This window comes from Eumetopias jubatus, unplaced genomic scaffold (assembly GCF_037043125.1).
Source record: "Eumetopias jubatus isolate StellerSeaLion01/CBP00866 unplaced genomic scaffold, mEumJub1_p1.0 scaffold_8, whole genome shotgun sequence".
Lineage (NCBI taxonomy): Eukaryota > Metazoa > Chordata > Mammalia > Carnivora > Otariidae > Eumetopias > Eumetopias jubatus.
In genome coordinates this window covers 72,352,094-72,496,272 of record NW_028274814.1, presented here as the reverse complement: position 1 = coordinate 72,496,272, position 144,179 = coordinate 72,352,094, and the positions used below count along the sequence as shown (strand labels likewise).

At 42.0% G+C, this 144,179-nt stretch overlaps 1 protein-coding gene across 4 annotated transcripts; it reads left to right on the top strand.

Moving 5' to 3' along the window:
• The first annotated feature begins 34,391 nt into the window (after positions 1-34,391).
• Positions 34,392-143,502, top strand: PRICKLE1 (prickle planar cell polarity protein 1). Of its 4 annotated transcripts, XM_028123149.2 has the most exons (9): positions 34,392-34,644; positions 37,901-38,176; positions 131,303-131,487; positions 133,389-133,502; positions 134,144-134,281; positions 134,901-135,104; positions 136,731-136,917; positions 137,854-138,717; positions 141,192-143,502. In XM_028123149.2, the coding sequence occupies exons 3-9, from the start codon at positions 131,356-131,358 to the stop codon at positions 142,049-142,051; spliced, it is 2,499 nt and encodes an 832-aa protein (XP_027978950.1). In that variant the 5' UTR covers positions 34,392-34,644; positions 37,901-38,176; positions 131,303-131,355; the 3' UTR covers positions 142,052-143,502. The 4 variants fall into 4 exon arrangements, with proteins under 4 accessions (XP_027978950.1, XP_027978949.1, XP_027978952.1 ...); XM_028123148.2 differs by lacking the exon at positions 37,901-38,176; XM_028123151.2 differs by lacking the exons at positions 34,392-34,644; positions 37,901-38,176 and adding an exon at positions 69,805-69,943.
• Positions 143,503-144,179: the final 677 nt, after the last annotated feature.

Here is a 144,179-nt window from a genome sequence, read left to right as displayed (position 1 = left end):
AAGGTACATATTTTCCAAAGCAATCAATCAATTCACTTGGCAACCAAGCAATCCCAAAGGCCCCAGTTCCCTTATGTGATTTATGAGACCTTCTCTTTCCAATAAAGTTGACAGTACCTGGAGAATAGCTTCTCACCCAGCAGTTTTTAACTGTAGCTTCCAAGCTAAGGCACGAATCAGAAAGAAGCACAAGGGGACGCAGAAATTCAAGGAGTACGAGAAGAGATGGAACAAGTTTTATTTGGAAGTAAAACAGTCTCCTTAAATCACTTTCTAGCTCAATGACTCTGCATTTCTTACTGATGCAGATAGTAATTTAAATGCTGGTTTATACCATCATTCAGAAAGGGGCATGATAGCACTGGGTAATGGCAGGATTTTTTTTTTCTTTAATTACACAAACGACCTTAGGGTGGTCAAAAGTGCATTGGACTGGGAGCTAGGGGGCTGGAGTCCTAGGCCATCACTTGCTTCCTATATAAACTATCACTTTAGTATTTCTAAAATGAGGAGTATCTACCAGATGGGCTCTGGTTCTCAAATTCTGCACCCCTGGAATGCTAGCTGAGTACTCTGACAATTATTTAGGGGCACCCTATTGAGGTGTGTGACCTCCCTGGCAACCAAGAAGAAACCTTTATTGGAAAGCTGTTTTATGCTTGGAGCTGAGCCCGGGGCAAGATATTAAAGATAATGAGGAAAATATGCCTGCCCTCAAAGAGTTCCCAATCCAACTGCATACCATTAATAGACTATGACAGGATTAAACTAGCCGAATCAACAAAGCCCTATGGGCATGTAGTTGGAAAAAAAACAGGCAAGCGCATTTGAAGCAAAGGTAGCATGTGCAAAGGCACGGGAGTACGAAATGCCCCGTGCAATCAGCGGACAGAATGAGCCCAGGACCTTGCCTCCTTCCTTCCCTAGGGAACCAGCCCAGGCAATCTGAAAGGAAACCCCAAGGTCTCTTTATATCTCTCCCTACAGCTAATCTATTCCTACTTCCTTTACTCTGGACCCATTTTTGTGCCCTCTATTTGTAGAGCCAAGCAAAAGGCAGCCCCACTTCAGAGAAGGACCCGCTGAAGTCTCCCAAGTCCATTGTTACTTATCATTTCTTTACTCACTCCACCTCCCGGGTTCTGTGTTGTTTGTGCCTAATAGGAGGAAGGGTGGGACGGAAGACTGAGGTTGCCTTTCACCCCTTCTGCTACAGGGTGAAGAATTATTTCACTTCCACCCAATTTCCTGTTCAAATGTATTTACTGCTTTTCCCATTGTTCAACTTGATTGGCATTTCTGAAATAGCTCCTTGGTCCTCTCTCCTATTCTCCGTTGTAAAATAGTAACCAGATCTCCTCACTGGGGGTATAGAGTGAGGAGGTAGAAAGTCTGGGCAGAGAACATTGCCAAAAGTATCAATGTGTTGCTCTTCATAAAAGACGACAACATCAAGGGGGCTTTCTGTTTAAATTCTTTTTCTGGCAATGGTTCTGGGTTGGTATTAACTCTGCCTTCATTCCATCACCGTGGGACTAAGCAAACATTACTGCTAGGCAAACTGAGCCAACAGTACAAAACCCAGGATTCCCACTCAGATCTTCCCGTCTATTGCTCATACCAAGATACTACATTAACTCATTAGTATCAAATTAGCAAGCATCTGCAACAATCTGAAGTTCTTATGCTATTGGTTAAGGTAAATTTTCCCAATAATATTTGGTCAAATAACAAGTTCCCCCCAAAAACGAGTTTTGTAAAATAAATTGGGGAAATCCTGGGTTTAAAAGGTTAAAAAGTTTCCCCCACTACAGGACTTCTCAGAGCCTGTAATGTGCTAATTTGGCTTATAAATCTTCAAGAAAGTGGTTCGCAAATTTACTAGACCCTTTATTCCCAAAGGTTGTATGAATCACCAAGGAACTGTTAAAAATCTATGTTGCCAAGCCCCACTCCCAGAAAACGGGAGTCCACAACAGCCCTGGAGTCTGTATTTTAACAGACACTCCAGGTGGCTCAGACGCAGATGACCTGCACATTGAAAAACACCGACCTGGACTGTTTCCCTCATAAGGCTCCTCAGAACAGATTTTGAGAAATGCAAATGTTGGTATAGGGAATTAATGCATATTCAGTCCAAAAAGGTTGGGGGGGGGGGTTGCTGATTTGTTCCACTGAACCATAGTTCCCACCCATTCATGTTATTTTGAATACATTTTTCTGTTACAGCTGCAAGATAAGGCCTCATTAACTAAAGGGACAAACTAGCAGTAGACTTCAGAGGAGGCAGCCAACTATTTTTTTTTTAAAGATTTTATTTATTTATTTGACAGAGGGAGAGACAGCGAGAGAGGGAACACAAGCAGGGGGAGTGGGAGAGGGAAAAGCAGGCTTCCCGAGAACGGGGAACCCGATGCGGGGCTCGATTCCAGGACCCTGGGATCATAACCTGAGCCGAAGGCAGACGCTTAACGACTGAGCCACCCAGGCGCCCGAGACAGCCAACTATTGACAACAGACCCCAATGATCTGACACCTAAAAATAACTCTGGCAAAGCTAATAGCGGTGTCAAGGTTTTTGCTGTTTCATTTAGTTTTAAATATGATCACACAAGTCAAAAAAGACTTTCTCCAATGTCTTTTTAAAGCCAGATAAAGAAGAGAACACTGTGTTTTGGGAGGTGGTAAATGCAAACTGACTTAGCACTTGGCAAATTATCAGGTTTGGTCTCAGTGTTTTGTGAACGTTCACAATTAACCAACACCCCTGAGTTATCAACAGTCAAGTACCAGAAAGTAAACACACCAATGGGATTTTGATTCTCTTGAATCAACAATATGTGAAATGGGTCATAGCTGTAATGAGCCAGGAATAAAGTGTTAAATATACACTGGAGCAGTGTCAAATTGGAGAGGGTTCCTAAAACCTCAGTAGGACCTACTTCAGACTCATTCGCTCATTAAGAAACAGTACCTTAGGGTACACAGTGGCGGGCAGCACTTTGGTAAAATGAAGTCAATATTTCAAAGAGCGAAAGTGCAGTGCTCTTAAAATGCAGAGTAACTGTGTTCAAACCAGGTTTCTGGAGACAGTACTATGATCAAATATAGCTAATAGTCATTATCTAGGGATAATTAAAAATGGGGTTTTTTTTTTTAATTCTCTTAAAGCGAATCAACTTAAACATAGTATTACATTTTAAAAGGAAGGGGGAATTTTGTAAAATTAATTGAAATGATTAGCATCAGTTTATTTCATCTATTTCATGGCTGAAAATTCAGTTATAAGACAATGCTAACATTATACAAGATTGGATGAGTGAGGACAAACCGTGTGAGTTCACTAGGCAATATTTTTTATTTGCCTTCTTTTCAAAAATAATAACTATGGGCACTAAATATTTAGCTAAGGAATTCCCCCCTTTTATATAATTTTAAATCATGTATTATTAACTGTAAGGGAGTCTTAGAGATCATTCAATCTGTATTATCAAAAGACTTTCATTCATAAGTTATAAAAACCTAATGTGGTTTGAGCTAGGTTCTTATCAAAGTAAAATACCAAATGCTCACCAGACATTAAGACTCTTGTCTCTCTGCATCACTCAGCTCTACTTTCCTTTTTGTTGGCATCATTCTTGGGCAAGCTCTCCCCCAAATAACTAAAATGGCCCTTTGGCTATTTTAAGATTATATTTCACTAGCATAGCAACAAAGTAAGAAGCAAAAGGCTCTTTCCCAATAGTTTCAGCCAGTGGCTTGATTAAAAAATGTTAAACTGGCTTTTCAGGAAAAGAAAAAAAAACAACTCTGGTTTTGGATATCCACTGGCGTTTGCCAATTTCCATGGTGTAAATACTCTCACCTTGGCCAATTTCAACCTGCCAACCTGACATCACTAAACATGGAGCTGGAAAGAGAGAGTAGTCCATTATATAGTAAGTATTTCTATTTTATAGATACAATGCACATAGATAACTTTAAGAGCATAGGGAATAATAAAATATAGTACAATAATTAAAAAGCTATGAGTTTTGAGTATTCACTACCTTTATTTTAATACAAGTTTATGTAATCCGATTTTTATGATGACTGTGTTTAACAACTAATTTGCAAAATTCTTAGAAATTAACGTTGTCTCTTGTGGGCCAACATGAGCCAGCACACCAGTAAGCCCCTCAGAAATCCAGGAAGAAAGTTCACGGGAGCCTGGCCTAGGTCACATACCCATTTGTAGATCGATCTTTGAACCCAAGAGGATGTGGTGTTCTGCCTGGCCAAACCAGAACTGGGGCCAAGGATGGGATTAAACGGCAAGCGTGTAGACTGGAGGAGAGTCTATGGTGATGAGAAAGAGCGGTTCCACAACAGAAAATGAGAGAAATAGGCTGGACAGGCAAAACAACAGGTATCCATTTTAATAGATGAAATAGCTCACATCTCGATACATAGGGTAAGCATGGAATTTTATGGTCTACTTTGAGAGTAAAAGAAGATACTAGTAATTATTATTTTGGAACCACAAATAAAGAATCTAAGGCCCAGGTAGGATAACTGGCTGGCTTAGAGTCATACATATCAAATGAGTAACAGAGTCAGGACTAAAGGCCAAATTTCCTGAGTCCTGATTCAGCACACAGCATAGACCTTCTCCGTTGTAATGGCATTCCATTTTTCTTTCTTTGGGATGGTTGGGCAATAGAAAAATCCCTAAAATGAAGGAACAGAATAGATTTAGTAGTTGAAATTATCTGAAATGTACTAATATTTATTTATTTATATTAGAGAGGGAGGGAGAGAGAGACAGTGTGTAAGCAGGGGGAGGAGTAGAGGGAGAGAGAATCTCAATCAGACTCCCCACTGAGCACAGAGCCCAATGCGGGGTTCAGTCTCATGATCTTGAGATCATGACCTGAGCCCAAATCAAGAGTCAGACACTCAACCAGCTGAACCAGCCAACTGCCCCTGAAATGTACTATTTAAAATTATGTATTGGGGTGCCTGGGTGGCTCAGTCGTTAAGTGTCTGCCTTCGGCTCAGGTCATGATCCCAGGGTCCTGGGATCGAGCCCTGCATCGGGCTCCCTGCTCCACGGGAAGCCTGCTTCTCCCTCTCCCACTCCCCCTGCTTGTGCTCCCTCTCTCGCTGTGTCTCTCTCTGTCAAATGAATAAAATCTTTAAAAAAATAAAAATAAAAAATAAAAAATAAAATTATGTATTGTACCTTCTACATTTCAAAGTTTCTTATCCAATGTTTCAGTTCACCATATACTGTTGGTGGGAATATAGAATTTTGAGAACAATTTGACAAAACTAACAAAAACCTTAAAATCCTATATACCCTTTGCCCCAACAATTTAACTTCTGTGAACTAGTTTAAGTACCTAATCACAGATGTGCTCAAATGTTTTACTTTAAGGATGTTAATTATAATATTATTAATAACAATGAAAAATTAGAACTTACATGGTCAATAGCAGACAAGTAGTTGGATAAATCATAATATATCAGTCCACTGAAGAGCCATGAAAATGATGCAAAGAAAAAGGAAATGACCCAGAAAGAGAAGCCCATAATATATGATCACATATTTTTGTGGGAGGAAAACCTGACTGAAAAGGAAAGACCATCCCAAAATATTCACAGTGATAATCTCTACATCGAACACAAGTAAGTTTTTTAAATTTTATATTCTTATTTTTGTATCTTTTTAAAGATTATTAATTATACAAGTTGCTCAACTGTTTTAAAAATTGTTGTGCTCTGTCCACTGTAATGTCCTGGCTTTCTTCATGTCCCCATTGCTGCATTCACCCTGGTTTAAAATCAGTTTAAAACTTTTTACTGGTGGGGCGCCTCGGTGGCTCAGTTGGTTAAGCGACTGCCTTCGGCTCAGGTCATGATCCTGGAGTCCCGGGATTGAGTCCCACATCGGGCTCCCTGCTCGGCAGGGAGTCTGCTTCTCCCTCTGACCCTTCCCCCTCTCATGTGCTCTCTCTCTCTCATTCTCTCTCTCTCAAGTAAATAAATAAAATCTTTAAAAAAAAAAACACAAAACTTTTTACTGGTGAAGAATCTACCCAGTGGCAAGAATAAAAGGAATGGGGAGACTGTTAAAAAAAAACAACTAAAAAATATATATATATATCTCTGTCAACATTCAGAAGAAGCAGTCTGATTTTTCTGGCCTCCAAATGCTACGACTTGCAGTTCTGTGCTGACTTTTTCACAACTGTCAAGTGTCATAACTTTCTTTTAAACTTCCTACCTTGAGAAACTGTTGTAAAAGATCAGAAGTAGATGTCAGTTCAGATTATTCTCAAGACTCTCTCCTGTTTCCCACATAAAGGATGAATTCAGAGAGCCATGGGCTTTTAAGAATCCAGCAAAGACTTCACTGAGGATTGAGAGACTCTCCAAATATAGTTTAAAAAGAGTCAAAGGATCTAATTTTGAAATTCATTTGACCAGAAGAAATTGGAAGAATAAAGGATATGAAACAGGGAGAAGAATATTATGGTAAATGAATTTCTTTTAACGTCATTTAAAGGAAAGTTAATGAATACGAATATATTTTTTTAAGATTTTATTTATTTGACAGAGCGAGAGCACAAGCAGGGGGAGTGGCAGGCAGAGGGGGAGGGGGAAGCAGGCTTCCAGCTGAGCAGGGAGCCCGATGCGGGGCTCCATGTCAGGACCCTGGGACCATGACCTGAGCCGAAGGCAGACGCTTAACCGACTGAGCCATCCCGGTGCTCCGAATGCAAATATTTGAAAAGATTTTTATTCATGTATTTCTTTTAGAGCGAGCTCGCAAGCAGAGGGGAGGGGCAATGGGAGAGAATCTTCAGCGGACTCCACACTGAGCGCAGAGCCGGACAGGGCACCATCTCACGACCCTGAGATCATGACCTGAGCGGAAACCAAGAGTCAGAGGCTTAACTGACTGAGCCACCCAGGTGCCCCTGAATGCAAATTTTTAAAGAAATAATCATACATTCCTTTTGCAAGTCATAATGAATTTTAAGGCCATCCAAACTCATTTACTTGAAGATAAAATATCACCCCAGCAACAGACATGGTAAGAAGTCCCTGAAGGTAGAAACCCATTTCCCTAGAAATGGATTTATTTTGCAGTTAAATAGTAAGTGAAGGAAGAAACAAGGGCAACTCTACAGAAATGTTTGCTTCAGGGCTCAGATTTTAAAGTTACAGCTATTGCCTCAGAAAGAACACTGTCCTTGGAAAATGAAAATATGAGTTTGGGTCCTGGTTCTGTAATTTGTCAACTCTATTGCCTTGGAAAAATAACTTCACCTCCCTAAATATCAAAATTTCAATCTTAAAATATGGATAAAATTATAACAAGTACACAGTTGTAAGCACAATGGCTGGTAAAAATGGGCTGCTCAATAAATATTTGTTAAATAATGGTGTTTATGAGAGTACTTTGCAAACTGTGTGGATCATAGCACTTTCTGTTACTAGAGTAACAGCACCTGACACACATTACTTAGTTACTTAGTTGGTTTTTGTGTGTTCTGCCTTCCCCACCACACACACACAAAATGCAAGCTCCGTGAAAGCAGGAATCTTCATTTCTTTTGGATCTGTTTCTTGATTGTTTTCACTTTTTGGAATTTAAAACAAGGCCATCAGGGCAGAGAAATGGATAATGCTTGTGGAAAGATTCTGTGTTTCAGTTTCTCTCTTTTCATATAATTTTGAAAGCCAGACAGATATCTACAGCGGAAAGAGCTCTTGGCTCTGATTTACATACCTTAACACAGTGAATACAATTTTCTCTTAATAAAAATTCAGTCTCGGGGGGCACCTGGGTGGCTCAGTCAGTTGAGCGTCTGCCTTCAGCTCAGGTCGGGTCTTGGGATCCAGACCACTCCCTGCTCAGCAGGGAGCCTGCTTCTCCTTCTCCCTTTGCCCCTCCCCCCGGCTTGTGCTCACTTGCGCTCTCTCTGTCAAATAAATAAATAAAATCTTAAAAAAAAAAAAAAAGGAATTCAGTCTGGGGTGCCTGGCTGGCTCAGTCAGAAGAGCATGCCACTCTTGATCTCGGAGCTGTGAGTTTGAGCCCCATGTTGGGGGTAGAGATACTTAAAAATAAAATAAAATAAAAAAGAATTTGGTCTCTATCCCGGTAGGATGTGTTCAAACTACAGCAGTACACATCCTGTGATGAGAAAGCTAGGGAAGATTTAAGGTAGACCAACTTCTGTTTCACAGTGAGAAGCTGATGCCCCCTCCCCTTGAACAGAAGCTCCACGAGAGCAGGGATTTTTCTCTAGCACCTAATACACAGCCTATAACATACCGTCATTCTTCAATAAACAGTTGTGCAAAAAGACATCTGGGGTATGAGCTTTCTCTCTGATTAGGTTTCAGAATGCACAGTTGCTCCCGAGCAGTGAAAGGAAAGTCTATGAGAGGAGCCTGGAGTCTAGCAGACAGATACCATAATCTCAAGGCGGGATATAGACACAGCGCGCTGAGTGCCACAAAAGGGAAATACTGCTGTGTAACTGAAGAGGAGAAAACATATTGCAGGGATCATTGTGAAATAGAAGCAACAGAAGCCTGAAGGTGATGGAACCACGTCTTTTTAGGCACGCTATCACTTCTAATGTGAGAACAACACACCCAGAAAATAAATCAGCCAGTTAAGAAGGATGTGGGTTTCTGTATTTTGAAAGACAGTCACTAAAAAGGGTCAACCTGTCTCAAGTAATTTGCTCTTGATCACCTGGAATAACTAAAGAGAGAGGGAAAAAAAAAGCTAAAATCACATCTCCTCACTTAATGCCCGAAAACAGCTTGAATTTTACCTATTTGAGAGGCATTCGCCAGGAAATGAATTCCTTTTTTATCTCAGACACGTTCGGTTGTCTCAAGGCTTTCTTCATGTGCATTCTAACTTTGACAGGTAATTAAACAGTAGTTGGAAAACTGCGACTTACCAAAGTGACAAGGTACCTTTTAAAACACCTTCCAGTTACCTGAAAAGCCTCTCTCATCTGAGAAGTTGCGACTTCCTCAGTTTCCCTAATTGTTGACACCTCAAGGAGGTAATTAAAGTTTGTTCGATCTCTGCGCAGCGCCCTTAAAAAACAATGTTCCTTTCAGACTTCTGAGTGTAAAAAGAACATAAAGTTGCATTTCCTTTTAAACTGCATGCAACAGACTCCTAGTAAAGGCTCCATGGAGATTTCCTGTAAAGCAAGAAGTGTGAAAAGGCCCAGAGTTTCCTGCCACACAACAGCGACACAGATTAAAATAAAGACCTAAATGATACACCTTGTTAACATGTGCTGCAATGCTTTATCAACACTATGGAAATTGGAATGTTTCTTTTTTCCTTCTGAACTTTCTTGAAATGACTACCCAAATTCCCTTAATACATAGGCAGGAATGCACTTGGCAAGCTTTCCAGAGAGGAAAGAAAAAAGAGTTCAGCTTTGAAATTACTTGACGTGATTTAATGGGAGCTTTCAAGAAAATGGAACCCAATGGCCAAATCTTGGGCTGTCAGATTGCAAGGAGGACCTAGGTCCCACAGAGGACATCAGCTGGAACTGTCACTGGTAGAAGCAAATAGGTTAGCGCAATGTGTGAACAGCAAGTCCATATGGTGATGGCTTCGAGAACAGCGAGGGGGATAAGCCAGGGTCTCGCCCCTCAGACATTCCCACTGAGGCTCTCTAAAGCCAGCTACGCGGTCCAAGTCAAAGCCCTATTCTCCAAAGGACAAGCAGCTTTCTCATATGAAACAAAACTCAAATACCGGTCTTGAGAAACTGAGCCAAAAAAATTCTCACACAGTAAAAGACAGGGCTTTACCTCCAAAATTGTGTTACAGATTTAAAATGTTCTCCTAGAAACTACTTTGAACACTTAGTTATTCTATTGGAAGATACTGCATATTAACTATACGTGATCTTTGAAGAAAAAGAGAAAGGACCGTAATTACTGAAATATCCTGGGCTTTCAACAGGCATTGTGGCTACAAGAAAGAACAAATGTGGCAGCCTTGGCCATCCTCGTCTGTGACCAGGACGTGGCAGACATACACTTTGTGCCATGGTCACTCGGAGCTGCAAGTGGTCCATCCACATTTTAATTTCACTGTGGTTTAATGGTAAAAAGTGTCATTCGGAACAGAATGGGTGGTGTGAAACAGAAACGGTAAAAAGTGTCATTCGGAATGGAATGGGTGGTGTGAAACAAAGTATCTTATTTTATTTTTTGTGTAGACACTTCTCTTACAGTTAGTTGAGTAGTTGATTTCCCGACATGCCACAGGTCTCTGATGAATCATCAATCAGCTGATCGAGTGATTTTATTTTGCAATTTTGCATTTAAATAAAAAGGGAATAGGGAATCACTCCAAGAAGTCTAAAAAAATGAGCCTTGCTTAAACGACGTTTGAAATAAAACACATAAGTACTAAAACAATTCAAAGTTACATCCCCGACTCCACTTTCACTCCGGACATTGCAATGACTGAGGACAAGGGTAAGTAATGACATGAAAAATGATGTGGAAAAACAAAGCAAGAATGTGATAAAAACAGGTTATTCTTATTTTTGGATTTAGCTTGTTCATCTGCCTGATATTCTGACCCATAGGTTTATACAAAGATTTTCTTAAAGACAGCTGAGGTATACTGACCAGTGCTCTGATGCTGGAAGCAGAAATCTTTTTTCTAAAAAAGTCTGAATTGCGGGGCGCCTGGGTGGCTCAGTCGGTTAAGCGTCTGTCTTCAGCTCAGGTCATGATCCTAGGGTCCTGGGATCGAGCCGCATGTCGGGCCCCCAGCTCGGTGGGGAGTCTGTTTCTCCCCTCTCCCTCTACCTCTCTCCCCAGCTTGTATTCTCTCTCTCTCAAATAAATAAATAAAATCTTTAAAAAAAATAAAAATAAAAAATAAAAAAGTCTGAATTGGGCCACTGATTACTTGTAGGATCAAGTCACAACATCTCTTAGCCTCGTATAGAATATGGGGTTAGTAATTCAAACTTCACAATGTTACCTTGAGGATTCAGTAAAACAATGCATGTGCAAATGTTTGGTTAAGTACAAACCATTTGTGATTGGATGTTAAACTCTAAATAAGGGTCCCATTCAGTTGAGGGAAGCCTAGATCATAGCAGCTAATTCCTCACTTCCTACATCCTCATCTGGAGAGCCTCTCAGAAAAGTGGGGGACTCTGTTGGCCGAAGGGCAATGCTGAGCAAGGAGCCAAGGGCAGTGTCCTCGGATTGTCTTATAAACCAAAAATGTACCTGGTATTTACTACGTAGCATACATTTTTAAAAGCATTTTGCATATATTCGCCTATTTATACTTGACAACAACCATGTAAAGCCGCAGTACTAATCTGATAGTCCCCATTTTTTGGTCGAGCAACCGAAACAAAGATGAAAACACAAAGACATTCAAGGTCATCAGGCTCTGTAGAACCAGAATGCAAACCCAAGCTCTGAGGCTCAAGAGTCTGGGTTCTTATCACTTCTCTTGCCCCACGCCAGCACAGAACAAGAGAGGCCCCCAAGGGCTCCCTGCCATGGCAGTGCTGAGAGGGCCCAAGAGGTCTGGGGTCTGAACAGAGAGTCCACGGCTGCTGGGTGTGGGCTCTTGGTGACGAGAGGCAGTGGTGAGGTTGGGGGTCATCAGCAGTGGTGAGCAGATTACAGTGCAGAAGAACAGAGCAGTATCAGGGCACATTGCATCAACCCCAGCACAAGGAGCAAGGACAGAGGCTGGTATACAGGTACAAGGCAGGACAAGACATTTCATGAGGACCAGATGGGAAGTCTGTGGCCAGCAAGCACCATGCTGTGCAGGTGAGGTGGGAGGAGCCCCTCCCTCCACCCCCAGGGAGGGCAAGGGGTAACCAGGAAAACAAGGCACTACTGAAAGCAGGAGAGACTCGGGTGCCTTTCACTTGCAAAACCAAGTGTTTCCTTCCTTGGAGGAGCATGGAGTCTGGAGACCTAGATCAGTTTATGTGGGGAAAGTACATTGGCAGGTTTGTGTCTGCCAAGGTCCTTCACTCGATGTCCTCTCTACCTGGAATATTCTTTCCCAGATCCTTTCCTTCATCTTTCTCCCGTTTTGTTCAGGTGACGGTTCAAAGGTCACTCCTAGGAAGACCCCTGTTGCTCTCTATGCCCTTGCTCTGTGTTAATACACCAAGTACCAGCTGTAATCACTTCGTTTATCATCTGTCCTCCAACTAGAGTGTAAGCTCTTTGAGCATAAGGGCTTGGTCTCCTTTACTGCTTTATTTTCAATGCCTAAAACTCTGCCTACTATATAGTAGATGCTCAGTAATATTTGTTGGCTGACTGAATGCATCAGATGGGTTCATGTCAACCCCAATGCATACATATTTAGGCTAACAGAGCTAGAAGGGAATTTAGAGTCCAATCTAATAAATCCCATTTTTTTCTTTTAATCAGAATACATTCTTCAAAGACTAAGATATAATCAGAAAAAAAACCCTAACAGCTCTGCTTGAATCCTGGAAGTGAGGGGGAGGCACGTTCTAGAAAGAATTATAGAGAACTATTTGAAAAACACTTATCTAGACCAACTGCTTCATTTTTTTAATTGAGGAAATTGAAGCCCAGAGATTATCTAATTCGCTGAAAGTCACTAAGTCCAAAAGTTAGTTTTCATGAGCTCCAACCTAGATGAATACCGGTTTGCAAGTTACCTGTTTTGTTACCAGGCAGAATGAAGGTTCTGGTTCCAGAAGTGAGCCCCCTGTTTAGATTTCATGTGACGGTTACTCTGCCTGCAGATGCCAAGAGGCGTGGAATTTTTTGAAAATTACAAATCCAAGCACTGGGTAAAATTTTCTTTTTTCTTTTTTTTTTTTTTTGGTCAGAATAACTAAAATTTGGCAAATGAGCTAATGGCATGACGTGAGTTTCTTCTACTTTGTTAATACTGTTTCCCTCACCAAGCCCTCACTTGCACACCCAGGATCTTTGCCTCATCTCTTTCTGCAGCTCAGCACTGTTCCTTTCTCCCCCAGTCTTCCCCTCCTCCAAACAATGTGGTGCCGCACATGTTCCTCATCTGTCAGAATGCCCTCTAGCTACACACTCCAAAATACTTACACACACAGTTCTTCCTGAGCATGTGCCCGTGGTTCCTTCTCTCCCTCTCTCTGTCTCTCTCTGTGTCTCTGTCTCCTTTGTCTCTGTCTCTCACACACACACTCCACTCAACTGTTGCTATAATAGGCTTTTCCTTCAAGTCTTTGCCATCCAAGTCTCCCCTCTTTTGGTGTATCTTCTCTCCTCCTCCCCTTCCTCCTCCTCCCGCTCCTCCTCCTTCCTACACCCCCCTTCTTCCCCCCTCCCCCTCCTCTTCCTCCAGGCTCTGCCAGGCCTGACTCATTTGCCACTTCCCTCCATTCTATGGTTCCTGCAGATGGTGGGGGGGGGGAGTGGGACCATTGGCCATGAGTACCAAGTGATATGTTATTATGGAAAATTCTTCTCTAAATGAAACTCAGCCATCTGGCAAAACGTGTAACAAGGGGAAACCAAAGCGAGAAGGAAAAATCCATGAAACATTTGCTCATTTCAGGTTGGGAAGGAAGATAAAAAACAGACGATGATCTACTCAAATCCATCTAGTTAACATTGGAACACAAAGTAGAACACCCTGGATTAGTGATAGAAACACCTGTATCCTGGTCTTGTGTACATAATATTTAAATTCAAGATGTGAAAATAGGTTTTACCAGGAGACATTTGTAGGAGATAACATTTTTAATGGAGTTAGTAGGGGAGGAAATTTGCACCTCTGCCTGGGGTAATCTGTGAATTACATTTCTGTGCCTTGATCTTCCTAAGTGAAAGTAAAAACTATCCTAAGATTTTTCTTTAATTTCCTTGTTATTTTCTAAAAAAAGACTTTAATGTTAAAATAAAAAATTATCTAACATTTATTCTTTATATCCATATTCTAAATAATCTCTCTGATTTTTAAATATTCTACTCATATAGCCTTCAATCAGAACAGAAGGTCAAAGGATAGAGTTAGAATCATAATATATTCCTTCTCATAAAAAGCTATACATCAACCACAATGAAGATTTTTCCACTTTCTCTTCAACTGAGACAGAATTTTGGTACAAAGCAGAGAAAGAATATGCTTTATGAAAAACAGACAATGCTGACTTTCCTATAACTTGGCTCTATCGAGTAGAAAGTTATTTTCTGGTAATGAAAATACAAGACCATTTATGTTTGACTAACAGTCGTATTTGAATTCACATCATAATTGGGATGTGAATTATCTCTGTCAAAAGTGGGGAAAAGAGAGTGCTGATTATCAAAAGACTTTCAAGCACCTCTTAGTTCCCCCACTATGCAAATAAAATGACAATATGCAAATTTTGAAACATCCTAACCAGTCCTTCAAAAACAAACCACCCCTGGCTCCTACCAACGGTATGTGTCCTATGCAGGGATCCAAGATTTAACATTTGATCTGCCCAGGAGAACCAGGATCTTTCTGTTGGGCACACATTCCACATATATGAAATTTCAAACTTGGACTCTTTCAAAAGCTTATTCCTCTCCTGATTATAGTTATATCATGCTCTTTGCTATTTGTTGTCATGGGCTCTGATCTCCAACCTCTCACACATGACACAGAATTCCCCTCAAGGAGAGAGTCTGTGACTATGAATGAGAAAGAGAATGGGCGCCTGGGTGGCTCAGTTGGTTAAGCGACTGCCTTTGGCTCAGGTCATGATCCCGGAGTCCCGGGATCGAGTCCCGCATCGGGCTCCCTGCTCGGCGAGGAGCCTGCTTCTCCCTCTGACCCTCCCCCCATACTCTCTCTCTCTTTCTCGCTCTCTCAAATAAATAAATAAATCTTTAAAAAAAGAAAAAGAGAAGACAATCCCCCATTGCCCACCTTCATGATGAACTATTTGTTGATGTGTTTCTCCCTTCCTCTATCTTTAGCTGCTCCTTGGAGTAGTGGCAATGTCAGCTGAATACTGGCTCAGGAAATGTGGAATAGTTGAGATTCTTTTGATTAGAAGCAATAGAAGAAAGGCTCACACTTGCTCTGGCCAGAAGAAGAAGAAAAAGAAGGAGGAGGAGGAAGAAGAAGAAGAAGAAGAGTGAGAGATTTATCATTAAGACACAGAGGTGAGTCACACAACCCAAGGATAAGAATGTGGCCAAGCATAAGGAAGACTGAATGGGAATGGAATCAGGGTCACGACTTTGCCCACCTCTCCTCTTCTGCTTCATCTGTCTTAACACGGTGTTACTTTGTCCACTTAATGAATATAAAATGGACACCCATAGCTCCCAAGTTCAAATATTAAATTTCCAGTTTCTCAGAGATTCTTCCTCGGAATCCCATAGAAAGGGTTCAAATTGGCCCCCTGCACACCCTTGACCTAATGGGTGGTGGCCAGGAAGGGCAGGGTCACATTGCTCTAGAGGTCCAGGGAGCCTGCCATCCCGAAGGGGTGACTGAGTGGTGATGTGCTGGGCAGACACGAGATAGTCACCAGCTGGTGACTAACCAGGAAATGGAGGTAGAGTGACAGGAAAGAGAAACTGGCATTTCAGCCATTAGAAAAATATATCTGTGACAGACAGGGCGTCCAGAGGTGTAAACCGCATGAAACCCCAATACAGTAGAAAAACTAAATGGGTAACTTGGGTGGCCCATAAGGAAGCACTTCTCATCTCTTCTCAAAAATCCCCAAGAAAATGAGCCCACTGAATTACAGTTGACACAGGGTCAGGCCTGTTAAACTCTGATAATTTTGTTTTAAACTTGGTCTGAGAGTAGGGGCCGGTGAGGAGGAGTGTGGGAGTACGGGGCAGCTTGTGAAGCAAACATCTGAGTACTACAGAGTTGCGCCCTGGAGACCGAAGGTGGGAGAACTTCTCCCTCAGCATGTCAGGGAGCCTGTGTCAGCAGCAGCACTGGCTTCACCTCAGTCTGCTGCTTTGGCTGCGGTCGCATCAGCCTAAAGCAGCGACGGTTGGACACCAGGCTCTCAGTCAAAATGTTTCACATCTCCCAGACCCAGAATCCAGCACCCTGGGTACTGTAAGTTCCTGTGTGTCTGTTACATATCACGACAGCAACAGAGTCTCCTAAATATAAACGTGATGTTGAGAAAATGAAGTGCCTATGCGAAGGTGAAGGACAGCACAACATGCAACAAGGCCGTCGCCTCGGATTAACATTACCTAAGAGAGCACTTCAGGCTGAAACACAACGGCCTCTCAGTTGCATAAAAGCATAGGGCCTTGCGGGCAGGACTTTTTTTTAAGTTATGAGTGGCCTTAGAATGTCTCTGAGAACCAACACACTATCTAAAAATGTATGCTTAATGTCTAGTAAACATAGTTCTGTCCCAGAACGCTAGCGTCTAAAATTAGAGCAATTGAACAAGAAGCCCGCAACCAGCACACAGTACGAAGAGCTTAGCTTTGGGCAGGTGGGCCGCATCCACGTGACCTGCAGTACTGCCCAAGACCCAGGGACGCTGCGGTGTCACCTTTTCTGTCTGTCCCAGCAGACACTCATCCCCCATGAGAAGGACTGCAGGAGCAACAGAACCTTCCCTCTGGACTTCTCTTCTTCCCCTCTTAGAAGCTTCAGTTGTAACAGGAAGTTGAAGTTTTATTTAAGGGAATGGGAGAGGAAGAAAGCAGACTCAGTGAAGACTGGGCAAGCATGAGCCCATTTAAAATAAAGGAATGATGTTGCTGACTTTCAGTTCCAAAGCAAAAGTCTACAGGTGACATTACTAGTCAAGTTGGTAATGAAAAACATGCTTTAGGGGTGCCTGGGTGGCTCAGTCGTTGGGCGTCTGCCTTCGGCTCGGGTCATGATCCCAGTGTCCTGGGATCGAGCCCCACATCGGGCTCCCTGCTCAGCGGGAAGCCTGCTTCTCCCTCTCCCACTCCCCCTGCTTGTGTTCCTGCTCTCGCTGTGTCTCTCTCTGTCAAATAAATAAATAAAATATTAAAAAAAGAAAAGAAAAGAAAAGAAAAACATGCTTTAGAGTTTGTGAAATCCGAGCAAAGGAAGATGAACCTAATGGGCTTACTTGACTTCTTGCTCAAGAGTTTTCCAAAGACCTAGAATCACTTTATCTCCAAAGGGAGTATCAGCTGTTCAATACCTACAAGATTTTAGCTTCTGTCATCTTCCCTCTCTGGGAATAGCTGTGTGACCAAAATCCAAATGGGCTCTTTATCTGAGAAATGTTAGTCCTTCCATCAGTCTCTCTTTCGCTGATTTATCTAATACTTTTTTTTTAAATGGTATCTACTATGTCCCAGGCACTGTACTAGATGCTGGGGATGTGACAATGAGTGATAAAGACATAATCAGTCTTTAGGGGCTTTCAGTGGGTGGAGGAAAAACAGTGATAGAAACAACGTGTAATATTCCTAACTGGAATGCCCTTGAAACTTGCAATTCTGCCTCATACTCCTAACCCTACTGAGCAGTGTGTGACGTATTTTCCACCCACCCTCCATAGACAAAAGTTGGAAAAAAATGACATTTTCTGATCATGAAAGTACCAAATATCAAGATAAAGCATCACCCAACATATAAGGAAAATGGGGGGATAAAGATAAAGAGTAAATAAATTACAATCTTCAGAGAGAAGGAGCCAGGTTGCATAAGGACCAAGAGATGAAACAAAATTTCATTTACAAATGAAATGTATGAGATAGAAAGAGTAAATTTTAGCAATTAAGCACATATCTAAGAGCCTGAATGTGGGACTAGAGTAAAGTGCAAACAAGTAATCCGAAACCATAAACTGTATCATGCAACTCCCTTAATTAAAAATCATCCTTAGATGGTAGTAATCATTTTGCAATGTACAAGTGTATCAAATCAACAGGTTGTACACCTTAACTTTACACCATGTTATGTGTCAATTATATCTCAATGAAGCTGGAGAAAAAAAATAAAAATAACTAAAAATCTCCCTTGGCTCCTTGTTGCTCACCTAACAGAATTTAAGTAAATATACTCACACAAATAGTTCATGCATTCATTCAGCAGAACCTACATATGCCATGTAATGATCTAGGCAATGGGAATTCAAGGCTCTGCTTGCTGCCCTGAAGACTCTCCGTCCAAATGAGAACATAGGTTAAAAAAATAACTGTGATATAACATCCTCAGAGCCATAATCCTACTTACATATAGGTATCATGGAAGCACAATGAATGGAGAGCCAAATCCTTCCCTGGCCAAAGGGAAATACGACTTTAGACAGAATAGATATTCACATGGAGACTTGAACGATAAATGGGAATTCTTAAAGAGATAGAGGAAAAAAAGGCAACAGCAAATTAAGCAGAACAAAGGGACTAAAGCGTGGTTTTTCTTATTCTTTTCTATGGAATTATCCAGTCGTTTAGACGGATAACTCTGTCAAGGAGGCTATGCCTATCTACACAGGCTGTACTGGGCAAGTAAAACTCTGGGCTTTAAGAAATTAGTTTTTTTAGGAATATATTCATATTTGAGCCTTGACCTGTTTGGAGATTTCTCAAAAGTATTATCTAAGAGAGCAGAAGACTCTATTTAACCACTAGCAATAATGAGTTGTATATACCTATGCAGCTTAAAGAGTACCAATGTATTTATTGTGTGGTTACTTTTTTAATCGAAAAATCAAGCGTGCTTTTAGTAAAAAATGAAAGGAAAAGTTGGCCATTATCTAGGTGAGCTGATACGTATAGATAATCTTTATTGCATAAACAATAGGAGATAATTCGACAATAATCTGGTAATTTAGGCTATGTATATAACTGAATGGTAAGATTTATTTATTCAATGAAAGTATTTTAGGTGCCAGACTTGGTAATAAATCCTTGAAAAGATTCAGAGAACATGAATTCTAGGGAGACAGACAATAAATAGGAATTAAGTTTAAAAGGTAACGAAAGTAGTCACAAGTGCCAGGAAGGAAACACAGAGCGATATAATAAGCAGATGCTCCTCTCCAGGGAAGCAATATTTCAGCAAAGATCTGAAATGAGACTAAAACATTGTACTCTTAGAGCTAGATGTTCATTTGGGTCTCCACATGGATTAAATTAATAACTACAGTATAAAAGGGGAAAGAATGCATTTTGGAGCTAGGAGCACAGAATCTGGGCTTTGGCCACTTTGGGCAAGTTACTTCTCGTTTCTGGGCATCTGCTTCCTCCCAGCAATATGGCCATAATAATATCCACTTACCTGAGCCACTGATGGAACCAAAGGAGGAAAATACAAGAATGGTCAGATCTGTTGCTATATTAACTCATTTATGTCACCCGGCAACCCCAGAAGGTAGGTACCATTATTATCTCCATTTTATAGATGAGGAAACAGAGAACATAAATTAGAACTGAGGTTTAAATGAAGGCAATCTGACTGCAGATCCCATGCTTTTTAAATACAACATAATGCTGCGCCCGGTATTCATGCCTAGCAAACAGTCAGGGCTCAGTTAGTCTTCTTCCCTTCACTTTGGACTAATACAGTTTTAGAAAACAGAAATCCTTTTATAAATTTTATACTAAGAAAATAATGTATGAGAATAAAGAATTAGCTAAAGAATGCTCTTCACTACTAAAGAACATTAAAAAATGTTTAATGTTAAAGTCCAATAAATGTATCATACAGCCATAAAAATGGTTGTAAAAGATTAAATAGTATGAAGAAATGTTCATTATATATTAACTGAAAAGCAAGTTTCACTTGTCCAGTGTGATAAGTTTTGTAATATATGTATGCCCAGGAAAAAAGGGCCAGAAAATACATTTTTCTTTTTTCTTTTCTTTTTTTTTTTTTTAGATTTTATTTATTTGACAGAGAGAGAGAGCAGGAGCATAAGCAGGAGGAGGCGCAGAGGGAGAGGGAGAAGCAGACTCCCACTGAGCAGAGAGCCTGGCATCATGACCTGAGCCAAAGGCAGATGCTTAACCAACTGAGCCACACAGGCACCCACAGAAAATACATTTTCTTTGTACTTTTCTATATCTTTCAAAGTTTTTATAATGAATATGTTCTTTCAGTACAAAAGAAGCATAAGAATGGAAGTTATCAAAACACTACTCCTTTTAGAATGGTCTATTCATCTTTGTTTATTCATATAATATTTTTCCTTGTGGAATAATACTTCTCTTAACAAAGATAAAGCATTCCAACCATACGTTGCATTCTTGGAAGTTTAGAGACCAGGGGTGGACAAATATAGACTACACTGGCATTTGTACTGCCTCCCAGTTTGGCTGCAATAGGACCCCTTGTCTCGAAAGCCCTTCTCCAAGTTCATTGCTTTCCCCACAAAGGATCTTACCTGTCTTTCTTGGAGGCAACACAAGGGGCAGTAGGAATGTGAGTTTCTCTGATGGAGAGGAGGAGCATCTGGTTCCTTACCACTTAAAACAATTAAAACCCTGATCTTTAATGTGGAACAGAGCTAAAGCATGGGTTGTTGGAATTAGGCATGTTAATTTAACAACCATCCTAGCACATTTTATCTGAATTTAACTGGAAATCTCATCAGCATTCTTCTGGCTGCAACTACAAATGATACCTTTTTGCTTCAAGAGCCCTGTAGCACACTAACCTATAAAACAGATAAATTAGAGGAGGCATTTCTGCCTCACACAGAAAGAGATGCTTTGCTTTACAAAAGATTCACCTCAGGGCTTTTTTAATAGATGGACCCCTATGAACAGCTGTTTATTTGTTTACAGGTTATTAACTATTTGGTTGAAAGGCGCGCTGAGGCCAGGGTGGGTTCAAGAGGCAATGCCACTGTGAACTAGAGATCAATTAAACGTGGAAACAGAGCTTTCCGGTGGAGAATCCCACCCTCTTTTTCCTGCCTTGGGTGTGGGAAGCAACTGCTAGAGAGCCAAGAGAAGACAGAGCCGATTAGCAAGAAAGTAATTTTAGTGTAGTTCTGAGAAAGCTACAAGGGGTTTGCATGTAGTGGGGGAGGAGGAGAGGAAGGCCAGGAGGCCCCTTCCCCCCACCAAGCCCTCAGTGGGAGGCCTGTCCCTTAGGCTGTTCCTGGTGGCTGGGGCTTTGTTGCTCCCCGCAGGACTGCAGTGGGAGGAACTGTGAATTACAGATCGCTGTCAATGCCCGGCTCTGCTGGTGAGGCTTTGGAACAAGAGCTCTTGTTTTGCAGATCCAGAACACTCCCTAAGACACGTCTTCAGCCCAGGAAGAAGGGCCCTAAGAAAGATCTCTCCCGGGGGCTCTTTAACCCATACTGTAATTAACAGGTCCCGATTTTTATAAAAATCTGTCACTCCGTTCAACCGTTAAAAGCAAACATGAGATACAGTCGGTTTTTCTTCTTTCATTTCCTCAGAATTCCATGCCAACAGCTTTGTCCTCAACAAACCTGGGTCTCACGGTCTATTATCCCCCCTGGAAAGCAGGCTGGGTTTAGGTTTAACTGCTCAACCGTTGCTTTCTGTTGCACTTAATGAAAAATTTAATTTTTCTGGCAATTATTGATCTGATGTCAGTCCTTCATTCTACAGCCAATGATTTATGGCCAGATTGCGTGATGTACATTGATCCAAGGCTTTTAATACTCCTTTATGGTGCTTATTTTCCTACTAGCCTGAGAATCAGAGCTGGCGGGATTCGCTTTCTGACGACCGTAGCATCACTCTCAGGGACACATACCGGAGTCAATCAAAATCTCCTCTGATTTTAACTTGTACCTGGACTCCTTGGTACCAGCTCCAAATCCAATCCTACTTTGGCCACCAGAACATAAGGATCTTTGTTACGCTGATCGGAGGGCACCACGTCTGCATTCCAGGCCTGGCCTCTAAAAGCAGTTGAATCTGTTGACCAATTACCATCTAGAAGAACAGCTAACTAGTAATCATGTCAAACCAAACTCGGCTGTTGTCAGAGGCATGTCACATATAAACGAGTAACAGTAACCAATTGTATCCGAAAGACTTCCCCCATTCAGTTACACAGGGTTTCATTGGGGGGCTGAATTATCTTGGAACCAAATCAAGTTGTAGTCCTACTTAAAATTAAACATGATTCAGGAGTTAGACCAAGATTCCCTGAGGGCAGGAATAAATGCGGTTTGGGGTGACCGCTTCCCTCAAAACACTCCAGGCCAGAGTCTTCTTGTTTTGTTTCGTTTTTTTTAATGGAATAGAATTTTAGAAATTCAGCTAAGTATTTCCTTACATTCTTAAACATATGCTTAGCTCAGAAATGAGGAACTCCTTTACATTGTCCATAGATTGTTACTGAGTTTACTGTCCATTATTTTACTCAAGAGCCTTTAGTGTAGATACCCTTTTTTTTTTAAGATTTTATTTTTTTATTTGACAGAAAGACAAAGTAAGAGAAGGAACCCAAGCAGAGGGAGAAGCAGGCTTCCCGCCGAGCAGGGAGCCCGATGCAGGGCTCGATCCCAGGACCCTGAGATCACGACCTGAGCCAAAGGCAGACGCTTAACCAACTGAGCCACCCAGGTGCCCCTGTGTAGGTATCCTTTTGAAAAATCTCTTTAAGAGCTTAAGATTCTCCTCCCTCAAAAAAAAAAAAAAAAAAAAGCCTTTCTTTTGTGATAAACCTTGATCCTTGAGGGCTTTGCAAATTGTCATCTTTCCTACTTTATCTTGGCAGCTAGAAAGTAGAGCACCTGGAGGGAAGCCTGGGTGGCTAGGGGAAAGGGTGAGAGAGAGCTGTTGTTATTGTGTACATGTTTTACCTTTTGAATTTTAAAAACTATGCATGTATTATCCATCCAAAAAGTTAATAGAATTTCAGTAAGGTGGCACAATGGCAACTTAGAAGACTCTTCTTTATTCTGCTATTATTCCCTTCCCTGTTTTTGGTGGGAATTGCTAGATTGTTTTGCTTTGTTTGTTTATTTTTACACTATCCTTATTTGGCAAATTCGAAGTTAGCAATTCTTATTGGAATTAGGTTAGATAAGTATGCAAATACATATACACCCCACACCTATACACAAAGTCTCACACTCCAACCCTAGTGCTGAAAGATCTCTGGAAAGCTGCTACCCCACCCCCTGACCTGATGAATGGGAAGGACAGGCCCGATAAGATTTATACTGGTCCCAGTTAATGGTGGACCTGGACTCCAGAACCCACAGCCCCATAATTCCCAGTCCCTTACGCTTTCATTAACATTGAAAATACATTGTAAATCAGCCAAAACTATGACTTACTTTTTTTTTTTTTTTTTTTTTTGACAGACAGAGAGAGACGGAACACAAGTAGGGGGAGTGGGAGTGGGAGAAACAGGCTTCCCACCAAGCAGGGAGCCTGATACAGGGTTTGATTCCAGGACCCTGGGATCGTGACCTGAGCTGAAGGCAGATAATTAATGACTGAGCCACCCTGGTACCCCTATGACTTGCTTTATAAAAGTACTATTGCCTACCACTTGGAAGAGCCTAATAATTGCAAAAGCGAAAGCTATCTCCAAGAACTAATTTTCATCTTTATAGGAAAATGAAATGAGCCCGGATATGTATTTTTTTTCTTCTGCAGTGCTATTTATATTCAGCAACTTGGGTTACTTTGAGGAAAAGGACATTCGTTTCTTCAATTTCTGCTCTGCTGGTTCCTTCCTCCCCATTCCCATAAGCTAAAATATAAACTCCTTCTCGCAACACCCAGTGTCCTTCAGGTTCTTACCTTCCAGCCTGGACTGTCAGCTCTCCTCCACACGACTGCCCATTTTCTACTATGCCAAACTACTTCTGGGCCCCTACACATGCCATTTCCTCACGTGTTTCCTTGCATCTGCACACACTAGCCCCTCTGAGGGACATCGCTCTTCCATGAAAGTGCCCTTCCCAGGGAACTTTTGGGGGAAGACTCATTGCCAGTGTTCCTTGGCAACACTCGCCTGACCACACAGGTGTCCTTAGCTGCTCCTTCCTTTGCTCTCCTGCTCCCACTAACATTTTCCAGAGGCCTCTTTCAGCATTTCCCTCACTGTTGGGTGAATATTTAGGACATTTGTCTCCCTAATAAAACTGTGAGCTCCCAAGCAGGACAACCATCTTGTCCATAGTTGTCTCCCCATTGACTGCCTAGCATTGTTCTCAGCATATAGTAGGCGATCAATAAATGTTCTCAGAAGGAAGAAAGGGGAGAGACTCGGGAGAAAGGGAAGCCAGCATTTGGGGATGCAAACAGAAAAAAGCCATCCTGTGTGTTCACCTTTGGATCGTCGTCAAGGAATAGAACATTCCCCCAATGGCTAGTGGGCCCAGAGTTAGGTACTTAAAAAGAAACTTAGAAAACCATGCACCATGGGCCTTGGGTAGGAAAGCAAGTAGATACACTCTTTGCTGCCTTGTTCTCTTCTATGTAGGCTCATGCCTGAGAGCTACTCTTAGTGGAACATTCCCTTCACCTCACATAAAGGCAGGGATGCATCTGTATTAGCCTTTGGTATTGAGCAGAATGTCTTAGACTATACTTACACAATAGTTGTGATACACAAAACTGAGAACAGTACTTACAAGCCCATGATTTGTGCCTCTAATTCATTTTACTGGCCAGCCCCTCATCTCTTCACTTTACTGAATGACACTAGTTTCTCCAACTGGGAACAAAAGAAAAAAATAGAAGTCTGACAGCTGAATTTTAATCCCCACAGTGCCATGTGACGGTGAGCACATTTTTTTTTCTTTCTCCTCAGTTTCTTGCTCTACAAAATGAGACATTTGGACTAATGGCCTCTCCTACACCTAAAAACTATGATTTTGCATCTCTAGAGTATATTGAGAATGTGGAACTACATTCTTAATAAATATGAGTAATCGACCAATATTGGTTTTGCATTTAGAGAATGTAGGTACAGTCCCATGTACGTAGGCCATGAGAGGGGATATAAAGCCATATTGGAAATGACCCTGCCCTCAAAGGGCCAACAATCTAATCAGAACTTTGAAACACACAAAACATGCCAAATATTATACAAGCAGATGTGCAAAGTGCCAGATAAGGGGGAGAGATGATAAAAACTTTGACACCACACAGCTGATATGTTAGCAAGCCTCACTCACAGCAGACACGGGAGAGGATGAACCACGGACAATAATACGGCTACCTTCCCCAACTTTTGATGCTCATAAATCACTGAGTCACCTGTGGTTTTCTGTTGGACATTTTAAATCAATTTCAGCATCAAATTTAAACAGGGAAAAGAAAAGAAAATACAGTCCTCCAGTATGAACCCTCAAGACCTTAATAAAAAATAATGTCAATAATAGTAACGATAGCAACAGCTTGCCAAATGCCAGTCACCAAGTCTGCTGATGGGCACTTGGACTAGGAAAAGTCAGGTGACTCAGCTCTGTCTCCAACGACTTGGCTCCCATGTAGAGCGCTTCCCTGACAGGCTCATCCCCCAACATTGCAGGGAGAGAACAGTATCACTGTACTCCTGCCATGACTGTGACCAGAACTTCTTTTCCTTTGGCTGTGTTTTCAGAGTCACCCCTCCATTCTCCTCCTTAAACTTGACACCCACACAACTTTCCTGATTCTTGCAGCGCATGGATGAAGAAAACCATAAACGTCCTACTGTATTCAGGTCTCTCGCAGGTTCCACTGACTGGACTGCCTGCCTATTCTAGCCAATGTGACGAGAGTACAGCCGCTTCCAGGCAAACTCCAATTTCAGATTAGACAAGATTTCATGCAACTTACAAATACAGAAGTTCAAGTGCCACGCGGAAGCAGGGCTGGGATCTCACCGTCTTGAGTTGTTCACTTGGAGAAAATGTACTCCTGATTCTTTGATTTCATTTTCAGCTCCTTTCTCTGTGGGGCATTTCTTTTTTTCTTTTCCTCATATTGAATTATTCTGCTTTGGTGGCTGAAATAGTACTTTTTAGCAAGAGTGGGTTGTAACTCTGAAACTCTATAAAAAGGATTAAATGCGTTGATTTGCTTGGCACCCTAATTTCCTCTGTTTCTCTATAAGGCTCCTTAAACTTCATTATTACACAATGTAGAAAGCTAAAATAAAAGAGAAATTCCCTGTCAGTTAACTAACCCTGAAAATTAAAATATTATTGTTTGATTATTGGTTTAGTCTCCCATTTGCCTTTTAACCTAATGGAGTTAGTAAACTAATTTCCTTTATACATTTCACTCAATCACATCATGAGTGACACATTATTCTGCTAATGCTTTAAGACAGTAATGTAGGGGGGAGTGTGCTCTAGTTGCAAGGTAAGCATGCTAACATAAAAGACTAATCTCTGGACCATGAGTGGCTCTCACTCACCACAAAACCACATCCTGGTGCAGGGTGCTAGCCTGGGAGCCAATTCCCAAGGGGATCAGGAATGTGTCTCCAAGTTGCTCCCGCTGTCCTACCATGTGACTCCGGATCCATGTATCTGGATTTTCAGAATGGATGAGCACAAGGCAATAGTTTTCTTTCTTTTCTATAGGCACCATTCCCCAATTTCTCCCTTCCCATCTTAAACCCCAGAAGAAGATGGACTATAAGTTTAGCAATCTCTATTTGAAGGTTGTTCCTTTTGTATATTTATAGTCCATAACCACACAATTGAGCATGTCATTATTTTCCCCCTTAGGCTTGCTTGAATTTTGCTTTATTTTAATGCCCCCCAAATTCTGGACCCAGGGTGGGAGTTGGGGGTTGGGTTGGCGGGGCATGAGTAGGAGTTGAAGAATTATTTAAACTCTGACATCCGGAAACTCCTGCCCCAGACAAAGCATGAGGGAGGGAAAAAGCTAATTCAGACATTGCAGGTCATTCTTGAAGATATTTATGGAACGCCATGTGCTATCTATAGAAAATCTTCAAGCCTACTGCCAAAAGAATAGGCAACGGTCTGAAGCAGGAATTGCTACTTTTTATAAAAAGAAGAGAATACGTGGTGAAGCCTAAGATCTAGAGCTTGAGAAGCAGAGGATTGATTTTAATCCTCCTTCAGTGATTCAACTAAAAGCTCCAAAGTTCCTTTTAGATGAAAAAAGAGAAAATAAGTCACCATTTAACTCAAAGATATTTCCAGAAAGGTCATTAGAAGCCGTCGTGTCACTCTAGTTTTTATAAGCCGTCAACGTGAATAAATTAGTTGTGAGTGTCTCTACATCGCACAAAGGAGATTTGAAGTAAAACAGGATTAAAAGCTGTGAGCAAAAAGGACATTTATTTTTCTTCTTTCTCTAAACTCACAAGTATATAAAACTGATAATGTCTGGTTTGAAATATAAATAAGGAAGACAGAATCAGAGAACCAAAATACACAAACACCAAGCTGTTCTGCAGTCCCGGCCTCTCGATTTTGGTGCTGAAGGTCCAATTCATCTTGTTCCGCAAAGCTGGGCATCTGCTGTGGGGCTCCTCCAAGCAGCAGCTATGCCCCCGCCATGTATGTAGATACCTTTGGATTTCACTTTCTAATCTGGCCACTGGGGCTCTGGTCCACACTTGAACTCTAGCTCCCTCTTCCTGGGAGGTTAGACCCTGCCCCTAAACTCTAATCGCCACTTCACCCGGCCCACTGCCTCCCCAACTACGGCTGTCTCTACAGCCCAAATATCTGTCCCTGAGTTCCTTCAGACTGTGGACACATTAGCCTTGGCTGCATCATCTTAGGGATGCACTGGCCAGTCCTCTCCGCCCCCACCTTCACCCCCTCTTTTGAGGCCCAGTAGTCACTTGTCATTTTATGTATATTGCACCTATTCTATTCCAGTCACTGTGCGAGGTACTGGAGTTACAACATTGGATTAGGCAGGACTCTGCCCTTAAGGAGCAGACTAGTAGAAGAGACAACAGGGGTGACTTGGTGGCTCAGTCAGTTGGGCATCTGACTCTTAATTCCAGCTCAGATCATGATCTCGGGGGTCGTGGGATGAAGCTCCACATGGGGCTCTGTGCTGGGCGTGGAGCCTGCTGGGGGTTCTCTCTCTCCCTCTCCCTCTGCCTCTCCTCTCTCTCTCAAAAAAGAGAGAGAGAGAGAGAGAGAGACAACAAATCAAAGATTACAAAGATTGCTGTGATAAAGGAGTGGACCCTAACCCCGCATCCTCCTCTCACTTTTGAAGTGGTCTTCGATTCTTGCACATGTCCTGAGTCAGTTTTCACAGGAGATGATCAGTTTGGCTCAGCTAACTGTTAAAACATATAATTCCTTTTTAAATGAGCAACATAGAAAGGTCGAGTATTACCAAGGAATAATCATTTCAAGATCGCTACTGGCCAAACTTCCAAAAGCCTGGCGCCTATTTACGGAGGACTGTCTGAAGGACATGCAGATTAGCACTTCATAGAAATACTGTCAACTGTGGAATCTTCTTGAGGTCCCTGAGGCCCACCCTTCAGGACATCTGAGGGCCTCCAGCAAACCTCTGATTTAGGGGTTTCATAGAACCATGAGGGGTCCACAGAACACAGTTTGTTCTCCGCAGTTTAAAACTTAGCAGAATTTAGCAGAAGAGGACAGGCACCACTCTGTTCTTGAAATGCCCTCTTCTTTTGAATTCTTTCTCCCTAGCTCCTTCCTGTATCTTTGGCTTCTTCTTAGTCATTTTTGAAGGTTACTTTCCCTCGACATCCAAAACTGAACCCACCATCTTCCCCCACCAAAGCTTATTCATGACGCAGCCTCTGCCCATCTCTCCAGGCTCAGCCAAGCTTCCATCATCACTCTCCCCTGGCACCCCAAGCTGCAGCCACACTGGACATCCTTCAGTTTCTCAGATTCACCATACTTGTACTCATACCCTCACTTTTACACACGATGTTCCCTCTACCTAAATTGCTTGAACATGGACACATGTGCGTGCACATGCATGTACACGCATGCACACACACACACCCCTTTCCTTAGGTTAGTTCACATTTCAGATGCCTCTTCTTCCAGGAAGACTTCCCTGACCCTACCTCTTCCCCTCCAACTATGTGGCTTGCCCCTGTTGTGTACTACTAGAACACTCTGGACTACTAACTTCGCTGTAATTTTTATACACTCTGTGAAATGCCTGTCACGAAGGAAAGTGAATTAAATTTCCCTTTCTGAAAAATGAACTTTCTGAAAAGTGAATTGAGGGATGCTCAAGCCCCAAGAAACACATTGTTGTGTGCTCTGCAAGGATGTTGTCGAGGATGTTGTGCATCATTTGTCTGAAGTCTTCTTCATGATGACCTGGGCTGGGTGCTTCTTTCTGCTCTTTGATTTAAACAATAATTGTGCTTCTCCTGAAAGGATTATTTTATCTTAGAGATGTTTTCAATTGTGTAAGAATTATGTGACCCCTGTTATATTGGCTGCTAGAAACCTAAAAGCTAAATTGTGTCCCATTCTTTATGGAATTAATTTTATGGATTTGTCTCCTGTTTCTCATTTCATACTTACTTTCAAACTAAAATTTCAAGTTAACTTGCTATATGTTATGGCTGTTTAATTAAAATGGCCTTAAATCTTTTTGGAATAAGGTCAGGTATAACTAATCAAATAAACAAATGACCTGATAAAAGCATAGAAAGTTGAACAGAGAAAAGTAGCATCTAAATGGTGATACCAGTTAGTATTCTTTAATTTGCAAGTCACTTAAACACCAAAGTTGCTGAAAAGACAACAACAAATATCAATTTCATCTGAAACATTCTGTGGTAGTTTGTTTTCAGGCAGAGTTTGATCCAGGGGCTCAAAGAAGATCCATAGGGATAGACACTTTGTTTGGTTTACTGTTGAATTTCCAGCAAAGAGCTCACTGGTATATAAATGCTAAATAGATATTTGTTGAATTTGTTGCTGTGAAATTCCTAAAAGTTCCTGCAAAATCCCAGGATCTGACCTGGGTCACATGCCCATCCCTGGACCATTCTTTTGCTCAGGAGGATCCAGACCTCTAATTTTCCAGGTCTGAGTCACCTCATCCAGGAATAAGTCTCCAAGGAAACCATGGGCACTGACAATGGGGGAAAGTGGTTCCCCAAAGAAAATCTGGGGCATTACAAAGGAGAAATAGATGCTAGGCAGACAAAACAACAATATGCATCTCAACGGACCATCAAAAAGGTGATGCTTATGTTGAATTGTAAAGGATAAGCAGGAATTATCTAATAAAGAGGGCAATTATCAGTGCGTAACATGCTAGGTATGTTCAAATCACAGAGGCATAAAATAGCTTGATGCTTTCAAAGAACTGCAAATAGTTTAATATGGTTAGGGCAAACAAGGATGGGGGACTGGTAGGAAAATAAACTAGAGAAATAGAGTACAAATACGAGGGACATTTTAGGCTAATCCAAGGCGGGTGTGTTCAATCTAGAAAGCCCTGGGAAACTACGTAGGATTTCTAGTAGGGGAACATGCCTTACAGCTAAGCCTACGACCCTCATTAAAGGGTCAAAACTGATTTGCCCTGGAAACACTGAGTGGAGCTGAGTCTTCAGGCTGGGGAAAGGAGTCCCCGTTGTGGGCAAATACAGGGAATAGGGACCAAGCAAAGCCTAGGAAGCAAAAAGACCTGAGAATCAGAGCCTGCCAAAACTGTCAGTTCTTGCTTTTTTTTTTCACTATTTATTATTTTTTTTAATTTTTTATTGTTATGTTAATCACCATACATTACATCATTAGTTCTTGATGTAGTGTTCCATGATTCATTGTTTGTGCATAACACCCAGTGCTCCACGCAGAACGTGCCCTCTTTAATACCCATCACCAGGCTAACCCATCCCCCCACCCCCCTCCCCTCTAGAACCCTCAGTTTGTTTTTCAGAGTCCATCGTCTCTCATGGTTCGTCTCCCCCTCTGACTTACTCCCCTTCATTCTTCCCCTCCTGCTATCTTCTTTTTCTTTTTTCTTAACATATGTTGCATTATTTGTTTCAGAGGTACAGATCTGTGATTCAACAGTCTTGCACAATTCACAGCGCTCACCATAGCACATACCCTCCCCAATGTCTATCACCCAGCCACCCCATCCCTCCCACCCCCTGGCACTCCAGCAACCCTCAGTTTGTTTCCTGAGATTAAGAATTTCTCATATCAGTGAGGTCATATGATACATGTCTTTCTCTGATTGACTTATTTCACTCAGCATAACACCGTCCAGTTCCATCCACGTCATTGCAAATGGCAAGATCTCATTCCTTTTGATGGCTGCATAATATTCCATTGTGTATATATACCACCTCTTCTTTATCCTCAGTTCTTGCTTTTTTAAGGTCTGAGCTACAAAGACTCTTACCTCCAAACAAGATTACATCCTGAGGTACTAGGAGGCAACCACTTCAACAGATGAATCTCTGAGGGACACAATTCAGTGCATAAAGCTATTATTTAAAAAAAAATACATTTGGGGCGCCTGGGTGGCTCAGTTGGTTAAGCGACTGCCTTCAGCTCGGGTCATGATCCTGGAGTCCCGGGATCGAGTCCCGCATCGGGCTCCCTGCTCGGCGGTGAGTCTGCTTCTCCCTCAGACCCTCCCCCATCTCATGCTCTCTCTCTCTCTCTCTCTCTCATTCTCTCTCTCAAATAAATAAATAAAATTAAAAAAAAATACATTTGTTACCAAGGGCTTAAAAAAGAAGTAGACATTCCCTGAGCAAATTTAAGGATGGTACCATATTGGTTTGTAAAGGCAAAGTAACACCAGTAATATAAAAGACCCAGAAACAACCCAATAGTCCACAATGAAACAGGCTTTTTTAGATTAAATTTATAATGGTTCTTTTCTAACTTGCATGATTTTCTTGGAGGCTGGTGTAGAGAAGGGTGGCTGTGGCATTATATAAACTTTCCGCATATTGAGTCTTTCCTGCACACCTAGCATTCAGTCCTCCCTAAATCTATCTCTCTGAGGTGGGTATTACGCTCCTCGTTTGCAAATGAAGAAACTAAGAATCACCTCAGGATTAACTGCATTATCCTGGGTTACATTTGGTAAGGAGTGGGGCTGAGATTTGACTTCTCTGACTGCAAATCATCATCTGTGCCACCCAAAGTAATGTTATGAGAGTCCTGGTTGAAGACCAAGCATTCACATTTGCATCAGATCCAAAAGATGCTGCCCAGCGCACGGTCCAGAGAGGAAATAAGCCTCTGGAGGGAACAACTATAGACGCCCTACTGTGCCCAGTTTGCTCAGTAAACAAACGTTTGTGAAGTCATCACAGAGTTATAAGTGCTCTGATAACAGAATCATCTCTTATAATAAGAAAGTATCATTTTCCGCAATCATCAGGGAGGTCCAAGGGCAGGCTTAATAAATATTCTCTCCATGAGCTTCTTCACCCCAATTCTGCCTGCTCCAAATGCTTGCTGGTCCACTGAAGAGGACTTTCTCATGAAGACGCTGCTGTACAAGTGACACCATCCTCGATGGGTTCTGTTCCACGGCATCATTCAGTTCGTCAGGAACTGCTTGCATTTTAAGGTCTTGATTGAGACAATAGACAGACACCCACAGATACTAATAAAGAGAGTAGACTCTCTGCCCTTAAACCTACTAATTTTACTACCTCCATGGGTGAAATCAATCACGTTGTCTATCTTCTTGGGCCCTTCTGGAGGTTAGATAGAAGCTAAAAGTTTATAGCTTAATAGAAGCATTTGTAACCCTGGTAAGTTAAACAGACACAACTTAAAAGGCTAACTCCAATAAAATGCTGAGGAGCAAGACAGCCTCGGTTGTTTTCCCTCAGATTCCCATCAGTTACAAACACCACAAGCAGGCGGAGTTATTTCAAAAGCAACAGCTTTGTTTCCTGAGTGAGCTGTGCTCAGAGACTCAGAAACCCAGCCTGTGTATCTAGAAGGGAGAGTTTCTGTCGTGCAGGAGATGTGAGTCAGACTTGGAATTACAGAGTACAGTGCCAAGGTGAAACATTTCCCTAGATTTGTTGTTTCCTCCTCGCTTTGCCTTTAGATGCTATTTCCTTACATCCTCTTTTTCATCAAGTCTATTTTTTGCTGAGTATTACTTTGCTTCACTTCCAATGAAAATGGAAGCGACTCGGTGCTCTGAAAAATTCTGAGATTGGCCTTTTTGATTTTTTTTTTAAAGGAATAAAAACGGTTCTTACAACACACCTCCAACACACACACACACACACACACACACACCCTCCCTCATCTTTCTGGAGGATGATACAGTATCCTAGAGGGTTGTGAAAGCAGTCGACAGATCAAGGAAGCTCCAGCTTCGCAGAGACACCTGTCAAGCTGGTGTTAGCAGCTGCCGTCGGGTCTGCCCTCTGCAACCTCGGAGGAAATCGTACCCACACGCTGTGTAACTCCGCTGATCTGGAACTGGAAATGGCGAGAGCTTCTAAGGCAACACAAACGTCAGGGCAGAACTTCCAAACAGGCCGAGTCCCAGTTCACCCTGGGAGAATGTGTCTGAGAGCCCAACCCTGGGAATCGGGCAGAGAGAAAACCTGGAGAGTCGTTGGCCAATGAAAAACGATCATCGTGATCAAATTAGTACTCTGAAAACGACTTTAAGTAATCCATGCTAACTTGGGCCAGGCTCTGGACACTGGGGTGGGCTGAGGTTCTCACACGCACTCTCCAGACTTGGAGCTTTTCTTGGAGATGCTAGGACCGTCGAGGAGGGGAAGGGAAGGAATTAGACGCTGAATCTTCGGCTTCTTCCTTCCTAAGCGGAGACAGCCCGGCCTGGAAGATTGCACGAGATAGGCTCGAGTCCCAGTGGGTCCCCAGCGAGGCGAGGCGCGCCCGAAGGAATCTGAGTTTAATTAACTACCCTATCCCCGAGCGCGCGCGCGCGCGCGCGCACACACACACACACACACACACACACACACACACACACGAAGTGAAAAGAGACCCACATAAGCAATCCCCAAACCGTTTGATCAGAGGAAATTGGGTTTGTCTTTTTCCCCCCTTCACCCTTCCTGTCTTTTCAAACCATCAGGATTGTTGGTTAAAAAAGGGGGAGGGAGCATAAAATCGGGGGCGGGGCAGAGGAGACGACGGAGCTGCACTTGAGAACCTGGGCCGCGCTTGGGTGAACTTCGTCGAGCAGATAACCCGCCCCTCGCTCAGCGCCCGCGGTTGCTCGCCCAGCCAGTCCTGCCCAGCTCGCCGCCCGTCCGCACGCCCTGCCTCGCCACCTTGCGCCCCGCGCCCGCGCGCCCGCCCGGAGCCGGGCAGCGACCTCGCCTTTCGGGGCCGAGCGGCCTGGATCCCGCGGCGGCGTCCGCGCTCCGCGTTTTCGCTCCCGCCGGGCCCCGGAGGCCGAGGGCGGGGTGCGCGGCGGTGCCGCGGCGCGGCGCTCGGGAGTCGGAGCGCACTCTGCCTGCAGCCCGCTGTGAGCGCCGCCTCCCGCGGCCGCCGCCGCCCGACAGCGCGCCCCGGAACATGCCAGCCTCGCACCGCCTGCGCTGACTTCCCCGAGGGGCGCCGCGGCCGGCACGGCGACCTGCCGGGCTCTCGATGCTCCGCTTGCTGCCCGCCCTCGCCTACCCCTGACGCCGCGGACTGCAGCTCCGCAGACGTACCGCGGCGCGGAGGACCGTCCAGCCGAGTTCTCTGTCCTTCGCGCGGGGTGAGTGGCAGTCCGGCTCCGGCCGGCTCTGCAGAGGGGCTGCGGCGCGGCAGTGGGGGCCGAGCGCCGCAGGGGAAGGGCCGGGCACCTAGGGTGTCACTGCGGGGGGCCTGTGACACCCAGACTGGGCCGGCAGAGCAGAAACCAAGAGAGAAGGGCAGATTCGGTTTGTTGTGGGCTCTGTAGACACTGAAAGCTGATACTGGGCTGCAGCACCAAGAGGGCTTCGGATAGGCTGCCCGCATGGCTCCTGTTTGCTGCATCACTACCAACTCTTGCCTTGATTCTCTCCTGCGTGGAAACCCGTTCTGTGGCCCCAGAGTTGGGGCGATGAGGGGCGCAGGGAGGCGAGGGTGCGTTGGCATGTGTCCGCCGCTTAGGATCGCCTGTCACCTACTGGCGTCCGGAGGGAGGGTGCTGATTCTCTCCTAACGCTCTGCGGAAAGGGCCGATTCCTTTTTGGCAGGGGTGCATCGGCTCCTCCGCCCCGCTCCCGCCCCGACAAAGGTGTTTTCTGAATGTAGCACGTATGTGGAAGGGAATGGGAGCGTCTTCTTCCCTTTAGGCAGAAAAAGTTGGAGAAACTGGGCATGTTAATAATTAGCAAGACCAGAACTCAGGATGCAGCAGAAAGCTGTTAAATTTTCATTGCCCTCCAAGAAAAACAAACGACATCGCCAGTGACGCTCGGCAGTGCCATATTTTTTCGGGGACTTTGGGAAAATTGTCCACAGATTGTCTTCTACAGGCTGAAGAATGAGGTAGGGGTGGGGGAGGATGGCTGGCATCGCACTGAGTTGCGGCTCGCCTAAGGAAGATTCCGAATCACAACCCAAACATATTTGGTTGCTGATTTTAGAAAGAGTATGGGAGGCAGATCTGGGCCATGAACCAGGTGAAGAGCACACCCTGGGAACCTGCCTGAAGGGAAAGAGCATGTAAAGATCGAAAGATCGTGCCTCTCCAGAGGAGTTCAGATGCATTTGTGCTATAAAGAGCAGGCGTGTGTCTGTGATTTTTAGGACGGATTTTATGAAGGACAGTTTATACTCAACGAAATTGTATGTGAGCATGCCTCACAGTTGTGTGTACCTCTTCATTTTAATCAGTACTTCAGAAGGCCGTGCCTGCAGCAGCTGGGTTATATAATTGATGTGGTTCACCATCAGATATTTTTTTAATGTGCTTTCGAAGGAAAGGGAACTTCTCTCTGTCCTTTCAGACAGGCCCAAGGTGTAGACCAGCAAGGGTTGCTGAATGTTTGCCCTGGTCTGGCTCCAGATGTGTGAGCTCAGCTGTTGCCTGTCACTTAGGTGACAACTGGCCTTTTCCCACTAAGCCTTTGCTGTCTCCATTCTCCTCGGTGAAGTGTCAGCGTTCAGCCGCCTTCTATTATCAGGAGTGGACTGCAGCCCCTTGGGAGGCGGCAGTCTTATTTGACCATCCTCAACAATATGTGTTTTCAGACTCTAGGAAGGGGGAAAAAATCCCATGACAGCAAGATAGATACATTTTGAATTGAGCACCAACTTAATCCAAAGATTCTGCTTTAATCAAGACAGCTCTGGAAGGATGACGCAATATTTGTCAAGCCTTTTCCCCTGGAACAATATTTACTCCCACCAAGGGATTTTAAACTTAGACAGCAGCCATTTATCTTGCTGTCTGGTGGGGCCCGGTTCAGTTTGCCTCCAATGTGGTCCTAGCCTAGGTGGCTGGGTTTGGCCTGGGACAGGAATCTGTCACTGTAGCCCAGCTGGAGCCTGAAGAAAGCAAAATACAGCACCTGCTGGTACCAGAGGGTTTCTAAATGCCATCAACTGGCGAGTCAGGAAACACAGGAGGAGATATTTTACAAGCCCTACCAGAAATGTTTATACAAAGGATTTAAAGGTTAACAATGCATGTGCACCACATATTAAAACTAAAGGTTCTAGAAATAAATGGACATTACCCACAGTTAAGAGGTAGCACATTTGCTGATGAACTCAAAAATCTGTTTTAATAAGTCATGGCTAACAATAGTGACTCTTTCTTGTGAATAAACCTAGGAAAGGAGGAAGGGGGGAGGGAAGGGGAGGGAGGAAGGGAAGAAAGAGGGGAGGGAGGAGTGGAGGGAAGAGAGGAGGGAAGGGGGAGGAAGGAAGGGGGAAAAACTGGATGGTACACAGAGGGTAGCCATGTTGAGGTGAGCAAATAGGTTTGGGAAATTAATTTTTCCATCCTTAATGTGGTCCTTACTGTTGACTTATCACTGAGTGACCCTGTGGGTTTACAGGTTTTCTCAAAAGAAAAGTGATATGTTTGACTAAAATGACAGATTCAATCAGTTCTGCTAGCAATACCAGTGAAACTTAAAAAGTTTATCATGTTTTTATAATCAAGTTCCATGGAACCACCATTTGTCGGTATAGTAAAGGGGATTGCAATGAGTCAGCTTTGGTCATGCAAATAAAATCTAATATCATCTGGGGAGAAAAAAAAACCCTTATAGAGTTAATAGCTAACTATTAAGTTTAGAGTCAGATGTGGATAAAAGTGTGGTTTCTACTAATATCCTCTCCTATGATGACTCTGAAAAGACACAAAAGAAAAAAAAAGTTAAAATTTGAGGCTTCTCTAATGAAGGATTTTTAAAAAGTAAGCTGAAATCTGTTTTAAAAAGTGACATTGTAAGATAATTTTTCTAAAAACGTTTGTAATTACTTGAAAGCAAAACACGAGTTTGAATACTAGGAGTGATTGTTCAGAGTACTCATGAAATGAAATAAGAATCTTTAAAAATTATTTTCCAGTAATTAAGTAACTCTTTTAATGGCCTATATCTACAGTTTGTGTTTCCCAATATTATGGGGAAATGGTTTTCAGGAAAAAATATCATTACCAGTATTCTAGTTGATAGCAGTTAATTTCCTGGTTAAAGTAGTTCATAAAAGGAAATTTTTCCTTTTAAAGAAAGGAAGTAATTTAAAAAGGCAAAGTGATTCTCATCTGTGCATAAAAATGTTAAAGATGCCACTGGACCAGGATAGGCTCTGTCTTCTTGGAAAAATAGGTCTCTTTTTTCTCATTTTATGTTAAATAATATCAATTGTTTAACTCTTAAGAATGTGAGAATATTCAATTTGCTTAAATCCACGTGTAATTATTCCCTAATAAAGAGGAGTTAGGGAAGTGAATGAATTGCATTTCTTGGTTGGTTGGTTGGTTCGTTGGTGTTTTAAGCGACCATTACTGCTTTTTCTTCTGGTCACAGAATAAAGCATTTCCATATTGTGCACTAATATCTTTGGAAGGCTGGTGTGAGAGGAAACACGTTGGGAGAAGAAAGCACAGTAATCTGGGTGCCAAGTCCTGCATTGTTGCAGTTCCTCGAAACCTCAGGCAGCATACGGAGCCAGCACTCCAGAAAAGAATGCCAGGGACAGAGACGGCACCAGGAACCACAACAGCACTCCCCCCGCCCCGCCACTTCTGGACTTCCCCATCTCAGATACACAGAAGTGTACCTCCTCAGCACCCCCAGTAATCGGTAAGGGCACCCTGTTGGACAGGCCGTGCTCAGCTGGAGTCCAGGAGGCTAACTGCACGTGTGCCGGTGAAGGAACCTTTGGAGCAGTGGAGGTCTGGTCTCAGATTGCTTGGGGAATCCAGCTAAGCCTGGCCTGCCCTCGGTCCCCTCTCTCCTGAAGCAGGGATGGTGGGAAGAGACAGGCTTTACTAGTTGGAGCAGGCTGATGTCATGACACTTCTGGCGTGGAGATATGGCAAAATAATTGGATCACTTTCCTGTGTGCCAGAATGACATGATTTTTCCAAGAACCAGTCCTGAGCCAGTGGCCCACTGGTACTATGTCCAGTTACTGAGCCGGGGGGATCAAACTTCTCAAAGAAAATGTAGTAATTCTTCTTGTGTCTCTGTTTTGTTCACTTGTTTAGACTGAACTCTAAATGCATTTTGGTCACTTTTGAAGGGACCTCTCTAGGAACAAGAATGATTGCCCAGCCTGAACTGATTAGAGCTTTCCGCCTTCATTTCCCTAGAAAGAGAGATTTTAAATTTAACATACAAATAAAAATGTCAGCAAAGCAGATGCCAGTGTAAACATTTTAAAACTTAAAGCTGTAAACTAGCAAGCAGCTCTCATTTACCTTTACTTAACTTTCCCCCCCCACCCATAAGATTGGTCCTAAGTGATCCCACTGACCAATTAAACTGCAGTTGCGTTTTTCTCACTGGTAGATTTGGGGTAAACTCTGGGGAGAGACGCCTTTCATTTCTAGTGGATTGCACTTCAGGAAGGAAAAAAAAACGTTAAGGCTGTGTTATTTCAGTTGTTCTAGTATTGAAGTCATATACGCCTAAGAGTTTTGTCCCGATTGCTGATTTATAGCACCCACCAACTTTTGCTTTGTGTATGCTTCTCTGTTTCCTTCTGTTCTCATTGGGTCTGTGGAAAGAAAGATTTGTCAATAATACAGTGGAAATATTGCAGTCAGATGCAGACCGGTAAGTAGACTCCTCAGTGCAGTGAGCTCTCACTCAGCTGCCCTTCTTTTATCTGAGGCACAGATCCCACAGCTTGCAATTATGGTCTTTGACTTTGGTAACAATTCTGTTTGAAATGTTTCCAGTTACACACAATATTGGCGGCATGTAGCAGCTGCATGCCAAAAAGCATTTCGAAGCATGTTCCAAGAATCAGGCTGTGATTGCTTTTAATTTAAATGAAGGCTATTTGGTTTCCTGTGAAGTTTTTTATAACCACCTCCCTTACCCACCCCCCCATTTTTGTTGCCTTTAAAAGAAGTCTGATATAAAGTAGCCACCACTTAACAACATACAATATTGGCCCTGGTTTTCTAGGATGGCCCTTGGCTTTGAGCAAGCCTAACTGAACTGTTCATTAAAGGAAATTTTAAAGAAACATTGTACGTATAGTAGTTTGGATTTCCCAATCCAAAGAATAAGAGGGGAAAGGTTATCTGATCACATGTTGTAAGTGGCTAACGTTTTTTTTTTTTTCTAGTCCCCCACCCACCTCCTTCTTTAGCAATCTATCATTATAATTATCTTTTTAGGTCCCTGGACACTGTCTTCTCTTCAGATTCTTCTATATTACTTTTGTGAGCCCATGATCATGTGTTAGAAACACATTAAAAGGGTAGAGAGAGATCAATAAGAATATTCCTTGAAGGTGTGGGGGAAGACCAGCAAATAATTCACCATTCTGCAGCCACCAAACCCTCCAGATCGGCCCCCTTTGTGGGCTTGAAATTTCTGAACACTGAAACCTTTTTAAAAACAGTAGTGGTTTAAATCTTTTAATAGCTACCAGATATACTTGACTTATTAAATCTGAAAATAAGAAAATATACACTCTCAGGACTTGGAGTGAAGGAATTGGTTACAGGACTGGGGGTTTCTGTTTCCAGGCTGGTTTGTTGGCCCATTTGAAACATAACACCTAGAGCTAGAGTAGGTATCCAGTAACTGAGGTGCTAAGATGGTCCTAATTAAGGTGTTTTCACATAGGCTCTTTCAATCCTGGCAAAAAAACATCCTATAGAATATAGTGCTTCTTTGGGTTGAACAGTAGTTGACTTGCATAAATGCCAACATCTCTTCTGGCATTTTTGGAAATCTTCCATAGTATAATAAATAGTGCTGTATAATCCAAATTTGTAAATGCCATGTTTCATGTAGCCCCTGTAGAGACAGCTGAAATTAACCCAGGCTGCTAGGAATCATTGCGATCCGGGAGGTTAGGTTACTGCCTAAATCCAAGGTAACTACCACCAATGAATGATAGTGGAGGCCTTTGATCCAATGAAGGAGAAGGTGTGAGGGTAGCCTTAGTATGGCAGTGTCCTGGGAAGAAGTGCCCACCAACTGATGCTTAGACTTCCCCTTTCTCCTTGCTGTCTTTCAATTAAGCAAAGCTTCTTAGAGAAAATTTGCTCAGCTCGAGGTAAAATGAGGTTTATGTTGCTTTACCAGCTGAGCACCCGAGCCTGCCAGCTACATGCCCCACCCAGGCCCATTGCTATAGTGACAAAACCCACAGTAGCTATGGTTGAAATAGAAGGGCTATTAAAACCCTTTTCTATATTGGCCAGTTCCTCTGCCCTAGTTAAAATGCTGTCTTCTGGGTGTGCGAGCACACATGGGCACACACACGCACACACACACGCACACAAATACAAATATATATACACCAGTCTTTCAGTCTAAAAATAATAAACTGCTTTAAACCATTTACAGTTTCACCAAAAGCATTTGTGCTTTTTTTTCGCTTTTATCTCCCTGATAAGCAAATAATATGGTAATCTTCTGAAGACACTCATGACTTAACTGTAATTGATATTTCCAACTGTGTTATTTACATGCTTGAATAATCTAAGTTCCTTAGTTAGGATCTGAAAAGGAGCTAGATAGTGTGGCATTTTGTTTTGTTTTAAAACATCACTTCCCAACTGTTAGATTTTATGTGAGAAGACTGCTTAGTGCTCCAGTGTTGAAATACTTGCTATAGTGTGTGTCAAAAAAAGACGGCATTTTAAATTCTTCTGTGACTATGTAATTAATAAGTATGTTCGGTGCCTGAAGTGTATGTGTGTTACATAATTTTTAGAAAGAGATAAAGTTAGGTCTGAAGTACATTAGAGAATCACAGATGTTTCTTGTAAGAAAATACATATGCTTCAGAGGAATTTTGAATTGCTTTCTGATGCTTCGCTTTGTTCATTGCAAGGATTATATGAATAATTTCATTGAGTTCTTTAGTTCTTATTTACACAAGCCTTGAGAAAGGAGCTGAAGTGATAAATAACTTGCTTCCCTTACCTAGTTCTAAAATGTTTTAGCCTTTTATGTTTTTGTGAATGTGAAGGGAGGGGATAAAATATACAGAGAAGATGTTTGTGTTTAACTAACTTAATCATATAAGTTCCCTTTGTGGGCCTTCTATAAGCTTAAACAGCTTGCCAGGCTAATAGCCAAAAACATGTCCTTAAGTACCGCCAAGCGCGTTACAAGCCGACCAGGCTTTCTTCATATTGAAGTATTAGAAACTTTTTTTTTTAACCTTCTGAATTTTAAGAAATAAGCCAGAAAAAAATCACTCTCTTCTTCTCCGCATTCTTACCCATGAAAACCCAAATTATGGTTCATTGCAGCACTGAAATGAGAAACTGATAGGAATAATCATATTTATTTGAGAGTGTTTTAAACTAGCTTGACTTGGCTGTTTAAGGAGGAAGCAACGAGGTTACTATGGTATATGATGGGTTTTTTGTTAATTGTATGTTTGTGTTGCCCATAGATACTGGCTTTTTATTTTGGTTCAGTAACTTTTAGTAAGTGTTGGTCAGTTTATCCTGTTTCTTCTTGAGCAGAGCTTCAAGAGTAGACAGTGGTGATGTGGTATAATAGTGCAGAAAAAGACAGTTTTTCTACAGTCTTTTTCTGAAAATTAGAAAAATGGGACTGCAATATAGCTGTGTGATTTCAGGTCAGCCTCTCAACCTCTCTGGGCCTCAATTTCCTCATATTTAAGTGAGGGAATTTAGATCAGTATATATTGACCAAAGGTTTGAATCCTAAACACCTATGGAGCTTTTTTCAAAATACACAGAGATTTTAAGGCAGTGGCTTTTGGGTGGGGTCTTGCACATTTAGCTTGAAAAAGCTTCTTCGGTAATTCGAGGCACAGCTGTGGTTAAGAGCCACTAAATTAGATGATCTCTAAGATTTCCTTCTGGTTCTAAAATGTTATGTTTCTAATCCTATGAGGCTGAACTACTTTCCTTCCTTCTTTCCTTTCTCTTTCCTTCCTTCACCTCTATGTTTATTCCTAATGTTGCTGTCAAAAATTTATAGATATCATTCTAACCCACTTCCAGGAATATCTGTGTTCCACTCTTTGTAAGTAGATGGTAATTAATGTGAGGGAGGGACCATGTTTGTTCACCATTGTGTACCCAATGCCTGACACAGTGCCTGGCACACAGTAGATGCTCCACAAATATAGAGAGCCCAAGAAGTCAGGAAACTTCTTGAAAATGTAGTATTATGTTTTCAAATAATACGCTCAGTATGCTTTGTGTCAACCTTTCGGATACCTTTCCACATTTAAAACAATGGATATAATTGTTCATCTGGAAAACAGCATAATAAATACATTATTTTCCTTATGTTTCCAGACTTTGGGGATACTCCATAGTGTATTGTGTTTTTTTGTTTTTTTTGGTCCAGATTAACAGCTGATTTCATTGCTTTAAATTCAGAAGTACAGAAGTAACAAGTGTTGGTGAGGATGTGGAGAAAAAGGAACTTTTGTGCACTCTTGGTGGGAGTGTAAGTTGGTATTGCTGCTGGGGAAAACAGAAGGAGAGTCCTAAAAAAATTAAAAATAGAAATACCATATGATCCAGTAATTCCCCTACTGGGTATTTATTTACAAAACGAAAAAGAAAACATAAATTCAAAAAGATGTATGTATGCACTCCTGTGTTTATTGCAGCATTTTATAATAGCCAAGATATGGAAGCAATCTAAGTGCCCATCGACAGATGAATGGATAAGGAAGATGTGGTGTGTGTGTGTATGTATATATAATGTATAATATAAAGAATGGACTATTACTGAACCATAGAAAAGGATGAGATTGTGCCACTTATGACAACATGATTGGACTTAGAGGGTATTACGCTATGGGAAATAAATCAGACTGAGAAAGACAAATACCATATGATTTTACTCATATATGGAATCTAAAAAAACAAAAAGCAGAATCAGACCAATAAATAGAACAAACTGATGATTGCAAAAATGGGTGAAGGGGCGTGGGAAATTGCAGACTGCCTGTTCTGGAATGAGTAGGTCACAGGAATAAAAGGCACAGCCTAGGGAATATAGTCAATGATATTGTAATAGCAGTGTATGGTGACAGATGGAGCTACACCCGTGGGGAGCCCAGCATAACACGTAGAGGGGTGGAAGTGACTAAGTTGTACACCTGAAACCAATGTAACATTGTGTGTCAGCTATACCACATTCAAAACACAATTTAATAAATAAACAATAAGGGGGAAAAAAGAAACGAAAATAAATTCAGAGGTACTTCTGCAAAGGTATCTGGAGGTTGGAAAAAAAAGCATATTATTTGAAAGTGTAATTAACATTCTGTTAGAAAACAGTTTATCTTATGAAAGACATAGTTTTTCCCGTGTGGCCTTACGTTTTGGTGCCTGTATGTGTGGAATGAATGAATCAATGTCCAGTTTTATGTGATCATCTTAATGTGGGTCAGTTTAAGAAATATAACCCAACCATTATCACCATAAACGTTTCAGAGCTTATCTGACAAATTTACAACTTCATTACAATTTTAAGTCTTATTTTTAAATATTTTTAATTACAAAGGTTAAAAATTTTAAATAGATTTTTATCAAGACAGATTTCTTAATGAAGTGTGTGTCTGATTAAGCCCTTTGTCTTTTTCAACAACAGAAATGCTAATTCCCATTTTTTTGACTAGTGAAGTAAGCTAGCTAATTCAAACTGTTTTTTTTATGGCCAATAGCTATTTTGATCCTTTTACAAACATGATTCCATATCATATATTTCATAACATATGAAGGGCTTTAAAACTGTCCAGATCCATACTATACAGAGGTTCATATTCAAAATGTATATATATTTTTTGTTCTAGTTAAGATAAATTAGAGAGTCTCAATAAACTATAAGCACACTCTCAGTTTTTCTCAAATAACTGTGATGCATCTGAAAGTTTTATTATCAAGCATTGATAATAAAATAATAATAAATAATAAAAATTGATAAATTCTTGGTTGCATAATTTTATAAAAGTTGATCAAAAGAGTTTATTGTCCATTTTGTTTCTTTGCTTTTTCTTCTTTGGTCTTTGAAAGTTTGGATTATTTCCTATCATTCATTATTACCATTACTGTAGAACATAGAGTAAATTAAAAAAACTTAAATCAGTCATTATCACTACTATTTCTATATAGCATAAACAAAATAAGAAATTTATATTTACCTAGCTCACTTGATGTTTTTGTTATTACATGTTGCCTTTCTTGTGGGTGGGGTTGTTCTTTTGTTTTATTTTTAATTAAAAGGGGGACTTTAAAAACTCACCATTCTAAAACCTGGATAACTGTCCAGTTTCCTTTGAACTTTCACTGTATAGGCATGACCAGTAGCAAAATCAGCTACTCTCAGCTCATTTTTTCCTACTGTATGCCCACTGCCAATTCAAATAATCAGGACCTCAGAGTGGAAATTTCTACCTGCATTATCTACTTGGGTTGTTTGCACAATGTAACTGGAAAACTCTCTCTCTTAGTCATTAAGTGAAGAGATAATGTGAGGCATTTTAGTCAGGAAAAAGATTAAGCTGTAGCTAAACAGGGTTTAAGGATCATTGGAGATAAATTGAGAGCTGGTTCAAAGTATTGTATAAAGCTTTATTATTTGTAGGTTTCACTTTCCTGTCGTTTCACAGCTAATCTCCTTGTTTGACTAGACTTGACAAGCTAACATAAAAGGACAAGTGTAGGTTTTTCCAGGTGGGATCACAGCTCTTTGCATCATTTCAGGGCTCAGCTCAAAAGTCATCGGATATCAGGGAGGCCTTCCCTAAACACCCTATATAAAATAGCAACACTCTTGCCTGCCCCAGCCATCACCCAGCACTTCTGAGACCCCCTCAGCCTGCCTCACTTTTCTCCATAGCACTTAACCACTATCAGACAGATACCTATTTATTATAGCTGTCTGTCCCATGAAGAAGTCTATGCTGTCTACTGCCTTATCCTCAGTCTTAGAGGCACATAGAAGGTGCTTATTAATAAATTCCTGCAGAATGAATGACTGCAAAAAAATAGGGAGCTAGCTGTGCTTCAAATTGGGACACCCCCTCCCCAATCTAAAAGTACGTATTGCTGAGCGAGTTAGAGAGCTTTATGCTCATATTCTCATTCTTAAAGTTAGCAAATAGCCACCCTTGTTTTATAGGATAGGCATTTGTGGACCATTTTGTTTTTGTTTTTGTTTTGTGGACTGTTTTAATGTTATATATAAAATAAAGACGAATAGAACCCAGTATTCTGTTTTTTGTCTAAGTGAAAATTTTCAGAACAAAGATTTTTCTGTGTGTTGTTTGAGTCTGTGAGTTTTTTTTGTTTTGTTTTCTTTTTGCAGCTAAAGTAAAGTTTCTGAGCTGTTTCCGTCCTTATCTGAATAAAGCCAGAGGAACGTGATAAGAGTATGAGGAAAAAGACCGATAACCCCACCTCCCTCCCCCATAAAGTGATCAATGAAATGTAATCAAATAGCAGACTGATGCCATATTAATAGAAGATTGAATATTGGCAGCAGGGAAGCTGTGTGACTTCCCTCTTCATAATATATCCATACTACTTTGTAACCTTTGCCAAAAATAGAGGCAGTATCTTCAGACAAACTTGGGGTGTTGCCTTGTATTTTAAAACAAGGGTAATGGGTCATCTTTCACTCAAGAAATCCTCTGACTTAAATTCCAGAGGTGAAAAGCTAATCCTCTAAGTGATTTCAACTAGCTTACTAGGAAACCTAGTTGCTTAAAATTATTATTTTAATGTCTCAGGTTCCAGGGTTAAATGGGCAGTGGGTCAACTTTCCTATTAAGGAGCTGAACCCACTTATTTGTCCAGAAATTATCATGTTTTACCTGGGGGGTCTTTACTAATAATAAGACTAATACCTCCAATATACACAAAGCTTTTGCAAATTCATCTCATTTACCTTGGCTGCATCTTTGTGTGAAGGTTTAACCAAGGTTTTCCCAATTTACTGTTGAAGAAGCTGCTTATTAGTTCAAGATGCACCTTCCTAAGGAGCTTTGGCTTGGCAGTTCCTAAATAAATGAATGTTTGTAGTTAAATTTTCAGAAACAAAGAAAGAAAAGAAAGGGAAAATAAGCAGACACTTGTGACATACAAAACTAATGATGTTTCATCATTTTGTAAATATTGTCATTTATATTCATTTTTTTTTAGAGACAGTTTGAGCAGACATTTTTTTTAGAGACAGTTTAGAGACAGTTTGAGGGGCAGAGGGAGAGGGGGAGAGAGAGAGAGAGAGAGAAAGAGAGAGAGAGAGAAAGAGAGAGAAGCAGACTCCCTGCTGAGCAGGAAGCCTGATGTAGGGCTTGATCCCAGAACCTGGAGATCATGACCTGAGTCAAAGGCAAAAGCTTAACCGACTGAACCACCCAGGTGCCCAATGGGAAAGAGAGAATCTTAAGCAAGCTCTACACTCAGCATGGAGCCCAGTGGGGAGGAGGGGCTTGATCTCAGGACCCTGAGATCATGACCTGAGCCCAAATTAAGAGACAGTCACTTAACCAATTGAGCCACCCAAGTGCCCATATATTCATTCTATATTAAATGCTTTTAGATAATTATAGCCTCTCCTACTACTGACTTGCATGTGACTTGGCTAAGTCACTTAGTTTTCTGGACTTTTTATCCACTCTGTGCCTCAGCTTCCTCAATTATAAAAGGAGGGTCCTAATGAATTTTTAAGCTTAAAATTTCTTAATTCTAAAATACTAGATTTGGAAGCTGTAACTTCAAGGGAGATTGATAATAAATTGGAGCCGATATTTTTTTATTATTAACTATCCCTACCTAAGTTCTTGGCTAGAATTATTTAGCAGTCAACTCAGAATTATTCGTATAAGCCAGGTGAAACTTTAAAAAATGGTTTCCTTATTCGTGATTCCGTGTGGCCAGTTCAGAATTCAACAATAGCTATATTTTAAAGACCTGAGAAAAAATACACTTCCCTCACCAAAAGTCTGGTTTAATAGGTTTTATTATAGTTTAATATGAGGAACTTAAAAAATGTAGTAATGTTAAGGCAAATTACTAATCGAATATAGTTACAACAATGGCATACTTATGTTCACACTAAAATTAGAAATGTGAGCACTGTGTTTATGCACGGGAAATGTGGAAAACTTATAAAGTAGAACTCAGTGGCATGTTCACTTATGTGATCACATTGTGATTATAACTTTTTTAACATGTGTGTGTCCATTGACCAAATTGGAATGAATTTAGGGAGGTCTAGAGAGGGTTTACTGGAAAATAAAAAGAGCCTATCATCCATTTTAGTTTCATTCCTAATATTTTTTGAAACCATAATAATATTCTCTTCTCCCTCACTCCCCAAATAAAAGCTGGTGAAAATATGCAGTAAGTGGTGAAACTCTTTCGGTGTTAAACACTACGTGTTGGCATATGTCACCTTACGTACTGGCCTGGGTGTTCCATTTTTATAGCACTGTGTTTAATTAACTCCGTAATTTTTAAGCAAATTCTTCGGGCCTTGGATCTCATTCACGTTATAATTAGGCTGAGCCCGGAGTTACAAATGACCCACCGGGAAGTGGTACAGCGTCTGTATTCTAAGAAGACGGAATTCATGAATTGTTCAGATGAACGTAGCAATGAGCCGTGGCACATCTCCTGGCAGGTGCATAAGTGACTGTGAAGGTCTATTCTAAGAGGAAGGACTGTCTATATACATGTGACATTAATAATCACCAGTTTGAATCTGGGTCACTTCAGCCATGACTCCAAGATCAAACGCTATCAGCTGGTAATGAGTGTGTGAAAGAACTGCAGGAAGGCATTCCATGGTTAATGACACCTTTGTGGGCCCTCCCAGCAGCCTCTTGGAGGGTGGGCCAGGAATAAAGTCCCACCTGCCCTTGACTGGGAGGTTGGGCCTCCCAGTTACAGCTGGGCACACTTTTGCAGAGATGTCTTGGGAACAGTTCCCCATGTTTTCTCTTGTTCTGGCTCCTGAAGCGAATATACAGAACCTTTCCTCTTCTGCCTTTTTTTCCTGACCATTTACTGCCTTCCAAGTGACGGGAGCTCTTTTGCATATTCTGTGCCTTTTTTTTGCTGTTCCCTGAAAGGGAATTTCAGCACACCTCTGTGGGCCTCTGTGGTTAGCTGAGCCCTGGGTTAGGCTGTGGAAGTACAGGCATTAAATAGGAACGGTTCTTGTCTTACTGAGCTGGCGGCCTTGTAGGGAAGGAAGGCATCGAAGCCCTTCCTTGTGAAACGTGGTGGTAGAGGCAGGAACAGCGAAATGTCCTGGATTAACAGCAGCACGGAGGCGAGGGCAGAAGACCCGGGTCCTGTGCAGATTACGTAAGGAAGGCTTCAGAGAGGGGGAGATGGCTGAGCTGCTGGATGTTAATGACTGGAAAGGAGTGCGCCGCGCTGTTCGAATTGGAGAATGACTCATTCTGGGCCAAGAGAAAAGTGGGGGCAAAGGCAAGAACCATAATACTCAGAGAATTCTGAGTCTTTATATGTGGCCCTAAGATTAATTACGCTCCTGGTCATGCACTCAGTGCCACCTTTATAAAATCTCAATCAGAAGTAAGAGATGGAGTTTGACAACCTTAATTGGGACCCTGTCTTTCTCCCCGTGGTTGATTTTAAGCTTCTGAGTAAGGTGTATTTACCTGGCCAGTCTACCAGGTATTTATGCCGTGCCTTTGATTGTTATGTTGGTACAATCTACATTTATTTATTCTTCATTTTCACTGCCAGGTTTCCATTTCAGCCTTGAGTGTTTAGACAACATTATATAATGAGTGTTATACTTTTATGACGTTTGCTTTAAGTACTGTAAGAGTTTTCCGTGAAAGCTAATAGTTGGGGGGGAAAAAAAGAGCACCAAGTGGCCTCCAGATGTGTTTTATTGTGTTGGTATCTCTGTTTTGTTTTCATAAGAACTTTTTTTAAGCTTAAAAAAACCTTACCAAGCAGAAAAAGCAGACAATAGACTCATAGGGGATGAACTGTTTTCTTCATTTCCTGATTGTTTTCTTGAACTCCTGTTTTAAACACTATGATTCAGCAGGAAGAAAAAAAAGATCCATCACAATACGCTCTACTTTTAAAAGCAAATCATATATGTTTGTTTTTCAAAGATAAACTCACATCTTAGGTTGGAAGGTTCCACTGTGTTTCAATATGCGGTTCTTCAATATGGTGATATAAAAATTGTGATTTAACATCTTTTAGAATTTCTACCATCTAATTGTTAATCAGTATGTTTTCAGGCAGTCTGGCGTGTGATAAATATTTTGTAGCATATGCAGCTGAACATGCCAATTTCAAAGGGCTTTACAAGCTCTAATTAATTTTCACAACAACCAGACGCACTCCGCTTTATTGATGGGAAACCCACAGACAGTGGAGTTCAGAGAGTTGCCCGGATTCCTCTAGCAAAGTGGTTTTCAAACTTTTTTTTTTTTTGATATGTGAACTCTTTTCTCAAACACAAGATTATCTGGAACTCCAACCTAAAAAGTAGGGAGGTAGAAAAAGAGGGTTCATTGTTCTAGGACTGCCAGATTTATCAAACTAAGAAAACACATAAGATGCCCAGTTAATTTGAATTTCAGATAACCAGTGAATACTTTTTAGTATAAGTGTATCCCACATATTGCATGTCCCTAAAGCCATTATTGGTGGTTTATCTGAAATGCACATTTAACTGGGCATCATGTATTTCACCTGGCAACTCAGCTGCACGCTCCCAGTACCCCCATCTCCTCCCCAGCCAGGTGGGTGGCTCAGTCAGTTGAGCATCCGACTCTTGATCTCAGCTCAGGTCTTAATCTCAGGGTCGTGAGTTGAAACCCCATTTTGGGCTCCACATTGGGGTGTGGAACCTACTTAAGAATAAAGTGAAGGCTATCTTAATTTTGGGGGGGAAAGAGAGAGCATGCACACTTAAGCAGATTGGGGTGTGGGGTACAGAGGGAGAGGGAGAGAGAGAGAATCTCAAGCAGTGCCCAGCAAGCACGGAGCTGTTTGTGAGGCTTGATCTCATGACCCTGAGATCATGACCTGAGCCGAAATCAAGAGTCAGTTGCTTAACCAGCGGAGCCACCCAGGCGCCCCAAATGAAGGCTATCTTAGAGAATCTCCATGATCATGCCTCTCCTGTGACACATGGTAATTTTAAAGATCATTGTCTTTATTTTGCTTTTCTTATTTTTTAGGATAAGATAGATTCCCAGTCTTTGGGAGCAATGTTTGTTAAGTCACCTATTTGTAGAAGTCAACAATTTAACTGCCCTGAGTAAGGAGAACTGATGGTATAATCAGAATCGCAGGTGGGCCACGGGCTCCTGGGTGGCTCAGTCATTAAGCGTCTGCCTTGGGCTCAGGTCATGACCCCAGGGTCCTGGGAACGAGCCCTGCATCAGGCTCCCTGCTCCCACTCCCCCTGCTTGTGTTCCTGCTCTCACTATCTCTCTCTCTCTGTCAAATAAATAAATAAATAAAATCTTTATTTAAAAAAAAAAGAATCGCAGGTGGGCCAAATAGAATCGATAAAGAGAAAAATGGGTGGGAGCTCTTGGGTGTGATTCTGTAACAACCCAGGGGAAAGGTGTCTCGAATGGGCTTATCCCTGGCTTTTGGTTGATGTGTATGTTTTGGTGGTCCTGGCTTAATGAAAGTACCCGTTAAAGTAATTCAGTCATTTTGCTCAAATATTATAAAGCAGCCCTTGGATATTACTTTTATTTCTCAAGCCGACTACCCCACAGAATAATCTTATTTTTTCAACTATTATATTTCTCAGTGTAACTCAATACTGTCCGATTCGTGATCAGAAACCACTAACTTTGTTTAGGGTGAAACAGTCCTCCACTGCCCCAGCGACTCCTTGGAGGACCCTCTCCCTGGGTCTGTGGAACTTGGATGCTTTGGGTGTGATGCCCTTGCGTGGGTGTCCTCTTGACTCTAGGTACTTATTTTGTATTTGCAAAATGTTAGTAGTGGTCAGATTAGGAACGGGTGTGATTTTTTTCTTTGTCCCATTTTCAGTTTTTCCAAAATCGGTGCTGTGTTACTTTTAAAAATAAGAAAAACAAGTGTTAGTGGTATAGTTTAACATTTTTCAAAGACATAAAAGCCCATAAACAGTAATTCTGGTCTAAATGTTCCAAAGTATAGATGAAGATCTGGTTTATAGATATTTTTTTAAAGCTTTATTTATTTGTGAGAGAGTGTGTGCATGCGAGTGTGGGGGGGGTGCAGAGGGAGAGAGAAATTCAAGCAGACAACCCACTGAGAGCAGAGCCCAACACGGGGCTCCATTCCAGGACCACAAGATCATGACCTGAGCCAAAACCAAGAGTCAGACACTCAACTGACTGCACAACCCAGGTGCCCCAATTATTCTTTTTAGTTTGCAAATGCTTATATATTTTGAAAGTTAATTATAATGTAAAATCTACCCAAACTATTTACACTTAAAATTTCTCTTTCATTTATTCATTCATTCATTCAACTAATACTTATTTTTTTTAAAGATTTTATTTATTTGAGAGAGAGAATGAGAGAGAGAAAGAGCACACAAGAGGGGGGAACAGGAGAGGGAGAAGCAGGCTCCCCGCTGAGCAGGGAGCCTGATGCGGGACTCGATCCTGGGACTCCAGGATCATGACCTGAGCCGAAGGCAGTCGCTTCAGCAACTGAGCCACCCAGGTGCCCCCAACTAATACTTATTTTTTTTTTAAAGATTTTATTTATTTATTTGAGAGAGCGAGAATGAGAGAGAGAGAGCACATGAGAGGGGGGAGGGTCAGAGGGAGAAGCAGACTCCCTGCCGAGCAGGGAGCCGGATGCGGGACTCGATCCTGGGACTCCAGGATCATGACCTGAGCCGAAAGCAGTCGCTTAACCAACTGAGCCACCCAGGCGCCCCTAATACTTATTTTTATAAAAGATTTTTATTTACTTGTCAGAGAGAGAGTGCATAAGCAGTGGGGAGCGGCAGGCAGAGGGAAAAGTAGGTTCCCACTGAGCAAAGAGCCTGATGTGGGACTTGGTCCCAGAACCCCGGGATCATGACCTGAGCCGAAGGCAGACGCTTAAGCGACTGAGCCACCCAGGCGCCCCTCAACTAATACTTATTGAAAAAACATAATAATAGACATGGTTCCTATGTATCATAAGAAAAGGGCGTGGTAGAAGGAAGGAAAGGGGATGAGGGATCCGAAGATATGACCCCATGATCTACATCCTTTATTATGTAACTGAGCCAGGCTGGGGAATGCACTCATACAGGTAAACCTGAAATAGGGAGAAAGAGCCCTCTGATGCTCAGTGAGGGTGAGTGTGACTTCCATGAAACTCATTGTCACCATCAGAACCCAAAGGCCCAGGTCACCCAAGTGACTGTTAGGTGTTCATATTCTTGTACCATAAACACAGGCTTCCATCCTGGGAGCTGGATCTGAAAAGCCATCAGAATCCCTGCTTGTTTCCAAACACAAGACCTGGGACCTGGAGGTTCACCTGCTTCTCCCCACCAGCTTCGGGACACAGCCTGGATTTGTGCTGCATGACTCACCCTCCCCTAGGCTGGTTTCAAGGATTTGTTTTTAATCAACTCTATAGCATAAGCTACAGGGACATTTTCTTTTTTCTATTAGCTTCTTTATTCTCTTGGAGGAAATAGCCTGTAATTTTTTTCTTAGAATACCACTTCATAACATCTCTTTTGCGGGTCTTTTTTTTTTTTTTTACTCTGAAACTTACACTGACTATAATATGGAAAAGCCCTTAAAGCCCAAAATATTTGTATTTTTTCTTTTATAATATTAACATGTGAAAATTTAGCGGTTCATTATGTTTACCTCCTTTCACGGTCAAATAGGCTACATTTTTCTCTACATTTCCTCATGGCCAGTTGAAGGTGGAATTTAAGAGGCTGTGTGAGGGGATTTGCATGATAAAGGCTAGGAAATTAAAGGTTTTGTGTTTGCTAAAACAACCTTTGGGGTCAAGGTTAGATTCGCACAAACTACTGCATATTAAACTGAGTTATTGTTGATATTAGTAAGTAAATGTTTGTGAAAATAACCTCCCAAATATACAAAATAGTTACTTTAAAATAAGGTAAATATTTTTCTTTCTTTTGACTATATATGTTAAAGCTTATATAATAATTTTCAAGACCTACTGAACATGGAATTTTTTATCTGTTAAGAAGCACATTTGGATTTGGAAATCCACTGAAATGAATATAAAGCCCCTAAACTTCCATTTTTCTTATGCATAAACTAGGTGTCTTCTAGAAGAGAAATAGGAGTGCCATTCAGAATTGCCTAATCATAAGTCTGTGACTTGTTGGAATCAAATAAATATCTTGATCAGTTAACTGCCAGATGGAGTTTTATCTAAAAGTAGTACAGCTTCTTTCATACGTTAGGACTCCTGTGAATTTTATCACAAAGTCATTTCATACCCCATTTGGAAGGCAGGCACTTAAGCGTGGAACATGACAATTGTTTAACAGTGCATAGTAAAAGTTAAATAATTTATGACTCATGGAAGGGAACTGAATCCAATTGAAACTTTCATGGTAATTCAGGTAGGTGGACATAACCACCCAGGTGTCTTGGAACTATTCCAAGGCTAATGAGCTCATAAGGCTGAAGCCTCCTTTGCTGTGCCTCCCTTGTTAATTTACTTGTCCATTAGCTCAGTGCCACCTAACATCTTGCTGGGACATTGATTCTACATTGATTCACAAAGGAATGCCTTGGGTCACCCAGTGAGTATCTAGTCTATAGCAGGTGTCTCTGCAGGACTCTCATTTCAGAATCTGCTGCTCAGCTGATGATACAGTCTTTCAGCTGTGCTAGCCAGAGCAGAATTTCCCATGCCACGCTGCTCGTCTTAAACACAAACCTTGGGGGAGTGATATGTCCCCTTTATTGATCCATCTGTTCCAGGGGTTACGTCAGCACAAAGGGTTAATTTGTCTTGTTTGGGGGGTCATGTTTAATTGCATAGGTCAGCAAAGGATGATAAATGACTGCTTTTTAATTTCAAGTCTCTGCCTCACTTTTTCCTCTAAGACGGATGAACAGTCCAATCAATTTCCTTAATCGGCACAGCTGGTACCATAGAATGACGCATAGGCTGAAAAAGGTTACCGCTATTGAAAACCCGAGTTAAGCAGTCCAGAAAGTTAACTGTCGAATATCCTTAAACTGAAAGCCTCCCACATCCAACAGGAAGAAAGGAGGCACTAGATGGCAGTCTTAAACTTGGAATGATCTGTCCTTTCTTAAAGTAAATGCACTACCTAAAAGTGGTTACTTCTCTTTCAAATAAACTTGGATTTGAACTCTACTGTATAAAACTTGCAAATCTAAAGGCATTATGAAGTTTAATGTCGTCTCCTAGAATTTTGCTTTTGAAATTAAAAACGATATATTAAAGGCTCTTTGCTGAACTGGTTTATTGACTGAGTTATTTTAATGCCTGTTTCAACTTCACATTTTAAAATGCTGTCAGGAAGCTTTTTTAGACTTTAAAAGCTAGGGGACAAAATGATCATGTGTTCGTAGGGTAGAAAATTATGCAGCTGTTAAAAATGAAGGTACAAAGGTAAAGTTGTATGAACAGATATTCAGGATGTATTTAAGTGGAGGAGGCAGATGATAAAATAGTAAAGGAGGCTGTGCTCATTCATTGGGTGAGAAAAGTGAATATTCATCTCTGTTAGTGTTTGTATGTCTGGTTGGTCTCTGGAAGATGAAGTTATGGATTTTTTTCTTTCTGCTTACTATTTTTCTACCAAAAAATATATTTTTTCTGGTGTTGAATGGAGTTCTGAAAATGCGCGCAATAGAGTAAAATTGCCTTCCTGATCTAAGGTGAACTTCTTGAGGATACTTAGTGTCACTTCGTTTTTTTCCGTCAAGTATATTTGCCACCCCGTGTGCTTTTTCATGTTGTACGTTAGTAGTTACCTGTGGGATTTTTGTCATTTAAAATAATGCAAAAAGTGTTCCTCTTGTGCCAAAGTATAGTAAAAATGATACTATATGTAGTAGCAGATTGTATACAGATCTTAAGGATGATTTGTATGTTTAATTTATTTTTCTTTAGGTTCATCTCCAGGTGGGTGCTTACTGGATCAGATTCCATCCACAGTGAACATTTATTATACTCCAAAGATGTACAAATCACATATTATCAGAAGTTATAAATAATGGGTTGTAAGGATGGAGAAGATGAAGGTTTGCAGGGGTTAAAATGAATTTCTCTTTGGGCTCTCATCTGTGTGTATGTGTGCGCATGTATGTTTATAAAGGAAGGCATTCCCTGCCTAAAGATGGTAACCATTACACTTCTGACCTTCTGTCTTAGACCTTGATGTCATCTGGGAATTAATGTTCCATTATAAGATAGAGAAAGTATGATTTAAAAAATAATAAAATATCTTTTATTTATTTTTAAGATTTTGTTTATTTTTTGAGAGAGAGAGATAGCGAGAGAGAGCACGAGCAGGGGGCGGGGAGAGGGAGTGGGAGAAGCAGACTCCCCACTGATCAGGGAGCCTGAGGTGGGACTTGATCCAAAGACCCTGGGATTATGATCTGAGCCGAAGGCAGACGCTTAACTGACTCAGCCACCCAGGTGCCTCTTGAAATATCTTTTAAATTAATAACAATACACCAAAATTTTAATTCCATTTGGGAAATAACCCAGAAACAGTCTGGTAAGACTGAAAATTTCTATACCACATTGTACCCCGGTAGTTTTTATAACGAAAGCTCAAAAAGGATAGTTTCATTCGGAAGGGGTCAGTGTAGACTTTTGGGGGACATTGGAGACTGTTGAAGAGTGTATCCTACCCTTAATAGAATTCCTGACAGAGAACATGTATTCATACATTTTTGTCTTTCAATTGATTGTGTCCATCAGGAGCATTTTTAGTGTGCAGTAGGTCATTTGGATTGATGATCTCTATATACTAAATGTAAAAGGCTTTAGCAAGATCTAAATCTACTGAACATTTTGTTAAGGTATGTTGATCCCCCATGAGGCCAGTTATTTCCATTGCAGATTATGAGCACCAGGTGTTATGTGCAAATGATAAATCACTGACCTCTACCTCTGAAACTAATAATGCATTATTTGTTAATTGAATTTAAATAAAATAAAAAAATTTTTAAAGTGGTATTTAAATAGTGATGATGATCATCTCTTTGCCCCTCATATACAGAATTGGACTAGTATGGAGATTAGCTAACCCTTCGGCAAGAGATGGCGTGTGAACCCATCCAGTCTGCTCAGCCTCAGTTCTCCATTGCAGTGCTAAACACATAATTCATCTCTTTATATTTTATGTTCTGCATCCTGAAATTTAAAGTCCTTAAACAAGTGTGCATTACTTGGGTGTCTGTTTTTAAAATCAAGCCTATACTAGGGCTCAAAACATTTTTTTACTTGATGAGTGAATAAATGTTTTTCAAGTGAAAAACCAAGTTTCAAAGATTGTATCAACCCCAGTGAGAGGCACTGTCTAGTTCTTCATGTTTTGGTGCCTGGCTGAAAGCAATACAAAATGTTTGCTGAATGGAGAGACAGAAACGGAGAGGGAAGTTCTTAAATCTAAAGAAAACTTCAGAGTGGAAGACTGCTTTTACACACATTCTCATTTACTCCTGGTAACAAGCTGTGGGTTAGCTATGTAATTTTATAAAGAAGCAAATCCCAGATGTTTGAGAGCCTCACACATAGTTCATAGCTGTTCGCACCAGACTAGGCTCCAGGTCATCTCACACAGGTCCATACTGTCAGTCCCGGCTGCTCGAGATCAACGCTTAGAGTAGTCTCGCTGAGACACCTGCTGTCTCGGAGCCTCCTCCTCCTCCGGCTACTCTGTTTGCCATTGTCCATCCTCATATCCTCTCCACCGTCTGTGTCTGTCCTTCTAGGTTAATAGCCTCAAAATCATCTAGTTAATCAAACTAGAAACCTGGGAGTTACCCAGACTGCTTGTGTCTTTCACATTCATTCACCTCCAAGTCCCGTCTCATTTGCTATCTGGACATTTCTGGGACCAGCTGTCCTTTGCTCTCCAGGGTTCTATCTTTGGTCTCAGTTCACTGATCCACTGCCCAGGCTTCCGGCCTTCGGGCTTGCCCCCTTCACACTGTAAGAGTGCTCTATCTAAAATGAAAATCTAATTATGCCATGCTTTCTTCATACTGTGCTTGCCCTCTGAGCCCTCCATGGCTTGGCCCTCACGCACCCTTTCCTCCATCTCCCCTGGGCTCTCCCTTGCTTTTAACCATCCAGTAACGGGCTCGGGTAGAGGGTCCCCATATCTGGCTTTAGTTTTCTCTTTCCAGAGGAGAGCTGCATTTTTTCCTTCCCCTCCCCCAATTATTCTGGCCCATTTTTGGTGAACACAGTCATAGAATCAGCCTTCAAAGCCTGATACTTGGAAAAAAGCTACCCAGAGCGTAGTTGTAGCTCATTCCTGAGTCCTAGAGCTCAGTCCTTCTCTAGCACTCTCCCCTACCCAGCCTCTGGGATCCTGAGGTCAGCTCTGGTTTAAAAAAAACAAAAAACAACAACAACAACAACAACAAAAAAACAAAACTAGAGAAACTGAGTATGAGTGAAAAGCACTTGGCAAAAAAAAAATGCAGATTCAAACAAATGCACACAACAAATGGATAAAACCGCAAGATTGGCCAGGCCCAGAGGATTGGCTGCTTTGGTTGCTGGGGGCAGTGAACCCCTAACAAAGTCTTCCTTTTGGTTACCTCCTCCCCGCCCCTTTGATCCCGCCATCCCGTCCCATTGTATATTCCAGGCTGCTTTCTGTAGCGTCTGTTCAGCATAGTCTTTAGGACCTTTGAAAAAGCACCACTTTGGGATAACGAAGTGGTTGAGGGCGGACAGTTGCTTCCCATGTCCTTGTTCTACTCCCCAAAACATACCCTCCCCATCTAGATAGAAGTATTTCCTGAAGTCTCTTCATTCTTAAGGTGACCCCAAACCTTTCCTTCGACCCACTGTTCTCCCCTCTCTTCAGCTTGCCTGGCTGATGAGTTTGGAGGAACCCATTTGAAAACTTTCCTTGTTGGGTGCCTGGGTAGCTCAGTCGGTTAAGCATCTTCGGCTCAGGTCATGATCCCGCGGTCCTGAGTTTGAGTACCACATTGGGCTCCTTGCTCAGTGGGGAGCCTGCTTCTTCCTCTGCCCCTGCCTGCCCCTCTCTCTGCTTGTACTCTCTGTCTCTGTCAAATAAATAAAATCTTTAAAAACAAAACAAAACAAAAACTTTCATCGTTGATGGCCATCCCTCAGACATTACCCAGAGTCCTGGAGTGCTGGCCGAATGTTCTCTTACCACAGCTGGAGCTGCTGTTCCCAGAAGACTGGTGATAGCCCCTGGCAACTCAGATTTCAGGAAATCTGGGAACCCCAGTTAAGATATTAACATTTGTATTTGCCCTTGACTGTACTGACGCAGATGTTTGTGAATATTTTTAAACATCCGGATACCTATGTTAACTCCTTTTTGGATTCTTTGTTCATTTTCATTTGCTAGAGCTAGTGTTCTTGCCCCAAATAAAATGTATTTAAATAAATGCAAATTAAATTTAAGTTAATCCCTTTTGCAATAATTGAATTATTGTGCTTTATTACAGGTGACATTGAGCTCTACATCTGGATACATTACAGTAAATGTATCCTTTTGCTTTTGTTTACATTCCATTAGGACTTTGGAATCTGAATGTTTCTGAAATTGACCCCCACCCCAAAATTTAAAGCCCCTTGCAACTAATCCTTCCAAGGATATTTCTTTGAATACTTCAGTGAAATTTGGGAAATATTGGTATTCCTAGATTTAAAAGTATGACCTCAAGAAAGATTTCAGTGGTGCTTTTTTTTTTTTAAAAGATTTTATTTATTTATTTGACAGATAGAGATAGCGAAAGCAGGAACCACAAGCAGGGGGAGTGGGTGAGGGAGAAGCAGGCTTCCCGCCGAGCAGGGAGCCCGATGTGGGGCTCGATCCCAGGACCCTGGGATCACGACCCAAGCCGAAGGCAGACGCCTAATGACTGAGCCACCCAGGCGCCCCTCAGTGGTGCTTTGAAAAGGGACATATTTCATAGTGGGAGAAGGTTGGCATGATGAGTCCAATTTCTTTGATATTATTTCACTTAAGAAATTGCTCCATTATTTAGGGTAACTATTTCTGGGTTATGCCCGTTGTCCCAACATAATTATTTTTTTTTAATTTTTTTTAAAGATTTTTATTTATTTATTTGAGAGAGAGAGAATGAGAGAGAGAGAGCACGAGAGGGAAGAGGGTTAGAGGGAGAAGCAGACTCCCTGCTGAGCAGGGAGCCTGATGCGGGACTCGATCCCGGGACTCCAGGATCATGACCTGAGCCGAAGGCAGTCGCCCAACCAACTGAGCCACCCAGGCGCCCCCCACAACATAATTATTAATTGCATTCTAAAAGTGTTCTGGTTTGCATGATAAATTATGTGTTCTCCCTATCTATATTCTATTTATCAAACAATTGATTTTGGGGGGGGGTCTGCAATTAAGTTTTGCAAAGAAATACCAAAAAAGAAATTACTGGGCTTTTAAAAGCTCCAGTATTTATGTAGTTTGAAAAAAAAGCAGTCCATATTCTTTCTTACTCATCCTGCTTGAACTTGGCAAGTTTCCATTTGTGGCAGTAACTTAGCTCTTTATCTTCCAGAACCAAGAAATTGTCCTGATCGCAATTCAAAATTTTTAATTAAATCTGCTAAAATTTGAATGCGAGCTCTGTCTTTGTTGGCGATTGAGCATTTCTGAGCAATGATCTCCAACTGTCTTGGTAGTAAAGTTTCTTCCACCTTTCTAGGAAGCATTTTTTCTCTTTTCCTTCTGCAGCTTAGGGTATCGAAGCCACTTAGGAGGACGTTCACATTGCTTCTCCACATTATGCAGTTGATATTTCGATTTTATCTCTATGTATCTGCCTGCAGGTCTTTTGCCTTGCCTTTCTCCTTGTCTATTTGTTATCAAACCTTTACATCTTGAGTTTATCTTACATTTATTTGTTCATTTATTCATTTCTCATTTCTTTCATGGCCAGTTCTCATTTTTTCTTTTCTTACCTATTTTTAAGATCTTTTCCAGAGGTTCTTTATTTCGCAGCTCACTGATGTTAATACTGTATCAAGCTGATTTCAAGTACATTAGCAACTTCTCTTAACTTTCTTTAGTGCTACTATGTAAATAATATTTCAGTCTGCCTTCTAAAAAAGGTTATCAATATATTTTACATCCCTGGGATGCCTCGCTGGCCCAGTTGATGGAGCATGTGGCTCTTGATCTTGGGGTTGTGAGTTCGAGCCCCACATTGGGTATAGAGAATACTTAAAAAAATAAAATATTTAAAAATAAAATCCAAAAAAAAATGTTTTTTTTTTACATCCTCAAATCCCACTGTCTTTTACATAATCTCTAGTGAGATTTCCCTCCCTCTTTCTGATCTTTCCCTTTGTGATATTACCATGACAGCAGATTGACTCGAATTTTCCAATACAACAAATGAGATCTCTTGGCCTTTTGATTGATTTGAAAATGGGTGAGACATTACATTTTCACCTTTTTGCCTTGTGGCAGCTACAGATAGTAATTCAGTGACCATGACAAATTCCCAGAGTGATTCTGAATTAGCAGTATATCTTGGCCGTTCTTAGAGATGACTTTTCACAGTTACTGTACATAAACAGTGAGTCCTTATCATTAAAAACAAACCTCTGAAATGGAAAATAAGATCAATTTCATTTTACACCGTGATAAAGCCTCTAGGGAGGATTTATAACATGGCTGTTAGCCTGCCATTGGAAACTATTTGGGGGCTTCTAAAAATAAGACTTTTAAATTTAAACCCAAAGAGCTCATTAATTCTTGGACAGAATAGAGTTAAGTGACCCTTCTACAGAAGATAACACATTTGAAAACATACATCACAGAAGGTAGATGCCATCAGGAAGCTACTCTATGACTGGGTATTACAGAATCTGTAAGTTGCATGGAGTAGAAAAACTACTCCGGAAAAACTTGGGTGGGGGTAACGGGAAAGACCAGTAGAAGAAAGAAGGTCAGAGAAGTGACCGGGAGTGGTGAGAAAGGACCTTGTTCATGAAAAATGCCTTTGTCTGCCCGAGACTTTTCTATTGTGCTATAATTTTTTTAAATGGGTCTTTCCCTCACAAACACACACAAAAGGAAAACAGAATAAAGGTTATTACTAAATATACAGTCCCATTGTTGGCTCAGTGTCCACCACCTTTCTCTAGCAAGATGACAGTTTATTATCAGTGGTAGGCATTTGAAGGATGTTGGTTTGATAAAGTATAACCCCTAAGCCACTTCCCTAACATGATCTTTCTAATATCTTCAAAAAGTTTCTGAGGCTTATCTCGTTCTAATCTTGTCTGGCAATGTGACAAATGCCTCAGGGAAGTGGGAAGGATATAACCTGTCTTCAGAGATTTATAGCATTGCAGGCATCACAAATCCTGTAAGACATTTTTGTTCTTTTGGGGGATAGGATTCTATTAATAGTTTTGATATTATTAATATGAGTTAGCAATATTATTACTGGTTATCAGAACTGCCAATAGCACATGTGTTTTTCACATGAAGTTGGTGCTTTTGACCTGCTAAGATTAAAGGATATATTTTCCAGAATCACATGCACATGCATTCATGCCTAACCTACCTTGTGAATGGTGGTGGCCATACGTAAGCTGCCTCTCCAGGCCTGGCGATCCTGGCTTCAGCCATGGCAAAACACAGACATAACTAAATAGGTGCCCTGTCCATGAGAAAATATGGAAATAATAAATGCTTGCCCTCCATGGGAAATTGGATCACATATTCTCTCTTTCTTGCTCTTGGTCTCTGACGTTATATCTACACCATCCAGCAACTAGTCCCAGACAATAGAAATGGTATAAATAAGTTTGAATACTGAGTTTAAAGATTAAGAATAAATAAATGTCAAAAGATTTCCCATTTTATCTGTGGTATCCAAAAATTTACTTCTCTACCTTAAGTTTGAAGAACTTACTCCTGTTCACTTCTTTTCCAGGGTATATAGAATGATCGGTTAGCGCATTAATTTTGTGAAATAATGTTCAGGGCACGTGGTTAAAATTGTTTTACTTGCTTGCCCTTTGTGGATTGTATAAAGCCCTTCAGCACAGGTCCCAGATTTCACCCCTGGAATGTAGCTGCCCCCCCACCGCCCGCTGTGGGCACATGATAAAGACTGCTTTAATTAAGGTCAGTCCAGTCAGGTAGAATGGATACCAGAACGAAGAGCAGACCGGTTGCCTGTAGCTAAGGAAAGAGAGACCAGGATGTTTCCCTTTACGTGAAAAGTCTTAAGTAGGTTTTATTTTGGTACATTTTAATTAGGAAGGTGTGTTTAAGCATCTTGATATCAAAATAACTTTTCTGAATATAAGATCTCTGACAGCAGACGTCTGGCTGGCTCAGCTGGTGGAGGGTGTGGCTCTTGATTTCGGGGTTGTGAGTTTGAGCCCCACCTTGGGTGTAGAGATTACATAAAAAAAAAAAAAAAACTCAAAAAAGAAAAAAAAGATCTCTGACAGCTCCAATGGACTATGTAGATTAAGGTTGCTTTCTAGAAGCCACTAGATAACAGTCTGAAATGATAGGATGGTAGTAATGACAAGGAAGAAAAAGATGATTTCTTTGTAGGAGTTTCAGTGCTTGTCTGGCACTTCCCAGAGACCTGAACTCATTGTCCTTTGATTTTTTTTTTTTTTTTTGAGGTGGTTGGCGGGGGAGGTAGAAATGCTCCTTTTCCAAACTCCTTAATGCTCCCAACTTCTTAATTTTGTACAGAAATTTACCCTCTTCGATTGCAGCCTAAAAGCTAGGACTTCTTACAGATGAGAAATGTATACAGCCAGTCATGCAGTTGAGAACACCTGGTTAAATGTCAGATTAAAAAAAAAATTCCTGCCTGTTTGCTATCTCCTTCACTAAGAAAATTAACTAATTCAATATACTTGCACTTCCAACGCTGAGCTCTGCCTCCTCCACGTAGCTTCTCTCGGCTGCAGTTTATACCGTATCGACTATATATATATATATATACCAGCTCTGGCTCTTGCATGGGAAAATGAGGTTCTTTAAAAGAAGATAAGGTCCTAAAAACCAAGAATTAGCACTTTATTACTTTCTGTAAGACGACTTTTAAAACAGAGTGTTTCTTTGTAGCTTAGTGACCCAAAGGCAACAGTGGTGCTTGTCCCCGCAAGTTTGTGATCCAGCGCCCACTCCTGGCTGGCATCTGCTGGCCCCGGGTAGAGCCGGCTGGGGGACCCAGACAAGCAGCGTCCTGTTGGAGACCTTCCCTGCATTTTCCACAACAGCATCGGAATTTTCCTAAGGCAGTTTCACATCTGGAATTTTAAAGAAAGTTTGCCCTTCAATAAAATGGCAGTAAATCTTAGGAAACATTGTGCTTTTTTGTTTTAATTAACCTGGCATTTCTCTTACTAAACTATTAACAAATTATTGGCTGTTCCCTCCCTTTTTCACCCTTCGTGGTAATAATGAACAAAGAAGAATTATGAAATGCTCTTTTGTGTGTTACTTTTGAATGAAGGTGGTATTCTTATTCCGCAGGGTATCTCTTACATTTCTTACATAAGAATATGTATATACTAATCTAAGGCATAAATATTACATTTTATTTATGCGAAAATACAATTATTTTATTATGAAAATGTGGAGTTTGTAGGATTAAACAATATTGAAACACATTTCTGCTGAGTGGCTTGTGTGTGACCTGCCTTTATCCAGTTTTTAGAGACGCTGTCGTATTTGAAAACCTGATTGGGAGGCTGTCATCACTACAGTATGCCAATTACTAAGCATGTGAACTATCTCTCTAAAAGCCAATTTTAAAGAATTCAGCCTGCTTTTAGAATAGCCTAATCAAATTCTGAAAGCGACAGTTTCTTATTTTAAAATGTCAAAGCTGTTCACTTTTTGATTGAAGAAATTCAGTTGGGATGATTTTGGAATGAGTATCTTCGTGTGTGTTTGAGGAACCTTTTTTATATATAGAGAGAAAAACTTTGCATGGTTACATAAAACAGTCATGAAACCTAGAATTTTGATTTGCCAATTTTGTAAAAACAAGATGCCTCCCACGGAAACCTCAGAATTGTAATAACTCAAGTGTTCTACGAATTGTGCATGACAGATAACATCAGGATAGATCCAGTCCTCCCAATGCCTAAAGCAACTTTTAAACAAACATGGGCATCTTTAAAAATAGAGCTTTTGCAGAAAGGAAGAGAGGATTGTGTGTGAACGGGTGCTATAAAATCTGGAGTTGTATAGATTATTGATTTGCCCCCCAATTTTGAGGGAAGCATCTGGGGGGGGTAGTTGCAAACTAGAGCTCATCCCCTGCTTTAGTGTACAGAGATCTGAACTACTTGAACTTGCAAGTTACTTAGAATTTGAAATGCATTTTCCCAATGTGACGAGGTCCAGTTCGCCTGTTTCCTTCATTTGTCCCTTCCTTCATCCATCAGCTTATGGGTTGTTCCTCCTTCCAGGCACTGTTCCCAGGCCAGTCCACAAAAGGTTAAGTAGAATGCATATGTTTGGAATAAACATTTTATTTAAAAAGCATCTAACCATTGTCTTAAAGGCTTAATTCAGTGCAGGTAAGACAAGGTTTTTGGTCCCTAGGCCTAGAAATTAATAGCCTGTTTAGGTGTGTGTCCTACACCGAGTGTAAACTCTTTGAAGGAGGGCAGTATTTCTTTCTAGCCTGGCTACCTGGCACATTGCAGATGCTTAGAAATATTTGTTAAATATTTGAATCCTTCTTTGAAGCCCATACTGTGGTCTTGTACAGTAGAAAATTAAGAAGTCAGGTTTCACTGTAGAGACTTCTTGACTAATTATAGAACTCATTTGTTCAGTCATTTTTAAAAATTTTTTTCAAAGATTTCATCTATTCATTTGAGAGAGAGAACAGGGGGGAGAGTGAGAGGGAGAAGCAGACTCCCCGCCGAACAGAGAGCCCAAAGCGGGGCCCGATCCCAGGACCCTGAGATCATGACCTGAGCGAAGGCAGACCCTCAACCAAATGAGCCACTCAGCCACCCCTCCTTTGTTCAGTCATTTGATAAAGATGGCTTGAGGCCCTACTTTGTGCTAGACCCTGTCTCTGAATAAGGGTCAGGATGCGAGAGCACAGACCTGGCCCCAGACTGCGTGTTTGAAGCCTGGCTGCCGCACTTGCTAGCTGGATAATCTCAAGCAGTTCACTTGATCTCTTCTGCAAAGTGGGGGCAATAGTAGTCGTTCATAGTAGTCGTTCCCTTCAAGGGTGGTTGTAAGGATTAAAGGAATTACTTTCTAGATGATGCGCAGGCCCTGTATAGGTTTTAGTTAATCACTGTTGTGGCTATGGTGGTGATGGCCGTTAGGAAGAACAAAGACAGGTGTTGGGGGGGGTGCAGCTGGACAGAGAGGACCCCGTCGTCTCCCATCTGGGGGCTTCTTCCTCTGACGGGGAAGCCAGTGAAACCTTTTAAGCTGGGGGAGGGTGGAGATGAAGTCATTGGCTTTTTGCCTGTGCCAAGGCCAGAGAACTTCACTTAGGGACTTGGAGAAGCAATTGCCCAGGGCACCCTTGTAAGTGACCACTCGAGCATAATCAATAGGACTTTATGTCTGAATCCCAGAAAAGAATATTGATTGTATTCAGGAACTGAGTGGGGTGGTAAATGTTTGCTTACTTTCAAAGTGGAATTAAGAGATACATAATATCTCAGACTTACTTTCAGGCTATTTGAAAAGAAACTCAAACTTGATGATTAAATACTGAAAGGTGTCATTCTTTTTACTCCCTAGGCCCCTTGGAATAATGGAAGGCTTATATGCACTGGGAATAGGGGTAAGGCTATTGCTAATTAGGAGTAACCAAGTAGAATTTGAAGAAGATGCTATATGGAAATAATAAATAACATAATAGTAAATCATTCTAGAATGATTTTATAGGGACAGTTTTAGAGAACTATTCTTTAATAAGTAAATTTCATTTCTTACTGTTAAAATATTTGGAATGTGTTATAACTTACAAATATTCATTTGTTATATTTCACAATTATGTGTTAAACCATAAAAAACCATAATGAGAAAAATTTCAACCCTTAGCTCTTATGTCATTTGAAACTTGACAAAACATTGGAAATAGTTATTTTTGTGCTTCCTTACTTAAAAAATTTGTTATGTAAATGTAGTACTCAGGTAGATATATGTTGTGAAAGATATTAAATTTTAGAGGTAGGAATAAGAAAAGCAAAGAAAAGAAACGTTGCTAAACTGATTTTATACTCCCACCTAAAGATTTTTGGTTTCCACATTTTTAAACACAATAATACTATTTAAATCCAAAGGAAAAAAAAAGTATTTGGGCTAAGTTTATTCTATTTTCCTCTATATTCTCCTGGAATTTGTATGTTCTACAAGAGTTTGGAGGTTTTTTTTTAAGCCACCCACAAAAGTGGTACTTTTAAATGGACCATCCCATCTAAGTGTCTGAATCACACTACCTAGAAGGTACTCTGAGTTACTTAAAAAAAAAAAAAAGTTCTAGGTCCATTCTGTTTTCTTCAAACTAGAGGAATTTTCATATTAATACCCATTATTGCCAAGTGCCTTAGGGAAAGAGTTGCTGAAGGGAACTTGAACCTAGGTTTTAGGGGGAAAGTCTATGTTTTAAAACCTCTATTGTGAACTTGGATTTGTCGGCATTAATAATTGATTCCTTTTATTCTCTTGGCTTTGGCTAAACATCTTGTTTAAACTTGAAATTTCCTCTTTTTTTAAGATTTACTTATTTAATTTGCGTGGGGGGGGCAGAGGGGCAGAGGGAGAAGGAGAGGAAGGCAGAGAAGCAGACACCCTGCTGAGCACAGTGTCCAGAATCCACTGGGGGGTGGTGAGGGGGGCTTGATCTTATGACCCTGAGATCATGACCTGAGCCGAAACCAAGAGTCGGGCACCTTTTTTTTTTTTTTAAGATTTTATTTATTTTTTGGGTGAAAGAGTGAGCTAGTGAGCAGGAGTGGGGGGGCGGGGCAGAGGGAAAAGCAGACTCCCCACCGAGCAGGGAGCCCAATGCTGGGCTCGATCCCAGGACCCTGGGATCATGACCCGAGCTGAAGGTAGATGTCCAACCGACTGAGCCACCCAGGCACCCAAGAGTTGGGCACCTTTAACAGCCACCCAGGCGCCCCAGAATTTTCCTCCTTTTAATAGGAATGTGCCTGACCTCATGTGATGCTTGCACTGTTGTATAGGCTGCTGATTCCTCCATGGAATAACGTGTGCACTGTTAAGGAGTCTAAAGGGACATATAGAGGTCATCTCTCACCTTTGGAACACATCAGCGTCCTATTCCAGATTCCTTTCTAAAAGATAATTAGGGAAATATGTTTCCATTATTTTCTTAGAAATAGTGTCTTTCTCTAAGAACAATTTCGGTCAATTTTTATAGTGTTCCACATAATTCTAAGAGTTTCCATTTAAAGATTATCAGTTATTTTTACTCATTTGTATTTTCTAATTTCTTTACAATAAGAATGATAGGTACTATGTAATGAGGACTTAATACATGCAAGGCTTATGTGCATTCTCTCTCTCATTTTTTTTTGAAGATTTTACTTATTTATTTGACACAGAGAGAGAGAGAATGCACACAAGCAGAGGGAGTGGCAGGCAGAGGGAGAAGCAGGCTCCTGGCTCAGAGAGCCCTTTGCGGGACTCGATCCCAGGACCCTGGGATCATGACCTGAGCTGAAGGCAGCTGCTTAACCGACTGAGCTACCTAGGCACCCTGCATTATCTCTTTTAATGTTCATGATAATAAGCAAAATGAATTCAGTTCTAAGACCCTTTATAGCATCAGCCTATTTTTAGTGCTTACCACAACTCAATGGGGATTTTTATTATCCCCATTTTTCAAAGGAGGAAACTGAGGCAGACATTCCGTGACTTGCTGGCTGGTCACTCAGGGTAAGTGGCAGAACCAGGCTTGAACCCCGGCAGTCCAGCTGTCTACCCCACTCTCTTAACGGCTGTGCTGTGGCACATTTCACTCCATCACGTCCGGGTTGCCTGATAACTGCTTGTAGTTTATAGATGGCGGAACTGGAGCTCAAAGAGGTTAACCAGCTGGCCCACGATGACAGAGCTGGGGAGACACCCAGATCCCTCTGATTCTAGAGCCCAGATACCTTGCAACAATGTGTTACAATGGACTGGTTTGGAAAAAGAAAAAAAGAAATTGGGGGCTGGCAGACAAATATTCACATTCTGACCCCACTGTTTGCCATAAAATCGTTGTGTTTACTCGGCTTTAGAACGGGGTCTTTATGGACATTCCTGAGAAATTCGCTGCTGGCTGCAACCGCTGGGGGCTGCCTGAGCCCAGCTCTTTTCACCTCCTCCACTCCTTTTCCAAAGAGGAGGAAGGATGCCTCCTCCCCGGCACTGATGCCCCTGGCGCTGGTGGTACCTTGGGAATCTTACTGATTTCTGTGACTTTCCCGCTTGTCCCTGCAACGGGGTTGGCCATACTGTAACTCACATTTGTGGGGCTAAGGGAGATTTCAACTGGTATCTCTCATACTTGACAAAACTCATCTTTTTCACCCGCACGCCATTCTGTAGGTTAAGGACCATCATAAGGGCTAGTTAAACATTACGGAACCAGAGTGGGAGTTTTTGGTGGGCTGGCGTGGTATGGGTCAGCTGCTTCGTACCAAATGGTTTTAAAAATTGAAAATCTTGCATTGCGTTGGTTAGAAACCGTGTGGTCTCTGCCCGTGAAATTAACCGAGCTCTAGCGTTGGACCCATCCAAAGGCAGAGGGTCTACTGCCTGCTTTTCCGAAGGGAGGATGTCCAAATAAACATCTCCTCCTCCCTTGGACCACACACAGAGAGGAGAAAGCGACTGGAGCTGTTGGCCCCTATGTGTGTGTTTCTCTTTGCTCTGCCCTCCTCCTCCTGTATTTATTTGCTACCGGACATTAGTGGCGCCCTTATTCCTCACAGGTGGATCAATATTTACAGCCACTGAGGGGAGACGTTGGTTCTTCTCTTCCCGTTCTGTAGGCTGCTGTTTTTCTGGGGCTCTTCACAGCTGCTAGCAGAGCTGCTGTTAGAATGACCAGGAGCTTTGAGAGATGGCCAGTTCAAAGGAATTCTGTTTGGAGCGCTCACAGCCATCTTCCTGTTTGCTAGGAAAGGAAAATAACTCGGCTACACACAGGTAGGAGACCCAGAAGGCGGATATGTGGTTTACGGTAGACGTTTATTTCCCCATCTTTATTTTTTCTCATGATCGCCTCGACATTCTGATGTGTGATCACCACTATCTGTACAATTATAGTTATTTAATCTCTGTAAGTTTAAAATTGAAGGTTGCATAGGTGCATATTAACAAGGGTGGTGCTGATAAATAAGAAATAGGGGCAGCTGATCACAACAGCGTTTTTAAATTAATGAATGCGATTGGCTTTAATTATAAAAAAAATACATATGTCTAGCAGGCTTCCTCAATAAGCCTCTTTTATGCTGACTGTGGCACATTTTTCCTCAAATAATTGCAGAGCTCAGCTTTATCATTAAGCAGATGGTTTCTATTAATTCCCAAGGAAAGTAAATGATTGCAATTTACCAAATACTCAAAACTTGAAGATTTTGGAGTTCAGTCCTACAACTTCAGGCATGAATCTGTGTGTCATCCTTTTTTCAGGGAATGCAGAGGAGAGGAGCCCTTCTAACAACTTCATAACATCCCCCAGTTTAAATAGGGGCTTTGAAAGTCATTTTGAGAGTCCTCAGTGCTGAATTAGAGCTAAATCCCTGTTTCCTGGCTGGTTCTAAATTTCCGTAGTGTTTTTGGTCTCTATTTTTGTTGTTTTGTTAGCGGAGAAGGGGTTGAAAATGTTCTAGATAAATTTGAGTGCCAGCTGAAAAGAGTCCAAAAACTGTAAATTCAGGTAGTACCACAGAGGTTATTTCTTTTAAACAAATGCTACGTTGATGTTTTGCCCTATCGGACAACACGTGTGAGATCATTTCATTGGCAGTTTCAAAGAGAAGATAAAGTGGTGGAGAATATCCCCATGCAAGTCCACCCTCTCCCCCTGCCCCTAGTTTAGTTTATAAACTAAAATAAATTAGTTTATTTAATATAAACTAATGTTTGCAGGGGATTTCTTCAAACTTGTTGATTTTAAGCAAATAATATTGATTCCTCTCTTCATTTTATTTTTTTAAGATTTTATTTTATTTATTTGACAGAGAGAGACAGTGACAGAGGGAACACAAGCAGGGGGAGTGGGAGAGGGAGAAGCAGGCTTCCCGCTGAGTAGGGAGCCTGATGCGGGGCTTGATCCCAGGACCCTGGGATCATGACCTGAGCTGAAGGCAGACGCTTAACAACTGAGCCACCCAGGCGCCCCTCATTTGCTTAACGAATTCTGGCTTGGGTGGGCTACCGTGTGCGAGGGGCTAGGGCTGGAAGGAGAAAGGATTGTGTCCCTGATTTCAAGGGCTTATGAAGCAGGTACACCAAGGCAGTTCTATCAGATACCCAGACGGGCAGCACCTCAGTACATGGGCAGGTGTCAAGAAAGAATCAGAACAGAAATAGCACTGCCAAGCTAAGACCAGAAGGATGAATGGAAGCTTTCCAAGCTGTAGGCACGGTGGTGAGGGAAGAGGGTGTCAGAGAGGCCCCGAGGCGGGGTAGGTTCAGGGACCTCTCAGGTAATTAGACTTTGCCAGAATGCAAATTTTAAGGGAAGAGTGTTGGAAGCTCAGGTCAGACTGGTCGGCTAAGGCCAGGTAATGATGCCCTTTATGTCTTGCTAAGAGGAGTTAAGATTTTAATCCTATACGTGATACTCTTTGAGGCAGCAGTCCAAAGAAAAGCTAGATTAGAGGAGGTGAGACGAGACTGGAGAAAGGAGTGAGCTGTCTCTTGCCAAACCTAGGGAAGAGAGAGCAAGGAGTCTGTGGTGACTTTTAGGTGTCCGGTTTAGACAGCTGTTGGACAAGGCATGTGCACTCTGGGAGAAAGGGACTGTGGGAGGAGAAAGCAGAGGCTGCCTTTGAGTCATGGAGAGTTGATGGTCAGTATGCAGGGGTGGGGGTGGAGGGTGAGGGGGGTACGCAGTCCCGGAGCGTAAAGGAGATCTGTGGCTTTGAGCCCTGGTAGGCCCTAACCTGGGAGCTCTGAGCGTGGCTCATGGAAGTGTAGCGAGACAGGCTTAACGGCGATGGGTATTTTAACCCTGGGCTCTTTGAACTGTTTGTTTTGTATTCACACAAACCCCTTCGGTGTGGATTCGGCTAGAGCTTGTGGGGCATGTACTCTTGCCCCCCCCCAAAGTTCAGCAGTGCACTTGGCGCCGCCCCGCATGCCTGGGAACACCCAGAAATCAGGGCCGCTGGCAGGGGCCCGAGCCATTCATTTATGGTGCTCCTCGGATTTCTAACCTAGCTTCCTATGGGGCAGGCGGACGTTCTCTCTCCCTTCTTCTCATACCAAATCACAGAACCTTCCTAGATGCAGCTTGGCAGCCTTATCATTAGTTCAAACTGGAAATGGAGTTGGGACAGGACAGCACATTCTGTCTGAAATAACGACCTTCGTCTTCCTTGCCTCCTCTGCAAATACCGGCCTGTAGGGCCCAGTTCGGACCCCACCCCCTCCGTCTTTGACCACTGGCCCTGAAATTGGGCGTGCCCTGGCTCCTTGGAACTCAGTATTTGGCACCCCTTATTTGCCACTTAGCTTACGCTGCCTTGTGTACTAGGTTATTCTGGTGAGCATGGATACCTTATACTTTTTCTGGATTGAACTCTTCCTCATGGATTTAGCCTGTATTCTTCTCTTTGGGTCCTCTCCTCTTTTATTGTATGGTTATGCTTAGGAAGAACATAATAAATATTTTTGTGTGAAGATATTAGGGGATCTTAAAGATAATAAGATGCATTTTTTCCTACTACACAGACCGTGAGTGTTTAACGTTGATTTTCCTCTCTTACAAATTAAAATTTTCAGTTATAAACATAGCTGCCTTTATTAGAGACATAGTATTATTAATCTGAGAACCTTGGAAGTAGGTTTATCCAGTGTCCAGCTTTTCATCTGAATTGGCCTAAGAATAATAGCTGATGTTACTTGAGCATCACATACGTTAGCCCATCCAGTCTTTAAAAATAACATCATGAATTGGGTGCATTATTTTCTCCATTTTACAGATGGGGAATATGAGCCTTAAGGTAAGGAACCTACCCAGAGACACACAGCTGTGAAGCAAGCGGCAGCGCTGGGGCATGTGTCCAGCTGGGGTCAGCTCCAACATCAAAGCCTGGGGTTCTATCCATTGCAATATGCTCAGGCTCTTGTGCATCCATTGCATTACATAATCTGCCCAAGGACCTTCTGGAAACCTGTTGCTAGCCTTATTTACAGATGATTAAATCTATCTGGCTCCCAAGCCTTTGCTTTGTCAACTGTACACCATTTCCTCTTATTAGCACTTGCTGGGAAGATGCCTCGGGTGCGGGTTTGAGGTAGCTCATCTCTAAGAACCTTCCCATTCTAAGATTCTGTGTAATAAAAGCTAGATACGGGGCACCTGGGTGGCTCAGTCATTAAGCATCTGTCTTCCGCTTGGGTCATGATCCCAGGGTCCTGGGATCAAGCCCCGCGTTGGGCTCCCTGCTCAGCGGGAAGCCTGCTTCTCCCTCTCCCACTCCCCCTGCTTGTGTTCCCTCTCTCGCTGTGTCTCTCTCTGTCAAATAAATAAATAAAATCTAAAAAACAATAATAATAAAAGCTAGATATATCCAGGAAATACCATGACAAAGAATGAAATTATTCCAGCTACAGAAAGTAACCTGCTCTAGATTGCTTTTATTAGTGAGAATGCATGAATACTTGGAACCTACAGCTAATTATAGGGAACAAAAACAAAAATGTCGGTTTTATTTTGTCGGACTATTAACACGTAATCGAAATGGCTCACTTGAATTTCTTTCTTTTCCCTTCTTGCAAAAGAATTGAAATGCAATGGAAGTGTAGGGCCCGAAGACAGACAACAACCAACCAAAGAAATAGAGTTCTTGGAAAATTCATTAAACAACATATTTTAGCCAGTAAATTTAAGAATTTTATTGCCTTGCTAGAAAACTCGTTGCTCACTGAAGTTGGCTTCAGAAATTCTTGAGTACTAAGCAGACGATTCACTACTTGGAAGGGCCCCAAGTGAAGAAGAATATGTAGTTCTTCCATTAATTTTTGCCTCAGATATTCCCGAAAGCTGGATAGTACAGTGTCCACAGTAAGTCAGGTGAAAAATTCCTTCCATGGCATGAATCTGTTTTTATTTAACTTGTGTTAATGTCCACTACTCCTATTTTGTCTCTATGTAACATAGTTTTGTCTGCAGTTGATTACCAGTACATTTCAAATTTATGTATACTGTGATTTAATTAATCTTACCCTTAAGCAGTGTATTTTGAGACCTATTAATGAGGTGGGAGTCTTTTCAGATTTTTCATAATTCATACATCCTTTTTTTTGGGGGGGGCTTGGCATCAAACTTTGAAATTCTGCAAGGCAAAAGGCTGAGTTCTGAGCCTACAGGACTCCAAGGAAGATCTCCCATATATCTTCAGGCCCCGCTTGCTTATTAATGTTTAGAAAAGATTACTTTCTTAAACCTAAATTCTTCTTTCCTCTACTGCTGATTAAGAATGTACTTGAAAAATATTTTTTGGCTGTAGAAATTTTTTACTGAGTCATTCAAATTAGTTTCATGACAGTCCTTTAAAAAATATTTTAATATGTTGAATTTTAACGTTTTCCAAGAACAATTTAGTATATGTGACTTTGGGAGATGATGTATTTCTCCAGCCTTCTGCTCAGTGCGTACTTGCTATGAGAAACTGCAGAATGAATCCTGGCTTTGTGCTTTTGGGTCTCTGTGTCATTCATCCAGTGACACTCAACGAATATCTTTAAAGCCTCCTAATTGTGCTAGTTGCTGTGAGAATTCAGTGTGGTAGCCCTAGGAATTTATACCTATTTCTCCTCCAAAGCAAGACACGGGAAAAACAGCTCATCTTCATCTATTATAATGGGAAGTCAGAGATAATGACTAAAAATTTTAAATTATTTAGACATATGGAGGTAAGTATCAGAAGGAATATCTACAAAGGTTAAACGTGGTTGACTCCAGGGGCACCTGGGTGGCTCAGTGGGTTAAGCTTCTGCCTTTAGCTCAGGTCATGATCTCAGGGTCCTGGAATTGAGCCCCATGTCAGGCTCCCTGCTCAGCGGGGAACCTGCTTCTCCCCTCCCCATGCTCTCTCTCTCACACACACTCTCTCTCTCTCAAATAGAGAAATAAAATATTTAAAAGAAAAAGTGGTTGACTCTGGTGACCAAACCACTACTGTTTCTGTTTTAAGCCTTTTAGCACTGTTTTATTCTTAAAAACAATTGCATATATATTACTTTTTTTAAAATAAAAAAAAAAATGTTAACACGTAACTAATTTTACCAGATGGTTAGCATTGTTCTTCGAGTTCTGGGTAGAGATTGAATCCCATCCTTATCCTGATGCAATCCCCTATCCAGCAAAGGGCCTGCACCATCTTACTTGGAGAGTAGAGTAACTCCATCTTTACCTGGAGTTAGGCCCGTGAATGTAACACTGGGGGACAAGAGTGGGGAGATTTTGCCTCACTGGATTCACAGCCCAAATAATGAACGTTGCAGAAGGATTGTAGTTGGTAGACTACAAATACTACATAAAAAATAACTTGAAAATAGAAAAGATATTGAGGAATAGGGTATTGACACAATACCAAAAAATTACATCTACTAACCATTAGTAAAGGAAAAAAAAAAAACCTTATAATGGAGAAATCTGGTGCTCACCAATTTAACCAAGTGATTTCTCCTAAATTCAGTAGTAATGGGACAGTCTGGTACGTTCTTTGGTGTGAAGCAATATGAAGTGTACAACATCACCAGTGAGATCTTTTTTCCAAGAATTTTTTAACCTGATGCAATCAACAGGAAATAGAAGGGCTCGCAGAATATAACAGACAGTATAAGGAAACAACCAAATCTAGAACATGGGCCCTTCTACAAGACAACTCTTCTGACTTCAAAAAGTCATTGTCATTTGAAAAAACAAAAACAAAAATGGGGACACTATATTCTAGACTGAAAAGACTGAAGAGACATTATGACCAGCTGGAATATACAGCCTTCAATGGATTCTGGCCGGGGGGGGGGGGGGGGGCAGGGCGGGGGGGGGGAAGCTGCTATTGAACTGTTTTTAAAACAAATGGAAAATTTTGAACAGAGGCTTGGAAAACCCTAGTTTTGTGAGCTTACTTGCTTTGACAGTGTAGACAAATAAAAGCAAGAGCCGCAAGAGCCATATCTTGGTGAAATCTAGCATAACTAGTTCCTTTCTGGAACTTTCCTCACACTCTGCCCGTGGAAAGACAGGAGCATAGCTTCCAGAGCTGCCACCTACTTGGTTGCTGATGTCTCCTGGACACACCATCTTCCTCTCAGCTCTTCATTTTCTTGGTAATGTAAACTAACTACACTAACCTCATGAGGACGTGTTCAGCTGAGTTGTGGTACGACCAGATGGGAACGTGCTGTATGGACGTGAAGCTTCAAGCCTGTTTCTCTTACTGGCTCCAGACTCCCCACACCCTATGACTGGAGCAGGACATGGATTCTCTTTTACTGACTAGTACTGTTGTAAACATCTTCAACATGGACATGGCCACTGCTCTCCCTTCAGAGAAAGGTCAACCTGATGTGGGAAGTGTGCACAGATCATCCCTTGTCACCTGGCTGCTGATACACAGCCGCTGTGGCTGGTGACAGGAGTTTGACCAGCCTTTGTGGCTGTTGCTGGGACCACTGTCTCTTCTCCCCAATGAGGAAAATGGTTCTTGCTCTACCTCAGCCAGTTCTACTCTCAGTAAGAAAAGAGAGGAGTTGGCACAATTCTTGGATAGGCAACAACCAAACTAGGTAATTAAAGACAAAAACAATGCTCTTTTTGACCTGAATAAGTAAAAAATGTCCTCTGTACAATGTAAATTATACATTTAGTTGCCAACCTCTACTTCGTTCTGGGTTGTCCAGACCTTACTTCACCAACTCCATGACTTAGTTGTCTTCTAGAAGAGTGCATCTTATGTTGTTGACTATATCTGGATGTTAATATATACCTTGAAATTATACTTCAGTGTCTTTGAGTTTTTATTATTTTTTACTTATTTTGTAAGTTTGTACCTGTTCATCCCCTTCACCTATTTTCCCCACCCTCCCACCCCCTCCCCTCTGGGGACCACCAGTTTGTTCTCTGTATTTATGAGTCTGTTCCTGTTTTGTTTGGTTTTATTTTGGATTCCACATATAAGTGAAATCATATGGTATTTGTCTTTCTTTGTCTGACTTATTTTACATAGCATATACCCTCTAAGTCCATCCATGTTGTCATAAATGGCAATATTTCATTCCTTTTTATGGCTGAGTAGTATTCTGTTGTATATGTGTACCACATCTTCTTTATCCATTCATCTATTGATGGACATTTGGGCTGCTTCCAGATCTTGACTATTGTAAATAATGCTGCAACAAACATAGGGTGCATATATTTTCAAATTAGTGTTTTCATTTTCTTTGGGTAAATACTCAGAAGTGGAATTACTGGATCAAATGGTATTTTCACTTTTCATTTTTTGAAGAACTTTCATGCTGTTTTCCATAGTGGTTTCATCAATTTATACAGGGTTTCCTTTTCTCCGTATCTTTGCTAATACTTGTTATTTCTTGTCTCTTTGATTCTAGCCATTCTGACAGGTGTAGGGTGATACCTCATTTAGGTTTTGCATTTCTCTAATGATTAGTGGTGTTGAACACCTCTTCATGTGTCTGTTGGCCATCTGTATCTCTTCTTTGGAAAAAGGTCTATTCAGGTTCTCTCCCCATTTTAATATCAGATTATTTGTTTTTTTGGGTGCTGAGTTGTAGGAGTTCTTTATATATTTTGGATGTTAACCCATTATTAGATATATCATTTGCAAATACCTTCTCCCATTCAGTGGGTTGCTTTTTCATTTTGTTGGTTTCCTTTGCCTGAGGAGACATACCCAGAAAAATGTTGCTAAGGTCTATGTCTAAGAGATCACCACCTACATTTTCTTTTAGGAGTTTTATGGCTTCAGGTCTTACATTTAGGTTTTTAATCCATTTTGAGTTTATTTTTGTGTAAGGTGTAAGAAAGTGGTCCAGTTTCATTCATTTGCATCTAGCTGTCCGGTTTTCCCAGCACCGTTTATTGAAGAGACTGTCTTTTCTCCTGTGGTATATTCTTGCCTCCTTTGTCATAGATTAATTGACCATATGAGTATGGGTTTGTTTCTGGGCTCTCTATCCTGTTGCATTGACTTATGTGTCTGTTTTTGTGCCAGTACCACACTGTTTTGATTACTGTAGCTTTGTCATATATCTGAAAATCTGGGAGTATGATACCTCCAGCTTTGTTCTTTCTCAAGATTGCTTTGGCTGTTGTGGTTCCCTACAAATTTTAGGATTACTCCTTCTACTTCTGTGAAAAATATTATTGGTATTTTGATAAGGATTACCTTGAATCTGTAGATTGCTTGGGATATTTTGACGTATTAATTCTTCCAGTCCATGAGCATGGAATATCTTTCCATTTGTTTGTTCTTACCAATTTGGATGTCTTTTATTTCTTTGTCTTGTCTGATTGCTGTGGATAGGACTTCAAAACTGTGTTGAATAAAAGTGATGAGGGTGGACATCCTTTTCTTGTTCCAGATTTTAGAGTAAAAGCTTTTTAATTTTTTTAATTTTTTTCTTCATGAATATTGTGTACTTGTCATATATGGCCTTTTTTATGTTGATATGTTCCATTTACACTCACTTTGAATCATTTTATCTCTGAATGGGGGCTATAGAACAATTCTAGGTGAGCAGATAATATACTTGTTTTTAAAAACCAAATCCCCAAATACCTCTTTCATTTCTTAAATAGATATTTTGTATATCTTAAGGGAAGATTTCTAAATACAAACACAAAGTAAAGGGTCTTAAAGGGGTATGATAGGGATGAAGGAAAATATTTCATGGCCACTGAGCTATGATAAATCCCTTTCAGATCTAATAAAAATAATTAATGTTTATTTAAAGCTTACTGCTAAGTACTTGCTTATTGTTATATCATAAGGTCAGTATTGCATTTAGTGCTCCCAGCAACCTTAGTCTCATTCCCATTTTATAGATGAAGAAACCGAGTCTTAAAGAAATAGCTAATTTTCCTCAGGCCCACATGATGAGGTGGCCGAGTGGAGAATTAGTATGCAGGCAGCAACTCCAGACCCAGGTTCTCAGCCATCAGCCTGCCATCTTTCTGTCAGAGCTGTTTACTCTCCTCCTGGGGGAAAAAATGCTGTCCTTGAGTTACCCTCCCAAAGTGAAGTGGGAGTGTGAGGAATCTTAGCACAAACTTGTACTGGCTTAGGTTATGTAGCAAAAATAAAAGTACTGATTTAACTCTTAAAACATTTCCATCTTATAATTTGTCCAACAAGATCTTAAACAAAACCAGGGAGGTTTGTAATGTACACACAGTACAATCCTGATGAACTTGACTAGGTGGAATGATTTTATGTTATATTAATCGTAGTTGAGTTTCTCCTCACATCAGCTAGAATGGCAACTGGAAGAGATATCAAATATTCTTCTCTAGGACATTGGATTGTAATTAAAGAGCTCTGTTCCACTGCTTCTTTAACTTTCTCTGAAGTCCAAAATCAAAACCAGAACTCTAGCATACTTGACATTTCTTTCAGTCTTGTGCATTAATAAAACTCTTTTTCTTGTTGCTTTGTAAGGAATACATTTTAGAAAGACACAAAGGGCTCTTATTTCCTTAAAAACTGAATGCATAAACATGTGACTTTTAAATACAAAAATGACTGACCTTTTAAACTTAACTACAAAGTTCTTAATAACATTACAAATAGTGATTGCTGAAATTTCTGGAAAAATGGAAATTGCTGATAGAAAGCTATGGTAAGAATTTATAGAGGTGCCTGCTCATACCACAACAACTGTCAGCTGTCCCATAGAAAAGGTTGCTCACTATTTTCAGGATAGGATGGAAGGTCCCAGTAACATAAAGACACACTTAAAACTTCTGATTGTATTGTTTTCTAAGTATTTTAATCATTTTCTAATTTTAAGATAAAGCTTGGCTATTCAGTTGTTTGTAATGATGGAAGATTATTTAGCGGGTCCCTTCAGTTAGATATACATTCTATATTTTTTCTCGACTATTTCTTAAATTATTTTAAGTATATATACTGTATATAATTTACAATTCATTTTAAAGCCATTAAAAAGGATGAATTCCCATGTGTTTTTCTTGAAGTTGACATAATATAGCTACCAGTATCTTACTTTTAAGAATTTGAAGGCATTAAATGTCTAGGTTAAAGATCTAATGTCTTTTAAGAAGAAAAAGAAAGTGTATTTATATGTAACACTGAAGCAGTTTTTACCAAATGTCATGTACCATAGACAGGAAAACTGACTCCTCATGCAGCCCTGCATTCTGCAGTCCATGATGAGAGATGTGAAGAAGAAGAAGATATGGTGCTCTCTCCTAAGGAGTTTAAAACCTAATTGGAAAGACAAAAAATCATATACATTAAACTGTTAAACTATTAGGACACTAAAACTTGCAATATTAACTGTAGTATTGAGCTGGAACCTTAATACTCCCATACTTCAAGTGTGGTCCTCAAACCGGGAGCAGTCCTGCTTGGGGTTTATTAGGACTATAGAATCTCAGACTCCACCCTTGACCTACTGTATTGGAATCAGCATTTTAGCAAGATCCCCAGGTGAATACTATGCATATTAAAGTTTGAGAAACACTGAGCTAGAATAATGCAAGCAGAGTGTTTTAGCCCCATAGCACTGTCCAGTAGAACTTTCGGCAGTGATGGAAATAGTCTTTTTTTTTTTTTGCTATCCAATGTGATAGCCACTAGCTTATGTGGCTTTTGAGCAGTTGAAATGTAGGTAGTGCAGCTGAGGCACTGAATTTTTAATTCTAAATCTGAATTTAAGTAGCCACCTGGGGCTAGTGGCTACCATTTTGGGCAGTGCAGGAGGAGAACACCGGATTAAGAATCAAAATAATACTGTTTCAACACACACTATCCACTATATGGACCACCTTTTCATCTGTAGATGATTATATGGATTAGGTGATCTCACAGTTTTTATTTTAGTATAACTGTCTCAAGACTGTCTCTGTGGAAAGAACGTTTCTTTGAACAACCAAGTCTTGACATGCCATTTTTAGAGTACATTCTGGGCGGAGTCATCAAGGCAGGAAGGAATGAAGGATGGATTTACTAATTAGTGGCTCCACAAAGGAGGAGAGCATGGTTTGATAATGAGCACATAAGAAATATTCAGAAAATGTCTTGTCCCCTGTTGTATCCCCAAGGCCTAGATCACTGTCTGGTACATGGTAAACACTCACTAAATACTTGTTGCATGAATGAATATGATGGTTAAATGAATACTCAAAGAACCAAACAGAGCTGTTATTCAAGTCCATTAGATTTGGTCTGTATTACTGGGTTTTCGGTGTATTCTGTTTTGTTTTTTGTTCCTTGGTAAATTTGTTCAAGAATAGTCTCACCTCAGAGCAAAATTGAGATAATTCAGTAGGCATATTTGTGTTGAGTGAGGTGTCTTAATTTAACAGCATCCTAAATAAGATCTTTATGTTGAGATTTTGTAAATATAAGGACTAAAAAGAGGGGTGGCTGGCTGGCTCAGTCAATGGAGCATGTAACTCTTGATCTTGGGGTTGTGAGTTTGAGCTCCGCAGTGGGTGTAGAGATTACTTTAAAATAAAATCTTAAAAAAAAAAAGAAAAGAAAGAACTGAGAAGAAGCAAAACAACTCTATAAGTGGATACATATAATTTTACCAGTTGATTTAAGCATTGCTAATCATATGTATACTTTCCAGTACCCCCGTCCCCATTAAAAAATTGATTACATTTTCCATGATTTGGGCATGAAACTTCATGAGTCTTCCTGGCAGACAGGGCAAGAGACGTGCACAGGTGTGTACCACATAAGGAAGAGGTTCGAGAGACGAAAGGGTGGGCAGGAGAACAGGAAGAGGTAGAAGAAGACAGTGGGGCTCAGGGGCTGTTGAGGCAACCTGCACATCAGATGGCCCATGGGAGCTGGTGGCACCTCAGCCAGGTGCACAGAGTTCAGGAACTCGGGAGAGGGGCCTTTGCATGTATGTTCAGGGGTTCAGGAGAGAGCGTTCGTGTGTGAGAACTAAGCAAGGTAGCAGGGCCCAGAGAACTCCCAGTGCTGAGGACTGGGGCAGGGAGGGAGGCAGATCCTGGAGCTCTTGCTTAGTTCCTGGGCACCAGAGCCTGAGCTTGGGAGGACAGTCGACGTCCAGCCTCACTAAGGACATTGCTGGATATAGAATCAATCTGGGGAAAATACAGTCACTGGTCAGGAGGAGACATTAGCCACGGGGACCTCAGGCTGGGAAAGGCCAAGAAAAGTTCCCAGAGCTGATGTAGTTTTGTAGTGGCTAGAGGCATTGTTGATACTGGCCCTCTTGTGGTGTCCTTCCTTAACATTCTGTCCTCAGTTTCCTGGATTGATTTCTTTCTTTAGCAACTTCATTTCTGGAGATAGACCAGAGTGTACTTAGATCCCCTTAGTTCCAGTTTTAGGTCTTTCTGCTCATGGTACAGCTACTAATGCTGAGCGTTCATCTTTCAGATCTCCTTATCTTTTGACCTCTGCGCGATTGAACCTTTCATGTTACAGTTCAGTGGAAGAGGCTTCTGTCTAGACCAGAGAACCAAGAGATTTCTTTTTAATCAGGTGCTGCTTTTACCGCACTGGGTTCAGTGTGTAGGTAAATCAGGATGCAGTCATGCTAACCTGTGCCTGCTGCCTCTGCCCTCCCGAGGAGCTGATGGGCTCGCAGGAGGAAAGGGGCCATGTTTGCTTGGGTGTTCCTGCAGCGAGCACAAGTATGACTCACCTCGAGCAGCCAGGAAGTATGCACCCGCATTTCCACATCATCAGCTGCCTGCCTCCAAGGAGGAAGAGGAGTAGTTTCACTCCAGCTGCTGGCTTGCCCAGACAGTTTTTCCAAAGGCCATAGAATTGAGGATCTTTCTGGCCACCTTCTGCCACGTTGGCTAACACTGGGCTTACTTTGACCGTCATGTCTCTCCACTCTGCTCTGCCTCTGATCCATAAGCGGGTCCCTTGTGGTTGAAAATCCAAGTCAAAATGGCTTCTCTGAGAAATAATTTGTTGGTTCATTCAACCGAAAAGTTTAGAAGTAAAGCTTGCTTCTGGCGTGTTTGAATCCATGTGCTCAGTGATTCCTAAAGATGCCATCTCTTCATCTCTAGGCATATTTCCCTCCTGTACTGGATTCATTCTCAGACAGCATTGTCCAACATGGAGGCAGGTGTGCATACCAGCAGCTGTAACTTTATATCTCTCTCGGTAGTCCAGGAAAGTCCCAGATCGAGCTCATATGCCATCAGTCATACCATCTCTGAACCAGTTACTGGCCAAGGGGGTGGAATGTTCCCGGTGCCTCGCTTTGAAGGGTCATCTGCTCTGTTCTAAAGCCAACAGTGAGGTTTGCCCCACTAAAACCACCACAGAGTGAGAGTGGGGAAGGCGCATGTTCCCAAAGAAAATTGTTTTCACTAGGAAAAAGGAAAATGGATGTCAGGAAGACAAAAACCATAGATCTCTACTACAGTATGCTCCACACATTTCTTTGTCCTTCCTCTGTGGTTTAGACGTGAGTGAATTTGGTCTTTAAAGTCCCAGAAGGTAGTTTATCCTTCTGGGAATATAAATCTCAGTTTCTTTGTTTTTTCCAGTATCCTCTTTCAAAAAACTGCTCCTTTCCCCCACAGCTCTGGGGGCAGCAGACCACAGGATGTAAAACTTGGAAGGAGAGGCAGTCCAACAAAGAGGGTAAGAACTCTTTTGTCAGCAGCTCCCAGCCCTGCCCTTTATAAGTCATGTCACCCCAGACAAGTTACTAACCTCTTAGGCACTTAATAATAGTTACCTCAAAGGGCTGCTCTAAGGAGTTAATCCATTATTATGTCTGAAGCTTTTAGCCTATGTCTGGCTTATTGAAAATGCTTACCACATTTTATCTGTTGCTACTGTTGTTAATAATCGTAATAAAAGCCTCGGCTAGCACACGGTTGCTGGCACCCCAGCTGAAATGGCTCCGGCATTCTTCCCTTACCGTACCAGCCAGCAGTGGGCTTGCTGAACTCACCTGAGCCCCCATCTGCCCTGGGTCAGCACATGCACCTCTGTGGGAAGGCGTTTCTTCCCACTGGCTGCCTCTCATCCATCAGATCTCCTCAGTGGGGTTGTCCTTTGGCGATGGAGAGGCCTTTCCTGACCACCCCTCATCCCCTGCCAAGTTCTGACCTATTGTTTTCTTTTTCTTTTTTTTTTTTTTTAAGATTTTATTTGGCAGAGAGAGAGAGAGAGAGAGAGAGAGAGAGAATGAGCAGGGGGGAGGGGCAGAGGGAGAGGGAGAAGCAGGCTTCCCGTGGAGCAGGGAGCCCGATGCGGGACTCGATCCCAGGACCCTGGGATCATGACCTGAGCCAGAGGCAGACGCTTAACGACTGAGCCACCCAGCCGCCCCCAACCTATTATTTTCTTTCATAGCTCCGTCTTCTTTTCCTTTACTGTCCTTACCACCATCTGTCATTATTTTTGTATTTTTGTGTACTTCTACTGACTCAAAGCCCCACTTTATGCAATAAGTAGGAACTAAGTGAATATTTCTGAATAAAATCAGTTAATCTCAAATGATTTTTACTTCAAGGTCCCGGGAACTCCATTGAGGATACAGTGAGGAACTCCAGAATAGCGACAGTGCACTGCTAGGGATAGGGGGATATTGAGACCGAAGTTTGAAGGAAGGTGGGCTAGTTTTTCTTTTCTTTTTTTTTTTTTATATTTTATTTATTTATTTGACAGAGAGAGACACAGCGAGAGCAGGAACACAAGCAGGGGAAGTGGGAGAGGGAGACGCAGGCTTCCTGCCGAGCAGGGAGCCCGACGCGGGGCTCGATCCCAGGACCCCGGGATCATGACCCGAGCCGAAGGCAGACGCTTAATGACTGGGCCACCCAGGCGCCCGGTGGGCTAGTTTTTCTGAAGAGCCTTTTGTGTGTGTGTTGGGGGAGGAAGGAGCGACATGATGAAGAAGATCAGCAGGATAAGATCTCCGCAGTGTCAGGCAGATGCCAGGCATGCAACATCTACTTCAACTTAGTCTCACATTTTCCAAGTGGATTTTGTCTGTATTTAGCATCTTTGCCAATTTTATGTATTTTCTCTCTTTTTTTGTACAATTTGAGAATATAAGGAGGTGTAGGTCATGTTGCCTATTTTATTATACAATTCCCCAAGTACTTTGAATGGAAACGTTATAAATAATGGCTATTTATAATTGTTGTCTAGACTTCACAAACGGTTATTTAACAGGCAATGAAATAATTTACTCACAGTTCTTATACTATAATTACACACACCACATTTAAGGGGCAAATGTTAGGGCTTGTGCTGAAAATACAAGTCTTGTTCATAGTGGTGAATGATTCTCTATGGACAATGAAATTTGTATTCACTACTATGAAATACAGAACAAATTCACTTTTCAGGGATCACGTTCTTAGAGTGGAATGTCTAAAGTCATAAACTTAATTGATCAATCTAATCAATGCTGATAGAAGGATATTAACAGAGTCATTTATGAACTTCAAAATAATACAGGTTTATTGTCAAACATGTAGAAAATACAGGAAAGAAAAAAGAAGAGAACAACTATAATCCTGCTTCCCAGAAGAACACTGTAAACATTTTGGTGTATACCCTCCTATGCTTTTTTTCTCCTACTCATGAATTTTTCAGGCACACAATTTAAATCATACTGTACATATGTCATATAATGTTTTTTAAATTTTAATATATTATTAATGATTTTCTAGCCCTAAACATTGTCTGTAGCTGCAATGTTCAATACTACAACCCCGAGAAACATGGGCTGTTGAGCACTAGGATGGTGGCTAGGTAGATTAAGATGCGCTATGAGTATACAACCGTACCAGATTCCAGAGGCACAGAAAGGAGAATATCTCATTATTAATTTTTATATTGATTACATGATGCAATATTGAGTTAAGTAAAATATATTAATAAGTTAACTTCAGTGGTTTCTTTTTTACTTTTTTCAGTGTGCCTACTGGAAAATTTAAAATTACAAATCTTCACATTCTCTTTCTGTTGGACAGCACTGGTTCTATGGCATCATTTTATAGCTGCATGATTTTATGTTACGTGAATATAGTTATTTAACCAGTTCTTAATCAGTTCATTACATTGAATCTTCAGGTCACTTCTTATTTTTCAGTACTAAAATTACTTTCTGAACAGCCTATACACAAAATCCTCTTGCATACCTCTGATTGTTACCTTAGGATTTACTGCTAGAGGTAGAATCGCGGGGAGAGTGGAAATTTTTAAATGAGAGATGATGTTACAAATGAAGAAATAAGAAGTAAAAGGGGTGCCTGGGTGGCTCAGTCTGTTAAGCGTCTGCCTTAGGCTCAGGTCATGATCTCCAGGTCCTGGGATCGAGCCCTGCATGGGGCTCCCTGTTCAGTGGGGAGCCTGCTTCTCTCTCTGCCCCTCCCCCTGCTCCTGTGATCTGTGCTCACTCTCTTTCTCAAATAAATAAATAAATAAAATCTTGTAGCTTTTTTTTTTTAAGATTTTATTTATTTGACAGAGAGAGAGCAAGAGAGGGAACACAAGCGGGGGGAGTGGGAGAGGGAAAAGCAGGCTCTCTGCAGAGCAGGGAGCCCGATGCGGGGCTCGATCCCGGGACCCTGGGATCAGGACCCGAGCCGAAGGCAGACGCTTAACGACTGAGCCACCCAGGCGCCCCAAATAAATAAAATCTTGAAAGACAAAGAAAGGAAGGAAGGAAGGAAGGAAAGAAAGAAAGGAAGAAGTAATGCTCTTGCTTCTTATTATTGGAGTTATCATTTTCCTTGTAGAGAAAGATATGATTCTCATTAGCAATTGCTCATTTTACATTGACTCAAAAAACACCTATAACAACTCTATTCAAATTAATTTAATTTAGCTGTGACTAAGTTTTTGAAAAGTCTGCTCTGAATTTTCATGTTTTATGTGAATTGCAAAGTATTAAGGGCTAGAATTCGACATTATACTCCCTCCTAAATTAAAACACATGCACTTAAGTTGTTGATTGTAGACATAACTGAAATTGAAAAGATTCACAGTGTATAGATTTCGAAACCTTTCTGATTTGTCTTTGTAATACTGTCATGGGGTGGGGATGAACTTAAAAGATCATTTATCTGAGGTCCAACATATTTGATTTATTATTTTGCGTAGAGGTATAACCGAACACTATTTAACAGTATTTATCATTGCATATTAAAAGCAAAGCCTTAGGATATTTAGCAGTAGGGCATATATTTTTACTTTTCTTGTAATATTAACTGGATAAAACACACTGAAGTTTTTGCATCACATGGCCAGTAGAGCCTCTGTAAAACCTTCCCTCCTTCCTTCCTTAGGATTATTGCATTTTGTATTTTTCTCAGGTATCTCGGGGATTCTGAGGGAAAATGTCAGGAACCTCCAGGAGTTGCTGAACCCTCTTCCTCATCCCCTGGGTATTATTGAAGAAAATGCCAGTTCAAGGAATAGAGCTTATGTTTGACTCAATAATTTAGCATTGTTGAGGATTTATTGAACCAAATAGTGACTTGAATATAATTTAGGGGGAACGATTCATGGCATTCTAAAGTATAAAATGAAGAGTTTCTGGTTCTCTGTCAGTGTTTAATTTAAAATAATAAATAACAGGGGCGCCTCGGTGGCTTAGTTGGTTAAGCGTCTGCCTTCAGCTCAGGTCATGATCCTGGGGTCCTGGGATCGAACCCCACATCAGGCTCCCTGTGCAGAGGTGAGCCTCTTTCTCCCCCTCTGCTCCCCGCTGCTCATGTGCTCTCTCCCACTCTATCTCAAATAAATAAATAAAATCTTTAAAATAAAATGATAAATTACATTGTCCACCAATGGAAGAAGAGGAAAGAAAAATCCATGATGTAATCCCACTTGGAAATTCTTCCTTTTTCCTGACTTTGGGTCTAAAGAATTTGAAGAATCAGCCTCCCCATCTCGTAGCAGAAATTCCAAGCTGCACTTTTCTCCTTACGAGTGAGAATAGAAGACTAATTTTCAAAAGAATAGTATTCAGAACCACACACACAAAAAGAACTATTACTTCCTAAAGATAATGTTGTATGACAGTCTACCATCTATACATTTTGGATTATTATTTAGTTGCTCTGTTTTATCTTCCCTCTGGAATAGATAATCATCCAAAAAAATATTTACAAAGCTTTTTTATTTCTAATTTGCAGTAAGCTTTTCCCATCTTTGCCATCTGATTGAGAGAGTCTTTCCCTTTATTAATTTTAAAATGTGTCTTCAGTGAACACCAGCCATATTATTCATGGCCTGCCTTTCAGGTAATGTACATTCTGTGCAGTATGTTGTAGCATGGGACAGTTTTTCATATCAGATGTAGTAGCGGTGGATCTGAGATGACCTGGCTTCTGTAAGCATCACATTTTTTAAAAGATTATTTATTTATTTGAGAGAGAGTGAATGAGAGAGAGACAGAGACAGAGAGAGAACATGAGCGGGGGGAGGAGCAAAGGGAGAGGGAGAAGCAGACTCCCTGCTGAGCAGGGAGCTGATGCGGGGCTCTACCCCTGGACTCCAGGGCTCCATCCCTGGACTCCGGGATCATGACCTGAGCTGAAGGCAGACGCTTAACCCACTGAGCCCCCCAGGCGCCCCTCAGTATCACATTTTATGTGATACTCTATGGTGGCATTTGAAATAAAAGAGTGACAATTTATCTTAAGCCAACAAGTAGCAAAGTACAAAAACTTCATCCTTCCTCTTACTCTCGCTGGACTCCCGGGGGAGCAGAGAAGCAGCTACCATTTTGCCTATTAGAAGTATGAAAAAACATTTAAAAGGTCGTTCATTGAGATTTCTTTTAACTTGTGTATATAATTAATAGCTTAGTTTAATTCGGTATTAAACCTTTGCCATCTGCAGGATTATCATGCCCTGGTAACATGAAAGTTCCATAGGAACATGTTTAATTGCATAATTAAGACTACAGAAAATGCTTCCAGAGAAATATTTTGATTACAAATAAAATCAAAGTAAAATATCTAGTTTTGAAGGACTAGGTATTTTTCCTAATTAAAAAAAAAAAGACCTGCCATTTATTTTAGTGTAATTTTGTAAACGTTTCCATGTGTAATGCCATAGAGCAAAAAGTCTAAATCTAACACATTCGTTCACTACAAAGAGGAAGGAGCAGAGGAAGAGGGTCTCTTTTCAAGAGAGGCTTCTCTTAGCAGCGGGACTCTAGAGGCAGAGAATCATCTCTCAGTTTCCACATGATTTATTTGAGATGTTAGAAGGGCCCTTTTCTAACCATGATGATGGAGAAGAAGCAGTGCAGCACGCCCTTTTTCAAACTTAAACAGCACAGTTCACCCACACATTTAACATATAGCTTTCACATCCGTATTAGGTATGTGATTATTATTTCTTGACGTCATTCACACACATTCAATCGATTTTTTTTAAAAAGGACCTTATTTTTTTCATAGCAGTTTGCGGTTCACAGCAGCCTTTAGAGGAGGGTGCAGGGATGTCCCATATACTTCCTGCCACCAACACCTGTACCGTCCCCCCCACTGTCAGCATCCCCTGCCAGACTGGAACATTTGTTACAGCTGGGGAACCCACACTGACATCATCATTCCCCAAAGTCCGTAGTTTCCACCAGAGTTCACTCTTGGGGCTGTACATTCTATGGGTTTAGACAAGTGTATAATGGCAGGTATCCATCATTAGAGTATCATCCAGAATTTTTTCACTACCCTCAAAATCCTCTGTCCTCTGCCTCTTCATCCCTGCCCACAAGCCCCTGGGAACCACTGATCTTCCTTACTATCTCCATACTTTTGCCTTTTCTGGAATGTCATATAGTTGGAATCATAGTGTGTGTAGCCTTTTCAGATTGGTTCTTTCACGTCTTTTCATGGCTTCATAGCTCCTTTCTTTTCGTTCTGAATAATATTCCATTGTCTGGATGTACCACAATGAATTTATCCATTCATTTACCGAAGGACATCTTGGCTGCTTCCAAGTTTGGGCAGTTATGAGTAAAGCTGCTATAAACACCCATGTGCAGGTTTGTGTGTAGACATAAATTTTTAATCCCTTTGGGTAAATACCAAGGAACACTGTTGCTGGATCATGTGGTAAGGATATGTTTAGTTTTGTAAGAAATCACCAATGTGTCTTCCAGAGTGTACCATTTTTCATTCCCACCAGCAACGAACAAGAGCTCCTGCTCCACATTTTTACCAGCATTTGATGTTGTCAGTGTTCTGGATATGGGCCATTCTAATAGGTTTGTCAATGGCTATTATCTGAGCATGGACTATAGGATATCAAATGGAGTTTAGCTGTTGCGGTACCTGGGTGGCTCAGTCAGTTAAGCATCCAGCTCCTGATTTTGACGCAGGTCACAATCTCAGGGTTGTGCTGTCAAGCTATCCACACTCAGCTCGGAGTCTGCTTGAGATTCTCTCTCCTTCTCCCTCTGTCTCTCTTCCCGCTCACACTTTCTCTCTCTCTAAAAAATAAATAAAATAAATAAAATCTTTTTAAAAAATTTTAAAAATAGCTAAAAAAAACAAAAACAAATGGAGTTCAGCTGTTATATAGCAGTCCAGCCTTATCCACGGGGGATACATTCCAAGACTTTGATAGATACCTGAAACCATGGAGAGTATCAAACCCTATGTATACTATTTTTTCTTGTACCTACCTACCTATGATTAAGTTATAAATTAAGGACAGTATGAGATTAACAACAATACTAATAACAAGACAGACCAATTATAATAACATACCGTAATAAGAGTTATGTGAATATGGTCTCTCTCAAAATGTCTCACTGTGCTGCCCTCACCCTTCTTGTGATGACAGGAGATGATAAAATGCATATATGATGAGATGGAGTGAGGGGAAGGACACAGGCACTGTGACGTAGTGTTAGGCTACTAGTGACCCTCTGGCAATGTGTCAGAAGGAGGACCATCCACTTCTGGACCCTGTTGACCATGGGTAACTGAAACCACAGTAAGTGAGGTCACAGATAAGGGGAGACTGTTGTATTTCAAACATTTCTGAATACATCAAATTCTGCCTCGGTGATAGAATATAACAATTTCTGGCAAGTCAAAATTTTAATACAAACATTTAAAATTTTCATACTATCTACGATCTGAAAAATGATTATGTTCTATTATGAAATGACATTTAGAGGCAGATGTAAAGCCAGGCTGTAAATATTACGTTCTTTTTAATATGAAGACTTCTTGCAAATGCTCCGTTTTTCTCAAAATTTAAGAGCCCTCTTGACCCAAGTATTTTTCCTTGCCGCAGTTAAGACATGCACAAAATTAAGTTTCCGTATAAGTTTAAGAAAACTTGGACGTTGTTTTTATGGCAAAAGAGAGTAAAAATTTAGTTAGAGATGAAATAGTACAGAGTATATATAAAATATGTAATAGATTACATATCATTAGATACAGAATTAGTTACCATTTTTCCCAACATAAATACTTCTTGATCATGTCTTAGTTATTTTACGAATTTTCTTTAATTTCTAACATTTTCTTTTTTTAAGAAAAGATTATTTATTTAGAGAGCACAAGTGGGGGGAGGGGCAGAGGGAGAGGGACAAGCAGACTCCCTGCTCAGCAGGGAGCCCGACGTGGGGCTCCATCCTGGAACCCTGAGATCATGACCTGAGCCGAAGTCAGATGCTTAACAGACTGAGCCACCCAGGTGCCCCTCTAACATTTTCATCTCCATTTTATAAACGAAGAAATCAAGGCACAGGAGGATTCAGAAGATTCAGGTAATTTTGAGACACAGTCCACGCCTTTATTCACTTTCTGCTTAACAAATTCAATGAACAAGCATTTATTAAGTGCCCTCTCCGTGCCAGACACAAACCATGCCTTTGGGGACTCCCAGGGAAGTCTGAATAATTGTCCTTGATGTGAACCAGGCTTCTAGAAGTGCTTCCTCATGTTGCCTGCTAAGTGAATCTTGAGTTCCATCTTGACTTCCACCGTGGAAAGAGGGGAGAAGGAAGCAGTTTTCTTTTAAGATGTACACCCTTAGATTCTACACTTCCCCATGGCCCCATACGACTTCTTCACTTCTCCTTTCTTAATTGTTTTAGTCACCTGAATGTATAGAGATGGTGCTGGTCCACAGTTTGACATGGGACACATCATCATTGATTATCACCCCTGTATCACCTTAAGCACCATACACTTTTATGGAAGTCCCTCAGATCATCGTGTCATCCTCCTTGCCATGCTTAAGGCACCATCATCATCATTCCCTAGCCTCCTAAGTGGTCTTTCTACACTCCTGAACCATTTTCTACACTGTGGCCACCATGCTGGAAGGCAATTCTGATCATGGCCTGGCCCTGCCAGAACATGCCAGTGGGTCACTACTCAGTGGAGTTCACCTGCAGGGCCCTAGCAGCGTGGTCCCAGCCCACTACTGCATACATCTCTATCCACCATTTTTGCACTTGTGCTCCATGGAACCTCTTCACTACTCTCCGGGTAGGAAAATGCCCAGATTTGTCCTCCTCCTCCTCCTCCTTTTTTTTTTAAGATCTTTATTTATTTATTGAGAGAGAGAGAGAAAGAGAATGGTAGAGAGCATGAGAAGAGAGGAAGGTCAGAGGGAGAAGCAGACTCCCCGCGGAGCAGGGAGCCCGATGCGGGACTCGATGCCGGGACTCCAGGATCATGACCTGAGCCGAAGGCAGTCGCTTAACCGACTGAGCCACCCAGGCGCCCTGTCCTCCTTATTCTTAAAGGACATTTCCATCACTCTTTTGCCCTATACGTTACTATTCATCTTTCCAGTTCTAGTTCCAATGTCGTTTGAAGTTTCTCCTAATTCCCTCAACATAGCTTGTCTTCTGTCTTCTGACCCACCTCCTGCTCCTCAGCACTTTGTTCAAACTTCATTCAGACCTCCATTGTATATCTTATTGCATCAGTTTATAATCATGCCTTTCTCCTACCAGATTATAAACTGTTCAGGACACCTGGGTGGCTCAGTCGTTAAGCGTCTGCCTTCGGCTCAGGTCATGATCCCAGGGTCCTGGGATCGAATCCCACGTCGGGCTGCCCTCTCGGCGGGAAGCCTGCTTCTCCCTCTCCCACGCTCCCTGCTTGTGTTCCCTCTCTCGCTGTCTCTCTCTCTCTGTTAAAAAATAAATAAAAAAATCTTAAAAAAAAATAAACTATTTAAATACAAATCTATTTTTTAAATTACCGTTGTCACTTAGGATCTAAAAAAGTGCCAAGAAATACCTGTGAATGCATCTCTGGCCTGAGTTTTTGCCCACCTATCCCACCATCTGAGCTCAGTCTGGATCAGAGGTTGCATTAAGATACGACTATCTGGGGCACCTGGGTGGCTCATTCGGTTAAGCTTCCGACTCTTGGTTTTGGCTCGGGTCATGATCTCAGGGTCATTGTAAGATTGAGCCCCAGGTCGGGCTCTACATTTAGTGGGGAGTCTGCTTGGAATTCTCTTCCTCTCCCTCTCCCTCTGCCCATCCCCTGCATCTAAGATAAATAAATAAATCCTTAAAAAAAAAGATATGACCATCTTGGCTTTGCACTATATACATTGGCATTTTAAAATCCTAGGGGACTCTGCTACATGTTTCCAAACACTTAAGATTCCATAACTCGGTTTCAAACAGAAGACAGCTTAATTGCTTTGCATTGCATTCTTGGGAAGAGGCATTCAGTCCCTCTTTGTCCTTGGTAATGGACTTTGGTGTATTGGTAATGACATTTCACATCTGTTGAGCACTTTACATGTGGTAGGTATGGTACTTTATGAATTCTCATACTTATTGCCCATAGCAACAACTTTATGACGTAGGTGCTGTTATTGCCCTCATTTTAGAGAACAGGAAATGTTCTCTAACAGGCAGGACATAATTAGTGGGTGGCAAATTGCCATATGAACCAAGTCTCAGTGATTCCAGAACCCATATCCTTAACCACTGTGCCTCACTATCTTTCAAACATCTATTCTAAAAAGGATCATAACTGATACAGAAGAATTTTAAGATAAATATAAAAAAATTAATAATGGTTATTATCGATGATTTTTACTCAGAGGTTTAACTTTGGTTCTTTTATTATTTCAGGAATACTTTAAATCTATTGGATTGGTAGAAAAATCATGAAAAAAATCAAGATTACATAGCTCAAGTGCAGGTGCTTGTACTTACTGGTCCTTTGTTTTTCTACAATATGCAGTGCTCTAGAGTAGTCTTGATTTTCATAATCAAATATTCTGTACAAAACATTTTATAGAGCTTCTGTATTATAGATGTACTTGCTGTTTCAAATTACATGTATTGCATAGGTCATTTTAATGGAAATAAAATTAGCTTAAAGATAGGAAGTGCCTTTGATTAGCTCAATGAAGCCATGGTCAATTCAATTAAAGCGTTAAAATATATTTCAGAGGAAAGAATGTTTAGGGTCATAAATTAATTCAACACAGTTGTTCCTAACCGCTTACTATTTACCTGGGAATGGGTACTCTGGTACTTTGAAGATAAATGTTATTTACAAAATGCCAAGTTAATAAAAACTTGCTTCAGAATGCTGTATTTGACATCAAAGATCTTTATTCTGAACTTTGTGGTTGACAAGGTTTAATTTTGTTTAAGTATGGGATAGGAGAGTCTTACTGGATAAGTTTGCATATAGATAAAAGTTACAGGCTTATCCAAATCACCTGTTCTGTGTTTATAGATGTATTTCCACCTGTACTACATAATGTGACCCTAGATTTTTACCCTTTAATACACCTAGAGGGCTTGTATTTATAATTGGGTATTTCTTGAGCCATCTGAAACACTGAGTATGTGAAAGACATGTATGAAAATCCATTGTTTCTCTCCGTGTCCCTCCTTTTCTTTCTTGGTTGTTTGAAGACTCAAGAGATGTGGTTAATACCAACTTATTGTTTCAGACAAAGTTAGGAACAAATGCACTAGTGTGAAAAATAGTTTGTGGAAATATGGCCTCACTGAAAGTAGCACAAAAAGACCCGGTTCCCCATGGCTTGTTCAAAATTCAGGAGCTGACCCTACACATACTGGGCTCGGAGAAAATTCAGAAAATCGGCATCTTGGTTAACCTTTTAAATGCGTATTCCAAGTTTAAAGGGGACTTAAAAACTTTTAGAATCGCCTTTTCTGATTCTAAGAGGTTTTTTGTTTTTTGTTTTTTGTTTTTTAACTAATATGAACTGTATTGGGACATGGGTAGTCCTTGTATTAAGGTGGCCAGGGATAAAATGGACAGAAGAGCGCAAAGCTTGCTTTCTTCAAGAGAGTTCACTGAAAATTGCTCGATCCCTTAAGATCAAATTTATGTAACATATCCACTTTAAAAATAACTTTGCCAGTTTCTTGCCTTAAAGATTCTCTTTGCTAATGGAAAAAAACAAAACTTTGTCCAGCCACCAAAGTAATAAAACTCACTTGAGGTGATGGTGGGTTTTCCGTGGCAGAATGCTGCTGGTGGCGCTAAGGAAAGGAGTATTAATATGACCAAGGCTATCTTAGCTTCAGATGGACACAGCTCTTATTTTCAAATTTTTAGAGTGTTTTTTGATTGTATGTTACATTTATTAAAACAAGATACATTTTCAGATAAATACCATTTCTCTTGGCACATTTAGGTGGTAATTCTATGGATTGTGCTGTGATATAATTTGGAAACCAGATTTATAATACCTGACTTGCAAATTTCAAGGCTAAGATACAGTCTGAATTATTTGAGGGAAAAAAAATGCAGTCATATTTGTGCCACTTTGTTCTGCTTCTATCACAGATGGACGATAGTCATTTAATTCCACATTATTCTAGTTGTATAAGCGAAGTAGAAAGTGGCAGTCCTAAAAATTTTATCCCTCATTTCACTTGAAGTATTTATAAAACTAAAACCAAATTAGCTTGCTCTGAGGGTAATTGTCTTATTCTTCACTGTTGGTTTATATGGATATGGTCTTCATGGGAGACATTCTTGGTGCTAGGAGAAATGGGACAGATTTCAAGAAGAGCATTTCTTCTGAATTCTCCCTGGTTGGTTAATTTCACCTGTTACCACTTTTTTTATTTTATTTTTTAAGATTTTATTTATTTATTTGACAGAGAGAGAGAGAGACAGCAAGAGAGGGAACATAAGCAGGGGGAATGGGAGAGGGAGAAGCAACTCCCTGCTGAGCAGGGAGCCCGATGCGGGGCTCGATCCCAGGACCCTGGGATCATGACCTGGGCCGAAGGCAGATGCTTAATGACTGAGCCACTCAGGCGCCCCTCACCTGTTACTACTTTTAACTAGATTATGTTTACCACCATTTTGAGATTGAATTACATTTTAATTTTAAAGGTATTTCAACTTCGTCCATTAAATATATAATTAGTAAAGAAATACAGTTTTTTCTCAAAATAAGATGTTAAAGCTTTTTACCATCATTTTTTTGACTTTCAATTGTATAATATTTATATTAATACAATATAAATTGCCTAGATGGATTATACGGTATATCTTTCACTTATCATTTATCCTTCTCTCGGTAAATGTCAGCACACATCATGACATTATATATGATTCAGATTGTGCACATACTGAAATTTCTCTGAAGCTTATGGTCAGGTTTGCAATACCTCACTATTGTTAACCAACCAAATTCAATCAACAGTTTGATGCTCTGCCTAAATTAAAGAACTTTTTTTTTAAATTAAAAGTCTTTCAAATTGAAAATGTATTGTTAGGTTAATGTAGCTAACACATGAATTAAAGGGAAACCTCAATCAAATTAAAACAATATAAAGGGCCCTTTGCCATTGATCTTGTCCACGGTGTCTTCCCACTGTGCTAAGCACTTTCCATGCATCATCTCATTTAATCCCCATCACAACTTGGTGAAGGAAATGTGACATTTCCATTGCCTAGTTGAGGAAGAGGCTAAGAGAGAATGAAATGACTTGTCCCCCATCATGAAGTTGGTAAATGGGAGGGTCAGCATTCTAACTGTCCTCCTGCGAAGTCCACTGTCTGTTAATATTGTCTCATGGACATTATCCACCAAGGTCCTACATCTTTCTTTTCCATATTTTATTAGATTATGTTGGAAGAGCATGGTAAGAGGCTCAGTGGCCATTGTGTAACAGGGACTCATCTGTGTTCCTGTGGAGATTCCATACAACTTTCTTACTTCAAAGACTGCAGATCCACCATCGACCTGGGGACCCATAGATTCGGGTGACCTTATAATTTATCATCCAAACCTGGACACTTGAGAGGGTGAAAGAGGGTGTTGTGCCTGGAAAAGAGTCACAGACTAAGATTTTTCCAGAGCAAAATGGGACCTATGATCACCCTACATAAAACAGCAGTGGCAGGAAGGGGTACCCTATCAGCAGTAGGGGCAGGTGGTGGTGCAGGTTGCAGTATACCATGCCGGGCTACTGCTACTGGGAGGGACAAGGAAGATGGAGAAATTGTGGCTTAGATCAGTATTTCTTACCTGTTTTCTAAAGCATATGCCTGTGTTGCTAAACACATAGGTCTTCCTTTAATGGTATTTGAATTGCTAAATAAAGTAAATGTTGGATTAAAACATTCAAAGCCATGGGTCAGAGTTCAGCTTTGTTTTTAAGCTACCCAACTTCACCCCACCCCTTTTAGGTACTCCTTCTAGGGGTGCTTCCTCCCCGACCACATCACTGGTTTAGAATTATGGAGACTACTTTTGTGTAAATGTTCATCCAGCTGTAGATTAATCAAAACAACAGGCCACTTTATGAAGTGTAGGAATGCTGTTTCGTTACCTTCACCACAATTGATCAATATTTGCTCACCTAGATCAGAGAAGGGGATGGAGTTGATCAAGGACATTGAGCCACAAATGTCTGAAGTATCTCTTCTATTTGATAAAAGTCGAAAGCTAGTTCTAAAAATTCAGTAAATACCTATTAACCACACAGTGGAGGCAACAGTTTAGTTACCTGGAAAATGCTGTGAGAAAAATGCTATTAAGAATTTGTCACAGGGGGGCGCCTGGGTGGCTCAGTTTGTTGGACGACTGCCTTCGGCTCAGGTCATGATCACGGAGTCCTGGGATTGAGTCCCACATGGGGCTCCCGGTTCAGCGGGGAGCCTGCTTCTCCCTCTGACTCTCTCCCCTCTCATGCTGTTTCTCTCTCTCAAATAAGTAAATAAATTCTTAAAAAAAAAAAAAAGAATTTGTCACGGGGCGCCTGGGTGGCTCAGTCGTTGGGTGTCTACCTTCAGCTCAGGTCATGATCCCAGGGTCCTGGGATCGAGCCCCACATCGGGCTCCCTGCTCAACGGGGGGGCCTGCTTCTCCCTCTCCCACTCCCCCTGCTTGTGTTCCCTCTCTCGCCGTGTCTCTGTCAAATAGATAAATAAAATCTTAAAAAAAAAAAAGAATTTGTCACATTGGGGCTCCTGGTGGCTCAGTCAGTTAAGCGTCCGACTCTTGATTTCAGCTCAGGTCATGATCTCAGGGCCATGAGATCAAGCCCCAAGTCAGGCTCTCTCCCTCTCCCTCTGTCCCAACCCCCTTAAAAAAAAAAAGAATTTGTCACATTGAAGACATTTTTCACTATTAACGATGATAATAATTAACTAATTGAGGGTCATGTGCCACAAGAGAGAAATGATGTAACCCTTCTTTCGACATTTGCGATCTGACTTTCCTAAGTAAAGAAGAGAATTATCAGTTACGAAGCCACAGTGCATTTCATGGCAGGCATGGTTCTCTGTATGTGTCATCACCTTACCCACAGCAACAACATCATGATGTAGATGCTATTATTGCCCCCATTTTAGAGACTAGGAAATGGAGGGTAGCAGAGCTAGTGAAGAGCAAAGCTGTTCAATGAACCAAGACTCCCAAGATTATCTTGTAAGTGCAACTTATAGTTTATCAGAGGCTACAGGGACATTATTGCTAGTTTTTTTTTAGAAATATAAGATGCATTATTTCTGCCTCACTCAGAGGATGGCTGCCAAATAAATTTCAAGATCATTTAACGGGATGGTAATGTTAAATATAGTTCAGTTTTAAATAAAATAGGATTGAAATTCATCTTCTAACTTTTATATTGGCGAATTCAGTAGTATTTTAGTTTTAAAATTGGAAGACAGATGCAAGGACAAATATATGAAAATTAAGGACCACTGAGCTATTTTTAACATTTTCAAATTAAGAGGCCGCTGTTGTTAGTGTCGGAACTTAAATAACTTTGCATCGTTAAAAAATAAATCCACAACATACGGATTTCAGCATGTTGTATACTTATTGTTTGTACTTATTAGGAAAAGACATTTCAGTTGAAAAAAAATAAATTCTCCAGGGTACCAAAAATCATTCTCATTAACAGGCAAGCAATCATAGTGTTATCATGATATCTATATTCAAAAATGTTTGATGCTTTTAATTTAGCCAATATTTAGTAAAACCAGTTTTCATGCTAATGAAATGAAAGCATGGTATTAGGCTGGGTTTTAAATTCTCTTATTTTTAGAATTACAAACTCAAGGTCAGAAGAGATAGCCTGAGACTTTTTAATTCCTGCTCCAAACTCCAGACATTCAATGTCTATCTGGTGGGTAGAAAGAAATCCATCTATTATGTAGAAAAAAAACACCTTTTAGACTACCAAAAAAATACCCCACTCTTCTTAAGTGCCTGGTTAAGTATCAAAGGCCACATTTGCCTTTTATCAACTGAAATTCCTCTCCTCTCCCTTCAAACTCAGACCTCGGGGGCTGCAAGATGTCCTTGAGTTTGGAGGAGACAGTGAGGCTAACAGTTGGGGATGGCCTTACAAACCAGCCCATGGAAGAAATGAAATAGGGACCTCCGGTTAAAGATGACAGATTGGATACACACATTTGGCTCTGTCCTCTTTCAAAATTTCACTAAAATGACAGTAAATAATTTTTAAAAGGAGATGACTCACACAGGTGAGGAGAATGGGAAAGAAGAAGGTAACAGATTTGGAGGCTGGAAATGGGGTAATTAGTACCTGACCTAGAGGACCCAAGGAAGCAGATCCTAATGTAGAAGTGGTGAAAGTTGAGAAGCAACCTGAGTTATACCATAGAAGCCCCAAAAGTCGCAAGAAGTCTTATACTTAGGTGAGGGTAGAACAGAGGCTGTCTCACCTATGAGGCAGTTGAGGGAGGGGTACCTAACCAAAACCAGAGCAGTCAGGTAACATGCCTCCCTTTGGCTTCCACATTGTTCATCCAGGTTTCACCCTATAGACAGACAGGAAAGCCTTCTCTGGAGAATCTGGTTAGCTGAATTGGGGGGTAAAGATGACACAAAACTAAAGATACTGACTTTGGGAGTTCCCCGGAGAAACAGCCCAACCTCTATTATCTTAGTTTAGAGTGAAGACAGAATCAAAAGGCTCCCTTTCCCTGCCCCATCCTCCTAAATACGGATAGCTTGCAGTCAGCTTTTCAGTGAAATATGAACAGATAGAGACACCTGGGTGGCTCAGTCGGTTAAGCGTTTTGACTCTTGATTTTGGCTTAGGTCATGATCTCAGGGTCAGGAGATGGAGCCTGGCGTCAGGCTCTGTGCTGGGTGTGGAGCCTGCTTGGGATTTTCTCTCTCCCTCTGCCCCTCCCCCTGCTCACGAGCTCTCGCTCATAAATAAATACATAAATACATAAATAAAATCTAAAAAGAAAAAATCAAAGTAGTAATCTCTCTGCTATCTAGAATAAGCGGAAGTAAATAGCAAAAGAATCAGTACAAAGATGAACATGGTTGCTTTGGGGGGAAGCAAAACAGGAGAGAAACAGGGACTGATGTTTTTCGAAACAAGCCTTTTAGAATTGTTTGATTTTTAAACTACATGCTTGTGTGATTTCAGTGAAACTAAATTTAAAAAATGGAATCGGCTAGGATGGGCAAAGAAACTTTGTTCTCATTTTATTTCAGGAATATGGATCTTTCAATTTGATAAGTCCTTTGACAACATGTAATAGATAAATTGTTCAGATTTAATTTTAGTTCATTAGCCCTTGGATTTCCCAAGGTGTTTCTGTTGGTCTGCATGCATTAGTGAAAGCATTCTTTGTGGCAGTAATTAAGCAGTATTTGGAGAACCATTTCTTACGGGAACGCTGACAAGAGATTCAGGAAAAAAAAAAAAAAGACGAGGGTCTTTCTTCTGCCGAAGAACCATGAGATGAGACAACTATCTGGTAGGGGATCTAATAGTTTCCTGGAACACACAGAGGAAAATATGAAATGCAGAAAATAAAAGGTTCTTAAATCCCAGAATAGAAGACATAGTTTCAGTTGCTGCAACCAAAAAGAATTGCTTTTATTAGATCATTAACGTTCCATGATTTGGGGATATATTTGTATACCATACAACTGTTCGACTATTTGATTGCAATGATGACTCCTCAAAGGATTTTGGAAAAGCAACAAATGTATTTTGGAACGGTTATATTCTGGGGGCTACCGTAGATCCTAAATTGAATAGCTTCTTGATACACAATGAGATTGTACCCATGTTTTATGGTGTAATAATTTTTTAAAAGAGACACATTAAAGCTTTGAGAGAGAGAGAGAGGCAAAAAACTGAGGAAAGCATTGCAGATGTATAAACAAGGGAGTAGATCACGAGTCACTTCAGGACAAAGAGCAGCTCTTACTCTAATTCTTATGCCCAGCACAGCTTCTTCTAGGTGCTTATGTAACAAATACTAATGGAGTACCTACTATGCATCAGGTTCCGGAGCGACATCAATGAACAAAATCGATAGAAATCCTTTTGTTTGTGGAGCTGACATGCCTTGTGGTGCAGGGGGCAGGGCCAGGGGCCGAAAAACATGATCATGTAAAATAAGAATCTGTCGGGGAGAGGGGCTGTGAAGATAAATCACCTGGGAGTGCGCCGCGGAGAGAGGGCAGGGGAGGCACTGTAAATAGAGGGCGGATGCGTCATCGGTACACTAACATGTTGAAATTCTTTCTTGACCATAAAAGATCCATCCATCTCTCTGGGAACTTTGAATAAGGGGGACCATCTTGTTGGGCATTTAGCACCTTGTTAGGGTTGAAGCAGAGACAGGAACCTAAAAAGAACCTAGGCACGGGTGCTAGAAAAGCACAACCCCAGTGAGGGGAGAGTGATCATATGAAGGAGGAATAGGCAGATTCTAGTTGCCTACCCCTCACAGTCTTTTGGGGCCTTAGCAAGGCCACCAAGCTCTTTGCAACGTACAAAGGATTCCCTATAATCATGGGAGGTTGTTTGCTTGTTTTTTAAAACACCCCTGGCATCCCAGAGTGTACAAAGCACAGGCACTAGCTTTGAAAAATAAAGAAAGCCTTATGACTTAACCTTTGATCCAGAAGAGATCCCCATTTAGCCTCCTTTTCCCCAGTTAGTGTCCTGCTTCCCGCATCGAGGTGCCTGAGTTTCTTTGAAATAGTCCTATTTATATATGTCTCTAATACATACCTCCACGAAAAGGCTGGGGAATCTCAAAGGTCAGCTTTTAAATCATTTTCACAGATACCGATTTCCATACCTTTTCCCCCGTGGACCCTGATTTGGGAAAATAGGCATTTGTTTTTGATTTTCAGGGAAGTCAGACAAACAAAGCCAACAGGTCAGAGCCTCCCCCACAAGGCCAGACCCTCAGAGGGAATTCAATAAATTCTTTCTGTTAACCTCACAACTGCAGGCTCTCTCTTTGCATCTTGCAAGCCAGTATTGTCTTTTAATCTGATTTTTATCGCCATCTGCAAAATCCACGTGGACACCTGCAGATTATTCTGGGTTATCTGTGGGCATACTTCTCTCTCTCTCTCTCTCTCCCCTTCTCCCTCTTTCTAATTATGTGCTGAGGACGCAACCCCTGAACAGCATCCCCCTCCCCCCCCACCCCACCCCCACCACCTAACCCCAGCAGCTTCCTCACCCTGGTAGAGTACTGAGACCCTGTCTTTTGAGAACATAGTGTATGGAGTAAATGGTGTTTAACTGAAGATTTCTCCTGGCTTTACTGGTAAAGACAGAGAGTCCCTGACTACTCTGCAAGCATGGTGCCCTTGACTATGGCTGCCCGGCCTTTGTTGTGCGAGGAGCTGTTGGAACGTGTGTATAAACATCCCAGTGAGGGGCAAACTCAGGGCATCCCCTGTGCAGAGCCTGCTGCTTTTGAAGTGTCTGGTGATCGGACCATTGTCATGCCAGTTGGAGGCATCCTTTGTTTTACAATGGCAAAGCTCTGAGGAGCCATCTGATAAAACTGGGGACCCTGGTGTGAAACTGACCCTTTGAACTAGGAAGGATCTTTTCAGATAAGCAGGCCTTGGCATTTTTATCACACAACTTTTTATTAGAGCTCTTAACGGAGCAAGTTAGTGTCATTGCTAGACATGTAAATAAAGGTTTTTTCGGGCTCTCGGGTAATAATAACACAGAGAATTAGGACACGGGCCCCTTTCTTACGGAAATGCGGACCTTGCAAGTACCCATCTCAAAGATTTTTGGGAAAACAGCATCGATTTGGGGGATTCATTTGTTTACCCATTTAAAAAAATTAATTATACCAAGAATGAAATACAGATGAAACCCAATTAAAGAATTTTTCAAGGGAATGTTATGCTTTCCACCTGAAAAATGATTGTGATTATCTTTCAGACCAAAAGGCACGAATTATTTCTTAGGAAGGGTCATTGGTAGAATGGGAAGCAGAAAAATATAGAATAAATGGTGGTCATTTTTTAATTGACATTCTAATATCCTGAGTGTTTCACATCTTGGATATTCTTGTAAAATTAATTGCATTCATCATTCAGCCACTCAGTCACTCAACAAACCTTTGTCCGTCCTTTTCTGCCTGGCAGGTGTTGGGCTAGTTCCCAGATATAGGACTGAGCAAATCAGTCATATTCGCCATCCTCAGAAGTCTCCCAGCCCAAAAGAGACCACAGACATCATGCAAATAATTAAGGGGTGAACAGAACATAGTAGGGAAGTGACAGGTGCTGTGGGAACATTCTCTTTGAGTCCCTTAGAACTTTATTCTGGGGCGTGCTTTAAAGAAAAGAATTTCATTTTCCTTTTTCATCGGTTCTGTGAGAGTTTCCGTGTTTTCTGTTCAAGTTTGCTTTCCATCTTTTCCTTCATGTTAGCCTAAACGCATCTCTAGACAGTTTCCCAAAATAGAATTTTCCATTTCAGACTAAGGAGTTGCAGATGAGTTAGAGAATTTAGGGTACATGCCTGGGAACTTTCATTTGAAGTTTTATACTGTCTAAACCCCAAAAGGACAAAAAGGGGTTGGTGTGGCTTCTCAGGCTTCCAGGCGCATCCCTGTCTGCGGTCTTCTCGGTAAGGGCAACGCTCAGCGCCGGCAGGCTGCTGCTTGCAAAGGGGGAGTACGTGCAATTGCTTTTACTTCACCCTCTGGGGTATAGCAGTGAATTCGAAAATAGCCTCTTGGTTTAAAATGGCCCCCTGGGTATACAGCTGACCTCCATTCTTAGGTTTTCTCAACTGAAGAAATCAGAGAATTACAGGATATCACAGTCAAAAGACCTCAGAGATCATCTCCCCTTTTGTGGATGAGAAACTGAGGCCCAGAGGAGTACAGGTCTTCCAAGCAGTTGTCAGCAGAGGCGGAAGTACAGTGACAAGCCCTGTCCTCCTCTCCATTCCAGACTCAAGGGTGGAGCACCACAGCCTCCCTAGGGCCCTGAAAGTGGACTCAGTCCCCCTCTGAATTAATCCTTTCCCTTTTTTAATGCTTTTGGTGTTTCTCTGCCCAACTGTGTTCGAAGGCAGGCAACCCCGATAATTCCCAGTTGTTTAACCTAAAGCAGATTCCTCTCCCTATTGTCGTTCCTTTAAACAAACAACAAACAAACAGTAAAGCTATTAATAATAGCTCTTTAAATAATATATAAAGCTCTGAAGAATAAAGCTATTTATGCAGCAGTTCTGTATCAATGAGATCCGTTGATGGATTTCACATTTCTAATTTGGCACATGTTCTCTACCTACGTATAAAACTGTTGAGCCCAGACCAATAAAGGTTATCCTGAAAACTGTGGCAGGGATTACAGATTTATTACCACTTGCCTTTTTTCCCCCCCAAAACAGTAGCTCATTTGTGGGAATTACATTACACATAATGTTCAGACATACTTCAGTTTTAAGCCAAAAAAGTTCAAGGTAATGGTACAGGATATTCTAACAGGAAAATATGTTGTGCTAAGATTATTGCCATATAATAAACTTCATAGTGCCCTTAAGCAGTATGAGTATGGAGGATCCTTTATAAAAAAAAACTTAGTCCAGGGCCAACATTCCACCCCTTTCCCCTTTTCCTGTTCCCTCGCTCAGAGCCACATTCTCCAAACTTTTCATTTTCCACTATAACCAGTACAAAAGAAGGACAATTGCCATTTGATGGGTTTTTTTAAAAAAATGTAAAAAGTTGTTCTCAATCATCATTAAAACATACTTTCACTTTCATTTGTTTATACAGTTAACTTTTGTAAAACCCCAAAATGACAAATTGAGGGATTAATTCAAAGAGATTGACATAATTGCATTTCATACCCTGATAAAAATCACACGGGAACAGGAATTGTAATCTAATCCTACTGTGTATCCTCAGATATGTATTTACCGTGTTCTCTGGCTAATGAGGAAAAATTAATACTGTCAATACTGCGATTCAGCCCGGTGATAAGCTTACATATCATCTATCACATGACTAGCCGTAGTCATCTTCTCTTTCTCCGCATTAAATCAACACAGATGTGCTGGCTTTCGAAATATCTATCAACATCATTTATGTTCTGCTGCCTGCTCAGCCCGACACAACCTTCAGTGATGGTGTGATGGGGAAGGAATGTTAGTTCCTCCTGAAGTCTTCCTTATGGTAATATTATAATAGCTGCAGAAAATTCTCCCATGCAATAAAACGGTTAACTGGTAGACAGCAGTTAATTTACATCAATGGGGACAGCACTTGCCTCAAAAGCTTCAGGAAAGTGCAGTTTATGCATAGGAAATGTGCTGAAATTACAAAAACGATGCATAATCAAAATTAAGCATTGCATATCCTCAAAATAATGGCTTTACATTTCTCATTTCATGGTTTTTTTTAACCCATTCTACAAAAATTCATGAGAAACCATAGTTCTTCAAAGGTTTTATGGATTAAAACCAGCAGCACAGCCACACCAAAAGAAGAGTTTCACTTAATATAATAAAAGAGAAGTTAACTTTCACTTGAGAAAGACATCCTAACTGAAGTGGGTCACATCCCTAAAATGGCATTTATCCTTTCAGAACTTTTCAGGAAGAGATCTGAGGTTCACTCATCAGCATGACTGCTTCACAAGCAGTATCAAAGACCTTGTAGGGTCCAGGTAGAGTTTTCCATTGACTACTCAATGAAAACTTAAAGTAGCTCCTCATTCTCATTCCACAAATTTACCATTGTCTTAGGAGAGCCAACTAACCAAAGTGGTGTCCTATAGTTCAGTGGTTCCTAAACCTAGTTACAAATTGCAATTACCTAGGGAGACAGTATGAAATGCAGATTTCTGGGTCCTACATCACACTTACTGAATCAAAATCTATAGGGATATGGTCCAGGCATCTGTATATCTTTATTTATTTATTTTTAAGAGAAAGAGAGAGAGAATCCAAGCAGGGGTAGGGAGGGGCAGAGGGAGAGAGAGAGAGAGAATCTTAAGCAGGTTCCATGCCCAGCACAGATCCCCACTCGGGCTTGATCTCACAACCCTGAAATCATGACCTGAGCTGAAATCAAGAGCCGGTCACTTAACCAACTGAGCCCCCCACGTGCCCTGCATGTGTATATCTTAAGGCTTTCCAGGAGATTGCCAGCCAGCTTGGCATCAGTTGCTGTTTAATCACCAGTGGTATGGATAACCTAATTCCCATCCATAATATCTAATGCAAGCACTCTTCCCCATTCTACAAGTAGAATTTTTAATCCATTGAATAGACAGTTTTGAGTATCTGTGCAGGACAAGACAGTTCCACCTTTGCTGGGAATTACTGGCTGGCAACCTACAAAACACACACGCCCAAATCCAAATCCATCTGTCCCCATGGATACATGGTCAAGGGTAGACCCTTGGCAGCCATGCAGTCATGTTGGATTCTCACCCCAAAACTTGGGAGGTGACCATTTCTTAACCTCATAGACTGAGGAGCCACAAAGTCCTGTCTTGCAAACACGCAGGTGTTAACCAGAAAGAAGCAGAGACAGAAAACAGAGGACAAATATTGTTTAGACATCTGAGGGACTCCATTTCTGAACCGTGGCCATTTTTGGAGGCTCAGCCACATTTCTGCCATGTGCTTTCTGAGACACTTCTGTATCCTTCCAGTAAACTATCACTTTGCCTCCTCAATTAGTTTTGTTTCTGTTACTTGCAACCTTAGAGTCCTCACGAATACAACCTCATTCAGTCTTTTCCGCAGAGTCCAGGTTGCATTGGCATAGCTCCCTCCGGTCCCTGCCCGGCTCAGATGCCCCCCAATGGGGGATGTAACCTGTCTGTGGAATCAGTTCAAGAGTAACTGTTCTTATTTTCTGCCCACTCAGTGTGCTTTTTTGGAGGCACACTGAGTGGGCCAAAACAAAAACACACCCTTTTGTTTCTCGTCAGAATATTCTCTGTAAAGACACTTGAATTATAACGGAGCGGTTTTCCCACTCTGCCCACCAAATTTCCCTGAACGAGAGGTTTGCTCTCCTGGCCCCAGCCCCAGGACTCCTGTCCACAGGAGACGTGCCTCTGAGCTGATCCTGGCTCTTGTTTTCAGAAATCTGCGTTCAAGTGTTCCCATCCCTTGCTTTTTAAGTACCCTCATCTTGTATGATGTAGACTTTTGCTAAGACCCCACTTTCCTTTGCATCTCATTTCCCTTTATGGAAAACCATCAACAGAATTTATATTTCAGTGGGATTAGTATTTTGGAACTTCTAAAATCCACGTATGGTTTTTGTGAGGAAGTGGGGTTTTGTTTCTGTTTTTTTGCCGTGGACTCGGAATTTAAACTAGATGTTTGTCTCAAACCTCTTCTTCCCCAAGAATCGCCTGTGTCACATAATTAACTAACCAGAGCTCCCTTTCGAATTACAAGCAGACAGATGAGGGGAGGACCGTGGAGAGGGATTTGTGGAGGTTGCAGGAACCTCAGATGTGACCTAGCCTTCACCTCTCTATTAAGTGAGTTGAGTTAAGGTATAAAGAAGGTGTGGGGGTTAATCAGAGAGGCCCACAGCTGAGAATTACCCAGCAGCTGGGAATATTCTGATATGTTTTGATTTGGGGCATTCACATTTCCTACAAGCATAAGACCCAGAAGAAAAATTAGCTTGCATAATTTTTGTTAATTTAATTTATTTTTGGTTATCTAGTCCTTTCTTCAGAACAGATAATGAAGTCAGTGGCTCTTAGTTTTTTGTTTTGTGTGTATGTGTTGTGTGAAAGGGCTGTAAATAAGACCATCTCTTGTGATGGTATTGTGAGGCCTGTGCTCGTTTCTCAGTCGTTACGTTAGTTAAGATCTGCACTGTGATCATCTATTGGGGGAAAATTCCAGGGGTTTTAGTGTGTCTTAATTTCTTTACTACCCAGCGCTCCAAAGAATCTGTCGCCTGTAGAAAATGAGTGTGAGGGAAGTCTGGACATGCTCATCCCAGGTGGGAGTAACTCAGCCCAGGCCTTTACTAGATAAGTAACAGGTGTGAAGTGCTGTCAAAAGGCTCTTCTCTTTGACAGCTGAATTGAGCCATAAAATTTTTGAATAATTTATGCAAGTCTGTGGAAGCCCTGATATAGATTGTTAATCCAGGGTTCAGAATGTACTAGTGTCGATTTCACAGTGAAATCCTTAAAGTTAATTTTTCATTGTGTCTCTTATCTTTGGTGTAGGTGAAAATATTCATATTGGCTCGTAAGTCAAAATTAATTTTGTAAACCATTATCCATGGTCTTAACATCTTCTGTTTGCTTCAGAGTTTATCATAATCATATGTTTCCAGTTTATATTTTAAAATATTACAAGATGGCCAAGACTGGGGTTAAGAAATCTTTAAAACATCTTTAATTTCAGTTAACTGCTAAGTTGCATACTCTTCTTGGAAGCTGGATTTTTCTCCTCCCCCCCCAAAAAAGGAAAGAAAGAAAGAAAAAAGGCAAAGCAACATGTGGTTTGTTACATTCATTGCTCTTCTTAGCCTGTTTTGCATTAGGAGGTTATGGAAACCGAAGACTGAAAGGTCCATAAAGAAAACCTTACAGCAAAGGAAAGAAATAGAGAAAAGAGACATCTGAAACTTGGCCCTTTCCCCCCATCTGCCCTAAAAATACATTCCAGTGCACAGTGTGGGTCCCTGATAGCTGGAAACACAAAGAGCAGAGAGGCAGATAATTTTTTTTAAATCATACTTTTTAAGTACCGTGGTGAAGTAGTCTCTGTATTTTGCCTTTAAGAACTATCTAAAATGTAAGACCATCTGGGGAGAAATTTACAAAACTGTATATGTCCACTCATTCCCAGGCCAGTCTGTAAATTAATTGTTGGTTCCTCCCCTACTCAAAACAAAGACTGCCACCAGGAATCTACCCAGTGTTGCTCATGGCTGCCGTACCTGTTGGCAGGCTCCTAGGACTAATGTGGCCGAGGCCCCAGCCCACTCTCTCCTAATTTCTCCTGGCAGTGTTGATGGTGACAGTGAATAATATCCTTACAATGCCCAGAAAATGTGCAGTCTAGCTAGCACGCTAGTGGTCATCTGGAATTCTTTCTCCTCTTGTAATTCTACTATAAAATAAATTTGTTATTACACAGCATCAGCATCATAATGCCGAGACGTTTCCATTACAGGCTTTCAAGAATTCCAAATACTTATGTATGCCATCATCATATTTATTCTAAGAACTCTCTTAATTAAGCATGAGAAACAGTGACATTTTTCTGTAGATTTTAATATGCCTGACTGTGCAAAAAAAGATAGTGCACTTCATAAAAGGTCTTCTTAGGCATCAGACAGTTGCATATTCGAGAAAGTCATTTTAAAGGTTCTTGGAAAGACAAGGAAGGGGTCATAAGTGTTGCTCACACAGGAATTGCCCTCCTCTTTTCTTTGGAGTAGTGGCTCCATTTGAAGAAGTTGTTTAACCATATCATTGGATTCTTTCAAAACACTTTTGATTCTTCCAACCCAAAACATGATATTTCATAAAATTATTTTCTAATGATACTTTCAATCTTCACTAAATTGCTCCCCCTTTCAAATGGACTTTTCCCAAAGGAAGAGAGAAGCATTTCAAAGATTCCTAGAGTCTTGTTAGAATCTATTGAAAGAGAAGCTAAAGATTCAGAAATGGTCAATGATGGGAAGTGATACGGTCCATTACATGAGCAGTAATGCAGTCAGCAGAGCAGTCTTAAACTGGAAGTAGCATTTGAGTTAAGTAAAAATGTTTGCCCTTCAGTAGGAAGCAAATTGTCTTTACAAACCTCTGTGATGTAATAGGAGTCCTAAGAGTCTCCTGTTATTTGGGGTCATCTGCAAGAAATCTTTGTTGGGGGGACATATTGTCAATTAGAATCGCCCAGAAATGCTGCCAGACAGATGAGTAATTCTGTTGTCTTCATTTTTTCATTTGCTGCAATTGAACTGAATGACCTTAATAAAAAAAAAAAAACTGGGAGTTGCCTGGATGGCTCAGTCCGTTAAGTGGCTGCCTTCGGCTCGGGTCACAATCCCAGGGTCCTGGGATCGAGCCCCGCATTGGGCTCCCTGCTCAGTGGGAAGCCTGCTTCTCCCTCTGCCTGCCGCTCCCCCTGCTTGTGCTCGCTCTCTCGCTCTCTCTCAAATAAAGAAATAAATAAAATCTTTACAAAAATAATATACACACACACACACATATCATAATGTATTATGTTCTGGGAGTGGCGGTGTAATCAGTTTTGTCTGACAAGTTTATTAATGGCCGCATTACTTCAGTGCCTTTTGCCTTGAGGATGCCACGTGAGATGCGTTCAGTAGAATGTGTCACCCACAGACTTAGAAACTGAAGCATTCTCATGGCTTGTTCTTTGTTCAGCATAATCTGCCTCTAAGTGGAGGAGGTGATGGCGGGGCTGCTGAGCCCATCCGAGAATGAAAGCCTCATTTGCGTAAGAGCTTAGTACGTCCTGATACTGGGAATGACTAATAGGCAACAGAGCAACTGTTATATGTATGATCTTCAGAAACAGGCCAGTTTTGTTGTATGTGGACAATAAAATGATGTTGTATCTGTAGAAATTAAAATGGTGCAGTGAACTGCTTCAGAAAGCTGATGTCTGGCGATCTCCAGGGTTGGGGGCTGGGGGGTCCAGCTCCTTTGAGTCGCCCAGCTCTTTGGTCCTAGGGCCCAGCAAAGCTAAGATGTTCATTGAGCTCCCCTTGACTGACAATTACTGCTTCATTTCTCCCCAGAACAGCATGATATTTAAAACTTCTAGAATTTTCTTCCTACTTTCTGATGATGTTGCTGGGGGACAAGCTGGGGAAAGCAAAGCATTTTATTTTGCTATTTCTAAGAAGCTCTGCTTTAAAAACAAATAACGTGGTGGTTTCAGACGATAAGCTTTGATGTCAGATGTCAGGGTTTTGAATCTAGGCTCTTGTAGTAACTCGCGGATGATTCGATGGTGGAGCAAGTTGCCTTACTTTTCTCTTTTTGTAACATGAAGAATCTAAGATCTACCAGATGGTGTTGCAGGGATTTTTAAAAAGATATTTGTATAGGATTTAGCACAGTGCCCAGAACATGAGTGCTCCTTAAGTTATGACTGCTATAATAATACTAATAATAATGACAATAATGAGGTTCATTTGGCATGATTGCATTCTTCCTCAATATATCACCACAGAAAATGTAGTCACATCACATTGTATGTCAGATGACACACAATTCTCATACTTGACTCCTCATTCTATCCTGATTCCACCACGGTGTGAAGTTACTGAATTCACTGAGAGGCAGGCCCTATACCAGGTACTCAGGGAAATGCTAGAAGGCAGTGCTCTCTTTCCCTAAAGGGGGCTAAGGATATTTGCGGTCTCCAGATCCACTGAGACCTTACTCTTATCCCTTACAAACAGCTTCTTCACCATGATCATCTTCGGAGAAAGCACACCCAGCTTTTCCTTTGACATTCCTGGTTTTTTTTTTCTATCAGCCATTCCCACCTTTAGCCCGGGATTATGTTTTGTCTCCGACTAACCTAACTTCCAGTTTCACTACTCCACACACCCCAAGGCTGATGTTATAGATCTCCTATCACTTTACATTGATTTTTGTGTCTTAAAAATTCTTCTTCAATGTGGTCCACCGCAGGCTGTTAATGATTTGGTTGTGTCTTAAAGGTTGGGGTGTGAAGCAGTGTGAATGGGTGTTGGATCCAGCCGTTTTGCTCATGGAACCACAGCCCAGGCCGCTCTGGGCTGTGGTACTTATGCATCTGACTGGAGAGGGGTCTGGTCCTGGAGCCCTGCTTTCTGCACCTGGCCAAAGTTAACTGTATTTAACCAGCATCTATTCCAGCAAGTCATCTGTACTCTGCTCCGTCCTGTGACATAACAGAAGGGGGCAGGTGCTGTTCTCAGGAAGCATCTCATCTAGAAATGAGATTACCAGACTAAAAGTTCTGACATCTTGGGAGAGGCTGTCACGTGTGTTGTGATCTCTGTGAATCCAGCAACCCAACGTGACTGTTTTCCTTGGATTGTTTGGGATGGGCTTGGCCGAAGGAGAATGGAAGCATTGAGGGAAGCTCTTTGAAGGACCTAGAAACACCGGAAGGTCTATTCCTCAAAAATCTCTCTCTTCCATATGCTACTATTAACCAAAATAGTGACTGTAGCCCATTCGTATTGGTGTAGCCGCTGAGTGAAAAGGAAAACCTCTGGGTTCTCTCAAAGCTGTGTGCACATGAGAAGAGAATCATGCCACTCCAGTGAACAGAATCTCTGATTGAGAAGGAAAAGAAGCTGTAATTTGGGTGGAGGGACTAGTCTGAATAAGCTGGGAGTCTTGGGACCAACGGAGGGTTCTGGAGCAGGGGAAGCACAGCGTAGAAACCCTTGCTATACTGGGGCCTTGGGAAACATTGTTCCAGGACCCACCCCAAATAAGGTCCTGAAGTCAGCTGGCTGGGCAGATCAAAGAGAGTGGCTAGACAGAGCCAAGTGGAGGGAACAGCTGGATTAGGCAAAGGGTCATGAAACAGCCTGGGAGGGTTGGAAACCCCCAGTTAGAGAGCCCAAGGTGAGGTAGTTCAGGTAGTGGCCATAGTGCTGGAGGATTCGATGGGGGCTTCAAATGGAGGGCCTTCGTCGCTAAGAACCCATGGAGGTGTTGGGCAAACTGTGAAGAAGAGATTTTAAAGTAGGAGAATGAACCTAGTCGCATCTGTGGTGGTCAAGTGAAGGAGAATGATGGTAGAGATGAGAGAAGAGAGATGTGAGTCAGGCTGCATGGTACCCCCAGGGTTGGGGGCGGGCACAGCCACAGACAGAGGGAGGAGGGACAGGTCAACCGGGAAAGCTTAAAAGACACAAAGATCTGATAAATAACCCAATGAGGGTAGGCAAGAAGGAGGGCACCTGGAGTGAGGGAGGCTCTGGGCTGATTGGTTTGCGGCTACTCGGAGTATTGGTGGTACCGTCGGGAGACTGGGAAGAGACAGAGAAGTTAGGATGTTGGTTTGGAGGTGGGTGGAGCACAGGATTTAGAAATTTGAGCTTTCTAAGGAGATTTCAAGTGAGCCAGTTCATTCCTATCAGATCTCAGAAGCCAAAATAAATAAATAAATAAATAACCTAAGTGTTAAATTTCATGAGATTACTTTAAATATTGAAACTGGGAAATTAACCTCAAATTAGTTGATACACTTTTAAAAAACTAAATAAAAATAAAAACAACAGACTGATCATTGAGATATAAAAAGGAGTACTTAGTATGTGCAAGGTCTGTGTCAGGTTCTGTGGAGAATCAAATGTGAACAAGACACTCAACAAATATTTACTGAGAATCCCCTATGTACCAGGCAAAGTGTCTAATATACCAGGCCTGTGTATCTATCACTGAACAAAATGGACGAGCTCCCTAGCCTTTGCCCCTCTATAATTGATTGTAAACTCAGTGTTGAAGAGACTAGAGCTACAAGCATAAAGGAGAAAGGAAATATTAAAAGTAACTTGTATCAAAAGACAGTTACCCACCTAGAACTATGTGATTCAGGACCAATAGAACAATTTGAATTCCAGATCCTGTCCCTGGCACAATCTAATTAAAGCTTACAAACCGGTCTCCACTACAAAATCACTTTGTTTAAATTCCCACAGTTGCAGAAAGGGACTTGGGATCTCAGATAAGATAAAGAAATGTTATGGAAAGCTTTGCTGACCTTTCTCTTTTTGGCAAGAGGCTTCTGGCTGCTTGAACTAATTCTTTGCTGACACCTCTCTAAGAACACCTTGATTAGTTACAGCACATGGTAAGTGTTAAAAGTTGGCATGCCTTTGTTGGTCCAGATTCTCCCTTGTGGAGAGTTGACCATTTTAGGTGGTGGAGAGTTTAAATAGCATAAGAAAATACACAGGTGAGCAAAATAGCTTTGCACATGTAGTTCATGAAATAAAGCAGCAAATACTGCATAATTGATTGTAGACCCCCACTTCACACACACACTAGAGGATGTAAGTACTATGTTTTAAAGGTGAATATCAAGAGGAAGATAAAGGATGAGCATAGAAATGTAAATCCTGGGGCACCTGGGTGGCTCAATCGGTTGAGCATCCAGCTCTTGATTTCAGTTCAGGTCATGATCTCAGAGTTGTGGGATCCGGCTCAGTGGGGGGTCTGCTTCTCTCCCTCTCCTCACCCCTCAAATAAATAAATAAACCTGGAAGGAAAGGAAGGAAGGGAGGAAGGAGGGAGGGAGGGAGGGAGGGAAGGAAAGAAGGAAAATCCTGGGGGCCTGGCTGCCTCAACTGGTAGGGCCTTGACTCTTGATCCCTGGGTCTTGAGTTCAAGCCCCTGTTGGATGTGGAGATTAAAAAAGAAAAAGAGAAATATGTAAATCCTTTGTCTCCCATGGGCAGTGAAAAGTATTTGCGTTTCAAGTTTAGAGCTCACAGGCGGGCTAAACTTTTGGTTGTCTCTCAGGTAAACAATGGGAATGCTGATTCACTTAGGAAGGTCTGCACCCCATCTGCCACCCGAACCCCCAGCATACACACTGGGCCACCGCAGGTCCAGTTCCTTCACCCTCAGACACAGTCTTGTCTTCTCTGCCCTCAACTACTGAGGCAGCTTCTATGCTCTTCCCATTGAGTTTCTCTGTAGCGCTCTCTCTGGCTCTCTCTGCCCTCCCTCTAATTAGGGCATAGATACAGTCCTGTCACTCTTCTTTAACTTCCCTGGTTCCCGAAGGCCCCAGAGTAGCTTAGAGGTCCTGCCTTCCTTTGGGCACAGTCTCCAGCCCCTCACTCCTGTCTTCCGGTCCTCCTGTCACATTTATCATGGGTTTACTAAGAGCTGCTCGCTCTTCACAAGCTTTAATTGGCTCAGTCTGGCCTGGGTCCTGTTCCCTACCCCAGCTCCACTCCAAGAATTACCGTGATCAACTGATCCTACCCCACCTTCCCACTTCCTTGACCTTCACCTCCTAGCCAGAATTGATTGATCATTTCCTCTTATCCCTGGATTCTAATTGTAACCACGCCTCTACTGTAGTATAATCACAATGTATCATGATTTGTTACATATTCTGAAAAATGAAATTATTTTCCCCACTCATCTTGTATATTTTTTTTCTGAGACTTTTGGAAATAAATCAAGATATAAATAGAATGTGAAATTCTTAACTTAAGGGGAGGGCCTAGGTCTAAGAATGCTGCCCTTCAACAGATTATCTTTTGAATCAACCAAAGAATATATCAGTGAGTCAACAGGTGAATATAGGAGGCATCAATTGCAGCGGCTCCTGAGCCAATCCATCTGACTCCTTGCAAAGGTGGGTCTGGTCACCCCTTCCCAAAGTATTGTAAATAAATGCAGCGGAGATTTCACTATTAAAGTTTGTGATTGAGAGGAAGATACAGGGAGAGAAATGATGAGTTTATGTATTTTCCCATATCAACTAATAATTAAATCAGGAGCATCACTTTCTGCTTTTGAGATTTTCTTCCTTATGTAATATTGTAGTATATTTTCTTTATTGTTTCCTAAACTGTAAAAGTTTTATCTGATCATTGTAAATAGAAAAAGGTTGTAACATGAAAATAGGAAAATACATTTACTTTACAAATATAAATTAAAAAGTGATAGCTTTTCCTATAATCTGCCTTCCCCTAGAGAACATATTAATAGTTTTGCTAGACATATACTAGCCTGTAAATTATTAGTTATAACAATGTGATCATACTATATATTGGGTTTTGAATCTTAATATATCTTGGATTTCCTTCATGTGTAGATCTCTCAGTATTTATTGGAAGATTGATTCTTCATTCCTTAACACTTTGGTAGTTTTTCACTAGTGAAGTCTTAAGAATGTTTGTGTTGAGCCACAGAAGTAGAGAATGGTGAAGAACTTAAGGTCAAGGTGCTTGAATATTATTAGTGTAATTATCTGTCCATGAAAAATAACACTTCCTGGGGTGGAGAAGGATGGTATTCCAGAAAATTTGGGAGAGGGAGTGGGGTAGGCAAAGATAGCTGCTGTTGTTTACTAGAAGTTACAACCCTGGGGCACCTGGGTGGCTCAGTCGTTAAGCATCTGCCCTCAGCTCAGGTCATGGTCCCAGGGTCCTGGGATGGAGCCCCGCATCGGGCTCCCTGCTCAGCGGGAGACCTGCTTCTCCCTCTCCCACTCCCCCTGCTTGTGTTCCCTCTCTTGCTGTGTCTCTCTGTCAAATAAATAAATAAAATCTTAAAAAAAAAAAAAGTTACAACCCTGAGCAGGAGTGAAATGAAAGGACTTGACCCCCTGTTCTCCCCTCCCACCCCCAGCTTGGACTGTAGACTCAAGACAGCGCAGCTAGAAACACCTATCCAGCATTAGTGTCCTAAGCAGCCATTGAGTTTTAAGAGACTCAGAAAATACTAGAGCTGGTGGAGCCTCTGGGGGCATCTAGTTTGAGGGGAGGGAGCCTGAGGGGCCGACCTGGAAGCATGGGGTGTGGTGGGGGGGGAGGTATTGCGGGGGCAGGGGGTTGGGGAAGAGACCAACCCAGAGCTGCCACAGAGCGGGTGAACTTCATCTGGTTCTACACTGAGATTCTCATTTGAGTTAAAAAAAAATGGATTGTGTTCCCTCCTCAGAAGTTCTAACCATTGACCTCGCCTGAACACTAGCACTTTTAGAAATGAAGAGAGCGAATACCTTAGAGAAGTGATCTACCCCAGTGTCAGGGAGTGAGTGAGTGACGGAGAACAGACAAGCCCAGGGCCTCTGGGTACTTGGATGGGAGGAGTTACATCATTCACAAAGGCAGTCTGGGTGGGGGGAGGGGACAGACAGCTGGGAGGATTGGAGTAGTCAATCTAAAGAGGGATTGGGTGCAGAAAATGTTAAAGAACCAGTGCTCTCTAATCACATTGCTTTAAATATAATCAAAGGGCGAAGAAAGTAATTGGAGGCCTAGAGAAACTGAAATCTATTATAAAACACTGTAATGCCTGTTAACTCTAGGAAGAACTGGTATCTGCCTGGGGCCCTTCCCTGGGGGGTGCATCGGACTCAGCTCAGGGCAACTAGAATCTGCAAACGTGCAGGAACCCACCGGGGCGGGTATATTGCCCAATCTGAGGTACATTAGGAATGTCTAAAATGAACAGGAAAAAAAGACCATTTTACATTGACCTTCAGTGGTAACAAATTTGATAAGGAGCATGATGAATTATTATGATTATTCCTCTGGATCTCTCTTTTTTTTTTTTATCCAGACAAGATGTAGGATCCCACAGGTTGTTGTCAACTCTTTGTCTACTTGTGTGACTTTGTGATTCTTTTTTTTATTTTAAAAGTCCTTTTAATTAGAAATTACATCATACATACAAGTGTATTTTGAGATTCTTTTAGTTACCTATCTATCTATTGTCAGAACGGCCAAACTGGTGTCCTAGACTGTGGGGTCACTGAAGACTGAAGCCTGCACCCCACCTAACATTATGCCAACTGCCCCTCAGATGTATTCAGTGAGGTGCCACTTGATGAACATTAGAGGCCTTGATCTCTTTTCTGTTAAGAAACTTCAAGACATCCAATCCTTTAAATAGACTCTTCCTAGATTTCTGGTATTTAGATAAAAATTCTTCCCAATGTCTGAGACCAAGAGCAACTCTTCTCCGTGAAACTAAAAAGCAGTTTTTTACAAACGAAAAAACAGAGGCAAGGAAAAGACCTCAAGGTCACTGTATACAAATCACAGAAGAAATAGCACCAAGGTTTGCTTTCTATTTGGTATTTTTATCTCTTTCTTCCAGATCCAACAGAGCTGGCAGGCATTTGACAAAACAAAGCGCTGCTTCTTTCTTTCTTTGCCTTTGGCATTTTTCTGATTTTCCATCCTAGTTTCTTCCATTAGGACGTTGCAGTTCAGTATGGTTTTAGGTTAGAAACAGACTGACTTGTACAAGTATGGTATATCCGTGAGGGCCTGAGAAGAATGTCCAAAACCCATTTGTTCATTTAACTCATGTTTATTGAGCTTGTCTGCTATGCGCCAGGGATGATTCTAGATGCTGAGACTATAGTAGCGAATCCTGAAAGTCTCCGCCTTCTGGGGGAGGAGAAAGCCAGTAAACATGAACAAACAGCCACATCATGTCAAAGCAAAGGTAAGAGCCATGAAGACAAATAGCACAAACCAGAGGGAGAGGTGATTTGGGGCATTAGGAGGGCTGGAGAAAGCCCCTGTGAGGAGGTTACTGTATAGCAGAGACCAGGGTGGGGTGAGGAAACCGAGTCCTGTGAATTTCTGGGCTTCCTTTCTCAGCCTCCTCTCAAGTGTGATCTGCAAGCAATGAATATTCCACCTGGCTGAAACAAAAGGGTGCTGGTTGGGGGCCTTGCTCCCCATCCTGCCTAAGTTCACCCTTGACAATAACAATGCCTTGCAGACCAGGAGAAAAGTCTGTTGCATTTAGAGTGAACATTAGTAGAAAGCTTTTTAACTCTCTCCAAAGAGCTTCGTGGCTAAAAACACAGACAATAGGCAATAAAGCTGACAGTACCTGTTGAAATTGTAACAAACAGTATTTACAAGTAACTGCCTTAGAGGAAGCACACTTACAATGGCTGACATTTAATACTGATAGGTGTTGCCATGGTTTGTAGTTTGGGAGGGTTCTGTGGCCTTAGCTAATGTGTAGCTCTCCTTTAAAAGCTGTTTCTAAAAGGATCCACCTGGCTCAAAGCATTGGTCCTCTGATACCCTCTTTATCATAATGATACCATAGCTTAGGATTTGATATAAGTCAATAACTGCGCTTTCGTCCTCTAGATACTGTTCAGTGGATGACTTCCCTGAGGAAGCCCACACAGAATGAAAGAGGAAAAAGGAAATCTGACCTAGGCCTTCATGGTTAATTTTACAGATCCACAGAGGAAAGCGGTAACCTTGAAAGCTCCCCGCCCACCCTCCCTCAAGTCCCCACACAATCTGAAGGCCAGAGGGGCTCTACGGTTGCAACTGTTTAGGAACAGTCTTCAAAACTGGTATCCGTATTGGCCAACAGAGAGTCTATTTGAATTACAAATCCTGTTGTTTGAATCAGTGTTTCCAAATTAGTCTACCAGCAGAGCCACAAATTTTTGTCTCTGCCACTTTAGAACAATCGCTTAAAAAAGGGGCTTCTCCTCAGCTGCTTCTGTCTTTAAGGCAGAGATAACAGAAACTGGCCACAGAGGTATTTACTTGACTGCTCCACTTATGGCAACTTGTTTGTGTATTTTTAAATCACAGTTACAATGAGCTATTGTTCAGTTGTATACTGTCGAAGTACATATATTACAAAGCCTTCCCAAGGAATCCTGATGGTTCAAGGATTTTGTTTTTATCTTAAAGGTAGGATACCTAAGAAACTGGTGACCATTTCAAGTTGCTTTTATTTAATAGCAGTTTATAAACTGACAAAACCCTTAAATATTTAAATATTGCATCTTTTCCTCTCCTCTCCCTTGGCATTTTATCACCTTGTGATGGGGCTATTATAGAAATTAAAATCTGTAGTTCAGAAGAGATCGATACCTCAGGGGCTGATTATAGTAGTCTATCATTCCGTTTTTGGCTTGCTTTGAGGTCCTGTGTTGCTTCTCTTGGTCCTTTCTGTAGACAACTAATGCCAAACTTCACTTTCTCTCAGTGTACCAGAAATCAGCTCAAAAACAAGATTAGCCTTAAGTATGAGGCACGTTCTTGTGTCTGAATAATGATATTCACTTAACCTGTTTATAAAAACTCTATTCATGTACTTGATTAAGTGTATCCCATGACTTGGCACCTTTTCTTTCGCTGTTATTTACCGATAAAAATAAATCTCCTGCGCTAAGCAGTAGGAATCACTGCGAAATGCAAGAAAAGTCCTAAGAGGAGAATTCATATGTTAATGAGCCCTTCCAAGTGAGAACTTGGTTAAACGTGCCATTTGCTGACATCATGTTTATGGGGCTGAGTTGAGATGATTTCTTTAAGAGGTGGCCTTGCATAATTCTCCCAGCGTTTTGTGGCCCGCGCGTGCACCTGCGGGAGGGGGAAGTTTACATAAGCGTCCTGGGGTATTTGCATCTCTGCGGCTCTTCTCACTAGGGCTCCTGGGAATGGAGCGGGCGGACGGAGGTAAGGTGCTCCAGCCGCGAGGCTCGCCAAGTGGGTGGGTAACTTTTCGAGGAATAATGTGCGCGCAGGACCTCGTGGAGACCTGCCAGGGGCACGGTCAGCAGTGACAGTTCCTGGAAAGCGGGCGGCCACGAGATCAGGCTGGGCAGGCGCCTCCTGCGGACGGGAACCGGCAGCCCGGCAGGGCTGGGACTGCAAGCCGGGCGGCCGGCCCGCCGCGCTCCTAGGAGGGTGGGACCGGCAGGAAGCGAAATGGTTACTTTTTTAAATGCGGGCCCTGGTTACTTTTGAAGATCGCCGGCCCCGGGCGCAGAGCGGACACGGGGATTTTTCTCTCCCCGGTGGATGGTTCTGGAGAAACGCAGCGCTGGGGCGTGGGGGATGCGGTGGCCTGGACGAGGCGACTCAAACACGGGGGAGCAGAGTCGGCGGCGCCGGCGGGGACAGAGGGTCTCCGGGGAGCTGAAGGACCTTTTGCCGGGCCCCCGGCCCCGCCACGGCTGGTTAGGGAGCTGCAGCGGGTGAGGATCGCCGCGTTGCACCGAAAGGGGGCTCGAGGAGGACAGCGGGTGTGCGTCACGGCCGGGCGGGGGCTGCCGGCAGCGACCCCCTACCCGTCGCGCGGGGCGGGTGCTGAGCCCCGACAGGGGGCGCGGCCCGCCACGGTTTACCGGGGGCCCTGCGCTCGCCGCCCCCGCGTCTCGGTCCCCGCCCTGCTAGGGTCTCCCCCGGAAACGGGTGGGCGAGGGTGACATGGAGGGCCCCCAGCCCTGTTTTCCTTCGGGAACCACCCCGCGCCCGGCCGCCAGCTTCGCTCGGACGCGGAGCGGTGGGCGCCGAGGGCGCGCCGAGGGGCTCGGCGGATTCGCGGGCCGCGGCGGGCGCGGGGAGGGGCTGCAGGCCGCGCTCGGCCCCGCAGCCGCAGGTGGGGAGTCGCTGTCCGCTCCTGGGGCTTGATGGCAGTCGGGCGACGGGGACTGAACGCCGAGGGCTGCGGGGGTACGCGCGTCCCCGTGCGCCCGCGGGGAGGGGGCTTCTCGTCGGAAGTTGGGGGAGAGACGGGGGGCCTGGCGGCCATTCAGTACCGCCGTCAAGCCGCGGGGCGAATGCTCTTCCGCGGAGGGGGCGCTGCGCAGAGGCGGCGCGAGGCTTTCCCCTGGAGGTGGGTAAGGGGGTTCGCAGGCGACTGTACTGTCCCCTGGGAAAAGGGGGGCTGTTCTCTGCGGGCCTCGCGTTGGCGCCCAGGAGGGACTCGCTCCCAGCCTCTGGGTCTGGGGCTCGACCTCTGGGTGCGGAAGGGATTTGGGGGGGAGGCCGGGAAGGGGGCGCGGGGCCTGGTCCCACCCGCGGCCCGGGGCGCCCCCTCGCGGCCTAACAGCCACGGCCACGCGGAGGGTAGGGCTTTGGGGGGCGCCGACGGCTGCTCCAAGGTGTCTCTCCCCTCGGTGCGGGCATGGGTTGACCCAGCGGAACCCCGACAGCCGCCCCTCGCAGCCTGATCCAGAATTAGCTTGCCGCATTTTCTTGAAGAAGGGTGACATCCTTTCCCTCCGGCTCCCCTCCCGACCCCTTCTTAAAAAGCTCGGGTTTTCACATTAATCTGTGTCAGTATAAACCAGGCTATGTGTGGAATTTGTTTTTACAACTCGAGTCTTGTGACTTCTCAAACACTTTCTTGAAGTGTTTTCTCTGGAAACTTGTTTCAAATGAGTGCTGTAAGTTTCACAAAGAGGAGTGTTGTTCAGGAGCCAACAGGTGACGGGGTGAAACCTGAGTCTGTGTGTACATTGGAGTCAAGTCTGGCTGCCGTTTCCTTGGGCCGCCGTTGAAAATAGAAATTCAAAAAATCAATAAGAGACTGGAACACGATTTGCGAAAATATCTGCGTCCCCCATTATGGACAATAACTAGTTCATTAGCGCAGTGCCTTGCGTGGTCCACCGCACACCCCAGCGTGCGTTTTGGATTTTGTCTGTATAGTCCGGTTTACAGCCAAAAAAAACCTGACCCCAAAAGCGCCGTTCTGGCACAGGACCATGCTTTGTCATCATGTTTCCTCCTTTTGTTAAGCAGTCTGTCTTACTGTCGTGGAATGTATTTGTGCATGAAATTAGAATGCTTTGAAACCCCGCAGAGTTGCACATTTCCTCTTGGAAAAATGGATAGCTACTTGGCAATTGGATGGTACATGACAGGCCACACTCAGCTGTTGGAAAATGTACAAGTTGGATGAAGGCTTACCTGGAAAATACAGAAAATGCCAAGGGGCACATGGCCTAATGCCACTAATTGCTGGTATGAAGTACTCTTAGCAAAGGAATGTTTCATTAAGCAATGTCCTTGGGTACCTTCATTTTTTTTATTTTACAGTTATCTCCACGGTTCCTTTCAATGTAAATAAAACTGAATTGGGCTCTGAACTTTTGTCTTTAGCAGGCAGTAAGCGCTGAGTGCTCTTTGAGTGTGTGTGAGAAAACTTTAAAGAGATAACAGTTCAGGGTCTCTACTATGAAGTTCAAACCTTGGTTATCATAGTTTTGATACCTATGGCAATTACAGGCCTCTGGCTTTTAAAGAAATCTCCATAAACAAAAAATACCTGTATCCATAGGGTTGTATATTTTGTGTTTCGTAAAGAATGAAAGTGTTTCAGGTTCTTGTATTGCCAAGTTAGTCTGTAGTTAAATTTTATTCACCTGCATATTTAGCCTGACAGAGTTAGAGTAGCTCTTGAATGGGTATGTGTGATCTGCATCTTCTGTGTGCTAAGGCCTTGTTAACAAGCAGTTTAACAAAGAAGTTGTTAAGCAGTTTGTGGCCCACAGGATGACACTTAGCAGCAGGGGACACCTAGGGAATGTTAGCCCAACCGACTTCACAAATCGGTATCTGTTCTGGGTTTTGGTGATCAAAGGATTTCTGACTTCTCTGGGCAGGTTCACACAAGCAATACCTTTTCATGGGGCTTGCTGCAATGCTATGGTAATCTTCACATGAACTAGGGTGGAATTTGATTGGGAAAAGCATTTGTAATTAGGGGTGTGACCTTGGACTTCATGTTCAATGGCAGGCACTGAAAATTATTCTGTTTTCTATTTGCATGATTTTGATTTGGCTTGGTGACTTGGTCCAAGAAAATGATTAATAATAGGAACCAGACCAGAACTGATGTACAGTTAAGACCTCAGTATGTGTGATTGAATTCCGTCTCCTCAACCTCCTGAAATCCTCATTCCTCTCTGACTTGCCTATGTAGTATTTCCATTTTAGTACACCGTCTTTCAGTCACCTAAGACTCAAGACTGTCTTTGACCCAGTTTCCCCCTTTCTTGTTGCTTCCTTTTACTTTATCTCCCCAAGTTACCATGTTAGGCTCTCTTTAGTAGCAGTGGCCTGAAAGGCCCCTCCCTGTTTCCTGTTCTCTTTCCTGACCGTCCCCGTTGTGTTAATTTTCTTTAAGACTTTCAGTGGCACTCTGCTCACACGCCCTTTGTCTCTTCCTCTTAAACCTTTAGGGTTAAGCACGAAGTCTCCTGCCTGATTTGTCTAATTCTTGACAGTGTCGTTCGGTGCTACCATTGCCTTCTATTGTTGCATCTGTCTTCCAGTGAAACTCTTGACTCTTCACTGTCTCTGGACCTTCACATTCTGTGTTGACTTACTAGGCTTTTTAGGGAAAAATAGTAAAGGCTCATTTATGTATATGTCAAGGTCAGTCAAAATAGTAATCCTTAGCTGTCCTGGATGCAGCATATAGCACAACAGAAAATAAATGATTCTCAAATGACCAAAATAGCATAGCAAAATAATAAAGCTGCTTTTAGTTTGCATAACACCTTCACATATTGTATGTTACCTCATTTAACCGGTGATTACTGTGCTCACAGAAGGACTGTGTAAGCCCTTGTTCATAGCACAATGACTCTATATACTTTTCGACGAATTATTTTCAAATTGTAGTTGCCTAATTTACAGAACATAGAAAGCAACAAATTAAAAAAAGAAAGATTCGGAGGTTGCTGGTTGTGGGCAAAGAGAAAAGGCTACTTACTTAGTAAGAGACTAAAGCAGCAGTAATTCAAAAATCTGTAGTGACAGCAGGGAGGGAAAAATCTATAAAAAGTTTGTCAACCATCTTAAAGCCATGAGGCTGGGGCCCTGAGATTCCAGACATCAGCTCTCCACTGTGAGAGAGCCCTAAACTTACTTTCTAGTTGAGGAATTATGTTCCCAGGTCACACCCAGCTGGATGGCTGGATTAGATTCCTGAAGGCCGTTTTCTTTCTACTGTTCATTTTCTTCTGAGAATGAAAACAAATGATCAGCCAAAGGCTAAATCACATACAGTATACACAATCGCCACTCAAGAAAGCAAGGAATTGTATAATGGAGTTTGGAAATACTCTTGTCCTGGTGGATACATTTTTTTTTTTAAGTTCTAGCCTTTAATTGAATAAAACCAGTTGCCTCTTTCTGTTATTTCCTTGAATCATTCAGCAATGGCCTTTAAATATAGGGATGAATGAATGGATGGAGTAAATGAATCTGGAAAGTAAATTTCCTGAGGAACCCCTCTTTACATCACGGTGCTGGATGAATGAGGCCATACTCTTATTTGGGGAACAAGGGCCAACTTACAGCCAGTCGTGTATTGGTTTATCACAATTGTTGCTCTATCTGAGACACCTGGAAATACCCGGCTGTGCTCTCTGTGTGGGCGTGTGCCTGCACGTGTGCGTATGAACGTAATGGAGGGCGTGTGCCTGCACGCGTGCGTATGAACTGGTATTGGAGATTTTATGCAGGTACTGGTTAGAAGCTGATTCTAAGGGAGCTGGGAATGGAGGCTAATAGTTTGTCAAAATTCTTTGCCCTTCAAAAGGTTAGAGAACCTCCTGAACTCAAAAAGATGATGAAATTTACATGTCAACCTTCAGTTTTATTGTATTAACAAGTTGTTCTTATTCTGGATGTTGCTGGTCAGCTTCAAGGAAATCTTTCCACTAATTAACAGTGGGAATAGCGACGCCAGTTGACACATGTTGATAGTAACTGTAATTCTTTATATTCATGCAGTTCCTTTCTTCTTCAAAACTTTCCCATACTTAGACCATCTTTGGAAGGAAAATAGCTGCCGTAAAGAATAAGGCCCCATGATGTTCAGTGACTTGTGAGAGGTATGAAGGCTCCAGGGCTGAGTTTACTGAGTGCTGAAGCCCCAGATTCTGTTCCCTAAGTATTGCTCTATCCCTTGGGTCAGATGTTCTCTTGACAATTATATGATGATTGAGAAGTCCTACACCTGCGAGCTGTTTGTCTTTGAGTCTTTTTACATGGTGAGAAGCAGCTAGTTAACGATTTTGAAGGAAGAAGAGAGAAAAGGGATAAAGGAGGGAAATGAAACTCTTCCACCGTCTGTTGCGTGGCTTGCATGGGCACCCCCATGATAATCCTTGTCTTTCTAAGAAAAAAATCTCATTTCTCTCTGCCCAACCTCAGGCTTCTTTCTCCCCCTCCCTTATGTCCATGCCCTTTTCTTCTGTTTGTCATTCATTTCTCTCCTTGATTCTTCTAATTGGCTTTTAGTTTTCCCTTCAAAGTAGTATCTGTGAATACGTCCTAACCTGCTCTCATTGGATTCAGGTACCTGCTTGCTGTGCTGACCCGGAAGGCATCTTTGACAGAGCTGGTAGCTCTTAAACGTTCCTTTACACGTTTCCTTAAGGGTCAGACTCTGTTTGAAACCTGAACGAACCCATTCCTGAAAACTGTTTCACTTTTTTCCCTGCATGATGAAACTTCTTTACATCCAGAATTATAAAAAGACATTGGAGAGGTGGGGCCTCTACTGATTCATTTCCCCGACAGGGGCAAACCTAGCACAGAACTGGTTAATGCATAATTGTCATTCACATATGATTAAGTTCATTCGGTTAAATACAGCATTTCAAGACCAGTACAATAAACCTGCCTCCTAATAATCACAGAATACTAAGCTATTTTGCCTTTTTATTCTATTTATCTCAAGCATCTAACATGGCGTCTTGCCCATAGTTTTTTTCTTTTTTTTTTTTAAGATATTAGTTATTAGAGAGAGAGACGGCAAGAGCAGGAACACAAGCAGGGGGAGTGGGAGAGGGAGAAGCAGGCCTCCCGCCGAGCAGGGAGCCTGATGCGGGGCTCGATCCCAGGACCCTGGGATCATGACCTGAGCTGAAGGCAGACGCTTGACAGCTGAGCCACCCAGGCGCCCCGCATAGTTTTTTTTAAGTAAACATTTAAAAAATATATCATGTTTAATTTAGCTGTGGTTAGGTAAGAGAATGTAAAAAATACGCATTCCCAAATGGTCCCCAGGAAAGTGTGTGTGGTGTTTGATAACGAGGGGGAGGATGATAAAACGAATGAAGCAAAATGCAGACGATGAACCTGGGTACAGGCGACATAGGAGTTCCTTACTCTTCCGTCGTTTCTGATGTTTGAAATTACATCAAAATAAAAATTTACAAAAATAAGTAAAATACAAAACTAATAAAGGACAGGGCATAGGACAGGGCCGCTCTTGTGCATCTAAGTGTGGTTCTGCAAAAAAAATCTTGAGAAAGTTTCTCTCTCCTAACCCCAGCTGTGAATAGCTCTATTCCTATTATAATGCAGTTCATTTGTAGATGTGATTTGTGTGCCTGTTTCACATGACCAACCTAAAGCGACAACACCTGGAAATGAAATTAATGAAATTTTTCTGCTCGATTCAATTTTTCTGTTCAATTCGCGTGTTCCACGCGATTCACGCGTGGTTTCGTGTTTGGTCTAAAAGGTGGTATTTTGGCAGATGAGACATAACCACATTCACGTGTCATCAGGAAGCTGCTACATCATGACCCAAAGCATAAGGAATGTCCAGGCTCCCCTCTTTCTTTGTGTTGTCAAAGCAGATACCATAGAGTAATGTAAATGCCTACAGTAAGAGATAGAGGTGAAGTCAGATTTATCATTTCTATTACTTTAACATTTTAGAAGTGCAGGAACCATGCTCAGCAGTCAACTGCTTTCCTGTGACCCAGTATGAGACAAAGATATACTTAAGAATCTAAGGGTCTCCTGACAGAGGTAATTTTTAAAAAAGAAAAGTCCATATTCAAGTGTGTGTGTTATCAAGTAAAGAGAAAGTAGCTAGTGGTAATGTAGGGTCTCTTCCTACAACCTGGCAAGTGGAGGTCATGCTATGTCACTTTTATTTTTTTTAATGTTTATTTTTTGTCATCTCTGAGACCTTGCTAATGAATGGAATGTTGTGTCATTTTAAGTTATTATCTCCTGATAGAAAGCAAAAAGAGGCCTTCTCCAGAGAACAAATTCTGAATCAACAGCTCATGAGGCCGTTGAAGTTTTATAATCCTTTTTGCCTGGGTGCTCTCCTCGAAGCGTCTGCTTGGGCAAAGCGGCTGGTCTCCCTGCGGTCCGTCCTTTTTCACGGCTGTGGCGCAGGAGCATGACTAGTCGGCCAGAGAAAGCAGAACTGGCACAGTCGGGTTCCACCTCTAGGAGGCAATGAGGGGTGCCCGGGGTTTAAGATCACAGGCCCAGTTCCAAGGCCACTGCTTGTTAACTTACTGACCTTAGGACAGTTGTCCTGTGGCAGATCGTTCTGAGGCTCAGTTTCCTCCTCTGTGAGTCAAGATACACCCTCTGTGGGCCCCTTGATATGGGGATTAAATGTCATAACACGAATCATGCCAGGCTGGGCACAGAGGCACAAGGCAGCTGTCAGAGTGCCAGCAGATGAAACCGGAAGCCTTGCCTGGGGTAACAAGGACTCAGTCCCTCACGTTCCTCCAGTTGGACCCTTCATGTTGTTGGTGGACACAGTCCTCCGTGTAGAGTGTGGAAAGGCTGGAACGAGTATGTGGGAGTGGTAGGCCTGAGGTGTGGCCAGCACCTCTAGATGATGGGGAGGAGGGGGGATTGTGTCATTTAGTGCTCATGTTGATTTACCTTGATTGGGATAGTAATTGTAAAATTTTTTTTTTTTTTTGCAAAAGGCTAATCAAGGATTACAGCTGTAAAAGTGATTCAGATCTTTGGTAGTCTGCCTCTGTGCTAGTTTGGAAAATCCATGATTTGTCTTAATTTGTGGTGTTTTCTCTTGTTTTATAGGATAGGACATTTCATTTTTAGGCTCTATTTAATATCTATTCTTTGTAAGTTTCTGCAGAGCAGGTACTGTCATGTCTCCTTCCTCAGCCAGGTTTGGCAAGGGCCAAATACACCTATTTCATGATTCAGGTTAAAATTGCATTGGAGCCCGCCTTCCGCCCCCCCCCCCCCCCACTGGTGGGGTTTTTGAGTTACTAATTAAATTCTTAAACTCTAGTTCTCTTCCTTTGACATGTGGGAGTTGCTTTTTCCAAAACAAAAGGGAAAGACTAGATCCAAGAAATTTTCTGACTTTCATTAACACATCCTTTTTTACTGAGGACTAAGGAATGTGCCTGTTTAGAGAGCCTTTCTTAAGTCAAGATGGGAATGAATTGCACCTGTGTGAAATGACGACTCGTTTGAAAGGTCATAACCTCCCGATGATAGTGGAGGAAATGAGGTCATCTTTACTTTTTGTTCAGGGTGAAGGAAAGTTAAATTTATTAGTTGGAATCATACCTACCTACCGTGTGGCATCACTCCTTCTTCCAGTAAAGATTGTAGGCATTGGGCGTTTGGCCTTCCATTTGTTGACTGTTACAATTTTAATTTATGTCCTTTGATTTATAAAAGGAGAACCATACGTTTTAATAATCAGGTTGTGATAGGTAACACTTCCTGATACTGTAAGTATTTAGAGTTGCGTTTGACATCGTGGCTGAAAAAGGACAGTCTCAGGCTGAAGCGTGTTAGGTTTCCTTTCCTACTTGTTTCAGCAAGCGAGAGAATTTTTTAAGGCAGAACAACGTTTGGAAGTCTGATGAGTCCATCGTGTCGTGTGACTGCACTCTGGCTTTTAGCTGTGTGACCTTGGGCAAGTCACTTAACTTCCCAGAGACTTGTTTTCTTTAAATTGCGGTCAGGCTAATCACATATATTTTCCTTTCTTTTTTTTTTCATGAAGGGAAAGGAGCAGATATAAAAAGCTGCGCTCTGAAAGCTGGTTCTGAAAGTCTTGTATCTTTTTTTTCTTAGTACCTGGAGCTGAGGGAGGATGTTTAAGAATCAGAAGACACTTAAGAAGGAACTTCAGTGACCATAACAAAGTTCCTGGGCTCTAGGGCAGGGACTCCACGTTGTGTTGACCCCTTTTACAGTCCTTCCGTCCGAGGAAGGCTCTTCATCTGGATTTACTTTGCCCGGTAGCTGGCTGCTAGCATGTCACACACATAGTAGGTACTGTGTAACTTTTCAGTGAATGCCTGCTAGTAATGCAGTTCAACACTAATAGTCACCTAGCTGGGTTCTGTTTTTGCGTCGTGCTTGGATTCAGTTGCTTTCTGTTGAAGGAACTCATTAATGAACTGTCTGGCCGACTGTAGCGCATTGATGGTGAAGGCTTTGGATTGAATGTGCTATGTAAGGATTTAACTGCTCTTTCCACTCAGTGAGTAAACAAAGTTTGCTGTCTCCCAGAACTTGATTAGAACCCCGAAACCCAAGCGGTTTGGCCCCGTGGACCCAGTCGGCACACACAGCAGCGCCTCTTGGGAAAACGGACTAGAAACCCAGCCAGCAAGGTGGGGTCTCTGGAGCCGTTTTTCATGGCCCACAGCCGAGGGTGAGGCAGGTGGAGGCGCGGGCCCTCACCTTCTCTCTTTGACTCCTAGGACTTCACAAGGATTTCCTCTGTGGGAAAGTTAGAAAGTCAACGGAGCCGTTTTCTTGAGAACCTTTCTAACGAATAGTGCATTAGAGGCACTTTTTAAAGGCAACTGGACCAAGCTAGTTTGGGGAGCATTTTCTGAAATGCTGAGTCGTGAAGGGGGCTGTTTCCAAATTGTGGGGCCCTAGATTTTAAGTGTCAGCAGGCCTGGGGGTTGGTTGGGGGTGGTGACGCCAGTAATTTGGTTACTTTCTCTAGGCCCAGCTGTGTGTAAACAACATTCAGTGAAAGTTCTTGGAGGGTAAGAATAGTGCCTTGGGGTTTTAATTTTTTTTTCCCCCTATATTGTCCACAGCAGCCATTGTTGATGTCCTGTGACTGAGAAACCGGCCTTTTCACTTTCTTACTATGCCTTTGGAGATGGAGCCCAAAATGAGCAAACTTGCCTTTGGGTGCCAGAGGAGCTCCACGTCAGATGACGACTCAGGCTGCGCGTTGGAAGAGTATGCCTGGGTGCCCCCAGGCCTTCGACCGGAGCAGGTGGGAACCTCATCGCCCTGTGTGTGTGCTGTTTTTCCAGGGGATTTAAGATTTCTTAAGAATTGCTAAAAATAGGGGCGCCAGGGTGGCTCAGTTGTTAAGCGTCTGCCTTTGGCTCAGGTCATGATCCCAGGGTCCTGGGATCGAGCCCCACATCGGGCTCCCTGCTCAGCAGGAAGCCTGCTTCTCCCTCTCCCACTCCCCCTGCTTGTGTTCCCTCTCTCGTTGTGTCTCTCTCTGTCAAATAAATAAATAAATAAATAAAATCTTAAAAAAAAAGAATTGCTAAAAATAAATAATAAAAAATTTATAGACCATTTCCACCACACTGACCTGCTACCCTTCTCGGTCCTCACTCTTTGGATAGTGTAAATTTTTGCCTTTTAAGGTCATCCTTAATTTCTCGATGAAAGTTTTCAATCCTTTTGTACTTCTGGATCCAGAAGTCCTACAGTGATGCTATTTTTGTTCTCATGAATGACATCCAGAGCACTGTTTATGCATTTGTTATGTGGATATCTGACAAGTCTCTTGGGAGAGTGAGAGGAATTTAACCTTTGAAATAACAGTAACAATAAAAAGGTAATAAAAGGAAAGAGGATCGTTTCCATGCCAGTTCTCAGCAATGCTTTTGCTTTGGAAAAGAAGAAATACAGAGTTGTAAGAAACCATCTGAAGTGTTACTGCTTAGCCATTTGACCTTTGATAACCTTACACATAAAAGAACCTGTCCCCACAGTGTGGATTAGGGGGGAGGGGGAAGCTAATTTTGTGCATTGTCTGTATTGTTATTTTACGTATATGCATATTTTTATTTTCCCAATATCCTTATAATGATGAGCTTACTAAACATTGCTGGTGACAGACATTCGTGTCAGGGTAAAGCCATAGTTTGAAGTAACAGGTGCCAGTCGGGTGTGCCATTGCTTCTGAGTTACGGTGGGGAACTCTTCTGAGAACAGGGGCTCCCGAGTCACGCAGGGCCTGTCCTGCACACACATGGCTGTTCCTCAGTAAGCACTTCTACCTGGAAGGGCTTCTGTGGCCGATACAATGGGGAGAGAGGGCCGCGGCCTGGCACCCGCGTTAGGAAAGCAGTATTTTGACAAGTTGCTCGCTAGGAGAAAACCCCTTCTTTCAGCTTTGGGTTGGGTAGGTTTTGTGTGAAACTAAGCTACTGAAGCAGACAGGGCCCCGATTCCCCCATCTCCTCTCCCCTGGAGTCGCTTTCATTCTTTCTCGGCGCTGCAGCGTAGTCAGCAGCACTCACCAAGGACTATTCCTTTGAATACGACAGAAGAAACCCCAAACAAAAATCGAGTCCTCTCAGAGTGACCAAGTATGGCTCTGTTTGGCTCCCCTCCAGTTTCCTTGGGGAAATGGACTCCAGGTATTTAGAAAATAACACCCATGGAAGCAAAGAAAGCTGATGCTTGAGAGACCCTGATAAGGGAGCGTTGACAGAGCTTAACAAACCAGCTCTTGTGTTTGTAACGTGTAACCTCCGGCGGGCAGAGGCAGCGTGCTTGTGGAGTGGTGGGGTTCGGGGCGCCGTCCCACAGCCTGTGTGGTCATTGGCGGCGCCCCCCAGCACTACTCCTTGGCTGAACCTAGGGAGAGCAGCTGAGGAGTGGTAGCATTAAAGGTGCACCTTTTATGGTGCATAATTTACGATGCTCCTAATTGTCGCTACAAATTACATTCCCGAAGAGCAGTTGAGCAGCCGGCTGCTCGCTGTCTGAAGGCTTGCAGTTCTGCTGCCTTGGCTCAGCTGGTCTCCTCATCAGCTGCAGGAGGCCAAGCCCTGCACCTAAAGGGAAAGGTTACTTTTTAAAAAGATGGAATATAAGCGAAGATGTTCACTTCCTGTATGCTGACGTCCTTCTTTCCATCTTACTCAGATCCAGCTCTATTTCGCTTGCTTACCAGAGGAAAAGGTTCCTTATGTTAACAGCCCTGGAGAGAAACATCGAATTAAACAGCTATTGTACCAGTTGCCACCACATGATAATGAGGTAAAATAACAGGAAGGAGGCTAATTAAAAAAAAGAAAATACACCCTAAACGTTGAGATGCCTCGTGAACCCTACCTCTTCATTGGCTAGGGCTCTTTGGCCTTTCTTCAGTTAAAATTTGGCTGGAGGCTGCAGCTTTCCATTCTTAAAGAGAGAAAAGGGTGTCCGTGCAATAAACTTAACAAGTTGGTTTTTATAGTGTTTGCAGCCACCCACCACTTATCAGGAGCCTACCAACTCTTGAGATTTCCCTGCCCCTTCATCCAGAGTCCTTGCTTTCTGATAGTTCAGGCCTGCAGTCGGGTGCCTGTAGAATGTAGAGTGAGTGTGCCAAGTAACAAGTTTCAACCTTTTGTAGGAAGGTTAGTGTCTTAACATTTTTTTTTTAGCGTCTCTGAAAAAAGTTTAAACCTTCCCTATTTTTTTAAAAAAGAAAGTTCCTTCAAATTGCATTTCCCTTTTGCTAGAGAGGCTGCAAGGTTGGGTGTCATTTGAAAGGTATAGTGCCATTTTTAAATTGGGGATTCCCGGGAGAGGGCAGTTAAACTTGCCCTTTCCTGAAACTCGAACTCTGGGAATGAAGAAGTGGCGAGGGAGACTGTGCTCTCCAGTGTGGTGCGTCTGTTTTCCTGTCTCTGAAGGTGCGGTACTGCCAGTCTCTGAGCGAAGAGGAGAAGAAAGAACTGCAGGTGTTCAGTGCCCAGCGGAAGAAAGAAGCACTTGGAAGAGGAGCGATCAAGCTTTTGTCCCGAGCAGTGATGCATGCCGTGTGCGAGCAGGTAGCCCTTCCCGGGCTGAGTAGCTCGTGGTAGTGATGGGGACGGAGTGAGCTTGGGGGTAGGTGACAGGCTAGCACAGGTGTGGGCCCCCAAAACCTCCCCCAAATAAAAGGCAGCCTAGCTTTTTATTAAGGGGGTATTCACATTTATAGCTCTGCTACTGTGTCTGTATGATGGGGCGGGGTGGGGGGGGCGTCCGGCTGCCCTTAGGTAAACGTCGGGTGAAATGCTGCCTTTTCTAGGATCTTGGCATGAAGGGAAGTGCAGGGGTGCACCTAGTGTTCAAAACTGCAGAAACAGAACGAAGACATTCAGATCTGTACTGGCTCAGAGCAGGAAATGTATCCAATAGGAGGCTGGCTCAGGAAAATGACTCTTAGGGGGAGTTGGGTGAAACCATTCTTCGAAACAGTCTAGCAGCGTGGCAGTATACCTGAGGCATGTTCATTCCGGTTAAGAATCAGAAATAGTCCAGCATTAAAGAGCTATGTAATCACTAACAGGAGGGGGCAAAAAGGAAAGCTTTCTTGACAAAATGGGATTTGGTGTAAAGTGGGAAAGGCTGAGAACCCAGTCATCAAAGAAGGATCATCCCAATTTCAAATCCTTTTGTTTTTAGTGTGGGTTGAAGATAAATGGAGGTGAAATTGCAGTGTTTGCCTCCCGCGCGGGCCCTGGAGTGTGTTGGCACCCTTCCTGTTTTGTCTGCTTCACCTGTAACGAGCTGCTGGTCGACCTCATCTATTTTTATCAGGATGGAAAAATTCACTGTGGCAGGCACCATGCTGAACTGCTGAAACCACGGTGTTCAGCATGTGATGAGGTAAAAAAGTTTATCCCTTAACAATGGGAAAAATAAGCTTCTAGTCAGCCAATATTCCACTGTTCACATCTAAGCAAAATAAAATATCTCCTGCTTTTGCTGTTTAAGATAACCCTATACATTCATATAGCGGAATAATATGTAGCTAATAGAGAGAAGGTAGCAGGTGTCTTTGTGCATTGATAAGTAGGATGTCCTTGATGGATTGTGAGAGGGGGGAAAAAACAAGTTGCAAGTAGAGTACGTGGTAGGTAATCTTTTTGTTACATAAAGGGAGAATAAGTTAAAGTTCTATACATATCTGTGTACACACAGAAATAGTATGGAAAGACATACACTGAGTTAACAGTGGTTACCCTTGGGGCATGTGGGGAAGGGATGGTGGTGTGAAAGGAATTTTTTTAAGCCTTTTATTTTAAAGTAATTTTAAATTTACAGAAGAGTTGGAGAGATGATAGAGTTCTGTAGACCCTCCCTTCAGCTTCCCCTACTGTTAACATCTTACATAGCGACGGTGTATGCATCAAAACTAAGAAATTAACATTGGTCTAATACTATTAACTAAACTACAGACTTTATTTAGATTTCCAGTTTTTCTGATTTTTCTAGTCCAAGATCCAATCCAGCATACCTCATTGCATTTATTCTTTATATCTCCTCAGTCTCCTTTAATCAGTGACAGTAAACTTTCAGTGTTTACTTTTATACATTTATTTTTTAAAGTTTTTTTTTCAGTAATGTGCTATTTGAAAATTTTTTGAGAGGCGCCTGGGTGGCTCAGTTAAGCGTCTGACTCTTGGTTTCAGCTCTGGTCATGATGGTCAGGGTCGTGAGATCGATCCCTGCATTGGGCTCCCTGTGGAGTCTGCTTAAGGCTCTCTTGGGATGCTTGTGTGGCTCAGTCGTTCAGCATCTGCCTTCAGCTCCGGTCATGATCCCAGGGTCCTGGGATTGAGTCCCACATGGGGCTCCTTGCTCAGCGGGGAGCCTACTACTCCCCCTGCTTGTGCTCTCCCTCTTTCTGACATAATAAATAAATAAAATTAAAAAAACTCTCCCTCTCCCTCTGTCTCTCCCCTCCCATGCTTATGTTCTCTCTCTCTCTCAAATAAATCTTAAATTTTTTTTGAAACCAAAATTATAAAAACCAGTCTTTAATCTGGAGATATCCACCGGGTCAAATGAAGCAGTATCTACAAGTGCTGTTCACACAAGGCAGCATCTGGATAGCTGTAACTGGTGATTCTGCAGACTTTTTAAATGAGTTTTCTGTTAAAACACAGACCACTAAATTATTTCAATGTTAATGTATTCTTTGCCAGATTATGCCAATGAAGTGTGGCTGGGGAGCAAAAATATGACCAAATGAATTCTTTCCAGTGTAGAAATCTGCATGTGTTTGTTTCTTTAAAGTTTAAGCAGGCACTAAGTTTCTCTTTTTCAACATTTTCAATTTCTGCTCTTGCTTTGTATCTAAATCGAGTTAGATTTAAGCTTGAGGCTGTAAGAAATAAGGTTAGCTAAGTGGCTCTTTGCCACCGTCTGTCAGTTGCCCAGAAAGCCTGCAGTTGCCTGGCTTTTAGAATAGCTCGCTAAGATCTTCTTTCATCCTGTTTCCTTTTAAAGATCATTTTTGCTGATGAGTGCACAGAAGCCGAGGGTCGCCACTGGCACATGAAGCACTTCTGCTGCCTTGAGTGTGAGACAGCCCTGGGAGGACAGAGGTACATCATGAAGGATGGCCGCCCGTTCTGCTGCAGCTGTTTTGAGTCCCTGTACGCGGAGTACTGTGAAGCCTGTGGGGAGCATATCGGTGAGTCCACGGCCAGCCTATCTGCTCTGTCACATGCCCAACAGTCTGTCTGCGAATGGCTAGTCTTTTTTTTTTTTTCCTGTAACTTAACATACAGTGAAATGTACAGATCTTAAATGTTTTTCTGTGTTGCGCTTTCACGAATAGTCAGTTCTCATTATTTGTAATAGTTGTGTTCTGTAAGGTTGCCTGAATTATTGAGTACGGAACCATTGCTCCTGGGGGAAATACAGGGTTGGGTTCCTCCAAGCCTCTGATCACATTTTCATCAGCTGATCAACACATAATCTTGTTTCCTGTATGTTTTTGTTTGAAGGCACCTTATTTAATATATACTGATTCATTAATACTGAACTAGCCAACAGCACTATAGCTCATGCCTGAATGAAGCTTCCCTAGGACACATATATTCTCTGGAAGGCACAGCCCAGCCTTTTTGGGCTTAGGAACATTATACAGCACTTCAGCACTATGCTTCGGGACCATTTTAAACAGCAGAATTAACAAAAAGCACACAAATGAAGAAAACATGATAGTAGAAAATAGAAGAAAGAGAAAACAGACCCAGGCTATGTCAGTTGTTTAAAGAGCTGAGACAAAAGACAAGACATTGCTTTGTTTGAGCTAAGCTTCTTGAGAACATGCAGATTAGCTGGCTCAAACTTTTTGTCATTCTGCACGTGCCTGAAAATTCCTTGAAGCTCTGCAAGTGTTGATTTCGGGGTTACAAATAAATTTTAGCAAATAGGCAAATCCAAAAATACGGAATTTGTAAATAATGAGAATTAACTGTACCTGTGTGACCCACAATCCTTTCAGGATACAGAACATTTCCCTCACCCTTAGAGTTCCCTCATACAAATAGTCTCGTCCGTTTCTTCTTCCTTCATTTCAAGATCGAACTGTAACCTCCTCCTCTGTTCTTTTCCAAAACAGGGGTTGACCATGCCCAGATGACGTACGATGGGCAGCACTGGCATGCCACAGAAGCCTGCTTTTCTTGTGCCCAGTGTAAAGCTTCTTTGTTGGGGTGTCCCTTCCTTCCCAAACAAGGCCAGATTTATTGCTCAAAAACATGCAGCCTTGGTGAAGACGTCCATGCGTCTGATTCTTCCGACTCTGCGTTTCAGTCCGCTCGATCCAGAGACTCTAGAAGAAGTGTCCGGATGGGCAAAAGCAGTCGGTCAGCCGATCAGTGTAGACAGTCTCTTCTCTTGTCCCCTGCTCTGAACTACAAGTTTCCTGGCCTGTCAGGCAATGCTGATGACACCCTTTCTCGGAAGTTGGATGATCTGAGTCTCTCCAGGCAGGGAGCAAGTTTTGTCAATGAAGAATTTTGGAAAGGCAGGGTGGAGCACGAAACCCCAGAAGAGCCTGAAGAATGGGCCGAGCATGAAGATTATATGACGCAGCTCCTCCTCAAGTTTGGTGATAAAAGCCTCTTTCAGCAGCAGCCCAATGAGATAGATATTCGAGCCAGTGAGCATTGGATATCTGATAATATGGTTAAAAATAAGACCGAGTTAAAGCAAAATAACCAGAGCCTTGCAAGTAAAAAATACCAATCTGATATGTATTGGGCACAGTCCCAAGATGGACTGGGTGATTCTGCTTATGGCAGCCACCCAGGCCCTGCAAGCAGTAGAAGGCTCCAGGAGTTAGATCTGGACCACGGGGCTGCAGGATATAACCATGATCAAACACAGTGGTATGAAGATTCCCTGGAGTGTTTGTCAGACTTGAAACCAGAGCAAAGTGTTCGAGATTCTATGGATTCTTTGGCTTTATCTAATATCACAGGTACGTAATCTAGGGATTATGGGGTATTTAGAAAAAGAGCCACTAAAAAATTTATTCGACAAACTAGGTTCAGCAGTAGGGGCCACATTATTTAAAACTGCAGACCAAGGGAAGGGAGGAGTTTACATTAAATGCCAAACACTAACAAACGTATGCATACATGTGTGCATCTGTATACATTTTAATACAAGCTTTTTGAGTAGGCATTATCTGCATTTGAAACCGGAGGAAATGGATTTATTTGGATAATGGAGTCTGCGTCTTGTCTGAAAGATCTGTACTCTTTGGATTGTGCTATATGAATTTCAGGATACTAAAATCAGCCTGTGTACTTTATAAGCTCTTAGCATCTTTTATATTTTCCTTAATTGCCCTGTGGCAACAGCTCAAAAATAGCTGAATGGTTTTTTTTACCCAGATAATAAAATTTCACTTTGTTTCCAAAGCATATTCATATCAGCTATCTACGTTTTATCCACAAAATGATCCTGAGCTGTAGATATTACCTCCTGTGTTTTACAGTTATCAAGAGGCTAAGTGCCTAACTTGACATGTTATTTTTAAATTTTATTATGTTAATCACCATACATTACATCATTAGTTTTTGATGTAGTGTTCCATGATTCATTGTTTGCATATAACACCCAGTGCTCCATGCAGAACGTGCCCTCTTTAATACCCATCACCAGGCTGACCCATCCCCCCACCCCCTCCCCTCTAGAACCCTCAGTTTGTTTCTCAGAGTCCGTAGTCTCTCATGGTTCGTCTCCCCCTCTGATTCCCCCCCTTCATTTTTCCCTTCCTACTGTTCTTTTTTTTTTTTTTAACATATGTATTTGTTTCAGAGGTACAGGTCTGTGATTCAACAGTCTTATACAATTCACAGCGCTCACCATAGGACATACCCTCCCCAATGTCTATCACCCAGCCACCCCATCCCTCCCACCCCCTACCACATACATTTTTAAAGGCAAGACTGACATAATTAAAAATAATAATAAAGGGCGCCTGGGTGGCTCAGTTGGTTAAGCAACTGCCTTCGGCTCAGGTCATGATCCTGGAGTCCTGGGATCGAGTCCCACATCCGGCTCCCTGCTCAGCAGGGAGTCTGCTTCTCCCTCTGACCCAACTCTCTCTCTCTCCCTCTCATTCTCTCAAATAAATAAAATTAAAAATAATAATAATAAAAATAATAAAGGCAAGACTGAGCCTAGAATCCACCCTTCCTATCACATTTGCCTTAAGTCTTTGAATATAGAAATATTACTGGCCTATAGCTAGCAAAGGCTGTGGCTAGTTTTATAGTCAAGCTAATGACATTCCGTCCTCTCATAAAGGCTATGTTACTGTAATACAGGAAAGGCTTTAGTGGCTGCCTTGTGTCAGGAATAACCGTGGCAGGGAGGAATAAGACAGCTATCCTCCTGGTTTCTGTTGGACTTGTCAAAGATGAGGCCTACAACAAAGGGGAGTTAAGGAATGTGGGTGGGACTAAATTAAGCATATCCTGTTGGCTAGGGCCTGTGGTAGGTGTTTTAACATTTAGTGTCAAAGGCAGAAATCATTTGGTATAAAGTGTTAGGGGTGAACATTCCTTGACAATAACAGGCTGAGAAACAGGCTCCCTCTAGAAAGTAGGAAGTTAAGTAGTCTCCAGCTGACGATAGTCTGCACCATGCCCTGGTCACTTGCTGTCGGCTGGGCTATATTCATTTCACTTGCCTGGGCCTTGTTAAAAAAGGAGAGCAGTATCCATTTTGAGAAAAGCTTTATTAAAGTAAGATTAATCTGTAAGTGGCATAGTTCATATAGGTGAAGGAGGAAGACTGGATGGTCATGATGATCCAGGTCTGGGCTTGGCAGACTTCTTGTAAAGGGCTAGGTGGTACTTGCTGGACCACACAGTCTGTTGCAGCCCCTCAGCTCTGTCACTGCAGAAAGCAGCGGTAGACGGCGTGTAAGCGAGTAGGTGTGGCTGTGTTCCAGTGAGACTTTACCCACAAATAGGCTGTGGGCCGGACGTGGCCCTTGCTGTGGTGTGCTGACCACTAATCTAGGTATAAAAGGACCATAATGGTGGGGTGGCCATGTGGAGGCAAAGGAAGGGATCGATTTGAGAGATGTTCAAGTGAAGTAGTCTGGCTTACATGTATTGAGAGGCAGAAGCTTCTACGTGTCATGTTCTACATAAACTAATGAGGAGACTTTTATGAAGAGCTTAAAATTTTTGCTGCTCATGACATGTGCTGTCACTAACGTCTGGCTCCAAAAGAGCTGGGCTTGTAAAGAGACTGTGCCCCTTGTATCAATAAAGGTCAAACCTTCTCAATTAAGTATATATGCATGTTGGCCTTACCTAGTGGGTGTTAATCAAATATTGAAATTTGGGAGAATTTTCTTTGAAATGCTTCCTTTCAGTGGCTTGTTTGTAATAATTGTCAGAAGATCACATCTTGGCTTGGCTTTTCTCCTAGGGGCTTCAGTGGATGGAGAAAGCAAGCCGAGACCCTCGTTGTATTCCCTGCAAAACTTTGAGGAGATGGAGGGAGAGGATTGTGAGAAAATGAGCAATATGGGGACTTTGAACTCTTCCATGCTGCACAGGAGTGCAGAGTCCTTGAAGAGTCTAAGTTCAGAGTTGTGTCCAGAAAAAATCAGGCCTGAGGAGAAACCGGTGCATCTGCCTGTGCTTCGAAGATCCAAGTCTCAGTCGAGACCACAGCAGGTCAAGTTTTCGGATGATGTCATCGACAACGGAAACTATGACAACATTGAAATCCGGCAGCCTCCGATGAGTGAGAGGACTCGAAGACGGGTCTACCATTTTGAAGAGAGGGGATCCAGGTCTCATCACCATCGCCGCAGGAGAAGTAGGAAGTCCCGCTCTGACAATGCTCTGAATCTTGTTGCAGAAAGAAAATACTCTCCCAAGGATAGGCTGCGGCTTTACACCCCTGATAACTACGAGAAATTTATACAGAATAAAAGTGCCCGGGAGATCCAAGCATACATCCAGAATGCTGATCTGTACAGACGGTATGCCCATGCCACCTCCGATTACGCTCTGCAGAACCCGGGAGGGCCTAGGTTTCTAGGACTCTACGGTGAGGACGATGATTCTTGGTGTTCCTCCACCTCCTCCTCCTCTGACTCCGAAGAAGAAGGATATTTTCTTGGACAACCAATTCCTCAACCCCGGCCCCAGAGATACGCCTACTACACAGATGACCTTTCGAGCCCAACTTCTGTACTCCCCAGTCCTCAGTTTGGTCAGAGGACAACTAAATCCAAGAAGAAAAAGGGACCCAAGGGCAAAAACTGTATTATTTCTTAATCTAGTAGCTGTGGAGATCATGTTTAAACTTTGCCATTAACCATCTTGAAGCATATCTTTTTTCTTCCGTAGGAAAGTTGCTAAAATAGTTTAAAGTGCTTTGCCCATGTAAATGAGACCCCTGCTGCTGTTTACAGTGTCAGATTAACATTGGGAAGGTGTGATTTCTCCAGTTTGCCCTCCTTGGATGGTGCCAGTTTGATGTGACATGTTGTGCCTGCCAGGTGCATTACAGCTCTGTGTAGCGGCTTTGGTCTCCAATCCTCAAGAGAATCCTCAAGAAACTGTCACGAGGTGATTGGACGGGGGTGTTGATTTTAGACAATGGAGAACTTCCGCCACCTTTGTAAAGCGATAGTGTTTGTCGTTTGTCTACACCAGGTTGGCCCAGGTCCTGATCAGTCTGTCTTGTTGTGCGGCATGCACGTAGTCACACTGACCCAGCCAGTTCTGTGCATCCCATCGTGCGAGACCACCTCGTCCCCTTTCAGTTAGCCAGGTAAACAGTGCATTGTATTAGCTCCAGCTACAGATTGAAAAACACATTGCTATTTATAATGTAGTATTCCATAGACTTAAGTGTATTCCTAATTTAACGGTGCAAATATTAATGTACATATGTACAGTTCAGATTTTAAAGCTGATATTTTTATATCCCTGAATTGCAAGACGTTTGTTACACTGCAGTGCTAGTTTTGTTGGGGAACCAGAAACAGCATTTATGGATGAAATGATTGCTTGTATTTTAGTCAGGGTTTATAAGCTTAGATGGTCAAATTTATATTGCCTAGTGATGGAGAGTTTAAATTTTCTGATTTTTCAATATTAAAAAGGCTCTGTATGCATGGTGGGGCTATGTAAATACTCTTTAAAACTATGGCCCTCTTAATCTTACGAGTGCTATTTATGGGTCAAGCAATGTAAACTGTATAAATGTAAAAACAAACCCATACATATCCCTGGAATATATGGTAAAAACAAGTAGAAGTTGTTTGGGTGAATGTTTTTTTTCCCCTTTGGGGATGGTAGGGGGTGCCTTTCCCATTTTCAACAAAGTGGTGATTATTTCCTGGGAAGAGACAAAACTACAAGGATCTGCTGTGGAGGGCGGAGGATTCTGTAGATTTATTCTTTGAAGAGAGGCTGTCCCTTTTTATCCCCTCCCTTCCAGCTAATTTGTTGGCCTTGAACAGCAATTTTTGAAAACTGGGCCTTCGGGTTATGTTTTTTTTTTTAAAATCTTCAGAGAATGCCGTGCCACTGACTGCTTCAAGTTTATGAGGTTCTATTTCAAGGGCAAATTATCTTGGGAGTTGAACTGATGAGCTGATACTTTGTTATGTGCCATTCTTGCACATATGATTCAGTCCTAACTGAGGTCCTAGTGGTATCTTGGACCTTGAGGAAGTTATTTAATAAATGCTTAATAAATAACAAACTACCTTTCTGAACAGATCTTTGCAAACATATCCAGGTAACTTCCATTTTGCTCCTCTGCTCTGGCATGATTTCTTTTGCCTTTCTTCTACCATTAACAGGCCGTGGCTGACTCCTGCATATCTATCCCCTGCCCCTACTAATAGGTGTGAAACAGGACCTGAGGCACAGAGACAGACTTGTCCATCTTTACTGGAATGGGGAAAAGCTGTTAGGCCTCGGGGGAGGGGGATATGAATCCAATAGGTAAGCCAGCGGTCTAGCATCCCCTACACCCATCCCTGACTAGGGCAAGGCTTTGTAGCTGTGCTCCTGGAGAAGCACACAACCGGGGCGGGGGGAGAGCGCCTTACTCCACAATATATCATTATTTCCCTGGTCTGGTTCATTTTGAAAAACATAGCAGCAGTGAAAAGGAAATGCGTGCATCTGGTTAAAAAAAAAAAAAAAAGAAAAGAAAAACTCAGAGACAGTGGAGTGTCTCCTTTCCACTCTTCATCCCTAGTCCCTCACATCCCTTTCCAGAAATAACCACTATTAGTCATTTCTAGTGTGTCCTTCAGATGTTCAAAGCACTATATATAAATAAATATCTCTTTTAAAATGGTAGCAAAGTATACAGGCTTAGATTTGCTTTTTTCACTTTATATGTGGACATTCCATGTTAGCACAAATAGGTCTACCTCAGTTT

Coding starts and splice junctions, on each gene's coding strand:
- PRICKLE1 (XM_028123148.2), top strand. CDS start 131,356: ATGCCTTTGGAGATGGAGCCCAAAATGAGCAAACTTGCCTTTGGGTGC. Junction 135,105..136,730: donor GGTGTTCAGCATGTGATGAG/GTAAAAAAGTTT, acceptor TTCCTTTTAAAG/ATCATTTTTGCTGATGAGTG. Junction 138,718..141,191: donor GGCTTTATCTAATATCACAG/GTACGTAATCTA, acceptor CTTTTCTCCTAG/GGGCTTCAGTGGATGGAGAA.